Here is a 112,169-nt window from a genome sequence, read left to right as displayed (position 1 = left end):
ATAATCTCAAAATTTCTCCAAAAATGATCATGGTCATTGAACAGTGATTGATCAAAAAACACACATTACTTTCACTGAGTGAGTGCATTCAGCAAATCAATGAATGGATGTGCCAGAATTTTCTTCAGCTTAATGCAGATAAGACAGAAGTGATTGTATTTGGCCCCAAAAATGAAAGGTCAAGATCAGTGCTCACCTTAATTCCATGTCACTGATAACAACAGATAAAGCCAGAAATCTTGGTGTAATTATTGATTCTGACCTGAATTTTAACAACCGTTTAACGCTCATTAAGAAAGAATAGACTTTAAAATCTTACTGTTGGTCTACAAAGCATTAAATGGTCTAGGACCGAAATATATTGTAGATTTATTAACTCCACATGAAGTATCCAGACCTCTCAGGGCATCAGGGACAGGTCTATTGTGTGTTCCCAGAATGAGAACCAAACAAAGTGAAGCAGCTTTCAGTTATTATGCTCCTCACCTGTGGAACACTCTCCCTGCACACCTGAGGTCTGCACCAACTGTCAGCTCATTTAAATCAGGGTTGAAAACATTATTATTTGCTACAGCTTTTACTTACAGTAAATATATTTGCTCAATGACCTTAATCATTCTAAATGCTAAATTATTGTCTTTTACTGGCTTCTGTTTTTAATTTTCCTTTAATTGTATTTTATTTTGATTTTTCTATTCTCTTCTAATCTCTTTCTTTCTTTCTTGCTTGCTTTGAAATGTATGATTTTAATGTATTTTCATGCTTCTGTAAAGCACTTTGAATTGCCTGGTGTTTGAATTGTGCTATAAATATAAATTTGCCTTGCCTTACCTTGCCTTCCTGGATTAGCCCCACCCACCAAATGTGTCATCAGGTGTGCAGCCAATGGGATCGAAGTGGCTTTGATGCAGTACTAGCATGGAGTGGCTTTGACATAGGTCTAAGTGGCTTTGATGTAGGTCTAAGTGGCTTTGATGCAGGACTAGCATGGAGTGGCTTTGATGTAGGTCTAAGTGGCTTTGATGTAGGTCTAAGTGGCTTTGTAGGTCTAAGTGGCTTTGTAGGCCTAAGTGGCTTTGATATCCAATAAATTCAGCTGCGAATCCCAACAGAGTAATATTAACTTGGATTTATACAGTGATATACGCGTTTGAGACAATTATAGTGTGCTACTGCCGAATACATTGTGCTACAGGATTGTGTACTACAGACAACTGTAATCTACTAGATAACTACATTCTACTACAGACAAATACGGTCAACTAGACAGTAAAATGGCGCAGAGAGGATACCCAACGAATGAGGTGGAGGAAGCTGCAGGATGCACAACTGGTGTAACAGCAGGTCCCTCTTCCTCCTCCCTTCACCCCCTCTCCTCCTCACCCCACCAAGAAAAGCAAGAGGAGTGGAAAAAGAAGCGAGAGGAGGAGGAGCGGAAAAGGAGAGAAAAGCGAGAGGAGGAGGAGCGGAAAAGGAGAGAAAAGCGAGAGGAGGAGGAGCGGAAACGGAAAGAAAAGCGAGAGGAGGAGGAGCGGATAAGGAAAGAAAAGCGAGACGAGGAGGAGCGGATAAGGAGAGAAAAGCGAGACGAGGAGGAGCGGATAAGGAGAGAAAAGCAAGAGAAGGAGCGGAAAAGGAGAGAAAAGCAAGAGAAGGAGGAGGAGCGGAAAAGGAGAGAAAAGCGAGACGAGGAGGAGCGGATAAGGAGAGAAAAGCGAGACGAGGAGGAGCGGATAAGGAGAGAAAAGCAAGACGAGGAGGAGCGGAAAAGGGAAAAAAGGCAAAAGGAGGAGGAGCGGAAAAGGAAAGAAAAGCAAGAGGAGGAGGAGCGGAAAAGGGGAAAAAAGCAAGAGGAGGAGGAGCGGAACAGGAAAGAAAAAAGGAAAGAAAAGCGAGACGAGGAGGAGCGGAAGAGGGAAGAAAAGCGAGACGAGGAGGAGCGGAAGAGGGGAGAAAAGCGAGACGAGGAGGAGCGGAAGAGGGAAAAAAAGCGAGACGAGGAGGAGCGGAAGAGGAGAGAAAAGCGAGAGGAGGAGGACAGGAAGAGGGAAAAAAAAAGGAAAGAAAAGCAAGACAAGCAAGACGAGGAGGAGCGGAAAAGGAAAGAAAAGCGAGAGGAGGAGGACAGGAAGAGGGAAGAAAAGCGAAAGGAGGAGGAGAGGAAGAGGGTAGAAAAGCGAGAGGAGGAGGAGCGGAAGAGGGGAAAAAAGCGAGAGGAGGAGAAGCGGAAGAGGGAAGAAAAGCGAGACGAGGAGGAGCGGAAAATTGAAGAAAAGCGAGAGGAGGAGGAGCGGAAAAGGGGAAAAAAAATTGAAGAAAAGCGAGACGAGGAGGAGCGGAAGAGGGAAGAAAAGCGAGGCGAGGAGGAGCGGAAGAGGGAAGAAAAGCGAGGGGAGGAGGAGCGGAAGAGGGAAGAAAAGCGAGGCGAGGAGGAGCGGAAGAGGGAAGAAAAGCGAAGGGAGGAGGAGCGGAAGAGGGAAAAAAAGCGAGACGAGGAGGAGCGGAAGAGGGAAAAAAAGCGAGGGGAGGAGGATCGGAAGAGGGAAAAAGAGCAAGGGGAGGAGGATCGGAAGAGGGAAGAAGAGCGAGAGGAGGAGGATACGAAATGGGAAGAAGAGCTAGAGGAGGAGGAGAGGAAATGGAAAAAAGAGCTAGAGGAGGAGGAGAGGAAATGGAAAAAAGAGCTAGAGGAGGAGGAGAGGAAATGGAAAAAAGAGCGAGAGGAAGAGGAGAGGAAATGGAAAAAAGAGCGAGAGGAGGAGCATACGCTCTCCAATGGCTGCATAGGTGAGAAGAGTGATGGTGACAGAGAGGTGGAAGAAACTGCAGGTTGACTGCAGGTTGCTCAACTCGTGTAACAGCAGGTCCCTCTTCCTCCTCTGTTCACCCCCTCGACCCTCCCCCCTCTCCCCCAAAGGACAGCACAATGGCTCAGTGACCACACTGCCTCCTCCTAGAAACACCTCCATCATGTTCCTCAGTGGACGGTGTGGGTTACAACCAGTGTTATGTGGGTTTACTCCTGGTGCTCAGGTTTCTCCCACTTAGAATAGTAAATCTGAAAAAAAACAAAAAAAACAAAAGAAAACAGAGAAGAACGAGCTTTTCAACGGCTGCATTGGTGAGAAGAGTGATGGTGACAGTGAGGTGGAAGAAACTGCAGGTTGACTGCAGGTTGCTCAACTCGTGTAACAGCAGGTCCCTCTTCCTCCTCCGTTCACCCCCTCGACCCTCCCCCCTCTCCCCCAAGGGCAGCACAATGGCTCAGTGACCACACTGCCTCCTCCTAGAAACACCTCCATCATGTTCCTCAGTGGACTGTGTGGATTACAACCAGTGTTATGTGGGTTGCAAGAAACTGAGGTTGCTCAACTCGTGAAACAGCAGGTCCCTCTTCCTCCTCCGTTCACCCCCTCGACCCTCCCCCCTCTCACGCAAAGGACAGCACAATGGCTCAGTGACCACACTGCCTCCTCCTAGAAACACCTCCATCATGTTCCTCAGTGGACTGTGTGGATTACAACCAGTGTTATGTGGGTTGCAAGAAACTGAGGTTGCTCAACTCGTGTAACAGCAGGTCCCTCTTCCTCCTCCGTTCACCCCCTCGACCCTCCCCCCTCTCCCCCAAAGGACAGCACAATGGCTCAGTGACCACACTGCCTCCTCCTAGAAACACCTCCATCATGTTCCTCAGTGGACTGTGTGGATTACAACCAGTGTTATGTGGGTTGCAAGAAACTGCAGGTTGCTCAACTCGTGTAACAGCAGGTCCCTCTTCCTCCTCCGTTCACCGCCTCGACCCTCCCCCCTCTCCCCCAAAGGACAGCACAATGGCTCAGTGACCACACTGCCTCCTCCTAGAAACACCTCCATCATGTTCCTCAGTGGACTGTGTGGATTACAACCAGTGTTATGTGGGTTGCAAGAAACTGCAGGTTGCTCAACTCGTGTAACAGCAGGTCCCTCTTCCTCCTCCGTTCACCCCCTCGACCCTCCCCCCTCTCCCCCAAAGGACAGCACAATGGCTCAGTGACCACACTGCCTCCTCCTAGAAACACCTCCACCATGTTCCTCAGTGGACTGTGTGGGTTACGACTGGCGTTATGTGGGTTTACTCAGGTTTCTCCCACTTAGAATAGTAAATTTGGGGAAAAAAAAAAACCAATTAAAAAAAAAAATCAATTGGAAATCAATCATTTTGCTCAGTTTTTTGAGTTACTCTAGATTTCAACAAGACTGAAGTCCTGTTTGGACAGGATTAACTGTACCTAATATGTCCTACAAATGGTAAATAACAGGAGCTGTTTCTGTACTACTCAGGGGTGTAATATACAGAAGAACATTTACTCAAGTACTGCTGTTAAGTACAAGTTTGAGGTTGTTAATTTAAGGTCAAATTTGCCATCGATTTTCAAAAAACTGTCAGTTTTCAAAATCTACAAGGTTCATTTCTCTCTTCAAAAATTCTCAGAGTTGATGAAATAACAGATGAAAAAAAAAGTCCATTGTTTGCCACCTCTACTGCTTTCCACTGCTGAAATGAATGCTGGGACATTTGTACCAGCTGACACAGCCTCTGCAGTGGGCATGTCGAGAACTTTTCTAGGAATGGTAACCGTTCTTCTTGAAACAATGGTCACATGAATGCATCAATAATAATAATCCAATATATAACAGAAATGATTATGAAATCTTACGCTCTGCACAATGAGCACTTTCAAGGTTAATACTGTGAATCAGGTTTTGATTGCAGGATTTTTACACTGTGGTATTTGTACTTTTAAGGATGTAAAAGATATCAGTAATTCACTGGATGCTTTATCGTCAGAGATACGAAGTTCAGGAGAAGTTTTCCATTTTTGTTTTACTCTCTAAGGAGAAAAAAACTCGGGCTCACATCAGCAGTTTCAGTCCAGGCTATTGTGGCATCTTTGTCATCCTAAAGCCTGTGAACAGTTGTTTAAATTTAGACGTCAGGCCAGAAGCTGTGTGTGTGTGTGTGTGTGTGTGTGTGTGTGTGTGTGTGTGTGTGTGTACGTGTGTGTTTGGAGTTGGCCAAAAAGAAAAAAACCTTCCTCGTTTCGACAGTTTGTTTTGGTGAAGTTTTATTCCAACACAACTGAGTAAAAAACTTACTCAAAGTTTAATGCGCATGTCAACAGGTCATATAAGATGTCTGGTTTTTGTGTGTGTGTGTGTGTGTGTGTGTTGTGTGTGCGCGCACGCGTGCATGTGCCTGAAATAGTTACCTTAAATATATTCAGCGCACAAAAACAAAAATATGATATGTGACGGCGTCCTGTATCATGACTACATCTCTGCTGTTTGTAACAAACCGTACTACGGAAGCTTATTGCTGCCACACTGAGGAAAAAAACAGGGGCTCAGTAACACGTAATTACGTAAAAAGTTTATTGTTATAACAATATCTTTTTCACGTTATTTCGTGATCAGATGTTTTCACGTTGTAAGGAAAAATATAGAATATCACCAGCCGTATTTTAAGGAAAGTTAAAGTGTATGATTTGTAGAAAATCCAGCGCACAACCAGAATTCTCTGTCAGCTTTATTTTAAGTAGATTCTTGGTGATTATGCAGACATAGCTGTCAATATATTTTATTTTATTTTATTTTATTTTATTTTATTTTATTATTATTATTATTATTATTATTATTATTTACAAAAAAAGGTAGAGTGTCACAAAATCAGGAGGATCATGGGGAGTACATTTAAAGCTCCTTATGATGGTGCGCTGGATTGTCTACAAATCATACACTTTAACTTTCCGTAAAATACGTCCGGTGATATTCTATATTTTTCCTTATAACGTGAATACATCTTATCATGAAATAACGTGAAAAAGATATTGTTATATGAATAAACTGTTCACGTATTTACGTGATACTGAGCCCCCTTTTTTCCCCGGTGTGGCAGCAATACGCTTCCGTACCAAACCGTGTGAAAATCGTGTAAAGACTCGGGGAGTTTTGATTATTGTAGTTGGGCATACACCTTCTTCCGTAGAAATAAATGCACTGGGGGCTCATAGGAGACCCATCCAACATGGCGGCCGCGCTCATACGTCAGCTCCAATAGGCAGCGTCAGTCTGTGAGGCGTCTACGTATATTATGTCTATGGTACGGTTCCAGACAGTCCTGGAGGACCGTAAATAAGTTGTTTAAAGATGATTAGTTTTTGCCTCATAAAACCCTCTGGACAGAGCTGGTTTGTCCCCTTGCTTTGAGTCTTTGTCAAGCTAAGTTAACCAGCTGCTTCTTGGCAGGAAAGCAAGTAAGTGTATTTCCCAAAATGTCGAACTATTCATTTAAGCTAACGTTAGCAGTTGATCAACCCGGCGCGAGACGGCTTCTGGCCAATGACATGCCACGAGCTGTCACTTCCTCTAACTGCCTCCACAGAAACGGCAATAACTGTCAATTTAACTGACACTGACGGGACCACAAACAGGCTTAGCTAATGTTGTGTTTAATCCGAAACGACCTTTTCCACATTAAAATGTCTTCGCCTGAGTCTAGCTCCAGTGTTGTCGCCGAAGATGAAGACGAGGAAGAGGACCAACTATATCAATGTAATTTTTCAGCTGGCCACTGCACTCTCCAGCTGTCATTATTATATACTATGCACATTATTTTGTGTTTTTGTCACAGCACCTGCCAAATAAACTGTGTTTTGACATGGAAGTGAATATTATTATTATTTCCACGTGCGCCTTTTATATAGCGGGTCATCTGAAAGCTGTCCAAGATGATGAAGACAATGACAATAGCAATGCTGATGAATTCAGAGAATTCTGTGCAACCATGCAGTCGTGTATATGAGAGTCTGTTTGCTATCCATCTTCTGACGAGATAATGTTGAATGTTTCTGCCTTTTACTGCATTCGTTGGCCTGTTGGGCATAATATGAATTTGAATTATTTGTCAGGAACCCACTTCTGTCAAAATATAGCTTTGAGATATTTTCATTGTTTTGTTTTGTTTTTTTGGTGATATATTAGTCTTACAAGTCGAGGCTCCATTTGAAAATAGGTTATCAGCGGCAGCAGAGTTTCTCAGTGTTCAAGTTAATGTCGCGATGATGGAGATAACTGTGCTGACAATGTGTGTGCCTCTTGTTTTCGTGCAGCTCTGGGCCCACACCGGTGCATCTGAAAAAGAGGTCTGAAAACGATCCAATTCCAATCCAATCCAATTTTATTTATAAAGCACAATTTCAAATAAACACAAAGGTTTCCAAAGTGCTGTACAGTAAAATAAACACAATAAAACATAATAAATAAAAGATTAAAAAGATAAGAAGATAAAATGGTAAAATATCTGTGCACATAAAATCAACAACCTAAGTGGTGTGAAAAGCCAAAGAAAAAAGGTGCGTTTTAAGAAGAGTTGGTGCAGAAGACAAGACCACACAAACCACAGCACCAGCACAAAAACAGAAAGACGAGGAAGGTTTTTGTAATTCTTTAGAAAATAGATATATTGATAAAAAATAAACTGATAAGCATTCAGCCTCCAAAAATGCCCACTTCATACCTTTATCTGTTGTTAAAAAAGCCACAGAACATGCTTTCAGCCACTTCATAATACAGCCTAATTTCTATACAGCTCATTTATGAAACAGCAAATTTGAGTGACGACCCAGGGAATATTTGACCTTAAACAGTGGACTGTGCTCATTCCTAACACTGCACATCAGCTCAGTTTAATGATGTCTTTATGCTAAAAACTGTCCCACGGTCTCATGAAAAATGAATAAATAATAATCTGCACTAAAGTCCTTGACTAATAACGCCTGTCACCGTGATGAGGTGGTGATAGTTTCAGACACCTTGAATCCTGTCAAATGTTTTACAGTTGACAGTACTAAAGGACCTGACATAGATGCATTGAACAATATCCAAGAAATCTCCTTACAGAAGCCAAAAGCAAAGGAAAAGCCATGGAGGAAAGCTGGTACGTGGCCTTTGACCTGTAGATATAGGTGATTCTCTCCATGGTAGTCTCTCTCTGTAATCTCATTCAGTGCAGCTTTGTACTCAGGACTTCTATGCAGACTTGTTTATTACTATTTTGTGTTTTGCTTTTAGGTGCTGACATCTCAGATTACTTTAATTACGGTTTTGATGAAGAAAGCTGGAACACTACTGTAGGAAGCAGTCAAAACTCTGTGCAGCTCACAGAAACCTATACAATAAAATCAATGTAAGACATGTTACTCATGTGAATTAGGTGGAATATAATCTCTTGGGTTCATTTGAACTATAAATGAATTATGAGTAGATTAGAGAGCAGAGGAGGGGTGTGAAATTATTGTTATTCCACTCAGGTCCAGAAGGGGCACACTAGGCGTGAAGAAAACGAGTCTTGCTCTGCCACTCCTTCCTCAGGCAACCCAGCTACACCAGCATCCAGGTTGGTAACATGTCTTCTACCTACTCTCTGTGTCTCAGCCCATAGCCCATCCCGAGCGATAAACTCCACGCTCAGTGCCTAGAGAAACTGGCAGCTGGTTGTTTCTGTTTGTTTGTGACACAACAACTATCAGGCTGGTGCCATCTGTTTCCTCTGATCCTAAGATGGGCTCAGCATATTAGGGTTGTATTGGCAAGGGATCCCAAAGTGTTGAGGTAAACAAAGGCTAATGTTCATCTGTTAAAGGCTAAAGTGAAATAGACGGTGTGTAGAGTACTATGAAGGTATTTATCTAAATAATTGATTTAGAGCTTCAGGCAGAACGTTTGACATTTCATGTTTTTTTTTTTCAGACTTTGAGACCATGTTTTGATTTTTTACACGTTTACATGTATTTATTGAAGTTTTTCTGTCTTGCCACCACTTTGAACTCACAGTGGTGGAAAGTAAAAGTACATTAACTGAAGTACTTCAGAATAATTTTTTGATGTCCTTGTACTTGAGTATTTCCACTGTATACTACTTTATACTTCTACTCTACCTCATTAAAGAGTAAAATATTGCACTTTTCTCCACTACAATTATCCAACAGCTGCTAACAGTTTTATTCAGTTAATAAAATCTGATGTATCATTATACATTAAAATCCTGGTTAGGAAAAGGAAAGAAAAGCAAGAGGAGGAGGAGAGGAAATGGAAAAAAAAGCAAGAGGAGGAGGAGGAGAGGAAATGGAAAAAAAAGCAAGAGGAGGAGGAGGAGAGGAAATGGAACAAAAAGCAAGAGGAGGAGGAGAGGAAATGGAAAAAAGCGAGGAGGAGGAGAGGAAAAGGGAAGAAAAGCAAGAGAAGGAGAGGATAAGGAAAGAAAAGTAAGAGAAGGAGAGGAAAAGGGAAGAAAAGCAAGAGAAGGAGAGGATAAGGAAAGAAAAGCAAGACCAGGAGGAGAGGAAAAGGAAAGAAAAGCAAGAGAAGGAGGAGAGGAAAATGAAAGAAAAGCAAGAGGAGGAGAGGAACAGGAAAGACAAACAAGAGGAGGAGAGGAAAAAGAACAAAACCGAGGGAAAGACAGAGGAGAAGAACGAGCTTCTCAAAGACTGCGTCGGTGAGGTCTTGCTTTTCTTTCCCTATCCTCTCCTCCTTCTCTTGCTTTTCTTTCCTTTTCCTCTCTTCCTCCTCTTGCTTTTCTTTCCTTTTCCTCTCCTCCTGGTCTTGCTTTTCTTTCCTTTTCCTCTCCTCCTCCTCTTGCTTTTCTTCCCTTTTCTTCTCCTCCTTGTCTTGCTTTTCTTTCCTTTTCCTCTCCTTCTCTTGCTTTTCTTCCCTTTTCCTCTCCTCCTCCTCTTGCTTTTCTTCCCTTTTCCTCTCCTCCTTGTCTTGCTTTTCTTTCCTTTTCCTCTCCTCCTTGTCTTGCTTTTCTTCCCTTTTCCTCTCCTCCTTGTCTTGCTTTTCTTTCCTTTTCCTCCCCTTGTCTTGCTTTTCTTTCCCTTTCCTCTCCTCTTTCTCTTGCTTTTCTTTCCCTTTCCTCTCCTCTCCTCGTCTTGCTTTTCTTCCCTTTTTCTCTCCTCCTTGTCTTGCTTTTCTTCCCCTTTCCTCTCCTCCATCTCTTATTTTTCTTTCCTTTTCCAAGGAGGAGAAGAAAAGGAAAAAAAAGCAAGAGAAGGACCAGAGGAACAGGACAGACAAACAAGAGGAGGAGGAGAGGAAATGAAAAAAAAAGCAAGAGGAGAAGGAGAGGAAATGGAAAAAAGCAAGAGGAGGAGGAGGAGAGGAAATGGAAAAAAAAGCAAGAGGAGGAGAAGAGGAAATGGAAAAAAAAGCAAGAGAAGGAGGAGAGGAAATGGAAAAAATGCAAGAGGAGGAGGAGAGGAAAAAGAACAAAACTGAGGGAAAGACAGAGGAGAAGAACAAGCTTTTCAACGGCTGCGTCGGTGAGAAGAGTGATGGTGACAGTGAGGTGGAGGAAGCTGCAAGTTGCTCAACTTGTGTAACAGCAGGTCCCTCTTCCTCCTCCTTTCACTCCCTCTCCTCCTCACCCCACCAAGACAAGCAAGAACAGGAGAAGAGGAAAAGGGAAGAAAAGCAAGAGAAGGAGGAGAGGAAAAGGAAAGAAAAGCAAGAGAAGGAGGAGAGGAAAAGGAAAGAAAAGCAAGAGAAGGAGAGGATAAGGAAAGAAAAGCAAGACCAGGAGAAGAGGAAAAGGGAAGAAAAGCAAGAGAAGGAGGAGAGGAAAAAGGAAGAAAAGGAAGAGAAGGAGGAGAGGAAAAGCAAAGAAAAGCAAGAGGAGGAGAGGAAAAAGGAAGAAAAGCAAGAGAAGGAGGAGAGGAAAAGGGAAGAGAAGGAGGAGAAGAAAAGGAAAGAAAAGCAAGACAAGGAGGAGAGGATAAGGAAAGAAAAGCAAAACAAGGAGGAGAAGATAAGGAAAGAAAAGCAAAACAAGGAGGAGAGGATAAGGAAAGAAAAGCAAGACCTCACCGACGCAGCCGTTGAAAAGCTTGTTCTTCTCCTCTGTCTTTCCCTCGGTTTTGCTCTTTTTCCTCTCCTCCTTCTCTTGTTTTTGTCTTTCCTGTTCCTCTCATCCTTCTCTTGCTTTTCATTCCTTTTCCTCTCCTTGTCTTGCTTTTCTTCCCTTTTCCTCTCCTCCTTCTCTTCCTTTTCTTCCCTTTTCCTCTCCTCCTTGTCTTGCTTTTCTTCCCTTTTCCTCTCCTCCTGGTCTTGCTTTTCTTGGTGGGGTGAGGAGAAAAGGGGGGGAGGGTCGAGGGGGTGAAGGGAGGAGGAAGAGGGAACTGCTCCACCTCACTGTCACCATCACTCTTCTCACCGACGCAGCCGTTGAAAAGTTTGTTCTTCTCCTCTCTTTCCCTCGGTTTTGTTCTTTTTCCTCTCCTCCTTGTTTGTCTTTCCTGTTCCTCTGGTCCTTCTTCTCGTGCTTTTCTTCCCTGTTCCTCTCCTCCTTGGAAAAGGAAAGAAAAATAAGAGATGGAGGAGAGGAACATGGAAAAAAAGCAAGAGGAGGAGGAGAGGAAATGGAAAAAAAAGCAAGAGGAGGAGGAGAGGAAAAGAAAAAAGCAAGAGGAGGAGGAGAGGAAATGGAAAAAAGCAAGAGGAGGAGGAGAGGAAATGGAAAAAAAGTAAGAGAAGGAGGAGAGGAAATGGAAAAAAAGCAAGAGGAGGAGGAGAGGAAAAGGAAAGAAAAGCAAGACCTCAGCGACACAGCTGTTGAAAAGCTCGTTCTTCTTCTCCTCTGTTGTCCTCCTTCTCTTGTTTGCCATTCCTGTTCCTCTCATCCTTCTCTTGCTTTTCTTTCCTTTTCCTCTCCTCCTCCTCTTGCTTTTCTTTCCTTTTCCTCTCCTCCTGGTCTTGCTTTTCTTCCCTTTTCCTCTCCTCCTGGTCTTGTTTGTCTTTCCTTATCCTCTCCTTGTCTTGCTTTTCTTCCCTTTTCCTCTCCTCCTGGTCTTGCTTTTCTTGGTGGGGTGAGGAGAAAAGGGGGGGAGGGTCGAGGGGGGTGAAGGGAGGAGGAAGAGGGAACTGCTCCACCTCACTGTCACCATCACTCTTCTCACCGACGCAGCCGATGAAAAGTTTGTTCTTCTCCTCTCTTTCCCTCGGTTTTGTTCTTTTTCCTCTCCTCCTCCTTGTTTGTCTTTCCTGTTCCTCTGGTCCTTCTTCTCGTGCTTTTCTTCCCCGTTCCTCTCCTCCTTGGAAAAGGAAAGAAAAATAAGAGATGGAGGAGAGGAACGGGGAAGAAAAGCAAGAGGAGGAGGAGAGGAAATGGAAAAAAAGCAAGAGGAGGAGGAGAGGAAATGGAGAAAAAAGCAAGAGGAGGAGGAGAGGAAATGGAAAAAAAGCAAGAGGAGGAGGAGAGGAAATGAAAAAAAAAGCAAGAGGAGGAGGAGAGGAAATGGAAAAAAAGCAAGAGGAGGAGGAGAGGAAAAGGAAAGAAAAGCAAGACCTCAGCGACACAGCTGTTGAAAAGCTCGTTCTTCTTCTCCTCTGTTGTCCTCCTCTTGTTTGTCATTCCTGTTCCTCTCATCCTTCTCTTGCTTTTCTTTCCTTTTCCTCTCCTCCTTCTCTTGCTTTTCTTTCCTTTTCCTCTCCTCCTGGTCTTGCTTTTCTTCCCTTTTCCTCTCCTCCTGGTCTTGTTTGTCTTTCCTTATCCTCTCCTTCTCTTGCTTTTCTTCCCTTTTCCTCTCCTCCTTCTCTTGCTTTTCTTTTCCTCTCCTCCTTCTCTTGCTTTTCTTCCCTTTTCCTCTCCTCCTTGTCTTGCTTTTCTTCCCTTTTCCTCTCCTCCTGGTCTTGCTTTTCTTGGTGGGGGGAGGAGACACCTCAGCAACACAGCTGTTGAAAAGCTCGTTCTTCTCCTCTGTCTTTCCCTCGGTTTTGTTCTTTTTCCTCTCCTCCTCCTCTTGTTTGTCATTCCTGTTCCTCTCATCCTTCTCTTGCTTTTCTTTCCTTTTCCTCTCCTCCTCTTGCTTTTCTTTCCTTTTCCTCTCCTCCTCCTCTTGCTTTTCTTCCCTTTTCCTCTCCTCCTTCTCTTGCTTTTCTTCCCTTTTCCTCTCCTCCTTGTCTTGCTTTTCTTTCATTTTCCTCTCCTCCTTCTCTTGTTTTTCTTCCCTTTTCCTCTCCTCCTTCTCTTGGTTTTCTTCCCTTTTCCTCTCCTCCTTCTCTTGCTTTTCTTCCCCTTTCCTCTCCTCCTGGTCTTGCTTTTCTTGGTGGGGTGAGGAGGAGAAGGGGTGAAGGGAGGAGGAAGAGGGACCTGCTGTTACACAAGTTGAGCAACCTGCAGCTTCCTCCACCTCACTGTCACCATCACTCTTCTCACCGACGCAGCTGTTGAAAAGCTCGTTCTTCTTCTCCTCTGTTGTCCTCCTTCTCTTGTTTGTCATTCCTGTTCCTCTCATCCTTCTCTTGCTTTTCTTTCCTTTTCCTCTCCTCCTTCTCTTGCTTTTCTTTCCTTTTCCTCTCCTCCTGGTCTTGCTTTTCTTCCCTTTTCCTCTCCTCCTGGTCTTGTTTGTCTTTCCTTATCCTCTCCTTCTCTTGCTTTTCTTCCCTTTTCCTCTCCTCCTTCTCTTGCTTTTCTTCCCTTTTCCTCTCCTCCTTGTCTTGCTTTTCTTCCCTTTTCCTCTCCTCCTGGTCTTGCTTTTCTTGGTGGGGTGAGGAGACACCTCAGCGACACAGCTGTTGAAAAGCTCGTTCTTCTCCTCTGTCTTTCCCTCGGTTTTGTTCTTTTTCCTCTCCTCCTTCTCTTGTTTGTCATTCCTGTTCCTCTCATCCTTCTCTTGCTTTTCTTTCCTTTTCCTCTCCTTCTCTTGCGTTTCTTTCCTTTTCCTCTCCTCCTTCTCTTGCTTTTCTTCCCTTTTCCTCTCCCCCTTGTCTTGCTTTTCTTTCCTTTTCCTCTCCTCTTTCTCTTGTTTTTCTTCCCTTTTCCTCTCCTCCTTCTCTTGCTTTTCTTCCCTTTTCCTCTCCTCCTTCTCTTGCTTTTCTTCCCCTTTCCTCTCCTCCTGGTCTTGCTTTTCTTGGTGGGGTGAGGAGGAGAAGGGGTGAGGGGAGGAGGAAGAGGGACCTGCTGTTACACAAGTTGAGCAACCTGCAGCTTCCTCCACCTCACTGTCACCATCACTCTTCTCACCGACGCAGCCGTTGAAAAGCTTGTTCTTCTCCTCTGTCTTTCCCTCAGTTTTGTTCTTTTTCCTCTCCTCCTTCTCTTGTTTGTCTTTCCTGTTCCTCTGGTCCTTCTCTTGCTTTTCTTTCCTTTTCCTCTCCTCCATCTCTTATTTTTCTTTCCTTTTCCAAGGAGGAGAGGAAAAGGAAAGAAAAGCAAGACAAGGAGGATTTTTACACTGTGTTATTTGTACTTTTAAGGATGTAAAAGATATCAGTACTTCACTGGATGCTTTATCGTCAGAGATATGAAGTTCAGGAGAAGTTTTCCATTTTTGTTTCACTGTCTAAGGAGAAAAAAACTTGGGCTCATTTTGTGTTCACCCTCCATACCAGTTGGTGGTGGTAATGCACCGTGTCTTTATTTTCCAAGCCCATTAAAAAAAAAAAAACAACCACAAAGAAGAAGAAGTCACCAGTGCTGTGGCTGTACCGACTGACTCGACTGTCCAGACAGTCTTAGAGGACCGTAAATAAGTTGTTTAAAGGCGATTAGTTTTTGTCTCATAAAACCCTCTGGACAGAGCTGGTTTGTCCCCTTGCTTTGAGTCTTTGTCAGGCTAAGTTAACCAGCTGCTTCTTGGCAAGAAAGCAAATAAGTGAATTTCCCAAAATGTCAAACTATTCATTTAAGCTAACGTTAGCAGTTGATCAACCCGGCACGAGACGGCTTCTGGCCAATGACGTGCCACGAGCTGTCACTTCCTCTAACTGCCTCCACAGAAACGGCAATAACTGTCAATTTAACTGACACTTACGGGACCACAGACAGGCTTAGCTAATGTTGTGTTTAATCCGAAACGACCATTTCCACATTAAAATGTCTTCGCCTGAGTCTAGCTCCAGTGTTGTCGCCGAAGGTGAAGACGAGGAAGAGGAGCAACTATATCAATGTAATTTTTCACCAGGCCAACCGTTGTGTGTGTTACTATATTAGTTATCCCCATTTTTGCGTTAAACAATATTATGAAAACTAAAGAAATAGCTGTTGATAGCCGTTATGGTCGCCACAGGTGAATGTGGCTGCACTTAAAGTGTGAAATTAGGCCGCTAACATCGACTTGAGTATGTCATGTGTGCGTGTGTTTCAGTTATTTATGAGATGGACGAGATTGACGAGAAGGAGGTAAAAGAGGAGGCTCAAGTCCCACCCAGGTGTGTCCACTGTGTGTCATACTGAGGCATATGGTCCCACTGCATTTGTTGACATATGGTAACAACTCTTGTACTTTTAGGCACAAGACTGATATTACAGTTATTTCACCTTGCTCACTTAATTCTCCAATACCTCTCTAACTTTGGTTTGTAAGGTTTAACAAGTTCAGAACACATAGGCTAGACAGGCCAGTAGTGACAGTGAGCGGGCGAACTGTGCCCGCATGCTCATCTCCATTTAGAACAGACTGCATTACAGTAATGAAGCATTCACATATAATACGCTGATGATTATAGTTGCACAATACATGTGTGACGGCACCGTGTGTGCTGCCTGAAATGTGCAGCCATTCGTGTGGAACATTAAGAAGTATTTTGATGCTCATCTGATCTGCTGCCAGGCGAGTGGTGTTTATTTGTGAACTGGGAAATGTGGATATGAGCAATCACACAACTGGTGCACTGGAGACAACAGGCAACAACTTCGCCTGAGAGAAAATGTAGCATAACTTGCCAATTATGGTAAGTTACTGTAACGTACACCAAAGCTTCAACAATAGTCTTGTTTTGTGTGTGTGTGAGTTAAGGCTTAATCTATTTTTGCATATGTGACTTAAGATATTCAGAGGATTATAGTCAAGTGGCTTTGTTTTTGGTTCTCTTAAAGCCCCGATGCATGATGGCTAGAATGACTAACAGCACAAGGCTAAGATTAAATTTAATTGGCCTCTTGCAACAGAACATAAGCCATCTCTATCAGTAAATAAAGGCGTGTCTCGTTTCAGATGGCTGTATCGTGTTTGCTTTCGTGCCATGCAGTAACTGGCTATGGAAGTGATATCTTTTTATAATAACGTAATATCATTCTCTAAAGAGTCTGTGAAAGTGGGCACTTAGCCTGTGATTGGTTTTGACAAGAAGAGTCTGAGTGAACCTCTCAGCTAAAAATAGCTACACTGCACTCTCCAGCTGTCATTATTATGTACTATGCACATTATATTGTGTTTTTGTCATAGCACCTGCCAAATAAACTGTGTTTTGACATGGAAGTGAATATTATTATTATTTCCACGTGCTTCTTTTATATAGCGGGTCATCTGAAAGCTGTCCAAGATGATGAAGACAATGACAATAGCAGTGCTGATGAATTCAGAGAATTCTGTGCAACCATGCAGTCGTGTATATGAGAGTCTGTTTGCTATCCATCTTCTGACGAAATAATGTTGAATGTTTCTGCCTTTTACTGCATTTGTTGGCCTGTTGGGCATAATATGAATTTGAATTATTTGTCAGGAACCCACTTCTGTCAAAATATAGCTTTGAGATATTTTCATTGTTTTGTTTTGTTTTTTTGGTGATATATTAGTCTTACAAGTCGAGGCTCCATTTGAAAATAGGTTATCAGCGACAGAAGAGTTTCTCAGTGTTGTGATGATGGAGATAACTGTGCTGATAATGTGCGTGCCTGTTGTTTTCATGCAGCTCTGGGCCCACACCGGTGCATCTGAAAAAGAAAAATAGATATATTGATAAAAATAAACTGATAAGCATTCAGCCTCCAAAAATGCCCATTTACATATATGCATATAAAGAAGGACATAAATAAACAAAATAATATAAAATATAATGTAAAGGGAGATGGAAGAGTAAAAATTATTAATAGTAATAATAAAATTAATAGATAAATAAATTAAAGATGCCAAGTGTGCACACTAATAAATTTGATTAAAATAAATAAATAAATACAAATGTGATGGGATCTGGGAAAACCAGTCACATGTCGAAATTTTACCTTTTGGAGATTTTAATATCACCTAGAAGCTTATTTCAAGCTTTTTTCAAAGCTGTTCTCATTATTTTTATATCTGGTTTCGATCAATTGTTATGATCACTCAAAGTCACCTGATCAGTAGGATTTTTTGGAGCACAATTTTGAGAAAAACAGGTTTAAAGACAAGGATTCTAAATCAGAACACAACCTCAAACTCTCTCCATCTCTGAAGCTTTGACATCTCTCTCTGTGTGTCTCTTAGCATCTGACTGAGGTATCAAAATAATGTTTTGATGATTAGTCCACTCGTTACCTGTATTAATGGCACCTGTTTGAACTCGTTATCAGTATAAAAGACACCTGTCCACAACCTCAAACAGTCACACTCCAAACTCCACTATGGCCAAGACCAAAGAGCTGTCAAAGGACACCAGAAACAAAATTGTAGACCTGCACCAGGCTGGGAAGACTGAATCTGCATTAGGTAAGCAGCTTGGTGTGAAGAAATCAACTGTGGGAGCAATTATTAGAAAATGGAAGACATACAAGACCACTGATAATCTCCCTCGATCTGGGGCTCCACGCAAGATCTCACCCTGTGGCATCAAAATGATCACAAGAACGGTGAGCAAAAATCCCAGAACCGCACGGGGGGACCTAGTGAATGACCTGCAGAGAGCTGGGACCAAAGTAACAAAGGCTACCATCAGTAACACACTACGCCGCCAGGGACTCATATCCTGCAGTGCCAGATGTGTCCCCCTGCTTAAGCCAGTACATGTCCAGGCCCGTCTGAAGTTTGCTCGAGAGCATTTGGATGATCCAGAAGAGGATTGGGAGAATGTCATATGGTCAGATGAAACCAAAATAGAACTTCTTGGTAAAAACTTAACTTGTCGTGTTTGGAGGAGAAAGAATGCTGAGTTGCATCCAAAGAACACCATATCTGCTGTAAAGCATGGGGGTGGAAACATCATGCTTTGGGGCTGTTTTTCTGCAAAGGGACCAGGATGACTGATCCGTGTAAAGGAAAGAATGAATGGGGCCATGTATCGTGAGATTTTGAGTGAAAACCTCCTTCCATCAGCAAGGGCATTAAAGAGGAAACGTGGCTGGGTCTTTCAGCATGACAATGTTCCCAAACACACCGCCTGGGCAACAAAGGAGTGGCTTCGTAAGAAGCATTTCAAGGTCCTGGAGTGGCTAGCCAGTCTCCAGATCTCAACCCCATAGAAAATCTTTGGAGGGAGTTGAAAGTCCGTGTTGCCCAGCGACAGCCCCAAAACATCACTGCTCTAGAGGAGATCTGCATAGAGGAATGGGCCAAAATACCAGCAACAGTGTGTGAAAACCTTGTGAAGACTTACAGAAAACGTTTGACCTCTGTCATTGCCAACAAAGGGTATATAACAAAGTATTGAGATGAACTTTGTTATTGACCAAATACTTATTTTCCACCATAATTTGCAAATAAATTCTTTAAAAAACAGACAATGTGACTTTCTGGATTTTTTTTCTCATTTTGTCTCTCATACTTGAGGTATACCTATGATAAAAATTACAGGCTTCTCATCTTTTCAAGTGGGAGAACTTGCACAATTGGTGGCTGACTAAATACTTTTTTGCCCCACTGTATGTGGTGAGAGGTTGCCATCTTTTATAAAAATTGGCTGCTGAGCCTCTTAGAGAAAATGTAATTTTTTCCAAAGACAGAAAAGACATTAAATCACTTAACCAGGAAGTAGTAGGAGGAGCGTTTGGGCTTTTCCAATGTAACAGAATACGCCTGCGGGCTATGAGAGAGGCAAAAGTGGCAACATCAGAGTTTTTCTTAGTGAGACTAGTTGGAGTACGAGGTACCCCAAAAATGGATGTCATGTCTTCGTACCTCAGTAATAAGAGATCCCATTGGAGACTTGGGGAAAGAAGTAAAGTGTATACGAGCATACGTGCTTGGAGGTATCGAAACATATGAGATTGGGGTAAATTATATTTAACACGGAGATCATTAAATGTAGTAAATAAGCCTTCCGAATATAAATCTGAAAAACGAACCAGACCACTCTCCCTCCACAAAGCGAAAGCTGCGTCTGCATTGGAGGGGGGAAAGAAATGATTGTTGCAGATAGGGCTTAATGGGATGGGTGCAGAAAGTTTGCAGTTTTGCCTGAATTGTTTCCAAATTTTCAAAGAGGAAAGTACAATTGGGTTTTTAATATAACTAGGAAAACGAGAAGCTAGAGGTGCACAGACCAGAGCAGCCAGAGATGAAGGATGGCAAGAAGCATCTTCCATTATGCACCAGTCTAAACTGGGAGAGTTACACCAGGCATGGATCTTTTGAAGATTGGCAGCCCAATAGTAAAATAATAAATTAGGCAGCGCAAGGCCTGCATCTAATTTGCTTCTTTGGAGTGTTGTTCGACACGCTCTTGGGTTCTTACCAGCCCAAATAAATTTTGAGATCATTTTGTCTAACATATGTATAAATGATTTAGACAAAAAAATTGGAAGACACTGGAGAAGAAACAAAAATCTCGGAAGAATATTCATTTTATTAGACTTGATTCTGTCTATCAAAGAGAGGAGGAGAGAGTCCCAGTGCGCCAGATCAGACTTGATTTCCATAACCAATTTTGAGAAATTATTCTCATATAGTGAGGGGAGGGAGTGAGAAATATTAATACCTAGATAACGAAAGCTGTTATGAGCTAATCGAAATGGTAGTGCATTTGATGGGGTCTGTTTAGCTGCTATTTTTACCGGAAAACACTTGCTTTTACTGATATTCAATTTATAAACTGAGAATGATCCAAAAGTTGTCAAGATTTGTAAAATATTATCTACACAACTAACTGGATCCGTGATATATAGCAACAAGTCATCAGCATAGAGAGACACTCGATGTTCCAGTCCAGCTCTAAAAATACCAGTGAAACATGAAGAAGATTTGAGAGCAATGGAAAGAGGCTCTATTGCTATGGCAAAAAGCAAGGGAGACATTGGACAACCTTGACGGGTCCCTCTTGAAAGAGGGAAATATTCAGACCTTTGAAAGTTAGTTGTCACACAAGCAGACGGGGCAGAGTATAAGAGTTGTATCCAAGAAATAAATTTAGACCCAAAGCCAAATTTCCCCAAAACAGAAAACAAATAGTCCCATTCAACCTGATCAAAGGCTTTCTCCGCATCTAAAGATATAACCATTTCAGCAGCTTGGGACGTATTTGGAGAAAGCACAATATTTAGAAGTTTTCTGATGTTAGATGATAGTTGACGACCTCTAATAAACCCTGTTTGATCTAAAGAAATTATATCTGGTAGACAAGGATCCAAATGGCATGCTAGTACTTTGGCTAAAAGTTTTACATCTGAATTTAATAAACATATCGGTCTCCAGCTGCTACATTAATCTAAGTTCTTGTCTTTCTTAGGAATGAGCGAGATTGAAGCCTGATTTAAAGTTGGCGGTAGAGAGCCCCGCTTCAGTGAATCATTAAACATGTCTAATAAAGGAGCAAGTTGGTGGGAGAACTTTTTAAGTCAACCGGAGATCCATCCGGCCCTGGAGCCTTGTTATTTTGTATTAATTTAAGACAAGAAATTAATTCTTCCAATTGTATAGGCTTTTCCAACTCCTCTTTGATACGAGGATCTATGGTAGGTATATCAATGTTATCCAGGAAATTATCCACTGTAATCTTGGAGAGGGCTCAGAATAATAGGAAGTGAAGGTGGAGTTTATTTCAGCTGGACTGGTAGTTAGGGAGTGAGAGGAGTCATATATTTGTGATATGAAATTTGAGGCAGATTGACGTTTGAGTTGGAGGGTGAGGAGACGGCTAGCTTTATCACCATATTCATAGTATGTCCCTTTGGTCTGTCTTAAAAGGTACTCTGCTTTGTTTGTAGAGAGAAGGTCATAATCAGATTGTAATTTGACCCTTTTAGCATACAATTCTGGACTGGAGGAGCATGAATATTCCCTATCTATGCTGAGGATTAAATCGATAAGCTCTTGCTGTTTTTGTTTATTTTTCTTAGCCATATGTGTGCTGTATGAGATAATATCTCCCCTAATTACCGCTTTTAATGTTTCCCATGATAGAGAGGGCGATGTGGACTCAGTCTTATTATTTTCAAGGAAAACAGGGTTTTTTTTTTTTAAATATAATCACAGAACCCATCTATAGCTAGTAGCCCTGTGTTAAACTTCCACTGTTTTGTAGTAATAGGTGAGTGTTAAGTCTTAAATGTGAGGAGCGTGATCAGAAATAACGACAGCAGAGTATTCAGTGGATTTCACAGCAGGTATAAGAGCCATGTCTATAAAAAATGATGCGGGAATAAGCTTGATGTACTTTGGAGAAATAAGAAAATTCTTTTGAGAATGGGTGGAGCAGGCGCCAAGCATCTATGCAGCCCATCTGGCTCATAATAGATGATAATATCTTCGACATGGCAGAGGGTATAAGTACTTTCGGGTGGGACTGGTCAAGTTTGGGGTCTATTACTAGGTTCAGGTCTCCCTCTAGAATAAGACAATGAGTATCCAAATTGGGAATTTTTGAAAAAAGGGAGGTCATAAAATTTGGGTTTTCCCAATTAGGGGTGTAAACATTAACCAATACAACTGAAGTCTGATATAATATGCCACTTACTATAACATACCGCCCATGAGGATCAGATATGATCTGATCGGGGAAAACTGGATATGTTTGTTAACAAGAATAGCAGCACCCCTGGATCTACTATTGAAAGCTGAATGGAATATTTGCCCAACCCATGGTTTGTGCATTCTGCAGTGATCATTTATATGCAAGTGGGTCTCTAGAAGGAAAGCAATGTCAGTGTTAAGACTTTTGAGGTGTGAAAACACTTTGGATTGCTTTATTGGGCCCCCAAGTCCACGAACATTCCAACTAACAAGTCGAATACTGGACCCACTCAGTCCTCTCTGGGAGATACTCGGATTAACCATTAATCACTTGTGAATGATTAAATACGATGACATTAATAAAAAAAAGTAGGAAATAAATGAGCATCCTGGTTAGAAACCATATGAGCATTACGGTAGCATCCAGATAAAGTTAGCCTTAAGTGAGAAACACAGAAAACCTCCCAGTAAATAAAAAAAAAGGAAAAAATAGACAAAAAAAAAAAACCAAAAAAAAAAACCACATTCCTCCAAAAACACATTGGCCAGTGTTTAAACTGTAAACCATCCAACAAGTTGTTTCCTAAGCTCGTCATAACAGAACAAGAAGAGTTGCAGGACTGGAGTACACACAACCGGTTTACCATGCAGTAGGTTCTACCTCCTGATGAACCAAAATATACGCCATATAGAAGTTTGTCATTTATGAAAGCAATTTGGAGTAAGACTGAAAGGCAATTTAAAGTGTGTTTCCTTGAATAGATATTTGATATATATAAACAAAACACAAAAGCCACAGGTGGAATAAAGAAAGAAAAACAGATTGCAGATGGCCATGATACTCAGAGGAGGATTAAGGTAGTCATGGGCCCCTAGGCTATTCTTTCTGTGGGCCCCCTTATGCATCATGCTCTCCTACAAACATACACTCCAGGTACACTAGCATTACTGTAACCGCCTTCAATTGTAACAAAAATACTACAGAAAGGTATTCAACCAGATTTTAGCTAAACCAAGACACAACATCTGCAGCAGCAGCACAGACCACCCTGTTTTTCTAAAGCATAACACACACTTACAAATTAAGCAGCTGGGCAAGAACAAATTCATCAAAACACAGTAACACAGCAGCAGCAGCAAATGTAAGGATAATAATGGCAGCAATGCAACAGCACTGCAGCCCAATAAACACACTTTACCTTTACAGGGCTCTCTTCCTTGTTTTCCTGGCTGAGAAGTCTTTGATGAGACTGGTAAAATCCAATTTTCTGAGAACATCACTCTCAATGGCCATCAGAGTCAGGTGATTCAGTCTGTTTTGGCCCATTGTGGATCTCAGTGTATTTTTCACAAGTCCAAGTTTTGAGAATGAGCGCTCCCCACTGGCATTGGTTACAGGTAAAGTCAAATAGAGTCTCAGTGCTATGTCAACATTTGGAAACACCGACTGTACTCTCCTTCCTCTTACAAGATTCAGCAGTGACCTTGCTGAGGTGTCCTCCTGTCCCTTAATTAATTCTCTGAATTGTCCAATTTCATCCACAAAATCTTCCTCTAGATCACCTGGATATTTCCTCTGGAGATCAGCTGCTCCTGAACGGAGATCTTGTGCGGAGATGGATGGAATGTTGTTCAAAAATCCAAATGTGTGCTGAACATTTGTAGGAGTGATACCTCCGATCCATTTCCGCTAGGAGACAATCTATGGCAGCAAATTCCCATTATCAGGTTGTCCAAAAATTTCACTGTGTCCCCTGAACGGTAGTCCGTGCTCTGCCAAAAACTTAATGACCGCAACAACCCTCTTTAAAACCTCCGTCCAGTATTCACGTTCACTGTCAAATTGCTTTTTTAGTTCTGAATCAATTCATCCAGCATCAGCACAGCGTGTAGCATAAGCTACCATGGTCTTTCTGTGGCTCTTTGATGCTTCATGTTCAGCAAGGCACGCGGTTGCATTTTTCCAGTCACTAAAGCCCGCCGACGTGAAAGCAGACTGAAAATCACTGTCGCCAAATAATTTACATGCGAAACAAAATACAGTTCCTTTTGAGGGGGAATACAGTAACCATTCTCTTGCCACAGTTTCGCCATTTGCCAGTTTCCTTGTAAAGAGAGTTTTAGAAAATAATCTGTTTTGGTGTTTGTGTTGTCTTTCGGATGCAGCCACATCTGCATCTTTGTTCTGACAAGTTTCAGGCCCCATTTTAATCCAGTATTTCCTCATATCCTCATCAATTTTGTCCCAGCACGCAGGATCCGAGCTCCAGGTAATATTAGCAGGATTGCCGGTATTTTGTGCCCTCTCTGCAGCAACAGGTGAAGCAGTGGTGGAATTGGCGGAGGCTAGCACATCATGGCTAACTCCCAGTACACTGGAGGCACAACATGCTGGTGTGTCGGGTGGCTCAGTTGTCGATCCCTCAAACTCCACTTCTGAGAGACAAGGTGAGGCGCGGTGGTCGCGATCAGCCTCACCAGTAACTTTAGCTGGGCTGGAGCTAACTGCGGCTACACCGACGTTAGCTTGCTCGTTGTCTGCCTCCGCCTGCCGTGGATGGTCATCTTGTCCATGACAACCAGGTGAAGATGCCTTGAAAAATCCCGTCAGTTTCGGAATCTTCTTCAGTAATTGTTCCTCTCTTTTTTCTTTCTCCCACTGCGCTTTCCTCTTTTGGGCTCCACTATATGTGATGCGATCTGGGAAAACCCGTCGGATGTTGCACTGGCACTTTTCCAGGAAAATGTGAAAATACGCCAAAGTCAAAATATTGGTGAAATTGGGTTTTCATTAAATTATTATTTTACAACATCTTGTATATCATTCCTGAAAATATCTCATTATATTTCACTTGTTTAATATGTTAAAAGCGTTATTTAAATTAGGCACGCTGTTTGGTGTTATCTCCTGCGAATGAAAAACGAACAGCACATGAAACCCACCCCTAACATGTTAGTCTACACAGCCTACGAAGATGGTTTATCTCTCATAGTTAAGGTGACCAGATGTCCCGCTTTGTGCAGGACAACCACGTATTTCCATAACTTTTCTTTTGTGAGATGTCAAAGCTTCAGAGACGGAGAGAGTTTGAGGGAGCTGGTCCTGTTCTGATTTAGAATCCTTGTCTTTAAACCTGTTTTTACTCAAAATTGTGAGAACAATTGTACAAACCAGATATAAAAATAATGAAAAGAGCTTTGAAAAGAGCTTGAAATAAGCTTCTAGGTGATATTAAAATTTCAACATGTGACTGGTTTTCCCAGATCCCATCACATATTTTTTGTCCGACATTTTGCTGCTGTAGGACTGTGAGTGACAGCACTAACGGCCGCTGGTGATGCAAGTAAACAAATCCATGAGCGCCAGCGCCTGTTGATTGGATAAAAGTGACCCATGTCTGCCCAATCAGGTGCTTAATTTTTTGTGTCTGACCTTATGGACCAATAGAGGCCAATCCAATTTTCCATTGAAGTATATTTAAATTTACGAAAATAGTCTGACCAATCAGAGGGCCACTTCACACGTGGGGCCCCTCGGCTGCAGCCTAGAGTAGCCTGTGCATTAATCCGCGCCTGATGATACTTAAACACTGTCCACATTTAACTGGAGATGGGATGAAGTAATATGTAGTACTGCTCATAGTCTGTGGTCCATTTCAAAGTGCAGTCGCGCCTTACCTCAAGAAAGTCCAGCCCTAACCAAAAAAAAAAAAAAAAAAAAAAATTAAGATAATGGTCCCACAAAAATCGTTAATTCACATAATCGGTGATCGATGATCGTTCCGCTCGCTCCCGCTTTCATGAGTCGCGTATGCGTTCCTCGAAAAACAGCTCCGCTTGCTCCGGGGAGTCAAAGATGTGGGTCACACCGTTGAAAGTGACGCGCAGCCGGGCAGGGTAGATCATGCCGAATCGTATCCCTTTCTTGAAAAGCAAGGATTTCACCTGGTTGAAAGCAGCTCGCCTCTTGGCCACTGCAGCACTAAAGTCCTCGTAAAACTTGATATTATGACCCCGATAAGTCATATTGCGGTGTTCTTTTGCCCGTAGTAACACTCTCTCTTTATCAATGTAACGGTGAAAGCGCACTATAACAGGGCGAGAGCCTTGGCGGGGTTTGGGTCTGAGACTGCGATGGGCTCGGTCTAGTTCAGGTGTAGAGTTAGCGCCTCTGCAGCCACTTCCTTGAATACGTCTGCCATGAATTGCCTCGGGTTGTTACCTTCAATGTTTTCAGGAAGCCCAATCACTCTTAGATTCTGACGCTTTGAGCGAGACACCAAGTCCTCCACGGTAGCCTGGAGAGCACCATTCTCTTCCGTCAACGAAGTTAGCTTGGAGCGTAGCTCCACTACATCTTGCTCCAGGCTAGTGATGTTATCCGAGTGAGTTGAGAGGGCCTTTTCCATTTCCGAAATTGTAGAAGTGTGTTTGGCCACGGTCGTGGCAATGAACTCAAGAGCTGAAATAATCGGGGCGAGGTCCGCATTCAAAGAGGCGGTAAGCTCCGCAGTAGCGCTTTTCCTAGATTTTTCCAGTTCGATGATGAGCGTTTCCAAAGTGAGGGGGGAAGGCCCCGGCGCCATGTTGCTAGCTTAACGACCAGAAAAGTTGAGAGTCTGTTGTTGTGCCTGATTTTTCCGAGTTTGTTTACTCATTCTTATGTAGGTTCAGCGCGACGTTCATTAAGACAGGTACTTACACCGAAAATATACTTGAAAGGATGGCGTAAATAATAAATCTTTCCGAAATTACGCGGAGGTATGCCCCTCACGTCCGTTCTCTACATCGTCAAACCGGAAGTAGTTTAATGATGTCTTTATGCTAAAAAGTGTCCCACGGCCTCATGAGAAATGAATAAATAATAATCTAAACTAAAGTCCTTGACTAATAACGCCTGTCACCGTGATGAGGTGGTGATAGTTTCAGACACCTTGAATCCTGTCAAATGTTTTACAGTTGACAGTACTAAAGGACCTGACATAGATGTATTGAACAATATCCAAGAAATCCCCTTACAGAAGCCAAAAGCAAAGGAAAAGCCATGGAGGAAAGCTGGTACGTGGCCTTTGACCTGTAGATATAGGTGATTATCTCCATGGTAGTCTCTCTCTGTAATCTCATTCAGTGCAGCTTTGTACTCAGGACTTCTATGCAGACTTGTTTATTACTATTTTGTGTTTTGCTTTTAGGCGCTGACATCTCAGATTACTTTAATTACGGTTTTGATGAAGAAAGCTGGAACACCTACTGTAGGAAGCAGTCAAAACTCTGTGCAGCTCACAGAAACCTATACAATAAAATCAAGGTAAGACAACGTGTTACTCATGTGAATTAGGAGGAATATAATCTCTTGGGTTCATTTGAACTATAAATGAATTATGAGTAGATTAGAGAGCAGAGGAGGGGTGTGAAATTATTGTTATTCCACTCAGGTCCAGAAGGGGCACACTAGGCATGAAGAAGACGAGTCTTGCTCTGCCACTCCTTCCTCAGGCAACCCAGCTACACCAGCATCCAGGTTGGTAACATGTCTTCTACCTACTCTCTGTGTCTCAGCCCATAGCCCATCCCGAACGATAAACTCCACGCTCAGTGCCTAGAGAAACTGGCAGCTGGTTGCTTCTGTTTGTTTGTGACACAACAACTATCAGGCTGGTGCCATCTGTTTCCTCTGATCCTAAGATGGGCTCAGCATATTAGGGTTGTATTGGCAAGGGATCCCAAAGTGTTGAGGTAAACAAAGGCTAATGTTCATCTGTTAAAGGCTAAAGTGAAATAGACGGTGTGTAGAGTACTATGAAGGTATTTATCTAAATAATTGATTTAGAGCTTCAGGCAGAACGTTTGACAGTTCATGTTTTTTTTTTCAGACTTTGAGACCATGTTTTGATTTTTTACACGTTTACATGTATTTATTGAAGTTTTTCTGTCTTGCCACCACTTTGGACTCACAGTGGTGGAAAGTAAAAGTACATTAACTCAAGTACTTCAGAATAATCTTTTGATGTCCTTGTACTTGAGTATTCCACTGTATGCTACTTTATACTTCTACTCTACCTCATTAAAGAGTAAAATATTGCACTTTTCTCCACTACAATTGTCCAACAGCTGCTAACAGTTTTAATCTGCTAATAAAATCTGATGTATCATTATACATTAAAATCCTGGTTAAAATTAATATGACCCTGACCCACTGCAACATGAAAATACTGCTCACATGATGATACGCCACAGATACTGATTCATACTTAATATAACACTCGCACATGAACTACTGTGCTGTCTAATGAGTACTTTTACTTTTGATACATACATTTGCTCCAACTGTGATACTTCTGTAGTTCTTCAAAATATCTGAATGCAGAACATTTAGTTGAAGTGATGCTTCCTCAATAGAACTAGTGTATTTCATTTCCATGCACTGGAATAATTACACATTCTTCAATGTGTGTATTGCATAGAAAAACAAGAGAAATGTGGTAATAGAAAAACCAAACCTGTCTAAGCAAAATGGGTCAGCTTTAGTGCTGCGTGTGCTGTCCTCTTCACATGAATGTGAAGCTTTTAAGGGGAAGTTTAGAGCACCAGAACTGGCTGAAGCCTATGGGAGACAGGGCTGTTAGATTGGGCCCATGGTGCTTTACAGCCCAGTTTCAGCCTCCCATCATTTATGTATACAGTCATGAGCAGGACATACTTGCCGTGTTAGTAAATAGCATCCAGTCACAGCACGCATTTTGCTTTTATTTATGGAACATTTATTTAGGCTGTATGCCTGTGACTGCTTTTGCTCGTACACAACAGCATCTTTTCCCTAACGCCCTCCCATTTAGCTGAATGGTTGCTGAGGAGACTGACTGGCAGGACTGGACACTTAATTAAAGATTTGTACCTCGTTGATGTTCCCCTCCATCGGCAAGGTTGCCCCTCAGGGGAGGTCATGTGGATCTGAGCGCTGCGTGGCATCATGCATCTCCCTATTTCTCAGTGACAGTGCTGAGAACAGAGGGGAACCAGGAAGTCATGCTGTAGCGTGAGACAAACACACACGCTCTATTATGTAGTGGATGATGTGTTCAGTGAGACTTTGATACAGCAGCCGTCTCATTCTATGACAGTCTGAAAATGAGATGCCTGCTTAAGGAGGCTCTTGCTGTATTTGTGGAACTGCGTGTGATTTTCTCCACTGGTGTTGCCTACCAAGCAGCTGTCCTCTGGGATGTGAGATTCAGTCACAGTTTTCCCCTTATTTTAAATTCACAGTGTATCTGAATGTAAAAGAAACCGTGCGTTCTCTCTCCACAAAGCTATTGTGTTAAAATTTTTATTTGGTGTGTATTTCAAAGCTGAAGTGAGCCGAGGAGACATTAAGGAGCTCCCAGCACTTCCCTGTTGAGTTGCCATTAGATGTAGTTGTTGTTCCTTTTTCAGTGTGTTTCTTCTCTTGTTGATTAAGTCCTAGTGACAGAAAGGGGTTAGTGTCCCATCTGTGTGTGTGTGTGAGTGTGTATGTGTGTGGTGGTGGGGGTGGGGGGGTTTAGGACTGTAAAGGGCTGTTTTGAGAAGAAGGCGAGATGACCCAGATAAGGAGGTTTAATGCGTTAATGGACCTGCAGGGGGTTGTAGTAGGGGCACGGGGAGTGAGATTAGGACAAAGTAATGTCCTGTTTTTCAAACTGTTATATAAGAAGACATGAAAACCACATGTAGGTGTTGTGTAAGATGAATACGAAACAGTACTTATATTTAAGACAAGGCTCACCTGCTATTTTTGGCACTGTATCCAAATTATACCTTTAGACTGTTTATCATCTGACCTGATCAACAGACAGATAAGTACTACTGCTGATGTGATCGGAGGACAACGTGGACCCAGCATCAGAGTAGAACAGCATGGAAACAATACTCAGGTAGTGTGTGTGTGTGTGTGTGTGTGTGTGTGTGTGTGTGTGTGTGTGTGTGTGTGTGTGAGTGTGTGTGAGGGCGAGAGAGAGAGAGAGAGAGAGAGAGAGAAACAAAGACGCAGTCACTGAGGCTATTAATACCCATGTTTACATTGCAGGTAGATACTGAGATGTGCCCCAAGGAGAGTAGAATTACTTCCTATCATCTCCCTGCTCCACCCAATTCTCTCTTTGAATTTACCCCTCCACCATGTAAGTCACCCCGCCACGGGGAAAAAGCACCACTCTTATTCATTAACGCACTCATTCACAATGTCCTTAGACTTAATAGGCCGGTATCCTTGCATTTTGCCTTTTCTCATGTAACGCTATGATTATGAACAGATGAGTTGTCTTTTAAGAAGCTGGGGGAGTAGATTTAAGTGGAACACAGAGATTTCAGGTGGAATGGGCCCCATCAGAACCCCCTGTGGGCCACGTCACCCATCATGCAGCTGCACAAATGACTAATGGCAAATCTGAGCACATGTGTGTGTTTGCGAAGCTGCAACATGTCATAATAAATAATCCTGTGGAGCTGAAGGACAGAGGTGAACACTGGTAGGTGTGTGTATGTGCATTCATGCTTTTGAAGACCCTGTAACGATATATGTCTTCCAGGCAGGTGTCTGTAGTGCCATCCAGGTGCTGTCAGTCTTAAGACTTCCTCTTGGCCTTTGTAGTGAATCAGATCGAAATCCAGGAAGGTTTCCTGGCCTAAACACACAGCTGTGCACATGCCATATCTTTATCTTCAAAGGTTCCAAAATAGATGCACCGGTTCAAGCCCCCTTCTTACCCCTCACACAGCCCCTGTGAGCCCCATACTGCCTGGTGAACTGATGCCAGAGCTGCTAATACAACCAAAATATCAAACATCCTGCCGACTGCAGCTTTGAACAGTCAACTCCAGCTTTGAAGTGTATTTGCGTAGCTTTTATCTAGGCCACTCCCCTTTCTTTAAGTAATAAGCCCGGCCTTCTTTTTTGTGATGCAAATGTGTAGCATGATAAAAATAGCTCCTGGTAAAAAAAATAAAAAATAAAAAAATGCTAGGCCAGCATATTGTGGCATGAGAAATGTGCTGAACAGACTGACTGTAGGGAATAGGGCAGAGGGAGGGAAGGCTTTGTGTGTTTTTTTTTCTCTTTCTTTAATGTTTTGTTTGTTATCCATTCAGGTCACATTAGATGCCTTTGTGTTTGATAGTTACAGATTTTGGAGTGGAACTGTGTCATTGCAGGGTTGTTCTTGTGTCATCTATCAGTGCAGCACAGTGCGCAGCCAAGGTGAGGCTCTCTGCTGCTCTGCGCTGCAGCTGAGGCTTTCTACAGCCGGTTAGTGGGTCACTACAGTCAGTGTTGCAACGCAGCTTGTATGTGAATGTCCTTCCATTTGGCGCTAACAGACTGAGGATCAAAGCTGAGCAGATGTTCAGTTCTTCCTGAAATGACCATACTATTACCAGCTGCCCTCAGATCAGGGTTACTGAAGAGAGCTACTGACCTCTATAGCTTTATCATCGAAGAGACCATTTGAATTAAAACAAGGCATATCCATATGAACATGAGATGTGTATATGCATCTGAATATAAAAGCCAATTCCAGTTCCTGGCTTTGTGCACATTTCCAAGAAAAGAAAATGTGTGTGCTGCATTTTTTTAAAAAAATTTTATTGATTACATCAAAAGGCGACGTTTTGATGTTTAGATTGATCGGCAGCTAATGGCTCTGCGCTTTACGGGCAGCAGGGCAATGACAGGACACTATCAAGGCAAGAGGAGTTGTGCACATCTGTCCATGGAGATAGCATCTGAGAGTGCGGGAGACAGTAGCTTTTACCTAAGCAAAGAAAACTCAGACCTCTACTGCGCTGCAGAACGGCAGCATGTGGTTCGATGTGAAATATCAACTCCATCTTAAACCCTCCAGCCTGTAGCTCTGTGAAACATTACCATGAGAGAGAAAGCCACGCAAGCACAATCTGCAGCAATTAGCCCTCAGCCATTAGCTCTCTCATATGCTGCCAACCATGGAACTCCAGCCCTCATCAAACACTCATTCGAGATCACCACAGGTAGAAGCAATTACTCACTCACGCTAGCATTCATGGCATGTGTGTGGACAAGCTGGTGTTTACTGTGAATGCATGTGTCTGTGTATGCAGTGCGCACTACACAGCCTGTCTTGAGCTCAATTACTGTGGGAAGGAGACGTTCCAGTTTTGAATACTTTTCTATACGTACTTCTAGTATTTTCTGCCTAATAATTGATTGCATAAACTCTTGGTCTTGTCTCATGCAATGACTTAATCTCTCTGTTGTGATGAATCCTTCTGCCGGGTGTTTGCTTGCACGCAGCACATGTTCCTGATGAACCACGCTGTTGTCTTTTGGTTTGTTTTCTTGAAAGGAACTGCCTCAGGTCGGCCCGCAGCGCTACAGTTCAGCCCTTTCTCTCTCAGACTGTTGGAAGGTTATGTGTGCATGCGTGTGTCTTCCCTTGGGCGTCCAGGTGTCTGAGGTATCAAAGGCCTTGCCGGGTCAGTCTTCCATAGTGAGCAGTTCAGGCCCTCTCAACTCTGTGGGACTTGTATTTGAAAGGGAAGGAAGATGTTCTACATTTCACTGACAAAGCGGGGGAGCTGTGTGCCCTTTTTTCATATTCAGGCTTGAACTTCCAACAGCTCTTATTATTCTTCCTCCTATTTCAACAATTTTTTGTATTCTTCGTGTTGTTGAAAACTGCTCTGAGCCTCTCTCACGTTAGGGGTCTTTTTGGAAGAAGGAAGGGGATGGTATCCAGATGTGAATGTGTGTTTTTGCCTTGGCTCTTGTGTATGCGTGTGCGCGTATGTGAATGTGTACTCGGTGTGCCTAAGTGTGTGATTTAGAGCTGATTGTGTTGCTTGGTCACGTAAAATTTGAGCATTATAACAAGTGGGGCCATTAACTGTGCACCCAAGCGTTTGACTTGCTCTGTGTTATTGATGAAGGAAAAGGCAAGGAGGACTTGCCACATTTTGTTGCTCTGACATTTTGAGGCTGATCTAATTTCTCTGCCTTAAAAGGAGTCGCACCATAAATTATGAGGTTATGCTGTTGGTAATGGGCGATGTTTTTTGAAATCTTGGCTTGTGTTCCTGTTCTTTGTTCCACTTATTAATGCTAGGACATTGATCTGACACAATGCACCCTCCTAATATATTTCCATATCCATCCACCTGAAATATCTGCTCTGTGTTGGACAAGATTCACCTGTGTCTTATGTCTCATGTTAACTGTGATTTGCACTGATGGCTGTCACCTCAAGAAACATTCAGTTTCTGCCGAATGTTTTTCCTTAAGCTGTGAAGCAATCTCAACTTCAACAAAGGCAGAGAAAAAAAGATTGCTATTAATACCAAAATGATGTTATGTGTTGTTGATGTGTCTGCTCCCTCCCCGGGCGAGCAGCGGAGCTGGCAGTGAAAGTGACTGCACTGCATTGAGAGCTGCACATTCCCAATTGGGGAGAAACCCAAGGAAGAAAAAAGATCTTTTGCAAGAACATAACATTGAAATGAGGCATGCACTGATTTATTGTCATGTATTTTCATCAGAGTGCAAACACCCAGAAAGTATACTGAAGGTGGAAGACACGCATTAATCTAGATTAATGATCTCTTTTTGAAGAGCGTGAGGTGGTTATCTCACCCTTTCATCAGGTTCACATTCTCAAGCTGGGTGTAGCCACGTTATTTGAAATCATAAGATGATTTCATATAAATCATGTGTAAACCTGTCAACCTAGCTCAGTAGTCATGGTCTTGGTTTTTCCTCCACACAGCTTTCCTTTGGCGACAAGGACCCCATCCTCTCTCCTCCCTTGCTATTTTGGACAGGTGAGTCCATGAATTTGTTATTTTGTATGTTTGGTGCCACAGAGGTGTGTATGTGGTGGCTTATAGGAGCAGGAAGAAACAGCAGGTGGGATGTAGATAGCGTCAGGTGAACAGTACACTGATCTGTATTCAAGGAGGTTTGACTCAGGTGCAGGCACAGGTGAGAAACCAACTCAGCAAAAATGTGAGAAGAGGAGAAGAAGAACATTAGTCAGAGATGGGACTACAGATCATTAATAAAAGGTGCGTTAGTGCTGAAAATTTAAAATTAAATAATTGCTGTTGGAAGCAGTTTCCTAATTTCTGAAGCAGACCTAGTATCTCTTATTTGACATCAAAGGACAGCCCATATTTAGGTTTTCTGACATTTCCTCCTGAGCTGCATCACTGTGCTGCTGATCTTGCAGCTGGACCAATGACCAAATAAGGTAGAAAACAAGACAGCAACCTTGTTTGTGCCTGTTTATCAGTATCCAAGGCATCCCCCACTCCCCTCTTCCGATCCATGTCACAACCTGTCTGCAAACTCCCACATTTCAGCTCTAATTTACGCTGCTTGGATCACAAGTGGGCCACGTTGTACCCTCCTGCATTTTCTTACAGGGCCCTAAATGCAGCTCTACTCCAGTTTTGTTTGCAGCATACCTTGTTTCCTTTGGATGTTGTCTGTATCCATCCTGTCTCATTCCATCTCTCTGTTTGTCTGTCTCTCTTGCTTCCTGTCCCTTCATCTTTTTTTCTCTTTTCTCAATCCCACTCTTTCCCTTTCTCCTAATTTGCTGTGTCTACGTGTGCCTGAATTCACTCTGTGCTCTGTCCTAAAAGATGTTTTTTCTCACATCGCAGTCCATCTGCCAAATCCTCACATCCTTCAGGGACTTACTGTTCCTATGAACTCTGCCAACCATCTCCCGTACGCTTTATGAATCATTTCCTTTATAACTTTTCTCCAACACACATGTGTGTAGTGTCTACACAGATAGTACCTGCCTCACTGTTGGTGCTCAGCCTTTCCTTTGGGGATACTAGGAACAGCAGGTATTTCTGGCATGATTTGGGCCTTGGCTTCTCGTGCTGTGTGGAGGGCCAAGGGCCCAAAGGGCTCCCACCGTCCATATTTAGTTTTTGAACAAGAGTGTGTTAATTTCCCAATGAAATGCCGATGATGATATTTGTAGGGAGATTAGTAGTATCATGAACTGCTGCACAAACATGGTTTTCAGCCTTTCACATTCTCACGTTGAGTCTAAGCCTAACTCTAATGTATTTGTTGAATGAGAAGGAAAAATGAGCACAGTCATCACTGCAGAAAACAACGGTGGGAACAGAAGATATCACAGTATAGTAATTGTTATGTAAATTATTGTTATTTATTATTATTGCGTTTGCCATATCACCCTCCCCTAATTCTCTATCCCTGCAAAAGGTCCACACTCCTCTGTTTGACAAATGTGTCAAAACCATATTATATGTTACTGACCATTAAAGGAACTCGTGTTTCATTTGGAATTAAGTTAGAATCAGTGTTTATGTTGATGAAACTCAGAGGCCACAAAGTGAGAGGTGTGCGGATTGAGTAGAGCAGCGTGCTTTGATGAACCATTACGCATACGGTTATTATACCCCGTTAGGGCCCTGCCAGCAGCCACACGCTCACTCAGCCAGACTCGCTCTTCCATTCACTCATTCTCTCTCCATTCACAAACAAGCCTCTCTACATCTCTATGTCTCCGTTACACCAATATAAAAATTCAAGAGAGAGAAAACTGGCCAGGCCAGTGCTGACGCAGCACGGGGAATGATGGACCTACTTACTACAGGATTTATGCTGCAGTGTGTTTGAACTCACACCTGGTGGGGAGTAGTCCCATTGGATGAGCTTCATACACACCTTCAGCACACCAGGAAGTTTTCAATTGGAAGCGGGTGTGGGTCTGAGCCACGTGGACGAGGCAGAAGATGCAGATAGTGTCAGTAATATGCCCTCCATCCGTTCCTCAATATTGGCGAGCGCACGCTGCGCCTTGACAAAGAGCCAGTCTCTTCAAACACTTGGAAAACACAGCTGTGCATTTGGAAAAAGTGCTTTGATCATGATGCAGATGTGTTTTTTTATTCATTGATTCATCTGTAAATTTATTTTTTTGTGCAGCTTTAGAATGAATTACCTGAAGTATTATATCAAGCTGAATGATAACTGGCAAGACATTTCTGCCAGGAATAGATAAACATGGAGGTTTAGAAATACTATAAATGTGGACTTCAGATGCGACCACAACTCTGAAACATACACTGTGGAGCCATGTAGAGACTTTGTGCTCACTCTTAATTTTCATTTTCAGCGGGCAGTCTAAAGATTGTGATGACCCCTCATCTTCACAGTACACATGTTCATCAGGTATGTTTTACTTTTGTAAAAGTCCAGAAAGCATAATGCTTCATAATAACGGTCATGAAGAGTTTACATACAGCCTATGAACCAACATGGAATATGAGTGTTGCTTCAGGGTGTTAATGGTTTCCTCCATTGTACTCAACCTCTCTGAGAGTTTACTCATGTCATGCTCTCAGTTATCTTTGAACTCTGAGGCCTTTACATTAGGGCAATGGAAATATGTGATTTCGGCCCTGGAAACCCAGAAGCCTTTTAGGCAGATCACTGTATATTTACAGCCTTTTGAAGGGTTGTTCTGATTGTTGTCAGCACAGCCTTTTGTGTAACACTTTTAGCACCTGCCCTATATATTCCGTTTGAACTTCCAGTAAGTGTGTCTGTCCTAAATATGCTCTCTGAACTAGTGTTACCATTGAAGTCTTGCCCTCAGAAGTCACATTAATCATCCATAAGTGTTGTTTTTGAAGAACGCCAACAGAAAGTGACATAGTGTAAAGGGGTCAGGTGCTGCTCTGAATACAGTGAATGCTTAGTTTATAAATTGAGTAACTGATGCAGTTGATGTAGTTGCCAGCTTCTGCTGTTTATGGTCCTCTCCAGTTAGCTGTCGGGCATGGCTCTGCTTTTCCTCTTAGGTGTGTCATCCTTAATCCCAAGGAGTATGTCCTCCAGAGCTGGACTCATTAACACTGCCAAGGCCGGGGAACGCTACATACTGCAGGAGGCGTGCAGAGGCAGATCCAGAGAGCATGGCCGAGCTGAAGTCAGTAAAAGAGGCAGAGGTCAAGGCAGGGAGAGCTGTTCCTCTTCATACAACAGGTGAGTCTCAGTGACTTGAAGTTATAAATATTTAGTTTCTTTAAGCCAGCCCCCCTTTTTTAGACCATGTAGCATAAGAGTGCTCCCTCTTTCTTCACATGTGCCTCTTTCCTCTCTTGGGTGCCTCTATAGTGGATAATTGCAAATGTCTGTTGAGCAGCTGTGGCCTCCTGGATTGGGCAACATATAGTACATTGGTTCTGGTCCAGCTATCCAGTCTGTTTTGGGCTCCTTCAATATGTGTCCATTCACAGCCTGCCCAGCGATCCCACACACACACACACACACACACACACACACACACACACACACACACGCACAGGAACGTACATGTGTATACAGCAAGTCAACATTTGCTGTAGAGTGATTGAAAAGTTCAGGAGAAAGACAAAAACAGAACAAAGAATGAGGAGGAGGAGGAGGAGGAGGAGGAGGAAACGGTCTGTTTGCCAGGTGAGACAGGAGATGAGTGCAGAGTATGGTGTTTGCATCAGTGCTGGGTAATATTTCAGCTTGACAGTATAGTAGCAGGGTGGTTGCTGTTGCTCCTGAAGACGCATACGGGGAAAACAAGGGATTGGAAATTTTTTGGTTTTTGTGTGGCCTTGCACTAATTATTTACTTCTCAGAGTGACTTAGTATGAGTTTAATATGTAGCCCCATGTGTTTTGTGTTGCACCATAAAGTCAGAGTATGTTGTTTGTGTCCATTGTTGCAGAGAGAGGGGGAAAAGTTGCTGCTGGGAGGCTACGAGTGGTTCCTCTCATATCTCCAGCTGATAGCTATAATATAACCAGCTATTTGTGAGAAAATGCACAGTATTGCAAAAGAGCAAAAGACTATTGTGACAGGAATCAAGACTATTGCAAGGCCAGGAGAAATTATTGCCAGCATGTGCAAAACTGTGTGTGTGTGTGTGTGTTTTTTTTGTTCTGGAGGGATGAGATGGGCCAGAGTCCAGTCCACATGAGGGAGTAAGTCGCTGTATTCGCCAGCTACTGCCAGGAAATAATTGAGTGTTTGCTCCGCTGCATGGAGCTTGAGCTCTTCTTCCCTGTGGTTCGCGCATGATAAGAGCCAATCTGATTTCCACTCCAAATTTTGCATAGTGCCCTACTACCCTACAGTCTGACAGCCGGAGCGCTGCCGTATGGGTATTCAAACGCTCGTGCTCACATGCATGCACGAGCCAAATCCTGCCCTACATTTTCTCTTCACATTCAGCGTTGACCAGTAGCCAGATGTCTATTTAATTATTATCAACACAGGCAGCTGCCAACAGTGATACACACAGGCACATCTCTCCCCCCCGTCTCATATATTTGTCAGCTGACCTAAGGCTCGCACTGTATGAAAGGTTGAACGTGACATTTTGCTGTGACAGAGCATTCCTCACTGAAATGTGTACATAAGAGGAATCAGGGATACTCGTGCCATTGCCCTTGACCGAGGCACTGGCCTCAGATCTGGAGTTGGGGACTGCCTATTGCCCCTGAATATTTAAATCTCAAAATACGTGGAGTACAACTGAAATTAGGACTGATTTCTAAATCATTCTGTCTTTGGAAAAGCTGTAATGCTATTGATAACAATGAATTCCTGTGTCAGCAAGTTTTGGAGTTTCACTGTTAATGAACTTGCATGAAAATAAGTGCAAAATAACAAAAATGACAAAGTGAAGCATCTCCTGCTGCACCGTGCTCTGTTGAAATATTCTCATATGCTGTTCTGCTTCTCAGCACTTCTCCGACTTAAAGCGGTGAGCTCTTGCTGGTGCATTTGTGTGCATTAGACGACTGGATTCAGGTTTTGCATGAAAAGCTCAGAACAGTCTTGTGGGTCATATGAGGGAACTGGGACACGGGGACAGCTGGAAAGCTGTAGGCTAACTGCAGATAGGAAGTGCGTGAATCACATGTGCGTGACAGACACACAGGGAATGCACAGGAGATTTGGGTTCTTATGCCATAAGATTTGCTCTCATGTCACAGTCACAAAGGACTACTGCTGTGGCCCAGAGTCCAGTGTGTGCTGTTCACACCTTCTGGGCTCTGCTGATGTGTTTGCCCTACATTCTGGTCACATGATCACACTGCGCGTGTCACACACACGCTCGTATGTACAGGCTATGTGTTTTCTGTTACATTGATTTATGAATGTGCTCTTGGCTATTTTTAGATTGGAACTGGAGGGATTCATTTTTAGTGTGTGTGTGTGTGGGTAGTGTGTGTGTGAAAAAGGGAGAAACAGATGGAGCCTTCCATGGCTTTGTTGCTAGCCACCCTTATTGTTCATTGGTGAGATCAGTGTGAGTGTTGCATTGTGCATTTAGGCTGCTGATGCGGGAGCTGTGCTGGGTAGCCCACATGTCCTGTGCTGAGTCACACACAAGGCGGAGTGTGGCAGGGCATCTCTCGAGGCGTCGGCTGCTGGTTATCAGCTGTGGTTGTGACCGCGTGCCTCGGATTTACCACCACCACGAACAGATTGCATGAGCTTAATGCTCACAATTTCACCCACGCGTTTATCTGGTGAGTGATATACTGTTAGCCTCTGCCTCTTCCCCTGCCTCCAACACCCTCCACCCTTTCATCAGTGGGTGTAGGCTGAGGAGCTGATTGGCCATTTGGTCAACACCGACTGCAGATCACATCTCTGGATGATAAATGTAGCTCTCATCTTTACAGCTGGCACTGCCTCAGACTCTGTCATCACCGCCTTCATGTGCACATATGCACACACTTGCACAAGACAATGGCAACATGCAACATCCACTTTCTGTCTTGGTCTATTTCTTACACATGGCATCGGTTAATACGTTCAAAGAAATGTAAATCTAATTTAAATAGCCTTCAGCTGGTTTGATCATAGGTTGATAGAAAAGCTTGCACGCATAAGCCAGTAAGTTCATTGGATGACAGTTGAGTGGAGAAGTCCCTGTGTGATGAAGAAATGAAATGATAATTGTCTCCCTGCTTAAACTTGGACTAAAAGCTTCATTAGAAAATGCTGTAAGGCTAGTTTCAGCGTTAACAAAGGGTTTAGCTGACTCTGAATATGGAGCGGGAACTGATAATTGAAAAAATGTAGCTGTAATGCAGTGCATTGAAACCAAATTAGGGCATCGCTAATTCGGAACAGCAAAAGCATGGCAATAACATTAACAGCTTTAAAACGAATTTGCACCTGTCAACAAGAACAGGCTCATTCAGTTTGCATCAGTGCACAGCAGAGATTTTCTTCCTCAGCTGAACACATTTGGAGAGTTACATTTTCATAAGTTTCATAAGTCTTGCCTGTAGACTCCTCAATGCAACTTTGATGGCAGCCTTGTGATTTGGAGGAACAGCCCTGTCTGCCTTCCAGGTTTTTGATTTAGATTTAGGAGGCATAGCAAGATCCCAAATTGCCTCTTTCCTTCTACCGTGGGCAGAGAGGGGTACAGTAAAACCTGTCTTTGACTTGATTTTCCTCTGCTGCTTTTGAGCCTGATGCCACTTTTATCCTGGCTTCAGGGGCTGTCTTGGGGCCTGTATATTGTTCCACCTACATCTGTTTTTATTTTTCCCACTACCCAACTTACTCAGCCCTTAATGTGACATACTTTTTGTCTTTCTGACTCAACTTCATGCATGAAAGTCATTTCTTTCCAGAGCCAGTCCTGGCGTCTGTAACTCATCAGTTTTAATGTTGATTCTACTGCGCTTGCTTGCATTCAACTCTACTTTCTGTCTTTATCAAACATATAGCATCACTTCCTGTCTTGTCTTCACATATGTAGCTGTCACGCATTCCTCTTCTTGCTCTTCATCTTCTTTTCCTCGCCCCTAACAGCCAACAACACTTGCTCACTCACTCGCTTTGTGTGGGTTAAAGCCCTCTTCCCAAGGGCACGGCGTGCTGATTGTCTTTTACAAAACATGTTTGTTTCTCACACGCTCAGCTGCAGTTTGCACGTCTTTCCTTTTGTTGGTTCAAATTGACCTGAGCCCCCAATTTTGTTCGATTTTACACTCACCCTCCCACAGAAATATTGCTTCTAAGTAGTATCTTTGTTCTGTCTGGAGCAAAGTGATTGGCATTGGTGGCTTTACACAACCAAGGTTCCCTCAATGACCTCATTCAGTGGTGGCCCATTTGGCTGAATCAAATGATCTATTAAGAAAACAAGTCAAACACTGTAATGCAACAGTATAGGGGAAAAAAATACACTTCTACTAAACCAGCCAACTTTATGCATATTTAGAATGGACAGCCATGAATCATTTTGTCATCACTCGCTTGGTTTGTATGGCGAGAATGATGCAGAATGATAATTGATAGTAATTAATAATTACTTCTTCAAGGGCCTGAACTTCGAAGCAAGATGAGTGGGCTAGCCAGCTAGCTTTGAGGTTAACTCAGGTTTTCTGGCTCACTTTTAAGCGGAGTACATCAACATGGTAACCTGTGCAACTTAAGAGGATCAGATCGAAACCAGCTCAGCCACCGACCAATCAGCTCGCTGGAAAAACTGACTCATTATTCCTACATGATCCTGACGTGGACATACAGTAAGCACTGACTTTATAATAAAGGGACAAATAAAAAGCATTGGGTGTTTTTATAGATCAGTACAATCACTTTGTTTTTCCACTTCTAACAATATTTTCAACACTATAAATAGCTAATGACAATTATAGCTCCATTTTATCTCTTGCTCATGCTCTTTCATCCTGACTAGATTCTTGACAGTGTCGATGCTTTTACGCTCTTGTTGCATCGGTGCAGCTCAGAATAACATAAGATGACTTTGTGATGATAATTGGAAATAAAAGGCCTTAACTACTTTTTCTCTCCCCTCTCTTCTCCTCCTCCTGCTTTGGCAGCAGGAACAGTCTTGACATGACTTTTAACTCTTTTATGTGCGGCACATTATCACAATGGATTTGTTCGTCATCAGACAGAAGAGCAAAAATACTCTGTACCAAAGACAGATAATAACTCACACACTTAATAATAGCCTGAGCCTTACTGTTAATATTTGTCGGCTTTCTCTTGCTTTACAGCAACTTGTATTCAGTCATGGCTGTAACTAGCAGCTCTGCCTCTTTCACATGAATGTGTTCTGAACATAATCTGTCACTAAAATAAAGATTAAGCTCAATTCAAATCTTCAATAAACAACACTGTGTTTTTACATACATTTTGCCTCTGATGCACATTTAGAGTGAAATCCAAACAAGGAGAGAAGAGAGGATAGACTGAGAGGCAGCAAGGCCAAATAAGGTTGCATTGAGTTATTTGAGTTATATTTTGGTCTTAAAAAAGGTTATTCTATAACCTTTGAGAGAACAATAACTCGCCTTTACAGAAAAGCTCTTATTGCTGACCCCAAAGTGCGGCCACACTGGCACAGTTACATTTCTCTTGGTGACCAAATTTCCACCTTAATGTAGGTGATATAACAACACCTCCTGCTCCAGGAGTTATTAGATGTTTCATTCTGTCTCTCCACCCGCAGCTCCTATTTGTTTTTGTAGATATTACTTTCATGTTAATTATGTCAATCATAAATTGTGTTTCATATCCACAGCGTAGCTCACTGAATCATCTGGGCTCCTCGGTTAAATAACTGGAGGAATGGAGTGGGTGAAATTACACCACCACAGGCTCAGGCATCTCATGAAGTCTGTGATACTGCCCGCCCTGACAGGCCTGGGAACTAGTAATGAATAAAATCATAAAATGTGAAAACACATCCTGAGGCCTCTGTGCTATAATTTACTGTTTCTAACACTGTCTCCTTGGGAATTGTTTGACTGTGTTCTTGGTGTTATGTGAGGTGGTTGTTTCTGTGTTAAAGCTAATGGCTCTGAGCAAGAATAAATGTGGGCCCTGGGTCCTAATCCCCGCTGCTAACAGAAGAGCTGTCTGCAAATATTGAATATATTTAGCTTTGTACTTGCAACAACTCTGCCCCTTAAGGCTCTCTCTGTTTTCTGTGTTGAGCAAGTGAATGGTAATAATTACTCCAGCCATGTGTGAGCTGTTTGCTTTTGTAGTGAAGTGTCTGTGCTTTTCCTTTTTGAGCAAGATGATACTCTTTTGGCCAAGAGAAATGCCTTCAGTGTGATGAGTCTTAAAGGTCAGGTTGATTATTCTAAGGTGAGGGAGCGTGAGACGGTTGTAAATTTATACGCACTCCACAGATTCCCCTTTGGCAGACTGTGAGGTTTTCTCTTTAATCTAACAGTCTACAGTATCATCTGTATTCAGCGAATTCTGTGGGCCTTTAAGACCCCTCCTCTATAACTGAAGCCCTTGCTGATTCTAACCATCCAATCTGAATTAGCATTACTTCCTCCATCGATGTGTGTGCTGCGCAGTCCTGTGTATTGCGTACTGCTTTTGATAAAACAAGGTCAACAACAACAACACTGAAGTTGCTCTTGAAAAGGAAGATGTTTTCCTACAATATAAATCCACATGAATCCAATTTACATGATGTAACATTCTGAAGAGTATGGTTTTGAGGAGAGCAGCTATACTAGCTGGTTTGCTATAATCCCCATTGTGTAGAATCAGGCAGTGGAACTGACAGCGCCACCTTCATTGAGCTTTTTGTCTTTTATACTGCTCGTGGAAACGTTTGCATAACTGATTAACTAAAACATAATGAAGTGTCAGTCTAGTCGTGGTAATGATGTTATGGTGAATCTCATTTCGGGAGGGGACAGTGTTGCAGCCAACCAGCCTCTGATCACCAGAGACGCCCTCTGAAGGTCACACTGTAATAAACTGCATCATTCAAAGAAGGCAGCTACTGAAATGAGACACTGTGCCAGTGGTTCCCAAATGTTTTTACGCCATGGCACCCCGTCACTGTGATCTGTTTTCATGGCACTCCCATGCTACATGCCCATGGTACAATGTTTTTCTTTTATCCTGCTCACAAGTAAAATGTTACCAATGCATACTTTGATTATGCATTTGACAGTCTTTCTCATAGTGTTCATTCCAACCAATTTGTGCTATCAGCGATCGTCCTTGGTTGTTGGAGCTGTAGGTGTGTGAAACCAGCATATTCTCTCTCCATCGTCACTTTGCCCTTTGCATGAGAATATTTTTGCATGTGTGTTTTCAGAGGTCATATGAGGGGAGAGAAGGTGTGAAGTAATGATCAGTCCTGTGGTCTCACAGGACTGCAGGTCCTACGGTGAATAATAGATTTTTTTTTTTCTTTTTTTTTTTTTTTTTTAGCTTAGAGGATACTGCAGCACGGCTGCTTGGCTTTAATGTAAAGGGCATGCTGTGACACAAGTGTTGGGCTCTTTGTTACTCAAAGTCTTGGCCGGTGGGGGAAGCTGCAGAAGCTCAGGCAGGCGAGCAGCAGGCACTGTGGTTAAGGTTTTGCTCCCCTGAGTTCTGACTTATCTCTGTCCCAGTGGAGAAGGGGGAAAAAGGCCAGCAGTCTCTTTTCTGTGGGCCATGAGCTCTTTTTTCTTTTGTATTATTTCCCAAAGAAAAAGCCTCCAGTTTCACCAATAGCAAATGGAAAAAATACACTGCATATGTGTATGGTATTTTTCAGCGGGGAGGAGCGCCTGAGGCACAGGGACACTACGGAGCGAGGCCACAAACAGCACAGTTTTGAAAGATTCAGTGGAGAAAAAGAACAGCAAAGAGAGAAGAGGCACAGACACCAAAGCGACGGATGGCAAAAACCCTCATGCAGGTCTCACAGTGACACACACACTCACACTCTCCATATGACAAAAGAATGAAAGATGACAGATTTATAATGTGATTGTCATCTGTGTCCTCAACAGCAGCAGTGAAAGCAGCTGCAGCAGGAGTAGCAGGGAAGATGGTGAGGACAGAGACAGTCAGAGTGGACGAAAACACAAAAAGGCCATAAGAAATAGAGAAGACACGGAGTCCAACAAGAGGAAGTTAAAATCTGACTGACTGTCAGTCTCTCAGTCTGTTTAATGAGAAGAACTGCCCTGTGGCATTTACTGCATGTTTCATCAGAAAATGCGAGTTTAACTGGAATTGATTAGAAACTTAAGATCATTTTAAGTACATACTGTTTACAAAATGTTTATGTTGCATCAGCTTTTGGTGTCGTGTTTGTTGAGTGGAAGTAAGGCTTTTAAGTATGAGTCTTCTCACACAACGCTCGCTTTTCAAATGACTTTATTGATCATTTAACCAAATGTACCATCAGATATACTACACAGGCCGAAGCGTGACAGACAGAATCACAGTAGATGGGCCCCAGACCATCCACCGATACACAGAAACCAAGTCAGTTTTTTTTCTTAAAAGTAAGAAAATTAGTAAGGCCTCCACAATGTCACCTAATTAAATATTATTTTTTAACATGTTATGAACACACTGATCCTTTTTTTTTTTTTCACTATATTTTTTATTGCCAGTGGTTTGATAATTTATCCATAGCTTCTGAAATAAAAGAAGAAACCTCAACACAGACTACTACTTGGCAACGTGTCCTCAGGTCAACGGATGAAGATGACAACCACTGTCAGTACAAACAGAATGGAGCCTATATTTAAAGGCCATACCACAAACAAACAAAAGAAACGTATTACAAGTGCTTGGATCAGTACTTTTTTAGACACCCAACATTTACAGTAAAGAAATGTGAGTCCAACTTAACGCATACCCTAATATATAACTACTGGAATTGGCAACGTGTTGTGTCTCCTCTCAGTCCACCCACCCCACTCACTGGGTGCCGTGCCAGAGAAGGGCCGCGTCCTCTAAACCGGTAAACCCAAACATCCTAGTTAGAAGTGGCTCAGTCCTGGATCCTCCCAGTTCAGCGTTCTTGGAGGGGCAAGTTAACCTCTGGTAACAATCCGGTCTCATGTTTGTCCTTCTCCAAACTCCTGGCAACGTCTCAGCTGTCCATCAGAAGTGAGATATCCATACAGCTACAGCACTATTCTAAGCTTCTCCCACACCGCAAGCTTAGGGTGGTCAGCCAGTCTAAAGCTCTGCCTTCCACATTCCTTGGTCAGTGCTACTGAAGCAGCGCTGGATGGCTTGGAGCACTGCTACAACAGGCTGCCCGGCCAGGAGACGATGGTCAGGGTGATTCTGCCCCGAAGCTCCTTCAGGAGGCGCACCAACGCTGTGTGGGTCATCCCCCATGTACTCTTCCCGTTCACCTCGAGCAAGATGTCCCCACACCTACAGAGAATGAGACGGCCGTCAGGAAATTAGTCAGTATATATAAAGGAAAAAAGTCATGTACAGGTCGTGTTGAAGCCGGTCTGGTGTTCATAGGCTGAATACCTTATCCTGCCATCGTTGTAGGCTGGCGTCCCCTCCACGATGGAGCGGATAAAAAAGGATTGATTGCAGTTGACCTCCTCTTGACCTCCCACGATACTGAAGCCCAGGCTGCCCGAAGTGCTTCGCCGCAGGACAATGTCTTTGCAGCAGTAGAGATGCCTGCATGAGCCAAGAGTGAGATTAAACACACTAATCTCTCAACTGCATCTTTGAATTATAGACACTGTATATCCATCGTGAGTATGTGTGCAGTCGCTAGATTGCAGAAAGCCGCCCTGCTCGGAAGACAAAGGCCTGGCTCGCTCCTCGACTGAAGGCATGACTTTTCCTCCCAGCAGATGTGAAACAATGGGAATAGTTGGACTTCTATATCACTCTCGTTAAGATAACTCAGGGCTGAGTGAAAATTATATCCAAATCCTTTTAGTTGCACCGCTGGTCTAGACTACATTCCCATTGTGACTGCGCTTGGTTTTGACTCCTAATCAATTCATTGTGTGAGGAGAAACACATTTTTATTTCACTTTAAGCAGCAGTGTTGTTTATGGCTGTCAGCACACTGCTGTCTGCCTGACAACGCACTGTAGTGAGATAAATTCACATGTTCCAATCCGAGGGAAAGTTTCTCATTCTCAGAAGTTTTACTGATATAACAGTGGTGAATTTTTAAGCTGAAGACTTCGCTTGAAAGTATAATGAGGACTCTCTCCCCAGCTGGCTCTGTCAAAATTTCAGTTGGCACCAGCTGGCGGAGGTCACAAGGACCAGTGTGTGTGTGTGTGTGTGTGTGTGTGTGTGTGTGGGCGGGGGGGGGGGGGGTAAATTATACTGGGCTGAGAAAAAAAGGAGTGAGAAAGTAGAAAAATGTACATGGAGTGGAAACAGAGACATCAAGGGGTGCTCACCTGGGTAGCTGCAGCCATGACACCCACAGTGGGGAGTAATCATCATTGGGCAGTGGGCTCTTGGTGCTGTCTGTGGGTGAGGGTGTGAGACAGGGCGGCAACGTGCACTCTTGCAGGCTTTCCTCCGGAGGACGCATCTCCAAGACCTTGAGCACCACGGGAGAGGAGGTGTTCTTCAAGTTGGCCACGGCTTCTCCTCGCGTCACCCCCGTCAAGTCCACCCCGTTCACGTTTAACAAGATGTCACCTGCGGGGGAGGAAGCGGACAGCACAGCTCATCCTCTGCCCACGGTTGCTGCTCTGATAAACGCTTTTCAAAAGACCTCACAGGACAGGGACTCATCATCTGCCTATTTAATATTCAGCAACCTTCCTGCTACAACACAAAGGGATGGAAACCAAGCACCACCTGTGCTTTAAAAAGCCTCCTAGTGATGAAAGTGTTGCAAAGAAAAACAGACGGCGCAGTCCGGCTTGCTAATAAACAACTCAAAGGACACGTTTGCCCTGAGCAGATATGCAAATGGAAATGAATAGTCTATTACAATACACAAACATGTTTCATGAGCACACAAACAGAGACAGCTGCTGCGGCTACGTCCCATACAAATACAGCAATGTGCATCAACCATCCATGGGACAAAGAGAATACATTTATTTGTGTTTGTATGAAGTCTCTTCGCCGCTGTTATGCTTAATGACTTAATATGTTCATGTTGTAAGATGGATATACAGTGATGTGGAATCACCAGTTGGGGCTAAAATCTCTCACTCCCCTGCTGCGTTACAGGCAATAGACCGCCGCTATTACATCCAATTATTTGTGTGCCGCTCCATGTTTTGCTCTATTTCAGAGCTGACTGACTTCATATAATGAAATAATTAAGTACTCCACCAATTCTCCTCTTGAGCACAGTGAGTCCTTAGTACTGCTATGCTAATGTTTGTTTGTGTTTTTGTTTAAGTGTGTTAGAGCCAATTTGCGGGGCATTGAACCACAGCAGCAGCAGCAGTGACTTTTCCTGCTGGATGAATGAACTTCATAATGAAACATGAGTCTTAAGTGTTCATCAATCACTCCGTCTGTTTTATGCAACATATTCATCATCAAAGCCAAATCCATGACAGTCTGCCTTCCATAATGTGAGCTCCAGAAGACGACATCCTCACGAAACAAATACTCCATCCACTAAATGGGTAATTATTTACACAAAGGTGCTGAACATGACACTCCTTGTAATAAAACACATGAGTAATAGTCTGATAATTACATTAAAAGATTGAGTGTGCAGGTAAGTAATGGAAAGAGACATCAAGGGATTCCTCAGGAGTTCATTATTACCTTTGCGGATGGAGCCCTCCTGTCCCACCACTCCATCAGAGTCCACGTTTGTGACATAAATGGGGAGGTCCCAGCCGCGGCTGGACATGCCGCCCGCCACCGTCATACCCAGGGAGTCGTACGGCTCCTTAGTCAGAGTAACTGTCTTCTCATAGCATGCAGGCTTCTGACAAGAGTCCTTCGCAGGGGATAAGAGACAGAGAGAGAAGTTGCAGCGCAGAGTAAATTAATAATGGAGATCTAAAAGCAACATTGATGTTTTTTGCCCCAATTCCATGTACTAATTTATGTTCTGCTGCCGTGGTCGGAGACAAAAAAACATGCAGGACATTCATAATTGACGCTGTCACAGTGGCGTCTTGGGTCTTCCGCTGTGTATCCACATTCTTATAAACACAATAACTGAGGAGCAAACATGATATGAACTTAATTGTTACACCAAGGGCACCTTCTATACACTACATAATCTAATTGGATTTTGGAGCCGCACATTTGCATATTAATGACTGTTTTCTCTGGGACTTGCCGTAGATCCTTAATGATTGGAGAATTCATAGGAAGACCACCCGTGCTGTGCTATGGGAACAAGAGTCCAATGACATAGACATAGTTGCTAATTAATGAATGACCTCATTAGCATAACTGGTAATGTATAATATATGGTCGTTATTAAGATAGGACATCAAGCAGCTCAAGTGCCTCTTCTTTCTGTGTCCATGTTGGATACAGAGGAACTGATTTATTCACGGACGCAGCGATGCGCGATTCGGTTTGTTGACCGAGGCTGTGTGTGGGACAGAGCGCGTGAGATTTTATTTATGGCGAGTGTGTTTGTGTGTCAGACGAGGAAGAGCGAGGGAAGAGTAGAGTAGTGATGAATAACACATGGACTCATTGAGCCTGATGGGATGTAGCTTGTGCTGTTTCGCTAATGTGCAGCATTCACAAATTTCTGCTGCGCTCACGGGGGGAGAGCACTTGAGCTTGCGCTGAATGTAGCTGCACGAACACTGTCCACACTGTGTACTGTGCAGTACTGCATGGTGTACTATGTGTGTAATCATACATACTGTACATTATACATAAGAGTCAATCGTGAAGTACGAAGAGTACAGAAATGGGAAATACACTCATTTTCTTTCTTGCTGACAGTTAGATGAGAAGTTTATACTCTACAAAAACCAAAGCGTGAATGAAAAAAATCTGTGTGTTTCTTTTGGGGTTTGTGTGCCAGACTATTTTTTTTTTTAATAACATGTTATTCCGTGAGCTTTAGGGGTGCTGGTGGGATTTTGTTATCTTCGGACAGAGCCAAGCTAGCTGTTTCCCCTCTGTCTCTAGTCTTTATGCTAAGCTATGCTAAAGGGCTGTAGGGTCCTAATTTAACTTTCGGCAAGAAAACAAATATGTGTTTCCCAGAATGTCAAAGTACTTCTGTTCCAGGATAAATTGGTGAAAACGTATGCTGTTTGAAATGTGGTACAATGCGTTTTAAAGGATAGTGCTCTACAGAATGATCACTGGCTGCCTTTAAAGCTGATTTGAAATCATACGCGTTGTGCTAAAAACAGTGATTCTGAAGAAAATCGCTCTTTAAATCAAAAACAAGGCAGAGCCGTTCATTGTTAGAAGAAGAGATATTGGCAGGTTGAGTAAGGAACTGGGAGGAATCTTTCAGCCAAGGATAATGGAAGATTCTCTAAATCCTGAGGGGTGAGCGGCTGTTTTCTGTGCAGCGGAAAAGATGGCTGATGTGGATGCAACAGTTCTGTGAGAGGGGAAGGCTGCCTGCTGCACTGCTTAATGACATGCTCAGCTTTGACTGGAGAATAACGCCTTCATGGATCATTTGCACCTGAATGACAATATTTATCATGGGATGGGGAGTCTCTTTATGTATGTATGTCCATGCTCTTGTCTCACGTGTTTGTGTGCGTGCGTGTGTGTGTGTGTGTGTTTGTGTGTGTGTGTGTGTTTGTGTGTGTGCGTGCGTGCGTGCATGCAACTCACCAGTAGCGTTTGTTCTATGTCCACAGGGGAATATGGCGGGGGACCGTCCATGCCCCACGGAGCTTCTTGTAAGATGTCTGGGGTAGGCAGGCAGATCTGACGGGACACGATGAAGTGGACAGCCTCCTCACTTGCCTGGAGAGCGACACAAAGTTTAGACATGAGTTACAAATGAAACTAAGGCAAAAGACGTGCAAAGAAGAAGACTCTAATGTCTGGTGAATTAAACGCTACAGCCGACATCTGGCGAATTAAAACATTATATCTTGTTTGTTTAATCCCTACAGAAATCATGTAAAAATGACAATAAGAGAGACATCAGGCAGCCAGCAGACAGCCCAGGAAGTTACTGGTAGAAATGGTTTGGCTCGTAATCACCTAAATGGTGAATGGTTGTTTTGACACTTCTGGTTTTGTGCAGATGAAACAAATATAATGTATTGATCAGTAAGCTTCAGATGTGCTGGTAGGTAGATTTTCTTGCTTCATACAGAGGCAGGCTGGCAGTTTGCAGTCTTTATGCTAAGCTAAGCTAACCAGCTACTGGCTGTAACCTTATGTTCAGTGGATGGATATGAAAGCTGTATCAGTCTTCTGATGTGAACCTCGCTCCATCCTAACTTGTGAACGACTGAGCCTTTCCAGGAAGCCCCTTTCATACTCAATCATGATACTATCACCTGTTACCAATCAACCTGTTTACCTGTCGAATGCTCCAAACAGGTGTGTTTGGAGCATTCCACAACTTCCCCAGTACTGTTTTCAGTTTGTGTCAAAAACGATCACAGTCTGTTTGACTTATATTTTAAGCGTCCCAGCCTTTTTTGAATCGGGGTTTTACTACTGAACTGCCAGTCCAGCTTCACTGATTCACACATTCACATGCAAATGGTCCAGTAGACACAGACTGGCTGGCTGCTTCCTTCTCCCCCGACTCGTTCCTCTGAGATTTCCCCTGTTCTCTGTCACACAGAGCTGACTCCTGAATTAGCCAGTCCAGCCCATTATTGCCTTAATTGGACTAATTTAATTTCTTCCCTGCCAGTTCTTAATCTCTGACAGAGAGTGCCTGCTCTGAGAGGCCATGTTGGCTCCACAGAGACCCAAAAGAGCCAGTCAGACTGCTCAGACAGGAACTCTGGGCCCAGAGACCCTGCACAGTCAGCCGCAAACACACTGCAATTAACCACGATTAACCACAAGCACACCACCATTGACTGGCATCAACCAGGAACCAGAGGCAGCCGCATGGCCGGTCCATCAGGGAATCACCACAATTAAATACTATTAACTGCAGTGAGTACAGACACAACAGCACAGCACAACACAATTAGCCTGAATCACCACAATTATCTTTAATACCTCGGGGACTCAGAGTAAGAACAGAACACAGTTGTTTATGCTCTGTGACAACATGCAGACTCATTTGACCATCACTATGAGCTTTCTGTGAAATGCAAAGACCTGCTGTCTTAGTCAAATCGATGTGTTTAAAGAAAGACCTGCTGACTGACCTGGATAAGCAGAGCAGCATGTTCTGGTGCGCCATAACGTAGATCGTGCCCGTTGATGGCCAGCACGCGGTCGCCGACACACAACTGTCCGTCACGTGCTGCCAGGCCGCCCTCCAGCAGATGAAAGATATAGACTCCGTGCTCCTCTGACCGCCTCACTAGCTTAATGCCCAGCTGTTCATCTGGAGTGGTTTTATTCAGGACCACATGGATGCTATCATCCCTCAAGGGATGGTGGGGGAGGCCGTGAGACGGATGGCCGCCGGCGACATCGTGGCCGTGCCCGTGGCCGTGCGGGTGGCTGTGCGAATGTGAGCGGTAGCGATGGCGCTGCTCTCTGAGCACGGTTAGCCGGAGGAGTTGGCAGGGCTGTTTGAGCGTTGCCACGGCGTAGCAGTGGGGTACGTTGCTGATGTCGATGCCGTTTACCTGACGGGGCAGCAGAGATGCAGTTTAAAAACGGGACTTGGGATTGCTTCTTGCTGATTTGTGAAACCAATTTTGACTGTGATACCTTTAGGATCATGTCCCCGGGCAGTAAGCGCCCATCCCGAGCAATGACGCCTTCTCTGTAGATATCCTGGATGAGGATGCGAACCAGAGGGGTCTCATTGCCACCGACGATGCTGATGGCCAGCGGTTCTGAGGCGTCCACCCGCGTGATCTTAATACTGGTGAGTTCACCGTCAGGGATCAGGTGATGCAGCTGAGGAAGAGCCAGCACTAAGGAGGAAGGTGGGGAGAAGAAAAAGGCTGAGTTAAGTTCTGAATTTCACTGTACAATGACAAGAAAAACCAAATTTGACCAACAGCCAAATAAAACAGCAGAGGAAGTGGGAGAGAGAGAGACACATCGAGGGAGAAAGAGTGGAAGACCGTGGTGGAGAGGTTCAGCAGTGGAACCAGCTGTCTCTACTCCCTCAGGTTACTAAAACAAACGTACAAGCCAAGAGGGAAAATTGACTTGGCTGATCATCCTGCACAATGTTTGTATCATTAGTCACATACATCTGTAGCAAGTATGCTTGGGAAAACCCTTTATTTCACGTTTCCACAAGGTTATTACTTGGGCGGGGATGCAAGTACAGTTACAATAAGCACACAAATACACACGCATACTCCAACCATTTCACAGTGAAAATGTTAATCCATCAGGGAATATATCTTCTTCGCTTTTCTCGAAAGAAATAAATCTGTTCAGGCTTTTCACAACAGGCGTGACAAAAGGTACGACTCCAGGAATTTTACTTTGCATTTGTAGAACATTTTTTTCACTTGTTTTCACTCCAAGACTCAAGCAAACACAGGATCCTGTCATGAGAGTAAATGCAGAATTTTACTGAGCCAACTGTAAGATTTATGCAAACAAACCTCATTTAACATTTCTGAGGAATGTGTATTTGTCTGCTGGTTTTATCTCAGTTGTGCGTGCTCTCCTCCCCTCATGCCCAGTGGTGAATTACGCTTAACAGCATTACGACACATCCTGGACTGGTCCGTGAGGAGGTGGGTGGGGATCTTTTGTGACTATTTTGGCCAACAGCCTTGGCCAGTAAATGACAGAGAAGATGTATCCCTCATCGTATTTCTTCTTCTTCGGTTATGAAAAATGTCTCTCTCTCCTTATCCCTCAGTGGGCTGTCTTCCTCTGTGTCTCTAGCTCCGTAGCCTCAGTCGTTGGTTCTACTCACGCTGCACTTTCTCCATTCCAAAGTCAATATTTTGTCGTTATCGCAGCAGATTGCTTCCAGGGTGGAGACCACATTAACACAGACCTGCAGCTATTATGTAAGCCTTCCTTCTCTCCATCACATACCCTTTCACTGTCTGTCTTTCTTCATCCCATCATTTCCTTTTCTCGTCCATTCCTCCATCCATGGGGACATTTTTATGCCTTTATTTGTTTCCTTGCCTCTGTTGTCTTTTTCTCTATCCTCTCTTCCCTCCATTTATTTTGTATGGATCTATCTCTACTTCAGTCCTCCGTCCTCTCCGTCTATCTTTGTCTCTCCAGCAGCAGGCAATGAATATTTAATCTATTCTCTTAGCCTCCTCGGTGATGGCCTCAGAGAATAATCTAGTCCCTGATCATTCGTCATCCATTCAAATGCAATACCACATCCATTCTCTTCCCATCATGCCGCAGTTCTACTTCAGAATTATGCTCTCTTATGGTTGACTTTATTTCTTCCGCTTAAAGATCACGAGCGCTGGGCTGTGGATACTACATTAAATATCTCTAGAGTAGATTTTCTTTACTACATAACATCTAGTGGATCTGCCATGTCGAGAACGCTGCTCTCCCCGGGGACCACTCCATCAAGTTGGTGCAAACCTGTTGACCCTGGCTGTGTTGGAGGAGGATGAAGACTCGAGAGGGGAGTGTGGGATGGAGGAGAAGACGTCAGCAGCCTCGTCTCCAGTGACCTCCCCTATCCCTGCCATGTCCAGAGTGCCTCAGGCTACCACTCTCCATCTTGATCCGTCTCTAGCGATGCACCAGCAGACTTATGCAATCTGCAGCTGAATTATTAAAGAAACATATGCTACTGTGACACTCCGGGCTCCCACCCGTGTCATCCTCCTCTTACAGCTGAGGGAACATCACACGCACACACATTTGGAAACACGCACACACGCTCGGCCCTCTCCGGAACCCTCTTCAGGGAATCCTAAAGTGCGGATGCAGCAGTTACATCATACAACTCTCAGACACAAAAAAGCACAACACAAGTGCAAAAATATACCCGTCAAAGGAACAAAGACTCAGTGCGTGGGTCCAGATCCATACCTTCCTGCGGCACGCTGGAATTCCTGGCATTGTCTCGCTCTTCAGATGTCTCATTGCTCACGGCGTTGCCGCTCTTGGTCCTCCGTAGGACACTGAATGCCCGGTTCAACCTCCTGAAGGAACGGCTCCTCACTGAAGACCGGTCAAAGTTTCTGACTGCAGAGGAGAGGGGAGAAAGAGAGGCACTTTATAGGTTACCTCACCCTCAACATGCCCGGACATGTCTGAATCTGCCTCCTCACAGCCAATCAAACGCCTCTTTGAGGCTTAGCGACTCTTTCAGATCTGTGTTGGTGTGTGAGGAGATGAAATACCTGTATGAGCGAGGACGTCCTGTTTGAATACTAAAACCATCATTTTTAAGGCTTACCAGATGCGATTAAAGTGCACAGTGTTTTCCAGTACTATGAAACAAGATTTTACAACTGTGGTAAGTTTCAGCAATCATTGCCGCCTCGATTAAAGTGAAACAAACAGTGCTGGATGAAACTGCATTGTATTGAAAGTATACCAGTGAAACCAGTCCAGTGTATTGGTTCCCTAGTAAACAAGAACGTAAACAAAATCAGCCTAACAAGAAAACACAGTGTACCTTTAAGGCAAAAGTTGAGCCAGGCAAAGCTGTTTTCCAGAGCAGGGGCACCCACTGTGTCACTGCAGTGGTCTCACTGAAAGGAATGAAGAGACTGTGCTTTTGCCTCCAGTCCATCCTTTTCTTCTGAGGTTTATTTGTTGAGCTACTTTCAACAAGCTCAAATATTGTGCCATTTTTGTGGACAGAGGAGCTGCTTTCAACCAGCTCTTTAATTAATAAACCCAATCCGTGCTGTGTATAGTTACATGGTTGCGTAACTGCAGCAGTGATGTAACACACCGTGGACTCTAGTGACCACGTCCAAAAGAGACCCTCCCAGAGAGACTGTTGTCTGGTACTTTGCTTTTCTTAGAAGAAGACAGACAGTTTGCAGGAGGCTGCAGTGGAGAGGCAGCAGCCCCAGCCTGGCTGCACCGAGCACGGGGCAGCAAGCCTCTGCAGCGCCCCTCCCTCGCTCCCTCCCTCCCTCCCTCCCTCTGCGGGCTCGGGGAGATGCGAGGACTCCTGACAGCCACATTATTCTTTAAAAGCGCCAGCCGCTTCTGGAGCTGACAGCTTGTTCAGCAGTAGTGGCGCTTGTGGTGGTGGTGGGCACTCAGCTGGCCGGGCCTAAAGTGCTGGTACAGCGTCATTTGGTGTCCCCACTGCCTGGGTGTACTCACGTTAGGGGGTGCGAGGAGAGGGGTGGAGGGGCAGAGAGGAGCACTCGTGACTGCTCCCTGGTTTCACAGGTGGGAGAAATGGAGTGAGAGGGGTGTTCACGTCATTGGGGATTAACACACACACTTGCATCAGCTATATTTAACCTATCTCTCCTTCCATTTCTCCTTGACTGCATAATGTACCTGCCCTCTCAGTGACTTTCTCTCTCTGTTTTTCAACTGTTTTCCACAAAGCGAGATTTTATGGATTTGTGGGGGAAAAAAAACAAGGCAGTGGAGCTAATTGGCTGATAGAATTTCCATCAGAAACCATTAGGGAGAACAAAGACTGTGTTCGAGGTTGAACGAGCACCTCGGTTATACAGTGTAAGTCTGCAGGTGTGAATGTATACAGCATTTGAACATAGATCACGGGCATCTGGTTTTGACTGGGAGACTGTGACTACAGAGCTCTCTACTCTCTATTGATTTTCAATCTGTCACTCTGGAAAACAGTCCCTCTCTCATCAGGCAACTTCAGGGTAACGTCATGCAGGACTGAACATGACCACGCACAAACACAACCATCCGTTCGCCCACTCACACTCACTCTTCTTGGTGCTGCTGCGGGCGGCCAGGCTTGTCGTGCTGCCTGATTGACTGTTGTCCTCCATGCTGGGGTCGAAGGCGGGGTTGACCAGACCGGGCTCGTCCGACAGGAGGGCCACGGCGGCGGAGGTGGGGCCGTCGTTGGGCAGCGTGGCGATGGTGAGCTCTGACGTGCTGTCGGTGCATTCTCCCTCCTGCGAGCGTCGCTTCCTGTCTGCTGAGAGGCCATAGTGAGAGGCCCCTTTGCACCTGCACACAGGGGTGAAAATGTTAGGCTCAAAATCAAGTTACACAGTCGGCACGGTGCAATTAATACTGGACATGCAGATGAAATGATGACAGTAATGATCTGACAAAGGATGCTCTGATTCTGTAACTGCAGCAGTCAACCAGTCCATGTTAACATCAGACAAAAAGGTCACATTCTCAAGACTAGCGTGAGCAGATTTCAGCATCTCCCCCAGCCTGAGGCTTTCCGCATGCTGACCTCTATCTTCTGCTTTGGGACTGCCTCACACAAAGACTGCTTATCTGACCTCAACACTCAAACAGCACCTCTCTGAGATACCACACAGTCTGTACAGTGAGCCACAACAACAGATGCTGTGGCAGGATATATTTCCTGGCGCTCTCACTTTGGATTTATGCAGCAGCTCTCTGAGAATGTACCAGAAATGTCATATTTGCTCACAAAATGAAAAAAATAAAATAAATAAAAAAAAAGTGTCACCTGCACACTGTGTTTATGACAGTATCTGTAATCACATGTAGGATGGGTTTTCTCTGTGGCTGTGAGCGTGAACATCCGACAGATGATTGAATACAAATGTAAAAAAAACACCCGTCGGGGGGGAGAGAGGGTGGATATCTGACACCTTTGAATATAAAACAGAGATCATTTCAATGTTGTTTTTCTCAAAAACAAGTCTAATTCCTAAGTTCCAGATGTCTCCTCCCTGTCAACAACACCACAACCACAACATCTCACACACACACATACACAGATACACGCCCGTGCACACGCTCATGCACATATTATGCTACACACCATAAAAGGCTTTTCACACTGACATTATTAAATTGGGAATGTTTGTGTGTGAATTAAAGATATCCCTACAGAGAAGGGTGTTGTATTGTTGGAGAATTTCCCTCCATCTGTAAGCCATAAAGGCTTTGAGCTGACGCTTCATCAGAGGCAGGAATAACACTGGCTTGTCTCTCCGGCTGTCTCTGCGGAGCCATCAGCACAAACATTAACTGGGTTTTAATGAGCTGGATCAAACCCAGGCTCCACTTCAACAGTAGCTCAGAAAAACAAGAGGAGTGGCATCCATTCTCCTGTGCTGTACCACTGGATCATACATGCACGGGACTAAGCCAAAAAAGGAGTGGTTGAGGAAAAGCAAGGTAAAATGGTGGCCGTCATTGCGGAGTCACAAAAGACACAAGATTACATGCTGAGGAGCCGTTTGAGCCCAGGGAGGCCATTGCCCCCCTCGGGGCACCACATCAGTAGAAGCAGCATTTTGTCTCAATAACACAGCTGTCAGAGCGGGTCAGGCTCTCTGTCCATATTTCACTGGGAAAATCATTTCATCCCAAAGTGGGTTCTATATCTCACTGTTCGGTACAGCATTACACAGAGCTGAAGTACCTATTGATCCCACTCTGAGCTCTGTGACACAAACACTGTGATGCAGTGCATGTGCTCCTGCATGTGTGTGTGTGTGTGTCTGTGTACCTGGGTGTGGACGGCACCATGTGAGTTACTCTTGTTCATTCAGTTACAGTCGTAAATGCTATCAAGCATGTCTATGCAGCAACGTACCACTTAACTGAGTGAAGTGGTTGAATAGAGCAATATTTCAATCAACAGCAGAGGAGAGGGCAGCGCTGCAGCCTTGAGGGGGCAGAGGCTTTCCTCGTGTCACTCACTATCAATTAGAAGAATTAAAGCCGTATGCTGCCTGAAAACATTACTGGTCCTCACATAACTGTCTACAGAAAAGGAACTGTAAAAATGGTGGCTACTCAAACAAATGCCTGTGTGCCTAAGCAACGATGGACAAATGTGTACATGTCGGGCTCCTGCACACTTTGGTGTATGTGCAACTCTTCTCATGTTTGAGCTACAGTTGTTTTATATCACAAATTAGTGCTAATTGGCAAACCTGCTGCCCGTAATGACTGAATTTCCCCGGTGTGGGATCAATAAAGTCTTATCTTATTAGCATGCTAACGTGCTAAATTTGGATGGAGAACATAGTAAACACACACCCTGATTATCACTACATTAGCACTGTAATCATGTTAGCATGCTGACGTTAGCATTGGGCTCAAACCACCGCTGTGCTGAAGTACAGCTAACTCTCCAACTAAAACTTACAGATAGAAAAACTCACTAAAAAGCATCACACATCCTTTCTGTTACAAAACCTGGAGCTGCTGTGACCATTCCTGTGTAACAATGTCATTAACTTTAATTTCTCCCAGCTGGTGTTAAAACCTTCATCTACATATATACAAATAGGGTTGTTCACCGTGTTCACAAGAGGAGCCCACATAAGGCCCCCCTCTTGTGGTATTCACGACCTTGGATGTAGAAATTTTCTGAAAGCTCTGAATTGTGATGCATTTGCTAATGTTTTCAGAGGCGGTGAAGGCCATGGAGATTCATTTTTCACTAGATGGTACATCATAACTACACGCTCACAACTTCCACCTGAAGGCAGCATCACTCCCTACCAAATCCTCCTGTAGCAGCACTGACTATATATGCTTCACTGAACATTTGCCTCCTTTTTATTTACACACACACACACACACACACACACACACACACACACACACACCTGACGATATGGAGTTGAAGCCTTAGACAACATTCCCCTGTTTCTGCATGGGGAGTGGAAAATGGAAAACCACAGTCAGTCAGTGGAAACGGGCGAATACCGATGAATACTGTTACATAAATCTTACAGACCACCCAAATCTTAGCAAGACGCCTGTCCAAGTATTAATGAATGCACACAACCAGCACAATCTGAGTAAGGACGCTCTTAAGGGGTTAATTTCCAGAGCATATGGCGTGATCTTAGAGCTCAGACACAGAGGATAAACCCCAAAGAAAAATATATTTAGAGCTGTCACACACGGGTCCAGAGACGTCACGGAGTCTCTGAGACTCAGCAGCACACACATTATTTGGAGTGCCGCTGGTTTATTAAAGGCCTCGTCCCCTGCTAATTAAAATCTCCTCCCTCCAGGGCATAAGAGTTGCCTTGAAGGTGTAGCCATATCTCGGCTGCTTAGAGTTTGAATGTTAAGGCCATGGTCTGTGAGGTTAAAGGCATGGACGCATGACAGAAGCCCCTTGTATCTCTCATCAGGGTGGTCCGGGAGTTTCAGAGCCAAGGTAAGCGAGCCAATTAAGCCTGGAGAGGTGCGGTGCGTCGAGGTATGCCTGCAAAGGTGTCCACGTATAAACCCTTGCCCTCATTATTTTCTTTCCTCTTTTCTTTCTCTCTTAAACAAACATCCATTATGTGTATAGTAATGGAACTGAGTGCTCACGCAAAGCTAGCCTTTTCTCATAAAGCGTCATTTTTCAGGGGAATGATGAGCGAGCTTTGAGGACGCTCATTAGCGCTGCAGTATCCATGTCTCGGTCAGCACAGCCTCAGTTATCACATCATCTCTCTAAAGCTCGGGATCTGTGGCGAGATAAGAAGCCAAGACACCAAAACATCATCAGTACTCATCTGTCCCTCCTCCCTTATCCTCTGACTCCCTTTTTACCTCCACTCTCTCCAGCTCCGTGACAATTAGCCATGATGCGTTCGGTGGTCGTGCTGAAGCGGCCCTGGCTGTGACACACACATCCCCGTTCTTGTGATGTGAAATAAACACCAGCTCACAACTCATCAAAGCCTGTGAGATTCTCCAATCCTCTTTAGGGGTGAGTGGATTATCCTTCCTAACCCAAATACTCTCTCCGCTCCCTGACTGCCACGGACAATCGTGTTGGGCCACACTTTGCGTACAAGGCAAATTACCTCTGCTGAGGTGACAATTCCAGGTCAGGCAGTCAGATGCAGAAACTGGGATGTGTCTCAGTGCATATTTTCAACTGCTGCCAGTGTGCATTCATGCAAATGCTTTGGACGAAAGCATTGTTTCTTCATAAACTCATTTGTGGGGGTACAGCTGGCTGACCTGCGCATGACACACGAGTTGGACTAACTTTGCTCAGCTGAGCTCTTTCTTGTCTTCCTTATTAATCTGAAAGCAGCAGCAGGCAGTCGCTCTTGACGAGTTCTGACTCCGGCAGCCGACTCTGTGATGCTCTTGAAAAAAAGCCAGCGACACGTGATGCGTAAGAACCCGAGAGACAGGAGAGAGTCTCTGGTTGCGCCGTGAGCCTGGAGGTAGCCTGCAGGTTTTTCTCACAGAAGAATATCTGGAATACGACAAAGGTGTGCGTGTGATATATGGGAGGTTTCCTCGTGTAACAGAGAATGTGAGAGAATCTTAAAAGTGACAGCAGAGTTTATTCTTGGAGCACTAATGAATATGGGAGTGCACAGGTGCTGCTGGAGCAATACTCAGCTTCTTCTTAGTTCTACTGATGTGATCGGTTTGGAGCTCAGGAACATCATCGGGCTAAAAAAGACCATTTTCACTTTCTTTAACCAAACGCCTGCAGGCACAGAACAAACAAATTGTACCAAAAAATTCAACAGCCAGGGATGCATGCTATCCCTTCATTACCAATGTTACCATCTCTCTCTTAATGAAGGCAAACGATGGTCAGAAAACCAGCTCTACAATGAATTTGGCGTTATTGAGGATTTCTGCTTTACTCAACATCCACTCAAGCTGATTCAGGGACGGGACTCCTGAGAGAAAACTGTCTGTCCACAACAGCTGTTGGCTAAGACTCACCAAGGACCGCCTCGCTTGAGACCCGGCTGAGCGGGAAAAAAAAAATACAGCACTCTGGCGAAGCACCTGTGGCTGTAACACACACACATGCACGGACACACACACACCAGGTAGCTAAACAAGAACTATCGAGAGGCGTGCTGGTCATTCATTGAATTTTGATAAATGCTGAAATTGAACATTCTTCCTTGATTAGATTAGTACATCAATTACTCTTTTATCGCAAACTCGGGTCACTTGCCAGACCTATAAAGTAAGTTTGATTGGAGGGGATAGACAGAATGATAGATAGAGACATAGAGAGAGAGATCAGAGAGAGAGAGACAAAGACAGACAGAGTAATCCAGTTAATGATGAACTAGAGGAGTGTTAATCAGAGGGTGCGCTGGTGTGTTGATTGGATCCGCCTGCTGTGAGGGGTAATCCCATCTGCTGCGCGAGGAGGGGCCGAGACCACAGCTAGAGGGGACAGTCGCTGCTGTGGGAGGAAATTCTGGCGACGCTTGTTTCCAAAGACTGATCTGCTAAATCCAAGTAGGAGATGAGGTTTGCGTTGGGTGTGACTTCTAACAGCCCTCGAAGATGATGCACACAAAAACCAAAAGTGAATGCAACAGCCCACACGCCTCATAAATCCCGTCCCGTCTTTGTGTCTGAACTTTCCACCGCGCTCCTGTGCCAGCGAGCGGCGGCTCGGCAGGTTTGGCGTGTTTGCAGAGGCCTCCCCCGGCCAGCGTCGTGTCAGCCTGTTACCCAAACTCCCCAGTCATGCTTTTTCAGCCAATCAATATGTATCATCAGTTGAGCCCTGACCTCATGATCAGGCTGGAAGGACATTTATGCAGCATTTATTGCGTCAGTATCTGGTTTCGACCGAGAGGTCAATCTCACTCTTTTTGTCAGCAGAGAAGAAGAAGAGCACAGGATGCAGTGGAGCTGATTTATTCTCTGCTCTCTAACTGAGATGGATCCCAGCTTACAAATACACCTCACATATGTCCACCTCAACAGTAGCTGAAATACTAAGTGTACACCTCTCTCTCTTGTGAAGTCTAACTGTAATTCCCTCCACGCTACAGGACATGATAGCAGAGAATTCCCACCAGGCCGCTGTCCCACATTGCTCTTGGCACCTTTTAGCCTATATTTCTCACTTCATGCCACAGTAGCCCTTGGCAGTGTCCTGTTTTCTCTACCTCCACGTGCCACTGTACAACTGCCTGAAACACGGCCAGCGCTGATCGGCCCAGCCCAAAGCCCTGGCACTCAGTGGGGCGCCGTTCACGTGAGAGATTAACTCTACGCTGCTCTCCTCTCTGCTGTCTGTTACACTCCGCTGGCTCTCCGCTCTGCAGGCCGCTCACATGGAACCCTTCTTACAGATCAGCCGGCTGCAGACATGGAAATATCCCATGTTAAACACGTCAAGCCTCAAAGACCCTAAACACCAGCCAGACTGCGAGCCAGCCAGAGGCAAAGGTTAACAGACACCTATTTTCACAACTTCAGTGAAACGGCGAGGAAAGTAGGGCGCTTGATGTAAATGATTCAGCACAGATATGAAAGTGCACTGCATTGCGGAAAACAAATAGCGTGCATTTAGGTTTAGTGAAACGCTTCTCCTCTGAAACACCAAACTCAATCTCGTCGTTAAACCCTCTCTGCATGCTGACACTAATACCTGTTCACCTTGCTGGCGTGCCGCATTTCTGCTTGAACAGAGACACATCTGACAGGAAGGCTCTGCTAAAGTAAACAAGTTGACCTGCTACTCATTTCTCTTCATGAATAAATGAATACATGCATAATTCATGTGTTCTTCTGTGACTGTGTATTCACACATGCATTGTGCGCGCTTCAATTATACATGGTCAAACGTGTGTTTTTTCGGTGTGTGTATTTTCATGCGTGTTTGTTTTATGTAATGTGAGATTTATGCGTTTGTATATTTGTTTGTGAACAAATTCGCCGTGTCCTCTACATGTGTCCTTGCCCCATGTTTCCTCTCATGTCTGATTGTGTGTGCGGCGCACACTGCTGAACACTGCTGCAGCTTGTAGACTTTGTCTACCCATGCATATAAATACTCCCATGACAGATTCACTGAATGTGCTCCATACTGTAAATCTCATGCAAAGAAATAATTAAGCTGATTTACTGTTATCTCCTTTTAGAGAGCCGTGCAAGTTGTTCAGGAGGGCAGGAGGCTGTTAGTATGATTTTTATCTCCCAGACACTCTCCCTCTGGCCTTCCCTGTATTTCTGGCCTGCCAGATACAATGAGACAGGGAGAGCTGCCTCACTACAGATCAGGGATTAATATTTAATCCAAACAAAAGTCTAATTAGTGAAGCCTGCCCCACACTCGAAGCGGTCACAAAGCCAAAGAGGGCATGGCGTGGTGTGCTGCCTTAGACTCAGGATGGACCCGGCATAAACAAATGACTCGTATTGTTCGGATCTAGCGAGTGCGGGGCGGCCGGGTGGCTAATCCTGTTAGAACGCGTCCATGCTGAAGACGTCCGGAACACTGGGAGTGCGCGCGGCTCTCGCTGATCAAACACCCCCTAGATGAGGGCTGAAAGGAAGGAAGCTAAGCTAATCATAGTGTTTAAGACATCTCAGCGCAGGCCCTGAAATGAGCATAGATTAATCATTAATGCTCTACAGCACTGCACTGTGATTATCAGGGGAGGCCATGTGGGCTGGGGGAGGGAACACACAAGGTCTAATGCTGGATGTGCGTGTGCATGTTAGGAAGTAAAAAATCGCAATCTAGGTGCTCCACTGCTGCCTTTTTATTGGCTGGTGCTGACAAATGGCAGTGACCATATCAAGCATTCGTCACAGAGAAACACTCCCTCTCCCCCCATTGTTAGCTCCTTCTCCTTAGCTCCATCCAGTTAGCTCCATCTCCACCCTGTGTGGAGCCCAGGCGTACAAGCCTGTGAGTGCGTCTTTATGTGTAAGACTGATTGCGGTGACTGTGGTGATCATGTCAATTGAAAAAAAAAAAAGAGAAAAGAAAGACGGGTGGAGGAAGGGAGCGGGCAGAAACGGTGGTCACATGGGGGGAGCTGGAGGCTGCTCCTGTCAACAGTATGGATAAAGACAAATGGTGCGCCGGTGCTCTCTAGCCAGGCAGAAAAACACCACGTCCGCGTTTGTCTGCTCCTGCTTTCTCTCTCTGTCATGTCATGATCAGCAAAAACCTCACTGTCACAGGCTCAGAAACACACACACACACACACACACACACACACACACACACACACACACACACTCTGTCTGACGGTCAATACGTCTCATTTGGTGGGCAAAGAGGGAAATCTGATTATTGTATTTACAAACAACCCCTCGTTGAAATGACCCACATACCATCGCCATGGCAGCCGTATGTATGGCCAGATGGGAGGCAGGCACATGAACTGACCTTAGACCCTCCTGTCTCCTTTCATCTCCCCTCTCCCCTTTCTGCTGTGCTTTCCTGATCCACTCATCCACTTCATTGACATTCTTATCGCATCCTTCTCCTCCGCCCAGTCTTTGCTGTATGTAATCAAATGTAAGGATTTCATCTCTGCTACCTCTCCAACCCATCTGCCCACATTGTCCTTCCCTCTCTCTCCTCTCCTCTTTGGCATCCGTTGCCATCCAATACGGGCTCGTGGTGTCTGCAGGAGCTAAAGCCCCACTCAGTGGAGAGAGCATACAATGAAATGAGGGGATTTGCGAGGCGCTCCATTGTTCCATGTATTCATGCAGTATAATGGGACATTTCCGTCAGGCTGGAGAGAGGAGCGGTAGCCCAGCTTGGGGATCAGAGAGCCCTGGCTTCACACGGAGCTGCTGAATATAGCCAACATTGACTCCCACACAAAGAGAGCCTGGGGGCTAACGCAGAGCAGGAAACACAGTTCATAGACGTCTGTCCTGTTCTGACTGGGCTAATATTCTCCCTGCTGTGTCGCTGAATTCTGCTGAAGCGATAAGTCAATTCTTCAAGAACTTGACAATTTAGAGATCTAATTGTTTATTGTTTTTTCAAGCAAAAATGCCAAACATTCGCTGGTTCAAGCTTCTAAAATGTCTCTCTTTCTCTGTTTCATATCACTGTAAACTGCCTGTATTTGGGTTTTGGGCTGTTAGTCGAGCAAAACAAGCCACATAAAGATGTCGCCTTCAGCTCTGTGAAACTCTAATAGGCTTTCCTCACGATTTTCAATATCTTTCTAACTAAACAATTTATATTAATTGCCATAATTGTCAGAAGATAAGTCCATAATGAAGCAATCTTTAGCTGCAGCTCCAATATTGACACACTGCATAAGAGGTTTATTTCTATGGTGTCAAAATTCAGCAACACCGTGCTGACCATCTGTGTGTTTACGGTGATGTAACGACTGATATAAAATTAATTAAAAAGAAAGTCTGTGCACCAACAGGTGTGTTTCTTACATTACGTGTTACGGCGATTTTGTTTAGGTTAAATACAATAAAGATTATGCTCTATGTAGAACAGATGTGAGAGCAGCGAGAGTAACCGGCTATGAATTTTTAATGCTGAGGTGAAAGTCTATTCCACAAACAAACACACCGTAGTTACAACCGTCCACATGCTTAGCGGGACTCGCACGCACAAACGGTGTATACAGCCTACAACTGTGAGCAAACGCATGCTGACATTTTGCTTGAATCAATAGTCACAGACACACTCACACATGCCACCGAAGAGAGAGAGGGAGCGATACCATGCTGCAGTGCTGGAGCATCCAAACTGTCCTGGACAGCACAAAGCATCCCGGTGCAACAGCAACCAGTGACCAGAGTATTAGAAAGCCATTCTATGACCATCCTCACACCTGAAGAGGCACACCTGAACTCTCAAAGTGATGCAGACAGTAGAAATTACACACAAATGTGCATGAGAGCACTGAACACACACACAAAAGAAGTGACAGACAGGCACAATAACACATGAGCAGCTGCATGGGCTGTTGATGGAGGGGAGCGATGGGGTGATGCTGGATGCAGGAGGAGGCTGAGTGTCGTACTCACAGCTCAGAATAGAGGATGTGCAGGTTGCCCAAATTGTCTGTGTAGTTGGCCGGGCTGAGCCAGGGCAGGACCAGCAGCAACAGAGCCTTCATGCTCAACGCTCGGCTCCTTTTCCTCGCTTTCCCCCCTCTTTTTCTCCTCTCTGCACTGAAGCGCTCTCCTCTTCTATTCCCCCCTCCTCCCCCTCCTCCTCCTCCACCTCCAATTCTCCGGACCTGGCCGTGCTGACCCCCGCCACCACCTCCCCCCACTCCTCGCCTACCTTCCTTATCCAGAGGCACTCTCAGATCAGAATGAATCCTCCACTTGCCACCTTTTCAGCCTCTATCTGTCCCCCTCTGCTTCTTCCCCCTCTCTCTACCTCTCTGTCAGCGGGAGCTGGGCAGCTTCTTCCTCTGCCTCAGGCTGGCTGCCTGGTCATCTCAGCTGCAGAGGCAAACGGGCTGGTTGCCAGAGGTTGAAGACGGAGTGGTGGAGGAGGAGGAGGAGGAGGAGGAAGAAGAAGCAGCGGCAGAAGCAGGTGCAGAGGAGAAGTCCCGTTGTGGCACAAGAGGAAGAGGAGAAAGTGCAAGAAGAAGCGGAAGGAGACCCATGCAAAGGTGGCACATTTGGAATACAATTTGAGATGCGCGGCCCCTTAATCTGCTCTGGGCACTGGCGAGTTGTAAGAGGATTTGCGCTCGTATGCGTGTGTGTGCATGTCTGTCTCCCTCGGTGTGTGCGTGTGCGCGCGTGTGTGTGTGTCAGAGAGAACAGCGCAGGCTGTGACTTATACTGCAGCAGAAACCACTGAGGGGGGGGAAATGGAGCAGACCAAACAAAGGCAGGACTGGGGGGGGAGGTACCTGGTGCTGCTTTGATTGGCTCTGGCCTCTTCACACATGCACACACTCAGACGTACATACACGCACAGCCTCTGCATTCACCCCCCACCCCCCCACCCCGGCTACACATATGTTAGTCCCTGAAGGGGAGGATAGAGGGGAGGAAGGGAGGGAGTGTGTTTCCTCCAAAGCCTCACCCCTCCTCTCCAGCGATGGACTGCTCCCTGTGCAGCAGATTGGTCTGATCGCTCAAAAGAATCTGCCTACATGTGTGGAAAAAAAGAAAAAAGGCAGAGCATGACCAAAACACACCGGCAAATTAATATTCTCTGCAGCGATGGAAGCTTGTTACTGAGTGACATGAAAGAGAAAGGCAGGGGCAGAAAATAAGAAGATTTGGAATAAATCTTCAGAGAACCACTGTGCAATCATTCATCCAGTCAGTCAGTCATTCACACAATCACTCAGTTTCACAATATACAAAGAGGAAGACAAAGCAGGAGAGCAGGTAATACATAATAACAACCCTGTCTGTCATCAGCACCTGTTCTGAAGTCAGTGGAGGAGAGGTGTGTGTTGATGGACTGTGTTGCGTGTTGCCTGCAGTGAGATAACATTTTGAGGCTGTTTGAGGTGTGTATTTCTCTCCTCTATCATGCCTTTCCTTCATCTCTCCACTGTTCTCGCTCAGTCTTCTTCTGTTGTAAACACATAGCAGGAGGGAGAGATGGCAGCAAGAGAGCTTTGAATGTGAACTACTGCAGCATTTATAATCTGTTTTCATCCCATCCTGTCAAAAAGCTCCCTCAATCCCTTTCTGGAGTTATTGATTTGGCTATTTTATTCTAAGTAGAGTCATGACAATTTTATCTATAAAGCCTAAATTTTATGTTCTCCTTTTCCAGGCCTTTACCTCCTTCGTTTCCTTTTCCTTCGCCTTCTTCCTTTCCTTTCCTCGTTTTTACTCTTTCCACCTTTTTTCCCACTCTTATCCAATTTTCATAGCGCTGAGCTGTCTGCTACCCTCGAGAAAGACACTTAACTGGTGTAAATACCCTGTCTGAATAAATATTTCATGGATGGAGGTAGTGTGGCTCCAGACTGAATTCATCTGCGTGTGTTTGTGTGTGTCAATGCATGCATGCGTGCATACTGTGGCACAAGTTATCCTGCGGTATTTGAACGCTACGCACAGCAACAGGACCACGGGGCACGCAGGAAATGGAAATGTAATTGGATTGTGACAGGATGCAGTTTGTGAACAGAAAGCAGTCTGCCCCACAGGAGTCGTTTCATACACCAGCACATTAGCTCACACTCACAAAGACACCGTCATAACACGCGCACAGACACACACACACACACACACACACACACACACACACACACACACACACACTCACCCCATTATTGGTTTTCATTGCCCACTCACAGCAGCCAATCCCTCATAGTGATGTGAAGTCAAAGTGGGTATTTTATAATATATTTTTGTGCTTGGAGTTTTGCCTTATAAAGACAACCTGGCAAGACAGGTGTTATAAGTATAAACCAAGGGGCCTATCTGTGCATACAGTGCATTCATGTTATATTGATTAATGATATGGATATGAGATATCCAGTGAAAGAGCAGTATGCTACAGGGGTCTATTCTTTGTTCTTCGAGCTTTGTGGAGATTAATGATGTGGCAACACAACCTGTCACATCTTAAATGGGTAAGGTGGTCGTACAGTGCCTCTGTCTTCGACTACCATGGGATGGACGTCAGCTAAAATGTTACCGAGTTGAGGGATGAGCTGCCTGTTTGCTGTCTGCTTCGAGGCAAGTCCAGGTGTGCTGTGGGATTCTTCCAACCATACATTATTATTACACTACACAACTGGTGGTAAAACAAAAACCTGTCTCTGGAGCGTCAGGAGCAGGAATGACCTGGCGGATGTGTTTCAGAGTCAGAGCTTCTCCAGGAGTTTCTGCTCTTGGCCGAACTTTGTGGGGATTTTTGAGCTGGTTTTGTGTTTGTAGGTTGGAACTCAAATGTTTTTGGGTTGTGGGTAAAACAAAACAGACTCTTTACCAAGTGGACTGCGTGGACACGCACACACACACACACACACACACACACACACACAAACACACACACACACACACACACACACACAGTCATGTTTCCATTATTTTTGGGGACATTAAGTTTTGACTTAACCCCCAACCCTAACCCTGTAGACTTCTAACTCTTACACTAACCTTGATCCAAGCCTTCACCCTAAAATTTAATGATTTACATTACGGGGACTTGCAATTTGTTCCCATAAGGAAGGCGAGTCCCCACAATGTGACTGTGCAAAGAATTATGTCCCCACGAAATGACTAATACATGGCCCCACACACACACACACACACACACACACACACACACACACACACACACACACACACAGTGTGTCAGTCTCTCCCTCTTTTCAGTTCCATTACCTCATTTTAACTTTGTGACCTCTCTGGTGCTCTCTCTGTGCCGCTGCCTGGATGTACTTTCACAAAGTTTAAAATGAACCCTTGAATTATTTGGTGAGGAAATATTTCATGAGTAATACAGCTCTTTGACAAATTTTATTCAGAATCAGTAAATAAAAAGAGCTAAAAGTGACAATAACCTGTGCTGTAGAGGCTATTTTTCTCCATATAAATACAAATACGCCTCGACGCACTTTGGTGTGCCTGTGGCCCCAAAAGTAGGAAAATTGCTGCTATAGACGAAGAAGCAATGAACAATGTCAAAAGGCTTATCAGTGCTTCCATAGTCCTAAGATCAGGCATGTTTTGTTAAAGGAGGTGAGACACAACCTTGCCTTTTAAAAAGCAGACAGACACACGACCCTGTTTAAGGAGAGAGGACAGCTGCAGCACACGCCTCACTCCTGCAGAAGCTGGTGGACTGAGAGAAATAACTGGAGGTTGTGCATCATGGTTCTACAGGTTAGCTTACCCACCTTCAACCTTGGCTGGCTTCAGCTATCAGGCGGCTTTATGTCTTTCTCTCTCACACAAACAGCGAGGTCACACACAAAACTAACTGGCACATTTAAACACAGTATAAAATTCTAGAAACCACCAGGAGTTCTTAATTCTTCCTCTCCAAGTATTCACACAAGCTTTGAAGAATCCTCTGTGGGCTTTGAAAGTGTACTTGAAAACAAGTACAATTTCCCAAAAACAAGGAGAAAAGAAAAAGAACCACCAATATGCTCAAGGCAGATCATCAGTAAAACATACACATGGAGCTCTGGGTAAATTAACTTGACTAATACAAAAAATATGAGAGCGGGAGGCATTCAAGGCAGAGAAAAACCTGTTTATGAAGCACTACCAGCAGCACATGTGCCTGCATGTAGCTGAGAACAAGAAAAAACCTGCACAGGTGAGGAGGCCCTCTCTGGCTGAGCTCAGTGCAAGCCCTTACAGGTGAAAGCACAAAACCAGCAGGAGATACCGCGGCTCAAATGATTAAGATTTCACTCTTGACTGTGCTGGTTGTGTCCAGAATGACAATTTCTCCAAGCAAAGGCCAATAAAGGTCATGAATGATTAGATGAGTATGAAATGAGCTCTGACCAGATGGCATGGCTGTCTCGGTCATTACGAGTCCTGACCCAGAGCCAGATTCTGGGGAACTGTCAGAGACTGTGTATTCTGCCATCATGGCCCCCAAAACACCCAAAGAAAGATATGCTTGTGAGACCCAGGTCTAGAAACACACATCAATGTCTGGATGTAGAGGAGATGGACTTTGACCTTATTGGCTTCATTCCCATGATTTTGAGCCTCCAGTATATTAAAGTTTGAAAAACCTTATGAAGCACAGCCCAGTTACGTCCTCCTGTCGTGTATTAAGAGGCACATCGAACACATCACAGGCCGTCCATTAACTTTAAAATACTGTTTCAACAGGTGACAAATTAAAGGTGCTTCCACACGCTGAGTGGTTCAGTATGCTTCATCATTACCTAACAAATCTTCATCTTAAATGATGAGATTCATTGTTTGTTACTCCCGCTGAATGACACATACAACCGTTTTTGAATGTGACGCTCCATCTGTGCCAAGGTGGTAAGCTGAAGGGAAGATCACGCTTTGGTATTATTCTGTCACGGCTATGAGATCTTTGGGGTCATGGATGAAATAATAACCACTTGCTCACTTTTAAGGGATGTTTGTAACCATTGTTAAAAGAAACCAATGTTGGTTTTCGGTGGGAAAATGGGAAGCAGTGATTGGATGTGCTTATTAGAGGCCTGCAACAGCCTCAGAGATTCTTTTCTTCTTTTTGTCAGAGCATTTCATGTATTGATTGCTGTCGGGATGTAAACAGAATTTCAATAAATATAACAAAAATGCTTCTAAAATACATATTCTACTCTCGCTTTAACTTGAATGACTTGTAGAGATTTTTCCAATATGTATCAAAGCTCTTTTGTTGACTCAACCAGCATCGTATTGAAGCTGCAGCAGACAATCATATTTCATCATAATTTTGGTTAAAATAACTCATTTTGATCATTGTATGCCACAAACAATATTTAATTGAGCAATTGAGCAGCGAGCACGCAGAAGTTGTGTCAAGAGCTATGGATGCATCCTTTGCATACACAAGAGTCCAAAACAAGCCAAAACAAGGAGGATCCCGGAGGAGAAAGTGCTAAAAACAAAGAAGATCAGATGAGGGTCAACATTGGAGAGGCATATTCATAATGGTGAGAACAGCAGGAATGTAAGCGGCTGAAGGGCGATGCAGAGTTTGCTCGACCTTCTAAGTGTAAACAAGTCACCTGAGCAATGTTGACATCTAACCAAACCAGCTAAGTTTGTTTGGTGCATCGTTTGGTGGGATGGCCTCAGCGGAGTGATACGAGGCAGCAGAGAGAGGCGGAAGGTTCTGCATCATGTATGTTCAAATTGGCAACTGCGGCTCTAAGATACTTTGCTGGTTTTTCTTTGAGTTTCTCATCCATCTGCATATATTAAAGCTCAACAAAAAACAGCAATCTTCAACAAAAACTGTTCAGGGGATGACACAATCACTGGACCACAGTAAAGTGAACAGAAGAGAAATGCTGAAATGGATGAAATCAATGAAACATCCTCACTCACAATGTGTAAAGTCGTCCCTCTGGACGTGGCCTCTCACCTTCACAGATAACACCTTCTAACTATGGGAGAGCAGCTGAATCCTTCTGGGAGTCGGCCTCAGTGCTCCACACCTCATTATGAAATTCACACTACATGAAGGAAAAGACTGGGAGACAATGGATGTATGTGGGGGGGAAAGACAAAGGGATGGCTGGAGTGGAAAAGAAGGTGTAAAAAGAGAAGAAAGAGCGGAAATAGGAGGGTGGATGTGTAGGCGGTGGGTGGAGGGGAAATCAGAGAGAAGGGGCAGAAAGCAGGACGCAACTTCTTGAGAGTTTATAGCGTTTTATGCAACTTGAGGTTTTATAAAGTGCAAATGAATAGAAAACACTGTGCGGCTTGTGTGTGATGTGTGGCGAGATGCACTAATTATCCCAGAGGCCTTTGGGCTAGGGGAGCATTAATGAGCGTTAATGAAAACACACCCAGACCGAGAGAAACCAAAGTACTGTCTTTTAATGATATATAAACAGAGGAGCTGGGCCTAGTTTAGATGAAAGCCCAGATGGAGGAAGAGCTCTTTGGAAATGGAGCCGTGGGTTAATGACGGCGGGCAGAGGGGGGTGGGAAACCGAGAGTGTGTGTTTATGGCGGGTCAATGAAGCCAGAACGCAAGGGTAAACAGGAGAGAGAGGAAACTGCCCAAGTACTTTCTTACATGTTTAATAATCACACTGATTATATCTCAGTTTCTTTGATATGAAATACTCAGTAATATGCCTGCAAACGCTTCCAGATACAAAAACACGAGTGCAGGGATACGCTGAACTGTGCGTCCTCCATCCTACCTGCTCTTGATGTGGTCTTCCAGTTCACCGCGGGGCAGTATTTCAGTGCAATGGTCAGTGAAGGGGCAAGCCACGGTCAGCTTGTCCAGCAGCTTGTGCACCAGCAGGCTGGGCTTCCTGCAGCTCTGCAGCATGAGCGGCGAGCGGCACACGGGGCAGAAGTCGCTCTCCAGCAGGAAGCTGGTGAGACACTCCTGGCAGTATGTGTGTCCGCAGGGCGTGTCCAGGGGCCTGATGAGCGCCTGCAGACAGATGTGGCAGACCAGGTCGTCGTCCACCTCGTCTTTGTAAAGGTACTCGTGGTTCTCCTCCAGCTGGTGACTGTGGCCACATGAAGCACACAGGTCAGGAGGCGGGCACAGCAGGCCATAGTCTGAGGGGGACAGAGGCGGAGCCGACGCTTCGGCCATCGCCGCGGGCAGGCCTCGGGAAGTCTGTTTAATCCGGTGAGGAGGCCATTAGAGGCAGAGACCTGTGGGGGGGAGAAGGAATACAGTGTGAGGAATGCAGCAGGAGAAGATCACTGCAGAAAGGAGAATTTCCAGAATTTTAAAACTGATCAACATTGACAATGACAAGGCAACTCTGTGAAGTCAAAATGTCTTTTTAGTGTGGCTGCATTGCTTTTAAGATAACTGTGGGTTCTTTGAGAAAGGATTTCTTTTTTTGTTTTAAAAATCTTGCGTTCTGCTGGAATTTGGAAATTGTTAAGTAATAGTACCCAGATTTTACTATTTTTCCTTGATTTTAGAGCTGAGTTTTGTTGTGAAGTACACAAATCCTTTACTGAAGCAAAAGCACAAATACAACAGCGTCCCATACAAGCAAAATGTACATAAAGTATTAGTAAAGTAAAAGTACTGGTTGTGCATGTTTTGTATTTAAATTCTGAATCTAACACGTGATCACGCAGATAAATGTAATGGAGCGAAAACTCCAATATTTATGTCAGAAATGGAGCAGAGAAGAAGTATTAAGTAGCATCGAATTAAAATACTCCAGCACAGTACAAGTACCTCAAACTAACACTGACTCAAGTACTGTGCTTAATTACAGTTCCTTTCCGGCACTGAAGAAACGCAGACATCAGTCCCTGTTGTCATATCATGTAAACTGTGTGTAAAAATATTCATAAGCTGTGTTGCCGGAGCAGACGATGGCCTCATCCTTCACCCACACATGAACAACAGCAGCACCTGATGCGTGCGACAGTCCCACAGACTGTCCTTTTCTCAGTTTGCTTGATTTCCTCCGCCGCCACAGAGAAGTGATATCGAACTACTGAGATTTCTTCTCTGGATGCAGCGACATCAATACTACTCATCTCAGCAGCAAGTGTAGAGACAGATAGGCACAGATAAGTCTCCAGCGCTCACTCGCTGCACTGCATGACAAACACACATTGCTGTTAATCCACTGTGCAAGGTTTTTTCTTTTTTTTGTGCTGCCACACAGATTTGTATTGTGCTCCGTGTTGCAAGCGTGCCAGCGAACACGTCATGTCCAAAACAAGCAGGATCCTCGAGCACATGGACGCTAACAGATGGGCTCAGTCAGACACACGCCACCTTGGCAACAGCCATCTTATTGGCGCTCCACTCGCTTTATTTCTGGACCCACCATTGGGTCTCGGCTGCTTAATGAGACACTAGATCTTGTTAAAAAAAACAAAAAAACAAAAAAAACAACAGCGACAAAACTTGTGTTTGGAGTCTGCAACACAGTGCTGGTTTTGGTGGACACGTTCCCATCCTCTTGTGCTAAATCGTTTAAATAGACTTTGATGTGCAACCCAGTATGCTAATGCTGACAAATATGATGTACAAGTACATAAAATCCTTTGAGCAAGTTGTTATTCACCGTTATGCACTTATCAGTACGGCAGCGTGCAGACAGACAACAGACAAACAAAAAACCCTGACAAACCACATATGTTAATTAATGGAAACCTTGAAAACATTACAAACACAAGGTGACGCAAAGTCAAAACAAAGAGGCCGTCTTCACTGCGTTTTACATCAGCAGAATGAAGTTGGCGCAGCCTGTGACAGCCATAAAAGCTCCGTGTCTTCGGCGTGTCTGGGAGGGGTAAGGCTAATAAGAAGAGGCTGAGCGGACTTAACAAAGATGAACTTTCCCACTGAGAGCTTGCGGTAACATGGCTGATTCATCACACGCTGTGGCACCTGCTGCGACTGAGGCCTGGCCTGATATACGCAGCAGAGCACTTTCATCACTGCACAGGAAAAAGCGAGAGAGAGAGAGAGAGAGAGAGAGAGAGAGAGAGAGAGAGAGCAAAGCGGTTGAAAATGTAAAAAAAAAAAGTGACTCAAAATAAAAGAAAATGAAAAATGAAGGTGGTTTGATTTTTTTCTCCAGCTCCTGATCTGAGCACGATAACATAATCTTCTTTCAGTTTGCTCTTTTCTCTCTTGGGTAACTTTGGTGTTAAAAGAGAAACTATGACTACGCACTGACAAAAAGAAGAAAGTGAAGGGATCAGAATGAACTCCTGTTCAGCCTGAAACAAAATGGACGACGTCTTCGGCGCACAGCCTGACTGAAACCTATTAGCCTTAATAATCTAAGTTTGGAATGAAGATTGCATCATAACAATAGTTTTCCTGCACAGGAATACATGTACCTGCATGCAGAGGCCTGCATTTGGCTCCATGCATGCCTCTGCACACCCACTCACACACAGCCGGGCACAGTCAAAGACACGCCCGTGCCCGAGGAGCATCAGTCTTCTCTGGTTTCTTCCTGGTCCATGAGGTCCCGCCGCTCTTTGCTCCGCAGTGACAAAGACAGACAGCTGATGGGCTGAACTTTAACTACACAATACTGACATCCTCATAACTACACCTGCAATCCAAGCGAGCTGCATTCAGCCCACATTTCTATTTCACTTTTGATCTCAAAGTGGAGACAAAGCCGTGTTTGGATTGTAAATTCAGCTCTGAGGTTTAAGTGTATCGAACAAAAGTCATGTCAGCTTTGGCTCAATAGGCTGCCCCTTTCCACGACTGAGAGCAGGTAGAGTTGTTTGTTTAAGATAACCTCTACCTTCTCCCTCACACATTGCACATTTTATGCAAATAAATCCGCTGATTCACTCTCAGGTTACTTTGCTGTGATCTGAGATGACTTGACGAGTTAATAATGACACAAGGCTGTGCCGAGTCAGCTCCTTTCCTGAACGATTGAGTGTGAAAAACAACCCGGTGAAGTGTGTGCGTGTCAGCACTCTCGCTGGCCACGCTCAGCTAGCATGTTGCTATGTACACATCCACTCGTCTAATGCAGCACCGGTGGAATCAAATCGTATCAATCAAGAGAAACACACCCTCTGAGCAAAAGGCACACTAAATCAGATAAAGTGGAAGGCCTGCATGTACGCATGGCACGCTGGATGAAATGTAGCACAGCATTCTTTTGCATAACTAGCTTGTTAATCATTGCAGATTTGATTTTATGTGTTGCAGCGTGCTGATATGTGTGCACTGCACTGAAACTCATTGTGTTCCTTGTGTGACACAGACACACTGGGTCACTGGAGTCATAGCATGTGTCACCTCACGTTGTCGAGACCAGAAACTGCTCTGTGATTCATATCAGAGAGAAACTGGATCAAACTCACAACTCACACAATTACAGCCCAGAGCTGAACAACAGGTCGCTCACGAGCATTCCTCTTCATCATCGGATCATAAAAAATCTGCGTAGCGGGCTGAGACTGGATCGGCACCGGTGCTCCGAGCGGCTCTGTAATCATGGACCCCGAGTGTGTGTCAAGTCTAACAACACACACACACACTCCAGCTCAGTCTGTTGTGTTCAGACATGCCTCTGAAACACTAAAAATTCCAGCAAGACACTTTTTTTTTCTGCAAACATCTGCTCCATAACCAAACCACACACACCCACGAATCTCAGCCTGAGTCATGCCATCTTATCTCTACATGTACCGGAGGAATCTCTGAAGGTAACGATGGTCCTGCAGCATAAACAGCAAAAATATCTTTATTGTCTTGATTTAATTTTAATTCAGAGGTCTCTGGCTTCAGTCACACAGATACTATTACATAATGTAACTTAATGTTTTCAGCATTTCCCAAATCTGGCACATCTCGTTCCATTTAGAATGAACATATGGGATGTGGAACAACAGAGCAATGTAAGTCCTACCCTCTCAATAACCTCTACATAAAGCTCTTGTGTGTGTGTGTGTGTGTGTGTGTGTGTGTGTGTGTGTGTGTGTGTGTTTATGTTGTGTATTTCTGAGTCCATAGCAATCTCCACAGTGAGTCTGAGCCAGACCTGACACCTCAGTCTGGGAGAACAGCTGCAGGCAGATGTGAAGCTCTGTGAAGTGTCTCTAATATCAGAATGGCTGAGTGGATCAGCACAGACTGTACTGAACACCAGCTGAGATGCTGAGATTAGCAGTCAGACACGTAGGTAACAGTAATCTACACATACAACGTAATTATAGGCACCCTCTATCTCCTACATGTGAAGGGAAGGTGGAAACGCGCTCATACAGGGATTCAATGCAAATGAATTCAATGCAAATAACACAGACCAGAAACAAGCAGTGGAACAGTTTGTACCAACTGAAGTCGATCATTTTGGACAAGAAACAGCCAAACTTCTAATCAAAAAATCCCCTCGGAGGGAGGAAAGTGTACTTACATGACTTCATGAGCGACGTTCACTTTCAGCAGCGTAATCCACCTGGACAGGTAAAGCCTCGCAGAGGGTGTAACATTAAACCATTCACAGAGTGGAGGGTGGGGGGCAAAAGAGAGTTAAATGACACAGTAAAGAGGACTTTGTCCCAGGCAGAGTCGGCCGATTGGTTGTCGGTCCTCAAGTGGAGAAATTTAATCCCACTGCCGGTCTTGAGGGAATTCTGCAACCCAAAGCGGGGAGTACTGCTCCTGTGTGAGCTCAGAACCTGCTCACCTCTAACAGGCCAAGGTGATCAGGAAGTGCTGAGCAGAGGGGCGGGGCCACACAAAAGGTAAACAAGAGAACTGCCCAAACCTGCTCTGGGAGTTCGGGAGAAGCTGGAATTTCCTATAAAGGCGAGTGGACATGGTAAAAGGAAGAATGGACGGTTACCTTAAGCAAACATGTTTTTTTTGTAGTAAAATATTGAGATGTCTTGGAAAAGGGCAGCAGCAGCTTGGGTTACAAGTTGTGACAGGACCTGTCCTATAACACAATAAACAGTTTATAACCCACAAAACGTTTTATGTAGCTACATGATTGATTTCCTGCAGATCATTTGCGTAAACAGAAGGACTGTGCTCTGCACTTCAAAGAGGAAGCCCATAATCTGAGTAAATGACAGCACGTCTCAGGCTTGGATGATGCTACCATGTACTGCGAGTACTTCAAACCTGTGTACAATACAGACACTATGGTACTTGTTGTTTGTATAGGGCCTTCTTTTCTTGTTGTGGTTTCGCTTCTCTGTGACAATGGCTGCTTTTGTTAAGCTGTGCGTGTGACTCCGGCTTTGCACAGAAACAGTTGTTATCCTTGTTTTTAGATGTGGTTTTCCTCTCGGCTTTTCCTTCCTCGCGCTGCTCTTTAAAGCCCAAGACTGTGAGCCACAGGTGCTCCAGACAAACCCGACTGCAGACACGAAATGACGGTTCTTCATGAGTCACGCTGTGACGCAAGCAGAGCTGAATCATTGATTTTTTTGTCAGTATTTGTAATTGTGTTGTGTTGTGGAGAATAAATACAGACTGTATATGTGTTACTCTGCCACAGATTATCAGTGACTCAAGTAAAGTGAGGGAAAATTAGCCAAACAACAAAAGAAATGAGAGCCGTCCTGCGTCATAAATCCTTTACAACACAGGAAAATCAACTGAAACCGTCCAGATACGTGTTCATTGCTTGCTGAAGGCAGGTTTACGTGTTTCATATCAAATCTACTCTTAAAGCCACGCTAGCAGTGTGATAATGTGTGTCCTTAAGTCAGTCCACGCCTTTGGTTCAGGCTGAAACATCTCAACATCTACAGGGTGATTACCAAAAAAACTTTGGACAGGCATTCATGTTCCCCTCAGGTTTACTGTAAAGACATTAGGCTAGTGATCACTTCATGTGTGTTCTAATATTTCTTGGTTTGGTTCTTGACTAAATGCCTCCAGAGTAAAGTCATTCATCATCATCCGCAGCTGTGCTTTGTGTTCAGTGCTAATTAGCAACTGTTAGCTTCCTCATGCACAAACTAAGATGATGAACATGGTAAACACAACTAAAGGAACATCAGCATGTTAGCATTGTCATTATGGACATGTTAGCATGCTGATGTTAGCATTTAGCTCTAAGCACCACTTTGACTTCAGCCTCACAGAGTTGCTAGCATCGCTGTAGAAACCTTCAACCCCACATATATCAGATTAAAAACATTTCAAAAGTCAGATTTCACACTGAGCTGATCTTACTTTAAATGAAAAGTAAAAAAAAGGAATGATAAACAACTCTTCCCACAGAAAAACATGACATACAAAGAGATCATTCTGGACAGAGGTGGACGTAGAGGACCAGTGAGTTTCATTCATCACATCTGCAAAGTAAATTGTATTTTGGTTTCAGTTCACTCACAGCCCTCCTGCAACAAGTGTGCTTACAGGAACAGAAACTGCTTTTGAGAAAGTGAAAATGCTTTTGGATCCGGAGAGTTAAATCTGAACAATCAGGCTCGTCGACGAACACGAAACCAGCTTTCCTATCACTCCCACTTCCTTTCCACATCACCGCTCTTCTCTTCTCTTCTCTTCTCTTCTCTTCTCTCGTGAACAGCATAATTTAGCAGGAAGTGCTCATGAAATAGCTTTACGAAATTAGACGGTGTGTTTTGCCACAGCGATTCAAAGATTTTGAGTTTCTTGAACTCTTAAGTTCTCTTTGAAGTGCTGAGTTGAACCTGCATCCTGTTTCATTTCTGCTGAGTCTTCAGCTCCCTGCTGCTGGAGTTTATCTAAACACTGTGGTGCAGGTGAAACCAATCCCTCCCCGTCTCTCTAGGACACTTTCTCTCCTCTCTCTTATTTCTCTCTCTCTCTCACACACACACACACACTCACACACACACTTACGCCGAACACACTTTCCTGCTCTCTCCATCTCTTCCCAGCTTAGCTGTGCTTCACATTCCTCTGACACACTTTCCTCTAAGTCCCTGGCAGTGATTTGAATTCAGATGGCAGATGAGAATGTAAGAACTGGCTGATACAAAGACAGTGAATTTCCCTTTTAACTCAAATTTCCAAATACCCTTCATCAGTTTCTCTTTCTGTCCGTTCTCATGTGGCGGCGAAAGGTCGGTCGTCTCTCTTCCTTCCACACAGCATCCATATTTCATGGCACAGATGCAAATGCTGTTCGTAGCATGAATATAGAAGAGGGAAACGGGAGACGGAAGGTCATCAAATAGAAGCAAAGGAGCCGGCTCCACCATCAGCACGGCCATGGCCTCCTTCTTGTCCTTCTGATGTGATCATTCAGCACAGACTGTGTGCAGGTGCAGGTGTGAGTCTATGCAGATGCATGTGCTCGGGTGTTGGGAGCGTACATTCGAGGTTAAGTTCCAAGGAAAGGCGAGATTTGTCAAACACAAGAGAAGCACGGCTCAGCCTTTCCAACCTTCGTGTGTTTAAAAAGGGCAATAATTGAGCCTCGACCAGTCCTCACCAACTGTAGAGATAAAAAGCTACCTTGAGACCTTTCTGCACACAATAATAATGCAACCACGTTCATAATACATTTATACTCGTCTGCCTCCACTAAGCCTGATGCTCGCTGTAGTTCAGTTACTAATCCTGCACCGCATTTGCTGGAAGAATACATTGTTTTTTAATTCTGGGTTTGACTTCAACATCAAATAACAGAAAGCTGCTGGGATCGCACAGTCAACAATTGTATGTAAATTCCTGCATCTGTCAATCTCGTGTTTCCATCATTATGACTGCTGGACATGATAACAATCTATTCACCACCCCTGCTGTGGAGATTTGAGAAACGCAGACAGCAGCGGCAGCAGCAATGATTGTTGTGATAGAAGCATATCTCAGCCCGTCGTCTTTAAGTGGAATCAAAAGCTAAATCCCCTGGAAATCCCTGGAGCTGTTGAAGCAAACTGCAAAGCAGCGTCTACCTGGTCAACTTGCAGGCTGACATACCTGCTGTATTCATGCCTGCTGCTTTTGTTTGGTTTATTAGTGTGAGGGTGTGGCTCACTTTCCAGCTTGTGTGCATGTTAGAGGATAAAATGACGAGTTCCAAAGTGCAGTTTGTGGCCATGTCCACCAGTTTGGCCCAAACTGAAATACATTCACGGTACCCAGAAGATGAATTGTAATAACTTCTGTGATGCCTTACTTTACCTCACCTCAAAACACGTGCTAACACGCGCCACACATTTAGTCAAAGCAGTGCTTTATGCATCAGTACAGCCTCACAGAGCTGCTAGCATGGCTGCAGACTTCCTATTGACTCACATTTTATGACAAAGAGAGCCTTGTGGCCAGTTGCTTAACTGCTGTGCACAGTTTCTCCTTTGCTGCTCATCGCTCCCATCGGTGTTGTTCTTGAGTCTTTACCTTGGAGGTGGCGAGTGAAAGGTTATCATGACCAATGTTCAATTTGAGCAAAAATACAAGAAAATAATCCAGGTTAACAAATGTGTTTACCCCGACTGGGTTGTTACAGTAGTCAGACAAAGGTAATGCTTTCAGACTTGGAACCTGTGTAATTATTCAGCAACCTGAATGGAAAACACTCGGCACTTCACCCTCTTTGCACTGCAGGCAAATGACGCACATTCATACTTTGCTGAAAAAAGAAAGCGTCCTCTTTCCTGCAATCCCACTTTTCCATCCATCTTGTGGTTTACCCTCAGAACACCTCTGATCCGGCTTTTTCTTTTTCATCTCTCCCCTTTCTTCCACACCTCTTCTCGTTTTATTCAATCTCAGAAATACAAATGGTGCTGTTACACCTTAGATGGTTTTTTTCCCCTCATGAATACATTTTCTGAGTCAAACACTTTCAATTTCTCTTGGTAATCTTCAGCTACCTAATTCAAGGTGGCATCTGAAATACACAAGTGCTCCATTCCCTGTCTCATACTGTTTCCCTTGCTCCTTCACTCACTGCAGTAATACAATGTGGCTTTCCATCACTCCCAGAGCGACACACAAACGTATGCACTTCAATTTCACATATATACGCACAAAAAAGCGGCACATGTCAAACAGGAGCTCATCCATTAGTCTCTGCCTTGACACCACTGGACCTCCGCCACCTACCCAAGCCCCACCTTCGTCTAATACACTTCAGTCTGGAGCCACACACTGAGACAAGACGTCAGAGTTTTGGAGCATTTTCATTGCACGTCTCTTTTATCACTGCTGGTCTCATTTGCACAAAAAGGCAGCCATGGTGATAAAGTAGGGCAGTCGATTTTAATTTTCCCAGCTCTGACAAAATAATATGGGGGAATAATGATGTATTCAATAAGTCATTAGTCCAGTGTCAAAAGGGGCTCCTCTTGTGACACAGGAAAAAGCGCCTTGCATGGGTGCAGAACATGCATGGCTGTGTGCTCACGCAGATCTGACGGCTGCTCCACAAGCAGTAATCACTGGTGTGAGCATCATCATTCAAAGTGCATGGGACGGATAGTGTTATTTGTTACGCTATTTGTCAAATGTCACAGTGACACCGAGCCAGATTGGAACAAAAGAGGGAGACATTTGTACATGTGGGACAAGAGGGACAGATGCTGAGCAGAATGCAAAATGAGAGAGACAAATGAAAGAGGACGCAGAGACAGAGAGAGATGAGGCGGGTGAGGTGTCTGGCTCTGTTTCCAGTGTTGAATCGGTGGTCTGAGTCTCAGGGGGGAAGCAGAGCGTTGCTGTTCCAGCAGGTAACACAGCTAACGCCGGCCAGCAAATGAAGATGAATGCACTTAATCTCTCTGCTGCCAGAACTACACCTTAGCATTGAGACACACACTCTCAGGCATGCACCTAAAGGGCCTCAAACACACCAACTAGCTATCAATCTACCACAGGCTTCACTGCTAAAACATTTTACATTTTCCATTAGTTTCAATACTTCTGCCACTGAGTGAATAAAATTTTGTTTGTCACTGCCTATAAAAGCCTGGACGTGTGTGTGCGTGCGTGCATTTGTATGTGTGTGCTCAAGTGTGCGTCGAAGGAAAACTAGAGCAGGGCCGCAGATGCTTGACAGCAGGACAGTCTCATTATCCTGGTCCAGTGTGAGAGGCTACCAGCAACCCCTGCCAACCCCGTATGTCACTCAGAAGTTGCCTTTGGTAACAACGGATTAGCCTGATTGGCTGCAGTTGCTCTCGCAGGAGAAGGCTGATTAAAATGCCTCGTAGTGTGAGAAACACCATAGAGGATATGTGCATTGAAATACAGAATGTTCGGACTTTAATCTAGAAGCAACAACGTGCAGATGACCTGTGGGTGAACATGCAGCATTCAGTACTTCCTTTGATTCCTTTGATCAGTCGCTCCATTTGTTGAATCCCCCATAACCCCGCTCATATCCCAGTCCCTGACAAGCCCTCGATCTCCCAGCAGGACCTCTTTGCCTCTGAAGAGCTGTGAAAACACGCTCAGTCCGCCGAGGATAGATGGCAAGCGAGAGTGCCCACAGTCTAATTTTCCATGACATTTACATCAGGATCCGTGTGGAGACTGCTTCCCCGTATCACCCCAACGTCTTCTCCTATCAGCCGAACCCTCACCTGAAAAATGTCATTTCATCCCCTCCAATTCCCATTCTGTCCATCTTTCATAATGTTAGTAATGGTTATGTAAAAGTCCGGTCAGGTTGCAGCATACAGTAAAAAGAGGCCTGTTAGGGCCCGTGTTGGCCTTTCATCATTTCATAGTATTTTGGAGTGATTAAATTGGGCTTATGATGCAACGGTCCAGATGACCAGGACTTACAAGAATGTGAACAGACGGAGTCATTCATCACAGCCGTAATCCTCTCATCCTTTTATTAGACAGTCATTCCACTCCGCTGCCATGCAACCCTGAACCCACATGCATGAGCACCTAGCACGGAAACAGCACGCGGCCGGTGATGATGCACAAAAGCAGGTACAAAAGCGAAAAACATGCATGAGGAGATGTTCGACTGAGGGCCTGTTTCTGCTTAGTGTTTCTGAAAGCAAACATCATTTTGGGAAGGACTGTTGAGCGCTGAGTGAATTAAGCTTTATAAATATTCACAAGCCTCTCCTCCTCTTGCTCTACCCAACTGTGATCGCTTAGTCCAGAAAGCCTCAGATCTTTGCCGGCGCTAACGTCCAGAGGGGCTCTAAAAACTTATTAGCACAGTGAAACTCAACATGTTTATTTGTTGTGAAAAAATACTCACGTATTCAGAATGAGACGTAAAAACATGCTGCACCGAATCACATTAATCTGAAATCATGATGAAGATCAGCGCGATTGTGCTGCCTGGGTGTTCTGACATCCATTTGTGACGGCCATTATTTCCGTCTGTCTGTTGCCATGGAAATCAGTTTCTAATTTCATGCGTCTTGACACGATCTACGTGTTGTTGTTGTTGTTGTTGCCGCGCTGAAATTTGGTGCAGGTTTGTTTTCTGCGTGTCTGTGAAGCCTCTTTCTGCTGCTGCAGTATTTCTGTGTTCTATTGATTTTCACTGTACTCTGCTTGTCTCTCCGTGTTGCCATAGTGGAGCCTGATGTGTTGCTCTGGCCATTGTCCTTACTGCTCCAGTCACAGCAGCTGCTCTGCTCTTAAGCCGGCCACCGGTGGGTAACTTGGTCTTTGATGTGAAGCATCTTGATGGCTCTCATTCAGCCTCGGGGCTCAGCTTTACAGCTTCACATTGACCCGGACAACAGCCGTGTCAAAGAAATACTGCAGAAGGAAAGATATACTTTTAGCTGCTGAACAGTGTGTATAGAGTTATATTTGCAGTAATGGAAGAGGTATTTAGGAATATTTTGACATTTTGGGAAGTATGCTTATTTGCTTTCTTGTTAAGGGTTTGATACCACTCTCATATCTGTCTTGCAAGTAAAAGGCTGATTAGCTTAGCTTCATGGACTGGAAGGGAAATACAGCTAGACTGGCCAGGTGACAAAATCCTGCTGCCGGCACTTATGAACCTCGCTAATTAACATGTATCAGACCATGGTCTGGGGGAATATTTGATTGTGATTGGCTGCAGGGTGGCCATTAAGTCCTGATAAGGGACACCTGCTAAGTAGCTCCAGTGAAACTGTCGGCTCACTCTTTTAAATTAATGCACTGCCTGTATCTGACCACAGCAACAGGGATGTGGTTAAAGCCTCAGTTTACGATTTATTTCAACACTGAGGAAGGGTCTGGTCACCGCCTCATCTGTTATCTCCTGATAATCAAAACTTCATTGAGCATTCTCCATTTCATATTGTATTTGTTATATCTGTACCAGAACTGTGTGAAAGTGTCAAAAAGGCTTCAACATGATTCATTATCATATCATTTGATTTGTGGCCACCAAAGTAAGTCTGTTAGTCATTCTCCTTTTAGCTCTGTATCTGCCTCTTTGCCTTCAGAATTAAAATAATTGCTTTGATGCTGTGGAGGTGTTCATGATACTGCGTCCACCCTCTGTAAGCCTCCAGCAACAGACCCATCACAGGATAATCTATAAACTTGCCCTCAAAAGGCTTTTTCACCAGCTTTTGCAACAATTTGTCTTTGTCTTCTTGTGTGTCCCATACAGATCTGCAAGACACACACGCTGGATGCAGTTTTCATAACCTAAGGGCGACATAAGATATTCAAGCGGCATTGCCCAGGCTTCTGAGAAAAGCTTAGCAGAAACAGGGTCACAGTCAGATAAAGAATAACAGTATTTGAATCTTAAGTTATTATGATGTGGGGGAGGCTGAGGGAGGAGAGCTGCTGTGTTAGAGCAAAAGAAAGCTTTCACATCTCAGAGCAGAGAGAAAGCTAATAAAGGGAGGCGGAGATGAAGGGGAGAGCGGTGAGCGACTGAAGGCTTTTAAGCTAAATAACTGGTTCAGAGACAGAGGAAGGAAATGGTCAGACGGACGTGAGGAAAACAGACCCAGAGATGAACAGAGTAAAATGAGAGGCCAGGAGTGACACTTAGGTCACACTTGGAGCTTTGCCTCTCTTTCTGTCCCTCTGTCTCCTCCCTGTCTTGTGCTCTTTCCAACACCAGCTCCTTTCATCCCACTCCTCCTCATCCCTCCCCCCCCCCCCCCCCCTCCCTCGACCTCCCCTACGGCTGTCCTGTGACGTTGAGCAGACGTGGAGGTTAGCATCACTGAGAGGACGCAGGGCGCAAAGGGGGACTTAGGGTGGGAGGCGGCTGGGACGGAAATAGAAACTGACCTATCATGAACACACGCTGGCAGTTACCAAACATTAACGCACGGGCAGATGGAATTTAACCAACGTAAACGCACACATTTCTGTATTTAGCAAAGGTTACATACTGCATTAACATAATCTCTTTTCTGTGTATTTTTGTACCAGGATTAAAATAAAATGCCAACTACTGTAAGCTTAGCAGAGTGTGATGTCCCTGGTGATTCAGGGAACTGATGTCCTCTCCTCCGATGGCAAGCCTCTTGCCAGTCTCTCTCTTGGACAAGTGGAGGTGTAATCAGACATCTCAGGTTTGCCCGGCGTGGCTGTGCTCTGCTTTAACTGCCAGCAGTCCTGTGCTGCGCAGTGACAGAGCAAGGTTGGTACAAAGCAAAGCCGCGTGGAGATCGCACACAGTGGATAAACGAGGAGCAGAATTCGATTTTCAGCTGCTTTGAATGTTTGAAGCCAGCCCATGTTGGTGAGCGAATAACAAAGGAGTCCTCGGACTGGTGGTAATCCCATTTAGGTGGCTCTTAAACCTGTGGTATAGATGGAATGAGCTGGACAGACTGTACTAGATGCTAATAGCGGAGCATATTGACTGTGGCGAAGGCCTATTTTTAAACCGAAATTGTTACATAATTAAGAGCGGATCGATAAGTCAATTGAAGGAGAAAGAGGAACAGTGACATAGCCTACATATAAACATGTTAACAACCCCCGAGGGAGCTGTGTGCATGCACTCTCTTTTCATCACTATGAACCCCCCCCCCGACACACACACACACATACGCAGACACACATGAAAACAAACATCATGTAGATCTCCCTGCTTATTCATATTATGCACTGAACAGCCAGAAATGAACAGTGATGTTAATTTGTGTGTCTAAATATTCACTGGCTGCTCGCAGTGACACAAGACGGAGCAGCGAAGTGGCCTCAGACCCATAAAAGGGAAGCAATGAACTGGTGAGGCTGGAAATTAAGCACAGATTCTATTCATTTCAATCTCTTTTGTCATTTTTATTACAAGAAAAAAAAAACATCTGTGTTTAGTCATTATGCATATTATGCTAAATCATTCAAATGAAGGCAATGAGGAGCTCCGGTTTGTACTGTGTAGAGCTCATTTGAAAGTGGAGTGTTATTGACAGTGTTATACCAGTCAAACTGTGACAGCAAGATGATTATGTAAGAGCGGTTGTGGTGAAGAGGTAACACATCGCAGACAGTTGTAACACAGCATGTGGTTAGTCTCATGTCTTGCTATTGATCTGAGCTGCTCTGCTGTAAACAAAGCTTTGCTGAGGTTTGCCGAGACCTTCATGTAAGCAGTAAAAATGGATTTGAGCTCCTATGAGCCTAATAATGCGGCCTGGATGTCACTGTGACATTACCCATTTAGCCAACACACTGCATGGCCTGTTTACCTTTGGGGAAAAAGGTCAAAATTTCCGTTTGGCGCTACGTTAGCGGTTATCTTAGCTTAGCACGAAGACTGAAAACAGGGGGAAATGCTAGCCTGGCTCGTCCAAACACCGACTGCTGTATCGTCTTTAGAGCTCAGCTCAAAGACTGAGCTCTCCAGCACGGTTTCTAAGTGTGATCTGAAAACGGCGACATTAACAGCAGCTGCAGTTCAAATGTGATGGATGGAGCTGGGATTACAGTTTACAGACAGGACTGATGCTGGCTCTACGTATTTAATATCTTAAACCCAATCACATACAGTGCATATGTGAAACCAGCTGCTGATCTTTGATAACAGGATTCCTGATAAACCTCTCGATAACAGGTATCAATTAAAAAGCGCTGTTTCGTCTGTTTAAAGCACCCACGTCCGTCACCCGCCTGCCGTGGCTTCAAAGTGATGGAGTTGGGACACAGTGGTAGTGCTGCTGCTGCTGCTGCTGCTGCTGCTGGAGTCATCAAGATGCAACTTCAGCCAGCACACAGTATTTAGCTCTAATGAGCCTCTGACTTTGAGGCACATCAATGAGGCGCCTCATTCATAATAAAGAGCTTCAGTCCCGCGGGCAGCAGCTAAATGAACTGGGACCGAATGCAGGCAAACAGTTTAGCCTGCTCCCTCAGCTCTGCGAGCATCGACTGTGATAATTAACCACACAGCTAAAATCCAGCGAGGTCTGATCATACTGTAGGTAGCTTAGCAGACACCGGAGATTGGGTTAGGAGATGACAATCTTGTCCATTTCCCATTATGAGCAGCCAGTGAGTCAAATGGAAAGACTTAGATTGAAAGAAAAATTCAAGCACAAAAAAAAATTGCCTTCCCGTTTTGCCTGTGAGTGAGGAACGACTGATTACATCTCATCACGCTGAGGATTCAACCCTCAAGAACTAACAATTCAACAGAAGACCTGTGGGAGACAAAGTCAGGATTAATCAAACACGCAGCAATTTAAAAAATTATCTTACACAACAGACAACTTATATACAATGCCCTGTGGATCCCAAAATAAATTCAGTGTTCTGTCACACACTCTCCAAATCCCCTGGGAAATGATCAATGGATCAACTCTGCAATTCTAATACCCGGAACAAAGCACACGGGGGGATTAGCAATGTTTATCATCATTATCCTAACAGTCTCCAGCCAAATGAAATGAATTCCAGGAACTTGTCTGCGCCTCCCAGTGTTTGAATACAGCCATTCGGCGCTGAAGAGGCCATCGCAAACGCTTCAGACGCAGCCATGATGGATGGCATACATACAGGTCAGCGCTGACGCTGATTGATCAGCCTCTGAGGCCAACGATCTGAGTCACAGCCAGTGTGACAGAGATGAGGGAGAAGTGCTGGCCAGAGAGGTGCACGACAGGGCATTCATCACACGACGGTCGCATGGAAATGTGGCTTTTTATTACTTTCTTTTACTTCTATTCAGGTTCGGTGCTGGGCTGTGTAACCTAAGGACGGCACAATTTTAGCCACAGCTTTCTCGCAAATGAGATTTCAATTACAGGAAACCATCCAGGTTAAATGAAGGTCAATAAGATAATTGAATAAATGCATGATAGCAGCAAAGCTATCCAGGGCACGTCAACCCAGCGTGCAGCCTCCTTTCAAAGTAAACCTCAATGCAAAGACATAACTTACCTCTACTGTATGCTGAGCTGGTGGGAAGACATTTTACAGCATCCAGGACCGACCAGGTGCAGACTGTATTGCTTCAGGTTTGCTCTGCTGCTGAATTAACTACCGCCAAATGTTACTCATGTAAAGTTTTATATGAAGGATGCATCCTTTAATTAGCCTAGCTTCCTAGGTTAGCGGGGATTCTGGAAACAGATCAGATGTCAAAACACTGGTCAACAGTTTCCAGTGCTCACAGACAGGATTCTGAAAACTCTGGCAAGTTATCATGGTGAAGTTAAAACACTGCAGACCACCGATTGGTCAGAGGTTATCAGACACGGAGCAACCAGAGTCATCTCATCGTTTGCGCTCTGATCAGCAGTCTTTTGTCTTGCTGCCTTCAGCCTTTTCTGAAACAAAGTTTGTCTCCTTTCAGTGATAAACAGCCAAATATCGAGAATCAAGACCACACAAGCGGCTGAAAAATGAAGCCAACGCCAGGTGCCCAAAACTACAGTTCCCCAAATGGCCACTTGAAGCTGGCTCTGAAAGCGAGTCAATCCCCATAGTCTCCCATATGAAAATGGCCAAATTTACAGCAGAAATAAACATGTTTACAGCCTGGTACAAAACACAGTCTGTCGCTTATTTGCCTGTTCATGACAACTGTAAGCATGAACTCATCCCCATAGTTGTCAGCATCAGTGTATGTGATCTACAGACATTATTCTGCATACAATGCTATACTTTCTGAAGACTTGTATAACTATAAAGCTTTGCATAAGAAATCAAGACTTTTCTTTCTTCACTGTATTTATTCACACCCACCTGAGCTCTTTACTGTGGTGACTAAGAACCTGAAGCACTCTGCCTGCCATGACTCACTAATTGACCACATTGTGGTGTTCATGGATGTAGGACAAAATAGCTCCATTCACAGTTCTGGAAATGGCATCCCTGCTGTGGTTACTGCCCTTTTGCTCCAAAAGCTGTTTCAATTTACTGTTAGTGCAGCCTTTTAAAAGTTCTGTTTCTGGGAACATCTCAGTGGGAGTAAAATTCATGAATCAGAGTCGGAAGAAGTTTGACTTTGGCCGTGATTGTACCCCACTGTGGTATCTTGACGTATTAACAGCTGAACACCTACACTCTCTAAGAGCACCTCCTTAAGCATGAATGGATACAAATGTAATGATGTGGTTCTGGTGGAAATATTAAGCTCATATACAATACATAACTACATAAACTTGAGTCGCTTTTGAAAATGGCACCAAATGGTTATGTGTTGTTAGACAAGGCTCAAACTGCTAGAGTTGATTTACAGCCGCTATGTGAAAGCCAGGGATTTATTCTGAGGTTTGCAGGGAAAATGCAAGCCAATGATTTAAAGCACATTTAACTCCATTTCAATGATTTACAAAATCAGTTTTGCACAAAGTAACTACAGAGTGCTCTGGTTTAAAATGCAGAACTGTGATGAAGTTTAGAAAGTTTATTATGAAGGAGCAGAGACAGGAGCGCGGTGATTGGTGAGGATTAGCAAGAGAAGGTGAACAAGCAGGCAGGCGGACGAGGAACGATCCTAAGCACGAGGAAAAATCTATTAATACAGTCCAGGAGCACAGCACAGAGAACACGTCACTAAGCCGAGCGGCCTGAAGCGTGTCTCCAACACTGAAGCAGAGGCAATGATCCAGCACTGAGTGGGAGAGGAGCCCAGGTTGATGTACTGGAAGGCTGATGAGCTGATGAATGGCAGGTGTGGAGGCTGAGAGAGGTGACAGGCTGATTGATGGCAGGTGTGCCGGAGGAGCAGAGCCTGGAGCCAGGAGGGAAGCCACGCCCACACCACATACACACACAGAGGGAATAACTGAAGGCAGAGACGCAGAGGTCAAACAATGCAGCAACCATATAATCAGCAATCAAATCACACTTAGCCATTCTTTCTTTCTTTCAGCCTTTATTTTGATAGAGCAGCTTAGAGACAGACAGGAAAGAGAGATGGACGAGGACCACGTGCTGGATTCTTCTCCACAAATGTAAATGTCAGATTGAATAGAGAAAATAGTTACTTAAACACTCTCAAACAAGAAAATGAAAATACACTCAGTGCGTGCTTGATTATGGTTTCCTTGCCCTGGAACAGTTTAACCCGCAAGGGGAAAAAAATGGGCCATGGACCCCAATTCAGAGCCAACAACCTGCCTCCTTAAGTAAGGTTAGAGATAAATCAGTTAAATGTGAATTTATTTAAGAATATTCAGTGTGTACACACAACATGAGCTGCAAAAATAAAGATATCAAATCAAGATTTCATCACATTTGCACTCTACAAGTAAGGGCCTAAAGATGAGGTTGCCATGCTACATGCAGGAGCTAACGACAGCCATGCTAACGGCTCTGGCCGGCTGTAATGCTCACTGTAAAGACCTGATAGATAAAAGCTGAGGTCTGACACAAGTTTCCTCTCTTTAGTTGTCCCGGTGAAGTAAATATAATAGCTGGCTAGAAGTGTAATCTTTGTCAGAAGGGTTTGTCATGTCATGAGCATGGAAGTGTTAAGGTAACAGTTTGTGTGAAGGTGGTGTCAGCAGCAATGCTTTCATATTAAGTCCTGAGTAGTGAGATTTTAGATTGTATATAATAAAGTGGTGAAAACCGATCATATTTCTGTGCAGTCAATTTTATAACATCACTGCTTGCCACTATTGCCATCTTAGCTTAAAGTGTTAGCATGCTAACATTTGGTAATTAGCCCAAAATCCAGCTGAGGCGGATGGGAATGTGTTTCTCTTTGAAATGTTAGGCCATCACTAAAGCTTTTATGATTAATCATCTGGGTGTCATAACTGTGTGTCCTAAATTTTATTGGTACGATCCACCAATCCAATCACTTCGACTCGTCTTTGATCTAATTGAGTCTGGGCCGCGCTGCTTAAAAACGCCACTCAGAAATGACCTTACCGTTTCGGTTTTTATGTGCTTTAGTGGAGCATACTAGCAAACAAATTAGCAGTGAATCAGATTAATAATGGCAGTGAACCTCGGGCAGTGGGCCCAGCAGTGGTCCTTTGAGCAGATGCCAGGTTTGTGCATGCGTGCCTTCATAAGTCAGGTGACTTGTCACGTCAAATAAACGTTCACTTCTCAGCTTGAAGAGCAGGATCATTACTGTAGTTTGTCAGTGAAATCAGTTAATTGTGTCTCAGTCAACTCAATTAGCCTAATTACTGATGTAACCTGAATGCATGCATGTAATCACACAAACACACATCCGCGTGTGACCCAGCTGCTATGACCCAGTACACTACTGTTCTGGTATTGTGCACTTCCTCTGTCAGGATGATCTAGAACATTGGGGACACAACTGTTTTCAAAAATCCTGTCCAGAGGCTGAGAGATTCAGGTCAGGTCTGCAGAAGGTCTGAATCTGAAGCACACGGGCCCCAAACAAGAGAAAGAGGCACTAAAAAAAAACAGTCAAGTCACCCTCACTGCGAAACCTGCGCCTCTGTTATCCCAGCTTTCATTTATAATAAGTTATCACCACATGCAGTATCATCCTCATATCATAGTCACATGCATGTTCTGTGCATGTCTGACATGTGTACATATGAGCTCCTCCTACTTCCTCTGCTCGACTGCACCAGCGATCCGTTATCATATAATTATCATGACATTTAAGCTGAAAGCTCAAAAGGCCTCTCTCTGCTTTAGTGTAATAAATAACAGTTAAACGTATTACTGTAATATCTCTCTGGATGGATGAGCTCGCCTCCGTGCACTTCCTCTCCTCTCTCTCCTCGTCCTCCACACAAACACTCCCGGTGTTTGATTCACTTGATTAACCCTGAGTGGAGGACACTGTGCCTTCGTAGGGGGATGGTTCAAATAAATATAGACTTATACAAAGAGAATGCACAATTACAGTCAGGTCTCTGTGGTCACTTAGGCCTGAAATAGCAGGAGCTAGGCAGCACTGGGAGATTTATAGAGCCCGGAGTCTTCACCTTCCTCCGGGCTGGGAGCACAGAGAGAGTCCCTGATGATGGGATCGTCAATGATGAGAGCTCTCTCTCTCGCTCTCTCTCTCTCTCTCTCTCTCTGTATATACAGTATATATATATATATATATATATATATAGCCAATTCAAGGATTTCATAATCCTTTTTGACATATCCTCATATATTCAAATATACTGAGCACAAAGTCAATATCTTTAATGTTTGACCTCATCAGCTTTTGTAAATATCTGCTTATTCTGAATTTGATGCTCGTTTCAAACACGTTGAGACAGGAGCAACAAAAGACTGAACGCCCCAAAAACACCTGTTCCACAGGTACATTGGTAACAGGTGATAGTATCATGATGGGGTATGAAAGGGGGCATCCTCAGTCGTTCACAAGTGAGGATGGAGGGAGGTTCACCACTTATTGAACACATGATTGGATAAAGGAGATTAATACATGGCCTCAGGAACACTCGGTAAAACTGTTGTTGGTAAGTTTGTTTGCAACTAATTCTGTTGTTATTGAAGTTTGACACAGCGTCCAAACTGCTTTGCTATCAGAGTTGTGTATCTGTATATAGTATATATATGCTTCTGTGTATTGAATTCCTCATCCAGCCACTACTCACAGGGACACTGGGTGCAGAGGGGGTATGTCAAACAAAGTGCGCCAAACAAAGTTGTGCCACTTAACTATCTTTTAAAAATAAAGTTTCTGCTGCCCCTCTGAAGCCACAGTATGAATAATTCTATTCCTATTTATTCGTCTGGCTTTTATCTCCGTGCGACATATAAATCACCCAGGGCTTGTGTCCCCAAGCGAGTGCGTTTTTATCTGACTGTTGTTCTTACTTTTCCTAAAATTTCGCCCTCTCTCCAGTGGTCCCTAATCTCTCCCATCAGTGTTCTCGCTCTCTTTCTTCCTCCCAGTCATAGCCACCCCCCTCGTGCCTGAGCACCGCTGGTAGCAGTAGGTATTTCGGGGCCATCTCTCCCCTCCTTCTTCAAATGTCATCCTGTCATGTTGTCACGTGGCATTTGGAGCGAGTCCTCCGGGGCCGGGCTGTTTGAAGTATTGATTGAAGTGCCCTCGTCCCCTGAGTGCCATTACGTAACCGAGATGCAAAAATCCACAAAGTCACTGAGAGGGAGGGACAGGGAGTACATAAAGAGAGATAGAGGAAAAGCCGGGAGGGAAGGAGGAACTGTAAGGGAGCACAAAGAGATGTATGGAGGAGAACGAGGGATTGAGAGGAGAGGCACTGCAGTGGGATGGAGAAGTGTCGGCTGAGGATGAGAGGAAGGCGATATCTGAATCTGAGGCTCATCCGTGAAAAAAAGGTCGAAACCTGGACAGCTGCAAACGTGTGTCATAGATCAAGCAGCTGAAAATAGGCCAGCGAAGGAAGGTATCTTTACTCCATCATTATTGCTCTGTCTTATCACCGGAGCTCGGAGATTCTTGATGTGCTGCACGGAGATGGATTTCCTTGCAGAGAGAGATGAGGAAAAAGAAAGTGGGCTAAGGTTCTCAGAGGGATATAAAAGGCTTTTTATTTACCACAAGTGCAACAGAGTACAGCAGAGAGAATCAATAACTTGACAGTTGAGAGTTTATTGTTTCAAACAATGTTTGGTGACGGCTGCACAATCCAGGCTGATGGGAAAGGAAAGCTGCTCGTAAGCATATGGAGACTGAAATGGTTGAAAAGATTTTGTAGAATCAAGGACAAATATTCTTTTCTGCACAGTTCATAACTGCGCGTGTGGCCTTAAGTGGGCGATAGGAGAGCTGTGAGTGTCTATTACTGTTGATCTACAACCCCGTCAACCCCGGCCATCGCAGCAAAAAATCTCCTTTTCACCAGACAAAACTCTGAATTATGTTCTGATGTATATATATATATATATATACATCCAGTCATTGTTTTTATTCTCACTTTCAATGATATCTGAAATATTTCTACACATCTCTTCACTTCAGTTTTTAATTAGCTATGACTTCCTGACTTCCTGCCTTGCTCTTATGCACTGCTGTACATCTTTAAATTTCTATGTGATCTAATTTTACCTATATTTTATCATTATATTCTGTGGTTTTATCCATATCATGCCATGCATTGTCTTTTTCATCCTTATTCTGTCTTACTGTTACTATCATTATGAATCCATGGTTATGATGGTCTAAAAGACTTGGTTAAGGTAAAGGGAAAGATTGTGGAAAGATATATTATTCAGTGTCATGATGGGAGACAAAAGCATCTGTGACATGGTGAAATAATCCAGGATGTGGGAAGGGCTGGGATTGAAGATGATGATGTCCACCCCCTGGTGCACACACACACACACACACACACACACAAACAGGAAGGATGGTCCTTGTTACACAAGGTCTTCGTTTGACACGCAGGACTCCCCACCATGATGTACGACCCTTCTTCAAAGGTGTCAGAGATGAACGTCGCTGCAAAGACAGACTCAATATGTGACCTTTGGTCCAAGTCAGACCCTTGAACTGCAGATTATTCTCCTGGTGCTTCAGGATGGACCCGCATGTGTGTGAATGTGTGAGAGCTCTTACAAATGTGTGCTGATGCCCGTGTCTGTCTCTGGCTTAATTTATCTGCCTTAGATGATGTGAATGTGCAGTTTTTCCCCACAAGTGTGTGTGTGTGTGTGTGTGTGTGTGTGTGTGTGTGTGTGTGTGTGTGTGTGTGTGTGTGTGTGTGTGTGTGTGTGCGTGCGCTCCACTGGCTGTTCTTGAATTTGCATCGCGGACTTCTTTTGGCATATTGGAGTGATTAAACATACTTTTTTTTTTTGGGAAAACAACTACCCAAAACCTGAATATTTTCCACTCATGAATCATCTGCCCACTATTCATGTTTGTTTTGTGATTTAAAAGTTTCAGTTTTGTCCTGTCATTAATTTATGATTGGAGGAAGTAATTTTGTGTTTTGGAAATGTGTGCTCCCACCGAACTCCCACCATTTATTTTCCAATTTTGGGACATCTTGTTCTTCTCTTTGCCTTTGAATGAAAGTTATAATCCTTAAGATTTTCATGAAATCAAACTATATAGTAAGTATTTAGTAAGTAATTTACAGGAAAATGATGCATTTGAACTGCATAGTGGTAACCATAGTGTTGCCAAATCAATTAGCCCAAAGGATTAAGACTTCATGATCAGTGTAGGCTGGTCTAAGATGCTTCATTGTTGGCACTTCGCTGGTCGTCAGGTGGGAGGAAAATCAGATTTCCTCCAGCTCTTATAGACAGTATCCTGTTCTCTTCTCTCTCTGTGTACGACTCCACACTCGCACTACTTCCTCCAACGATTTTTCTTACTCTTCTGACTGCATCTCAGCGTGATGTTTCAATTCTGGCTCCGGCTACAGTAAGTCTTTGATTCTTTGAGTCTTTTGACGCTGCAGGTGGAGGAGAAGAAACATCTCTGTCTGCTTGTCTCTGCCTCGTTTTATGCCCCGTGCTTTTATCTTAACAACGTCTTGTTGGCCTGCTGTCTCTCCTCCAAACACAGAACAGACCTTTCTCATAATTAACTCCAGTGACTTTCTCCTACCCAGAACCACTCTTCTGCCAGCCTGCGCACGAGCACCGGGGTAGCTCGTCTTTGATTTTAGGAGCCAGGGTGTTGTCTGAAAGGCATTTGTAAGTTGAAATAAAAACGTCTCGTCTGCAGCAAAGTCGTAGATCACTGTAGGTAAATATCACTTGAGTGAGTGTGTGATGGCTGCATGATAGGAGGCCATCAATAAGAGTTTGTTAAAGGGCCCTTTCCACCCCGGCAGTGCAACCGATTACATCTGCCTCCCTCTCTGACTGTTTGACTTTCTCTCTGGAGGATGAACAAAGGGACTGCTTCCATTTATAGGGCTTGTCGAGCAGCCTACTGTCTAATTTTACCTCTGGAAATATCAGCAATTACCGAGACGCCCTTCATGATGAAAGGTGGTCTCTTCTCCATTTTTGTGTCATTGCTTTTCTTTTCTTTTTTTTTTTTTTTCTTTAGCAGAGTAACAATCAAGTCGACAGCTGCAGCCACGGGTGTGGGCGTTGTCAGTGACGGGTTTTTAAAAGGGCAGCTCGTATGAGTGCCACACGCGTCTCCCATTGCTTTCTCTCCATGAGTGTTGCATTAATGAACCATAGCATCACACCCTCTGTCGGATGAGGACACTTCTGCGGCCAGGAGCAGCTGCTAGCGAATTTCTCTACCTGGCTGCTGCTGTGAAATCCTGGATCCTCATTAGACTGAAGCAGCATGGAGAAAATATCATTTACAAAGTGGTCTGCCTAATAATGTAATGATCGCTGGTTATTACTGAGGATTGAGCTTCTCTCTTTGAAGTCCTCTTCATCATCTCTGTATCAACGTGTCCTTAAGGCGCCTCCTGCTGATTTGAGAGATAGGACGTGGTAGCCAGCTAGTGCTCACATTTATCACAGAACACTTATGTAACATCCCCGCCTCCCATATGTATATACGCATCTTGTGACGGAGCGGGGGGGACGGGTGTCGGGGCTGGAGCCGAGGGACATTCTCATGATTGTCAGGACTCACTTTGAAGATTAAGAGGGGAGATATCATCACCGTGCCACGCACACGGGAGACTGGAAGCTACCGCAGTGCGACTCGGCGGGAGGAACTCAAGGCCACCAGCTGCAACACACAGTTTGTTCATGACTGAAGTTTCGTTTAGCTTAAAAATTTAAATCAACATTGTTCTGTGTGCAAGAAAAGCAGTTTGCAGTCTCTGCTTGTTGCTAAGCAATACCCACCTGACACTTGCAGATTTAAGCTTTCAGTCCATCCCTGTTATTTCATCTGGAGCTCTAATGACATACAGGAACTACTGCAGGAATGAGCATCCACATGTGTACATCCACGTAAACACGCCAGTGCGAGGTCAGCCGGTTGAGTCCGCATGGGGCTGACTCGGCTGACCTCACGGCTCGCGGGTTACCATCCATCACGGTCCATCCTGCCCAAGGTGAGTGTTTGTGATCGGGTGGCCCGCAGAGCCTCTGAGACAGCCGACCGTGGAGAGCCTCGGCGGTGAGGTCAGGGGTCGGAGGTCGCGCCTCTTCCCACAGTAGCAGAGGGGGGCTCGTCTCTGTTCACTGTCACCTCATCAGCACGCTCGTGGCGTTTGACCCCCGTGAATGATTGCGACAGAGTAATCCTTGTTTCAATAAAAGTAAATGGAAGAAAGTCTTGTAAACACAATTTTCTAAGCGGATTAATTCCAATTTGAGAATTGCTACAGTGCGTGCTGTGGCAGCTCTGTAAGCCCACATGAATTACTGAAGTCACCCAAAGTGCAAACGTTATTTTTAGTATGAAGATGACACGCTTTCAATCTCTGACACCGTTGAATCTAATAAGTCACTGTAATGACTGAGTGGCTAATTAGGCCCCTAATTGTCTAAATGATCAAAACTCTGTTCCCGAGCTTTGCTGTTGCTGACTGCAGACCGAAGAAGTTGGAGCCACTCTGTCAAAGCATCAAAGCTTCACAATCCTCCTGGTTCAGGTCTAACTCTGGACCAGCACCTGGGAATTGTGATGTGAGCATGATAGAGTCTGACATGTTTGCAGTGAGCTGGGACCCCAGTAAATGTCTTAAATACCCCAGAGGAGGGAAAGCTGCTGCTGTGGACTGAGGAGAGCAGCAGCAGTCACTGTCTCCTGGGAGAGTCTGGAGGGCTAAGATATAGAAAATGTCAGAGCCAATGTTGAAGGAAACCAATCTAAAAGACAGAGGCATTAACGAGGATGGGAACTGCTTTAGTGTTGTTCATGTCTGTCCCCCGTTTACCCTCCTCTGCCTCCTGTCCTCGTCGCCGCAGCTAAAAGAAAAGCACATGAAAAACAGGAGTTATAACACAAATTCTGAAAAAATCAGCCTCACAGCACTGAAGAATATGCTCTGTGGTTCACCACATACGTTAAGATAATGACGGTCATTTTAACAAACTAATATCTTGTTTATTCATTCAATCATTGAAAATTTTTCATCCTCAGTATATTTTTTTTGTTTTGTTTTTGTCAGTCAAAAGAAGTTCAGTTGAAGCTTATAATAGTTTGATAACTCAATTAGGTTTTATGCTATTTCAGTTTTAACTTTTAGTTTTCATTTTGCCTTAATTTTTTAATTTTCGGAGAGTGTTTGCTAGTTTTAATTTAGTTTTAGCTTGTAATGTTAGTTCGTTTTGTTTGGTATAATGTGTCAGAAGTCTGCACATACTTAATATATTTAATGTGCTAAATGCTTCTAATTCAAATAATTGTCTATATGTTCTAAGTACGTGTAGCATAAACAGCTACAACTTTGATTACATTGTCCAGCCTTGTGTTGCACAATGACAACAAATGAATCTTCATACCTTATTGATTTATTTACTAATTGAATAAATATATTTATAAAAAAATGTAGTTTTGTAATCAGGCAATTTCATTTCAGTTTAGTCTGCAGACACGGTCAGCGCGTCCATTGTTAGCTAGCTTACAGCCAATAAGCACAAACCGTTCAGTGGTGAAGCTTTTACTTCGCTTTAGACGTTTAGACGTGTTAAACATCACACGGCTGGTCGATACATTCTGTAACAGAAGTTACCCACAAGTAGGCAACTCACAAGCTAATTTCTATGTTACTGTGAAGTTTATACTTACGATGCACTGCAGGACCAGGTGTGACTTGTTCAGAGAAACCAATGAAAGAGATGCTTATTGACAGATTGCATTCATTTACAGAAGCTCGTGGAGATGCTAACCCGGGGGTGACCTCAGGAGTTCAGCTCGTCATAGCCTCTGAAGTAAAATCCTCTTTTTCCAAAGTCCACACTGGACTCACTCTGTGACAAACGCACTATTCACCTACTCCAACACTATCACAGCACCGCAAGCCATTTTTTAGAGAATTGTTTTTCTGAATTAAATGCTATGCTTGTCAGTACTGAGCCTTCACATCATCTTTACTGATGTATTGTATTAAAGTAACCATGAAATCCTATTTTCACATTATCAGGCTATGTGTAGCCTCACTTTCCTTTTTTGCCCAAAATTGGGTTTCTAATAGTATTTGGGACATCTTTTGGAGCAGAGAATATCTGTTTCGGGCTTGTGGCAATCAGGAGCGGGGAAGTTGTAATAGAAATCAAATTGGAAATCAGTGATGAATAAATCAATGGCTGAACGAGACGCGGGCAGATAAAAACACCGACTACAGGGACGTCGGCTGTCTCAGCCACAAGCTAGGAGCTATTTCAGTGAGGACAGCTCATCAAGATGAGTGACAAGTGTTTGAGCACAACTCTAACCACCTCAGCCAGGAAGGGCACGGCTAACAATACACTCCCGCCTCAGGAGGAGAAGTTTCCCTTTGTTCATTTAAGCATTTCTTTGAGGTGCATATTTCTTTTTTCTTTGTCCTGATCCCCTCACTCCTGCATCACCCTCTCATTCACACACAAACTCCGTCAAACTCCAGGTGCAGCTGAGGGGAGAGAATCTATCTTCCCCATCAGTTGAGAGAACTCCAGGAGTGTTATTACTTTGAGCCGAGCCATTAAGCTTTTACCCCGGAGCGATCGATGGCAGATGCTGGAGGGGTTGTTTATCTTTTGTCTTCTTATCAGAGCGGCAAGGAGACGCGAGGGGGAGAGGGGTGAGGGAGAGATACAGGAGGAAAGGAGGCAGACTGACGGAGAAGGGGGGGGGGGGGGGGAGGGAAGGGGAGAACACCTTGTTCCAGCAGAAGCAACGACTTTTACTTATAATTCAGCACGCCGTCCGCATGCTGCCTTTTGATTTGCCAGAATTCGTGTGAGCAGCTTGACACTTCTGATGTGTGAGATCAGTGATTAGACAAGGTTGTGTGAAAGGCTCACAGCTAACGGGCTAATGACTCAGTATGTTAATGAGATGATCTTAAAGCCATGCTTCATATCATTAAGCTCGCACATGGAAAGGGGTGAGCCACATTATGCAACACTCAAAGTCTACCTGCATGTTTTTTGGCTCAATGTTTTATCTGATGCAAACTCTGAGGACGGCTGAAAGAAGGTGAGTTATGAAGAGGTGGGAGGTACACACACACACACACACACACACACACACACACACACACGAGAAACTGTTTTTCCAAACTCTGAGATGTGTGAGAAATCCTGATGAAAGCAGCGCGAGTCGCCGCTAACGAGGAAGATGGACCGAGCATGAAGCAGAACGATGAAAAACAGCTGTCTGGGGGAGATGTTTCCCTCCCTCTCTTTCTCCCTCCATCTCTGTCTGTCTCTTGTCTCTGTCTCGTAAACACACACACAAACACACGCTCCAGCCTTTCATCAACGCTAACCTCAAAGCCCTTCTTATTAAAATGTGTTAATTTCTCCTCATGAATGAAATAAAAACACAGCGATCTGGAATTACAGTAAATTAATCAGGATTTTTTTTAATTTGCCTCCATCCCCTTCAGTGCAGGTCCTCAATTAATGCTCTTATTCCTCCTCTCTTCCTCTCCGGTGGTGCTTTCTCTTCTTCCCCTTCTCTCTGCGTCCCCTGCCTCATTTCATTCAGTGCTAACTTCATTATAATTACCCAGATGATTCTGCATACAGGTGTGAGCAGAAATGACTTTCAAATCAAGTAATTCTAAACAAGCCAGTGGGTTTTCCTCAGTGTCTGGAGATGATTTTGTTTATCTGACTGTTTTGGATGCAGGTGGTGCAGTAAAAAAAAACTTTAGAAATTATTTTTGTGAGCTGGAGTCAAAGGCTTCCAATAAAACAATGCGTGTGCTTGCATGTGCACATGCAGAGACTAACTGGATGCGGTGTGTGCAGTGTTGAGAACGCACATTTCGGTTGGGTGTGAGTCACGTTTTGTTTACCTGGCCTGAACAGGGATGGTGTGTGCCTGATGAAAGGGTCCATTGATAGGCCCGAAGCCTGGGCATTTCCTGCTGAGCGGCTGCTGACAGCGCTAACGGCGCTCTGGGGAGCTGCCTGTCAGCAGCTTCCACTCTCCATAAAGCTGCAGCTCCAAGTATCAACAGCTTCTGGAGGTGAACAGGGGTCAGTGTCAATGTGAGGTGGCACCAGTGTCCTTTCACTGGAGCACAACTTTTCTCAAGTACTTTTCCACTCTGCAGTGGGAGTTCAGCTCACAAGTCAGGTGTTCAGCTCGTGATGACAGCCTTCACAAATTCCACATTCTTTATCAGGACATGCTGAATGTATATTGTACTTATTGCATGGAGCTGCTTTCTGTCATGTGATTTATGGGAGTATTTTAATAGATTGTTAAAAGTAAGGCTAAGACTGTAAATGCGTCATATATTTGAATACGGACAAAATGTAAAGTAGTATTAAAAGAGTATGGAAAGTAAATGGATCATCTCTAAACTGATAATTTTGCCAAAATGTTGCCTTACTGAGCGAATTAAGAGTGCATAACTCATACGCAGCTTCAACCATCATTCATTAGGTACGTTTTAAAGAGTTATCAAGTTATCAAAGTGTTATGATTCCGAAGAATCAGAGCGATTACTGGACCAGAGGTGCGGACAATCAGCAGGAGACAAGGAGCCATTTAACAATAAGGGTTTATTACAGACGGCACAAAAAAATACAACAACACAAAATCAGTCCAAGAACACAAACAATCACTACTCCGTGCCGAGCGGGTAGGAAGAAATAACCCCTGACTAAGAAACAAAGCAAAATACAAGGGGGATACAAACTAAAGCTGTCGCTACCAAAACCTCGGGATAATACAAACACAAAATCAGCCCAACGAAATAAAAACTCACTACACCGTACTGCAAGAAATGGCTGGAAAGTCACGGCATGAAAGCTTAGACAATCTGGCAGCGTGCCCATGCTGCCAGGCTGCTTAAGTGAGTCAGGCAATCAGTGGAGATACGGCTCAGGTGCGACGATGAGTGACAGCACCGCCAGGCCACACCTCCACTGCAGAGAAGGAGAGAGAGAAAACCGTTAAGAAAAGCAATGCAAAATAACCAGAGAACACCAAATAAAAACACAGACCATAACACAAAGTGGTTCAAGCGGTCAGCTTAACCTCATGCAGACCACTCATTTATTTGAATGGAGCCAGTCTGGCAGTATGGTGGGTGCCAACGCCGTCGGGCTCCAGCAAAGAAACGCAGGGTCCTCGTCAAAAACCAGTCTCAGCATACAGCGTAGTGCTCCTGAAGACAGGGTCCTGGTATTGTGCATGTGGCTTACTGGAACACTTCTCAGTAAAGTCAAAATATATGCTGTGAAAAAGGCCTATTGTCCAATGCATAAAAGAAATCTGGGATACTAACGGTTCCAAGGGATTCACCAGCTTTGTCCTCAGAATTCATGCAAAGTAAGGCCGCACTTCCCCTCTTCTGACACGGAACAGCCACTTCCTCTCATTCAGCCACTGGCTTGGAACGCAGCCTGTTTCTGTGTGTCCTGTGTTATTTTTCAGACTCAGTCATGCCATACCTGCCCAGTAGGCATTGTCAGAAGTTCCCTGCCTCTGTTGAATCACCTGACTGCTCTTGTGATCAGCCACCTGCCTGCACAGCTGCCGCTCGCGTGCTCATTAGCTCCCCAGGATATATAGAGGGCAGTTAGCGTTGTAGTTTGCCAGATTGTTTATGTTGTGTTGCTGCTGCAGGCTTTGAGCTCGCTTCACTGTACCTGTTGACTCTTCTGACTGCCTGTTGCAGATGATGTCTGTTCAGAGTTGTTTGCCTGCTCTCATCTTACTACCTTTGACCAACTGTAAACCTGACATTTACTGAGTGAACCGTATTTTGACCACATCTGCATTTTGCCCTGTGAGTCTGCTTTTTTAAGCTCAGCCACACGAAGCAAAAGTAATAGGCACAGGGGCCACGGCTCGTTGCTCCTCTTGAGCCTGATAAAATCACTCCATTGGAAGAAAAAAGGGCCTCAGGTTGGATGCATTGGCTGGATGCATTTGGATGGTCGTTTGGTAGAGAGTACAATGAAAAAATAGATCGCCATTGTCACTGTGAACAGCAACAGCTAAATGCAAGAATTGGGAAAATACTTAAATGATCAATAAATTCACATCTTTGAAAGCAATGACAGGACGTAGATGACTGTATCTTGCGTGTAATTTTTAAGTTTTCCCTTCAAAGTTGTTGCATATATTGACTTCAGAAGGTATTGTTGAGCAAAAACAGTGTAGAAAAATAAGCACTGCAGTGTGTTGAGAAAGCACAGTTTTATTGGATTATTGAAGCGCTCGAGCATTGTTAGAAGCCACAACATACATAGAGAGATAAGCAGAGAGAGCGAAGTGAAATAAAGGTCTGCAGCCTGCAGCGAAGGGCGGGGAGGGGGGTCATGCCGCAGGGGGAGAGGTCAGTGTGCAGCTGAGCCTCTTCCACGTAATAACCTATATGGCTGCTGTTATGATCTGTGCGTTTAGACGATTAAATCCAGTTTAAATGCAGAGCTAAATATAGTGTACGCACACATACTGTATGTAAGGACTACAGTTGGGGAGTGAGCCACGTGCATGTTTACAGTCATCAGAGTGGGCTATTTTTGGCTCACTTGTTTATTTTCAGTAATGTAGTATTTCATTTTAATTTAATGCATGTGGATTTATCCATTCTACTGCAGCAGCTTGCTCTACAAATCACCACTAAATGTACATGTGCTTCTGCAATATTTAACCACAGTTTGCAGTTTAACTGACTATTTTTTTTTCCAATAAGGCTGCTGAAGTTTTATCTTATCACACTGAAAAATAGAAAACAGTTTTCTTATCACCATTTCTTAATAACAGAGTTACATCAAATTATCCAAAGACTCTGATGATTCCCATCACCACGTTGGTTTCATCATAATCGGTTCAACTGACACGTTCATGCTGTGAGCTCCACTGACCTCTCCGACTGAGCCGGGATGGCAAAGAGTGATAAAAAGTGACTGAAGTTAACTCAAGTTGAAGTATTCCCTGTGGCACTTGGGCATTTTATCGAGCTAAGTGATGACAAGAACATTGGACATCGGCGGCGCTTTGTTCATCACTGGCACGCAGGCACACAGGTAACGTACTTTAACTACCCCAAAATCTGAAGGTAAGAGATGATGCAACCAGAGTGCAACACAAAAGCATCGTTTTTTTAAGGACTATGAGGAGATTTCAAGACTATGCCTACCAGTGGATAGTAACAGTAATATTGCATTTTTTTATTGAGAGAAAAGACGAATATACATTCAGCAGTATTAACATTTGCATTTGGGGAGCTTATTTCCTTTTCTCTGCAAGAGTTAGATGAGAAGATTGATGCCGCTTTGACGTCTGTACAGTAAATATAGCTTAGCTTAACTGAAATGAGAGCTCGTGTCCTGTTACATAGGCAGGTCTGAAGTCAGAGTATCACCACATCACAGCCGGCGGTCACGTGGCCGCTGCCGTTTTCATGGTTTTGCCACAGCCTGCCACCTCGTAGCTGCTCTTTCAGGAACAGCTGTGTCCTGAGTGCCAGCTGAAATCCCTGGCAGATAACCCGGAGTTCACCCTGGCTGACCACTGACACACTCCCGCTGGCTGTCCACCCTGTCACTCCCCGTGACCCTCATCGCTTATCACCGGGCCGGCCGAGGCGTACACACACGGAAACACGTAAACACTTCAAAACACGCAGATGGCCTCTCAGAGGACCACATGCACACTTGTATAAACTCAAAGTCATTCATACACACACACACACACACACACACACATTTGCTCTCCTACTTTCTCCCACTTATAATTCATGTCGCTCTTTGATCACACTGGTGTTTACCGAAGCATCCAGCACCTCCGCTTATTTTAACGGTATTAAATGGCGTCGAGGACGGCTACGACTGCTCCCTGGCTTAATCATTCAGAATGTGCAGGGGAATACGTTGAGGTGATTAGTGTTAATATGGGGTTGTGCTCTGCATCACTCGGCTGTCCGATAATGGGAGACCTGCATTCAGAGCATCCTCATCCCTAAAAGGATCAAGATTGTCTCTGATCCGTCACAGAACCTCGGCGGGTCTCTGCCTGCTCATTTGCTCATTATTCTATGCAGGGTAGCGGGGATGGAGGATATTTGTGGGTGTATGAGTGTGTGCGTGCTGTGTTTTCAGAAAGTTTTTAATAATGTAGTCGGCAGCCAGCAGCCACCTAATTACTACAACCCATAGACCCGGGCGGAGTGTTACACGCATACACACACACATTAAGGCTGGGCCTGTTTTGGCCTGTTATATAAACTGTGAAAAGAATGATGCATGCACATTTTTACCTGTATAGACGTCGCATTCATGTCACAGTGGGGTTACTGTAATTCCTTGAAATCACGACTGGCATTAACTAAATATTGGTTTATATACCTTATATGAGTTACAAGAGGTGCATGTATTAGATCATAGGGAAGCGTCTGGGAAAGAAAATAGAATACCCCAACAAGAAAAAATGTCCACTGCTGAGGGTAAATAAATGCTAAATCAACACCCTGTCTCCTTGAAATTGTGTCGATATACCACTAATTTCAGCAGCACATGTGTTTGGTAAGAAACGTAATGCTCTCCAGATTAGTTTCTATCAACATAATGAGGAAATGTAATTAACTACAACAGTCTGACAAATTGCAAAATGGTGATGTTGAAAGTTTCTCCCACAATATCTGCCCTCACAACGCAATATCTACTGATGGGAACTAAAGCGTGATGGAGCCTTTTTGAGGTTGGGTTCAGGCACTCAACACGCTTGGTTAAAGTTAGATCGTGATGAGAAGTGACTTAAAGCGCAAGACACTTCAGAGTTGGCTTTAAAGGTAAAGAGCTGTGAAAGAGTTCACACTCTTGAATCCAGCAAATAAAAAAAAAATTAAATGAATCAGGTGTGTGTAGCCAAAATCATCAATCCCTATGGAGCCACGACTTTATGAGTGATTCCCCATGTTGTTTGTATCGTGCATGAGCAGGAGGCGGCATATGGAAGTGGGCGGTGCTGATTGACAGCCAAGCAATGCTGCATGAAAGGCAGTGAAGAAGCCTGCAGCTAATAACGTGGAAATAAACAATGCACAATTTAAAACATTAAAAAAATGCTAATTTTTTGTAAGATGAGAAATGTTTGTCAGAACTCAAAGATAAACTCAGTTCAGGAGTCACGCTGAGCATAAGCATGACTTTTAATGTTCATAAGAAAACTCCACAAGGCACCTTTAACATCTTAAAGGTAACTTGAACCTACCTGCATGCAGGACTCTGGATACAGACCTCAGTCTGAGCCCTGCTTCCTCTATGAACTCTGCGCAGTACATTAATGCAGCATCCCCCCACACAACACTGCCAGTGAGCATAATCCAGGTAGCAATTACATTTCCTTTCAAAACATAATCTGCCAAACAAATTAGTGGGATATAAACGTAATTTCGAGGACACGGGGTTGTTCTGTGACGCTATGATCTTTAGCATTAGCAGCGAAGCTCAAGCGCCTGTCATAGAGGCTTTTATTCTGACCCACTGCACCAGACAAATTCAGTCATTTGTCCTCCTCTCTAGATGGCATCCAATGAGAACATTAGTGAAATTACCCAACCACCTGCAAACTGCTGTTTACCTCTCATTGCACATTGTTCCTCACCTGCTATCTTTTCTAATAGTATGACAGCGTACCCAAAGAAATAGCCGACATTATTACATTACACATAATGCAGATGTTCAGTGTCCCTGTGTTAGCTTCATGTGGAGGTCAAATAAATCTGCCCACAGCAGCTTTACTGATGCCAAGATTTAAAACTCTCAGCAAATTAATCATGAAAACACAATATACACATGCATCCTACAGGCATATACACATAGATAACAGCGTGCGTGTTCACACACTCCTCTGCGCTGTGGACTAGTCCTGCCCGTAGTGGTGGTGGGCTTTAGATAAGAATCTCAGCTCTTCTTATCATGCTGGCACAATAACATGACCCTAATCCTGCACTGCAGTAAGTACATTCTTTAAAATCTATATTTGTACTGCACCACATCTTTGAACCATCAAGTTCTCTTATCACATCATGTCTGCTCCACGAGGACCTCCGTCTCTTGTCTTTTTTGCCTGACACGAACTTGTGGAAAATGTAGTCACTGTGTCGTACTCTGCCTCTGAGCGTTGCTATAGGCGCGACAGTCTTATCTGATATTTCATCATCTTGTCAATTGTTCCTGCTGCCTTTACCGACTTCATCCGTGTTACAGGAAAAAAAGAGTTCAGAACACTTTGACATCAGAAAGCCGTTTGAAGCTGCGCTCTGCAGGTCCACCTCTCAGCTCTCTCTTGATTCTGCCTATGCAGATGTGTGTGATGCTGAAAGGATTCCTGGCAGCAAGTGAAGTCCTCAGAGTTCAGCTGCTCTGCATTTGAAAGATGACCTGCTGTCTGGTCAGTTACAGATTCTGCTCGATCAGAGCTTGAAAACAGCTCCCTCCTACTTCGTTTTGTCCCTTCTCCACTTTCTCCTTTCCCCTCTCCTTCCTCCCTCTTTCCCCTCAGATGTGTTCTTCAAAGTGCGTCACAGATCCGGCTGTTTATTCCCAGCCTTCCTCCAGGCGTCTCTCCTCCTGAGCATCACTTTCATTTGCCACAGCGGCTCTGATGGCCTGTCAACTCTGCCACACATGTCCTGATGAGTACTGTATGTGCACAGTAACACGCATGCTAATATACCTGAAGAGGAAGGGATGTACGAGCATATTAGCGCACCTTTTGTTTATATTCCTATACTAGCAAAGCACACACATGCAGACTGGGCTGGGCAGGGGAGGAGGAGGGGTGACAGAGAAAAACTGCACACACAATAAAATGTGCTCACATCTGCAGCTGTACTTATCCCGGCTTTAAAGCAGCCTTTGCAATTTGCTTGTTCTGCTGGGCGGAGTGTCCTGGGCACAGCTGAATGCATTAATTACACATCCACTGCTATGGATCAACTGTCTAACCCTGCTGATTGCCTTCACCCACCACACGTCAAACCTAATTGCAATTGTTAACCTTAAAGTTGGTCTCATAAATGAAATTGACTATCTGTCAGAATCGATTAACTTGGGTAAAAGATTGGATTACGTAATTTCCTTTTCACCTTAGCACACCTTCCACGTTTCACATGGCCGGCGTGCCTCGGCTGTGCATCGGCAATCCATTTAATAATTGATAATTTGGACTTTTTCATGTTTTGGTTGAGCAGTGAAAGTGAGACAGCAGAGTGTAAAGGTCCTCATTTTAAACACATGTCAAGCATTCCTCTTTTTCTGTCCTTGTCGTGACCAGAAGCTCTGGATGTCTGAATATAGCAGCAGTGATCTTGGGATGCAGCATTGCGTAATAAGGTCCAGAGTGTAATCACTTTCATGATTTAATAATTTATGAACAAATGTTACACAACATGCAGAATGCCTCATCTAAGAAATTCATATAGAGTCTCACACATCTTTTGAGCGTTTGAATATTGCTTCAACATTTTCACCCCTTTTTTTTTCTTGTTTTTGGGAAAAGACACAGCGCGGTGTAAAATGCAAGTGAAGCTGTTGCTCCCACAAGTAGATCTAGTGCCTGAGAAAGAAGCTGGATTTATGGAACTCCATGTTCTGCAGTGTATCACACATCCTTGCTCTCTGCAACATATGAATAATGTAAAAAATTATGCGTCAACATGGTTCAATATGCACATCAATTATAGCGTAACTTGGAGGGAAATCACTTCAATCAATAGAGGGGAAAAAAGAGAACACGGCTCTGGCATTCTCATAATTTGTCATGAAAACGGTCTTTCTGCTCTCTCTCAGTGACTCACTCTTTATCCGATCCTCTATTTCACTCCGGGCTCAGACAGGCGATGGAGATGTCGAGGCTTGTAGGTATAAAAAGACTCGGTGTTAAAGAATGTAAAAACAGGAATGAACCCCTCTGGACAGACGCGGGCAGCCGTCTTAGTCATAGTCCTGCCCGGAGCTGACAGAGTAGTAGGACACCGGTATGGTGTAGAGCACATGACAGACTAACTCCTGACATGAAATATGAGAGTGTGGGTGGCGTGCCAGAAGTCACTCCTTCGGTTCCATATGGACAAATGACTGATGCCTACATTTAAGTTCCTTATGAAAGCTCATGTTTTATGGACGCAGTAAAGACGTTAATAATGGCGAGCGTCATCCTTAAAGACTCCAGTGGAGAAAACCAGCATCATGTAAAATCCTTTCACAGGCCTTCAGTCTACAGCGGCTTCACATTTCTCCTTTTTATTATATAATGTATTCCAAAAGTAATTAGATTTGTGGACATTAACTTATTTTTTGTCATTTTTAAGGCACAAAATTTATGGTGGTAAACCAAGCTTGAAATTAACCACTGTTCTGCCTGCAAAAACCCTCTAAATAAAAAGACACGATGGAGATAATAAAGTTTGGACGGCGAAGTGTTTTTGGAGGGATTATATCCTGGCAGAACTTTCATTTCGTTCCGAGGGCGTCAGGTAACTCACAATAACCGGTCTGATATAATGAGCAGGCTGATGTGGAAATACTCAACTCGGAGACGACGTGATGATAACGGAGACGCATTTTGACACAAATTCACGGCTACGTTGTCACTGTGACAGATTATGTGGCTCAGGCAATTTTCAAGGTTGTGGAATTTGATTTTCATAATAATGGCTTCTTCTTTGGGCAGGAAAATGAGGCTTAATGCCTCCAGTTCTGCTCACTGCTTACAGACACCATCAGGGATGCTGGAGCTGGCGTGCCTGGTACCAGAGCTGTTTTGAAGTCTTCTGTGGGAAGGGACTCCCTAAAACCTTGGTATTTCACCTGGGGGTGGTGCGTTACTTCCTGTGTAGCACAGTTTCACTCTTTAGTTGTGCTGTGTGCCTGATGTGCCTTCTTATTGGCTTTCATTGTGTCAGTTTGTTACTTTCTGGATAAGTTAGCAAAACTGCAACCTAAACTGTTGTTTATTAACTGAATCTTCGCCTTAACCCAAAGATTGAACAGACCTCATGCCTAATTGGGACTTTATGAAGATGCATTTAGATATTTGCTCCTTGTACTTCTGGTGCAGCTGCAACCGAGATTAGACCTCAAGGCTAGATGCACCCACCATTAAACCCTCAGTACGTTACAACATTATACCACATTCAGACAGCAGCGTGGCTTGAGAAAACACAGCCCTCTCATCCATATGAATGGAGCTGGTCCGTGTGATGCGGAGTCTGGCAAAAAAGTTGAACTCTGCTCACCGCAACACCACCGCCAACACAGCACCTGGCATGGTGCTGTGTTGGCCAATCAAACGCATCCAGGAACACCT

At 44.2% G+C, this 112,169-nt stretch overlaps 1 protein-coding gene across 4 annotated transcripts; it reads right to left on the bottom strand.

Moving 5' to 3' along the window:
* Positions 1-44,878: 44,878 nt before the first annotated feature.
* Positions 44,879-78,149, bottom strand: lnx1 (ligand of numb-protein X 1). 4 transcript variants are annotated; one of them, XM_076726425.1, is made up of 11 exons: positions 77,919-78,149; positions 73,224-73,695; positions 56,423-56,676; positions 54,583-54,738; positions 52,306-52,514; positions 51,792-52,220; positions 50,278-50,412; positions 48,268-48,445; positions 46,926-47,172; positions 46,021-46,179; positions 44,879-45,915 (listed from the first exon to the last, which is right to left on the bottom strand). In XM_076726425.1, the coding sequence occupies exons 2-11, from the start codon at positions 73,631-73,633 to the stop codon at positions 45,780-45,782; spliced, it is 2,313 nt and encodes a 770-aa protein (XP_076582540.1). In that variant the 5' UTR covers positions 73,634-73,695; positions 77,919-78,149; the 3' UTR covers positions 44,879-45,779. The 4 variants fall into 4 exon arrangements, with proteins under 4 accessions (XP_076582540.1, XP_076582541.1, XP_076582542.1 ...); XM_076726426.1 differs by having other exon boundaries at positions 56,429-56,676; positions 77,919-78,148; XM_076726427.1 differs by lacking the exons at positions 73,224-73,695; positions 77,919-78,149 and adding an exon at positions 66,430-67,177.
* Positions 78,150-112,169: the final 34,020 nt, after the last annotated feature.

Source organism: Chaetodon auriga, chromosome 3 (genome assembly GCF_051107435.1).
Source record: "Chaetodon auriga isolate fChaAug3 chromosome 3, fChaAug3.hap1, whole genome shotgun sequence".
NCBI classification, from domain to species: Eukaryota; Metazoa; Chordata; class Actinopteri; order Chaetodontiformes; family Chaetodontidae; genus Chaetodon; species Chaetodon auriga.
The sequence above is the reverse complement of the archived record's forward strand: the minus strand, read 5'-3'. Positions and strand labels throughout refer to the sequence as shown.

What these genes read in the sequence shown, in the direction of transcription:
- lnx1 (XM_076726425.1), bottom strand. Translation starts at nt 73,633, where the DNA reads ATGGCCGAAGCGTCGGCTCCGCCTCTGTCCCCCTCAGACTATGGCCTG. An exon ending in ACATAGAACAAACGCTACTG is followed by an intron (nt 48,446 to 50,277) that starts GTGAGTTGCATG and finishes TCCCCTGCGAAG; the next exon opens with GACTCTTGTCAGAAGCCTGC. An exon ending in TCATGGCTGCAGCTACCCAG is followed by an intron (nt 46,180 to 46,925) that starts GTGAGCACCCCT and finishes TGGCTCATGCAG; the next exon opens with GCATCTCTACTGCTGCAAAG.